Here is a 144179-nt window from a genome sequence, read left to right as displayed (position 1 = left end):
GTGTGTGTCTGGGTGAGAGGGAAATGAAGTCTTAGGATGTAGTCTACAGCAGTCCACTACATTTAAGGGATTTGAAAATGCAAATGGTCATTTTCTCTCTCTCCACAGCATTTCTCTGTGGTAAAAATGTTAGCAGAGTGTGCTGCTTCACCAACGCTTTGTGCTCTCGGTTCTTCACAGTGATGGGATTTCCTTTGTTTCCTTTCACCTTCTGCTGCAATTATATTTTTTTAGTTCTGCAAGCCTCAGAGACAGATCCAGGGTTGTCCTTAAATCCAAGTGTTAGATGAACAAATACCCACATGGTCGTCTCTTATTTCTTATCTGACTGTGGTTTGCGCATTTTATTTTGCATGTCTTTCTAAAATGATTTGTATACGCAACACCTACTGTGAACTATTCATTTAATGAAAATCTGTTTCAATCATAAGGCACCAAATCACAGCCACAGTCGCCTCAAGGTGCCTTATATAGTAAGACCCAACAATAATAGAATTCAGTGAAAGTTGATAAAATCAAAACATATAAAAACTTAATCAAATACACTCCCCCTCTAATCCGAATCTCTATTTCATAGGTCATAGAGATTGACAGGCCAAACACATTATATGACTCCTGCTTTAATCTTAATGCTTCCTGGGTGTTTTAGAGGTCATCCACAGTCTGACCTCTAAAACTAAGCTTTTTATTTCATCATATCCTGAGTGGAGCGAGCATTTGAATATAATCTTATAAACCTTTTTTTATTTTATTTTAAAATCATGTGTTTGGTTTTGTGCAACGACGACATGCACACAGCAGTAATTTAAATGTCCTGAATCTCTTTCCTCATTTGCTCATTTCTATTGTGAAAAAGCAACTTGATCAACCATATTAATTGTGGCCAAACAGATGGGAGGGTTGACATGGGCGAGGATGGTGACAGAGATTTGCGTAGGAGGCTGCTGGTGTAGCTGTGCTGCTTTCTTACACTGATAAATGCAGTGATAGATTACTAAGTAGCCCTTGAACTCTCTGGAAGGGGCGTTCACTGCTGCCATTGGTGTACCTACAGGCTGTCAGTGTTAATGGGAGGGAGGTGTGAAACCACAATGCTAAATTCCAATTTCCCCATCTCTGCATTTGTGAACAGGGGCCTGTTTCTAATAATCCCTACATTTTAGATCCCACTTCCACCCGTCGGGAGGTGTGGCATGTTGTTTCCTGAGAGCTGCTGCTACGCTTTCCCTTCATGGTCAACACATTGCACAGAAGCTCGTCCCCATCCTGAATACGCCTCAATTGACCATCACTAAATTTCTCTAAACACTGTCTTTGAAATCTCCTGCACTGCAAGAATATTTTTTTTCTTTTCCTCCATGAAAAATGTAAAACTATTTTATCTTTTGGAGTGCTGGGTTTTTTAACTACAAAGGAAATGTGAAAATACATTGTGTTGACTTTACCAGACACGTAAATATATTCTTCAGCTATGTCTTTGCGTGAGTCATTGCACTGAGAGATAAAATGTTCTCTACTTGGTGCCAGCACTTGACAGCTTGGTGGTCTTTACCACCAAACTCACGAGCACTGCAGCTATAAACTGATAGATAGCAGGAATTAACTATGCATCTAATTACAGACTTTATAAGCATAACTCAGTGAGCAGATGGAAGTCACTGGTGTGTTTGGAGTCACTTTATCCAAACCCCAGGAGAGTACACTGCATCATATCCAGAGGAACATATTCCTCTTCGAAGTGAGATTTATTTAAACTAATACAAAAGCCTAGTGGCCATTTGGCTTTGGACTGGTACTGTGTCATTGAGGCTTGGCATGAGCAGAGAAAATGTGCACATCTTTGCTGGAGTGTATACAAGATCTAGTTGGTTGTCACAGCACATATGTATATCGCTGTTGCCAGGTGGTGGATACATCTTAACCCATCGTGAACTGTACAGTAAATGCTACAGTCACAATCAGCTATAAGTGGGCTAAATGTTTCTCACAAGGAACTTATATGCTCTGAAAAACAGAGTTAAATGACATTTTCCATTAGGTAAACAAGACTAACAGTCATTAAATAAAGGCGCTAATAAACTAAAATTAACTATTTGCACACTTTGCTTTCCATGACTCGTGTTTCACATTTGCAATTACCTGTCAAATGTTTTAAAATGTAATTTTCTTTTTTAACTCTCAGGATGTCTGATGTTTGCACTGATATTTTTCAGAGCTTTGGCTTTTCATTTCTGCAGTAATTGAAAGGAGGACACTTTCACTCAAACCCAATCCCTGAATCTGAAGACGTGATTTTATTTTCCATTTCATTATAACCCTGGAGAAACTGGGGTAGGCAATTTGTGGCCACAGCTGATTGGGAGATCTTAAACTGTTATTCAAAGATGAGAACCAATCAACATCCGCTGGTGAGGTATTTAATGGAGATAAGGTTCTGAATAGAAATTGGAAAATGCATAAAGTGGCAAAGTGGTGCCTGGAACATATCCTGAGATTGACAGGCAGACATTGAATGAGTCGGGCAGGATACTAATGTCTGTCCTGTCATTTGGCCTTCCCTTTTAGCAGGCTCCATCTCACTGTCCGTGTGGGACTAAGTCTGAGTGACAAGCCACTGACATTTACAATCTCTGGGCCTCAAAGTGTGGGCAAGCATGCCCGTGCTGAAATGTGATCACACTGGATGGTCAGAGTCATTAGTGAATCATGTTATGGCCCCGCATAGACTGCTATTACGCCCCTCCCCAGTTGATGGTGTTTTTTTCTCTAAACTCTAATGCAGCTTTTGGTGTTTAATTATATTACTTTTAGTACAAGGTCATCACAGAGCCTTTGGGTGAGATAAAGATTAAATAAAATACAAAAGGACACAAAAGGACACTTGAATATTTCATGATTGGCTGTTAGCTGTTCACAAGTTCAAATAAATAATTTAATGATGTAATGAAAACATGGCACTGACATAACTAAACTCAAAGATATTCTCAGAATATCTACCTATTACATTTAGCACTCATAAAACCTTAGAGACGCAGTGGTGAAAGGGAACCATACTGTGCCTAAGCTACATTTTTTAAGCATTTCGGTTGTGTGAGAATATTGTCCTTGTGTCTCTGTGCAGTAGCTAAGTAACGACAAAGTCAGCAATGTTGCTAGGAGACTTAATGTCCAGACAAATGGTAGACTAATAGTCACTGAATTATTCAGTATCAGCACAGGAGGTGAGGCAGTTAAGAAAAGTTATATCAGTGTGGAAGGTCTATTTTCTTCCTGAGACCTTTGCAAATGTACAAATGGACTTCATCACTGGAACTTCAGGTGGATCCGTTTATGTATATTTCCTCACCTTCATCCTCTGCAGTGCTCATACAGGGGCGTGCAAAGTGAAGTACCTCTCTCGCTCTCTCTCTTTTTCTGCAAGCCACTGCTCAAGCTATACTGTACAGTATGGATCCGTCCCATTCCAGTAGCACAAATTAATCTACACCAGCTGTCCACCTGAAACAGACCCCGTATGTACAGTACAAGGACACCTTCATTTATTTCACTTCTTCCTGCCAGGGGAAATCTACGAACGTGATTCAGAGCTCCTGTGCCGTTGTTCTGGCTAAACAATACATTTCAATGAGATGCAAGCTCTCAGCAACAATGTGAATATAAATCAGTAAATCGTTGCACACCTCCTTTTGAGTCTTAGGCAGGTAATGTGTGTGTGTGTGTGGTTTAGATTGCATTGGTTGTGAGGCAGTGCTTGTAGCTGTTTCTATAACTAGAACTAAAAGGAAATTGCTTGTAGCATTTTTCAGCAAAATACCAAATTACACACGGGTTGAAAAATATAGCTTATGGGTTTCTTTGAAGTTCAGATGTAATAAGGTTCAGGCAGTTTCTGGTGAAGGTGAAAGGACAGCATATTTCCCAGACAGACAGAACCAGGTGGTATAGCATTCAGCATGGCATGCTATAAACACAGCAAAATCACATGATTGTCGCCCTATGCTGTGCATGTGCATACTCAAAAACAGCAGCCCTGGGATTCAGTCATTTCTAAACACAATATATGTAACTATTTTTTTAAATGACTGTGTGCAATAAAAGACCAAAATACATTAACTGTTGTATAATGATACATTTATGAAGTATTTTAATCCAGCACTCAATGTTGCATCATTTGAAGGACTTTCTTTGCAAGATCCTTTGACTAACTAAATCCTACGTTTATTCTCGCAGTCTATTGTGCACTCACAGACTATTTTACACTTTACTGACACCAGCCTGGACCTTCTGCTTTTTTCAGAACTGCCTTAATTTTTCATGGCATAGATTCAACGAGGCGCTCGAAACATTGCTCAGAAATTTTTGCTCCGCACTGATAGCACATGATAGCATCGCACAGTTGCTGCAGATTTGGCTGCTGAATATCCATGATGTGAATCTCCTATTCCACCACATCCCAAAAGTGCTCTATTGGATTGAGATCTGGTGACTGTGGAGGCCATCTGAGTTCAAGATGATCTGAGCTTTGTGACATGGTTTGTTATCCTGTTAGAAGCAGACATCACAAGATGAGCACACTGTGGTCATAAAGGGATGCAAATGGCCACCAACAATACTCGGGAAGGCTGCAGTATTTAAACAATGCTCAGCTGGTATGAAGGGACCCAGAGTTTGCCAAGAAAATATCCTGCCATCATTACAACACCATCAGCAGCCAGAACCATTGATATAAGGCAGGTTGGATCCATGTTTTCATGTTGTTTTATCTTTTTCTGAAAATTCTCTGCATACCCTAGAAAAGTTTGTGCAGGAAAATCCCAGTAGATGAGCAACCTCTGAAAGAGTTAGACCAAGGTGAACATGTGTTCTTAATAAAGTGGGTGGTGAGTGCAGAAGGAAGCTTTGGCATCATATGTGGTGCAAAGGTTATTTCGATTTTCTTTTTCAATGAATGGGTTATTTTTTTTAACTATAAGGCAGTTTCTTTTCACAATGCATTTTGAAATCTTTCCACTGCATAGCATTGGGAACAAATACTTACATTTAGTGTTCTCTGCTACACTGTGTTTAATATGGACTGCAGCTTAGGAAAAGATTTTGTCTTTCCTTGAACTTTTTACAGGGTTGTGTTGTGTTTACACTCTGTTTACATCTCTGTTTTTGTTCACAGCTTGTTGGCCTTTGTACTTGTTAAATAACTAAAAATTACTTCACAACATATTAATGTAATTTCTTCAAAGAAAAACAAAACCCAAAACCTTGAACACCTTCAGTCTTGGTGTAGGAAAACCAGGATTTCAATGTAATGCTGTATCAGAATCTGCTTTTACTCTTGAACACATTTCCATTCATCCAGAAATACTCCAGTTCCTGCAGAACCAGGCTGCACTTCTGTTACCACTGCCAGATTCCTCCTGATTGCACCATAAAAAGACAATTTGCAATGCTGGGCTCAGTCTGCACACTGTGCCAATGGATCATTGCTAGGGATGCTATTCACTATTCAGCTAGGTTTTCCCTCCTTTTCTCACAACTGCAATACCAATATGTTTGCATCTGATAGAGAGAAAATATATACCACCCCTTGTGTGTAAACGTATTATATAAGACACACCAATATCACCAGGTTTATGCAGTTTGCATTCTATTTTAATATCAAGCTCCTCTGCTGTTACATAGAATGTAATAATTGAATACAAATAATCTAAATGAAATATTTGTGATAATATTTTACCTCCTGATTTACCCTCCATCCTGTGTCTAGTCTGTGAGACTCATATAGTGTATATTTAGAGTCCTCTGTCACCATCTCTTCCCTTAAGGGCAGATGGCTGAAGCAAATCTCAAAGTGGCCGCTTCGCATCGAACAGTTCGGGTGATGGATGGCCTCCTGTGTGATGTATAGCTGTTATTTTCTTCCCCACAGGCCTCCATGGGTTGAATTTGGTCAAGTGACCTCTGCTTCCTGTGTATCCTAGCTCATCCCTGGAGTCCCAGTCTGCGGCCTGGGTGTAAATATGATCCATGGGGCTACATGGCAGACGATGAGCGATGTACCTTATTGTCTTCAGGACAGAAATCAGATGCTCTTAGGTTTCTTCCAGCCCTCTTCACAATGCGGCATACTCACTTGGCAGAGCTGGAGTTTATTCTCTCTCTATATACATTTTTTCAGTTGTTTGTGGTGATTACTAAGTGTCCAGCATTATTAGTACGGTAATAGATAAAGGTGTATCTCCTCAGTAATTACATGAAATTTTATTGAAATTCCAGTGTAATTATAGTCACCTACAAATACGTAAAGATAGATACACTGGAATAGAGCAGTAACAATTGAGGGTTTTTAAAGAAATAACTAAAGGTCCTTATTATGGCGTGGCTTTACATCTCTATTTATTGTTCATATGGTCATGTGCATGATGGATGTTCTATTATTCAGTTGCCTGTTTATTTATATTTTGATATTTTAGATCGCCGTTTAAAGGGCAGCACGGTGGCAAGGTGCACTGTTGCCGCACAGCAAGAAGGTCCTGAGTTCAATTCCACCATCAGGCCGGGTTCTTTCTGTGTGGAGTTTGCATGTTCTCCCCATGTTTGCGTGGGTTCTCTCCGGGTACTTCGGCTTCCTCCCACCGTCCAAAGACATGCAGCTTGTGGGGATAGGTTAATTGGATAATCCAAATTGCCACTAGGTGTGAATGTGCGAGGGTGTACCCCGCCTCTCGCCCCATGACAGCTGGGATAGGCTCCAGTGCCCCCCCGCGACCCTGAAAAGGATAAGCGGAAAGCGAATGGATGGATGTTTAAAGGCAGCTTTCAAAATGAGTGTATTTTTTAAAAATCGGCTTGATTTAAATAAACAACGACTCGGTATACTCCACTCCATGATATGGCCCACGCTCATAATCAGAGATGGGCAGTAGCGCTACTGTAATCTGATTACTTTCTTCAAGTAACGAGTAAAGTAAGGGATTACTATTGCAAAAACGGTAATTAGATTACCGTTACTTTCCCGTAGGAACACTGCGTTACTGCGTTACTAAAACCGTGATTTTTTTGCGAGAATGTCTCATGACAGTGACGTAAGTGAGTGCGACGTTGGTGACAACAGCTGTGTGCAGATCAACAATGGATCATATATCGAGTGCAGGAGAGAGTATGAGCATGCAGCGTTTAAAGCGTGGAAGTTACTGACCTTACTTTGAGTTTGATTCCATAAACAGTGACAAAAACATTAGCGTCCATCGTGCGTGGGAAGAAAACTTCTTTTTACACCGAAAAAAACCCCTAAACAAGCTCCGAGTGCGCTACGATGTAATGGGAAATTCACAGAGAAACTCGCGGATTCTTCCACTCCTGCTTTACAGGTGAAAATAGAGCAACAGGACCGCTAGTCTGTGACTTTATTTTCTGCTGTGTTTTACTTGCATCTATTTGAAAGAGTGAGTGTAAACACAAAAAATATTTTATTTTATGTGCTGGAATGTGCAGAAAATAGGTTTAAATGTTAAACTAATTTCTTCAAGTCAGAGAATGGTGCATATAATTTAATTTTTGTCTGATGCATGAAGTTAAAAGATTAAAATGGATAAAACAAGTTTAAAAAAAAGAGACTTTTCCATTTGATTACATTTTGTATGATGGATTATGCAGAAAAAGTAGAATTGGGCTGAAAGATCTATCGCTTTATCACCTATTCAGGTTGTAAATCGTGTTTTTAAAAAGTAACTAAGTAACTAAGTAATTAATTACTTTTGAAAATAAGTAATCAGTAAAGTAAGGGGATTACTTTTTTGGGGAAGTAATCAGTAATTAGTTACTTTTTTCAAGTAACTTGACCAACACTGCTCATAATGTACTGTAAGATGGGGAATTATTTTTTAGTTTTTCCATCAAATTAACATGAAATGACAAACTACTTAAAATGACCTTTAAGTATGTGTAGGGACATATAAATACTTTAAAATTCAATTTAATTACTGGGGAATTACACATTTAGAAGCAGGCCATATTATAAATTACAACCATTATATTTCATAAAATATTTGTACATTTTGCATGAATAATAAAAACATTTTTGACCTAACCATGTCTCTTCTATGAGGACGTTAAACTTAAAAACAAAAAACCATACTCAAGCTTTTGTCTAAACCCTTGTTGCTCATACCAGCGCCAGACTCAAATATGTAAATCTCAGCATGACAACAAGTAATTTGAAACATTTTGCCATTACAGTGCCTGCCACACCACTGCAGCACATACCACACCACCACATAATGGGTCACTGAACTTCCATAACAGAGAGAACTGCCAGGCGCTGACACAATACATTTTCCCCCGCTAAAGCTACTCTGGTAAATACACACACTGAGAAATTAGATTTGGCAGGTCATTCAACTCTCCCTCTGGGGATCTGCAACTTTGCAACTGCTGTGTTGTTTTTTTTCCAGCTCAAAATAAACAGTTCACCTCAAATGCTGATGTGAGGCGTTTCACGAATTTGACCATTTACCTTAACCTCTTCCGATCGTTTAAGGCAACAATGAGAACTAAAGACAAAATCTCATCCGGTTATCACAAACATGTAAGTGTAGAATTACAGCTAAAATCTTGAACTTGTGATTATTTTTGGAGGTTCACAGAAACACAAAAATTGGCATGAAAAATGTGCAAATTTCTTAGAGAATTAACATCTTGAAAGGTGTTGTGTGTTTTTTTTCTAACCACACCACTCAGGCCAAAATATATAAAAAAAACTTTTTATGATGCCACTCCGATTGAACAATGAAAAAGCAGGAAAAATTGCTCTTTGGTGTTAAAGCTGAATTTTTTGTTCAGATAAGTTAATGCTAGATGAGGCACTGCTTTTCTCCTCCTACTGCTTAAGTGCATTTCACGGCATTTTCTGCACACCCCCCAACTTTGTCCAGAGCTGGTAGCACTGCTGGAGGATAAAGTCCTGCCCACGGCTCTTCCAGCTTATTCATGTATGTCCACTTCAGCTCCCTTGGCAACAGTGAAGGAAAGTACCACGCCGTTCAACACATGCTGCTTTTAATGCTGAGGTGCTTCTTTCTTGCAAAATGACAGAGCTATGATTCATTAATGCTGCCACTGAGATTAGAGTAGTCCTATTTTTCATCTATCATTGGAAGCATTTTAGCATCTGTCTTCAATTTCTTCTTTTAGCCTTTTAGCTCATTGGCTAACCAAAATATGATACACCAGACAATAAGTACAGTTGCAAGCACACTTACTGGCCAAATAAACTGACATCATTTTCGTAAAATAATTCCAATAACTGTCATTATAAGTACTGTCATGGTTTTGATTTTCATTATCATTGCTTCTTCACTTCTGCTAAATTCTTTAAAAGCACTTCACTAAACATGAAGGCCAGCTTTGGTAAAAAGGAATAGTGCTTAATCTGTCAAAGCATATTTGTAATGTGCTGTGTAGCTCTCCAAGGACATTTTCAAAACATGAAAAAAACAGACTCAGTGTTTTCATCAGGGTTTGCACATACAATCCACCAAATGCAGGTGTGTATTATAAAGAAATAATAAAACAGCTGTATGAATTCTAAAATTGCAGTTTAAATGTTATATGCTATTAATGTGGATCTTTTGTATGTGGATGCTATCAGTACTTTCAATTCTTTCAAGTGAACTATAGCATTTTTCTTTGTATGAACATAATATTCAGTGTACAGCTTCCCTCCAGTCTCCTTTTTACCAAAGGAACCTGACTTAGAGGTGACCTCTATTTTCTTTTCTGAGTAACAAAGGAAAGCCAGTATAAAACGCACTATTTAAGTATTAACAGGATATAGCTGGTAATAACGATGTTGAATTGTTTTGCTTTGACTTTGTCAAGTGAAACCCTTGGTGTAAGGGCTGTGCACACAAGATCAGCTGAGAATAATTTAAAACTTGAGAATGGATGGAGGTTGGGAGCCTTTCACCTTCCAACCCTTTCGTCTAATCTCCAAAATAACAGCAGACACGTGTGCGGAATGAAAGCCAGTGCAGATCTGTGAATTTCTGGGTCTGTAACTTGCTTATTTAGTCCTTTTGGCAGATGGTGACCAGAGTTGAAATAAGGGATATTTTAAAAAAAAAAAGGATTTAGAATAGCAAACTTTATAAATTTTATGTAATAATATGTATATGTATGTATATTTTATGTAAAATACACTGTGGCTTCTAATTTGGCACAAATAGAATGTTTGCTTTTTTGAGAATGGTCTCACACACACACACACACACACACACACACACACACACACACACACACACACACACACACACACAAAAGACATTGTGATTTGTGTATCAACTACAAGGCAACCTGCTGCTGCCCCCAAATTACTCTGTGGCAGGTGTAAAAAATTGCCCTGTGAGAGCACTACACACAGGTTGATTGCACACCTGCTTGGCTATTTTACAGGTGCCGTTCGTGCTAGCGAAGACTGCGGCTCCCTCCCGAGGCCCCCCCACACCCACCCAGTTTCACGCCAATAAGTCCTGCGCCTGCCAGCATGACAGAAACCTCATCATGCTAATCCAAATGCTAACTGAATCAGCCATAGAACTGCATTGCTTCCTTGCTGTTTTGCTGCACTGACAAGGTTCTAGCTATCATTTTGCCTTGCCTGAAATGAAGAGAATAATTAAAGCAGTTGGGTAAAATATTGAGTTTGTACTTTTCCACAGAGATATAAATATTTCTGTAACATCAATGAGAACACAAATAGCTGCTGCTGCAACAGCAATTTGCTTATTCAGTGTCTTTTTTTTCTGAATCTCAGTAGTATCATTTTATGTTGATGCAATGCACACCTGACCACACAAATGTTTTGTGAAGTAGAGGCAAAGCCTAGAAGTTTTTTCAAAAAATAATATCAAGTCCTGGACTTACTAGAAACACTCTCCCTATCCTTTATCTATCATCAAACAGAGTACCTAAATCTCAATTACACCATCCAACAAAAAATCATGCCATAATATAAACTATGCTGCAAAGCACAGGTTTCTTGAAAATGTATGAACCTTGTAAAAGGCACAGTTATTGATGTGTATAATTTACAAACACGTGAACATTTGCTTCTGGTTGCTTTTGCCTGCTCTGAATATATTAATAAACAAAAACAACAACTACAAGAGTGCAGCTAAATCTGAAGTCTTAAAAAAACCCAGAATTGAAGACTGATGACAAACTAAAAGCACAATCATCATATTTCAAACACAATTATGCATTCAATGCAACGATGTGCAATAATGCTGTTTCCAAATACGACATTTTTGTGTTAATATATTTTGTTTGAAGAACATATGGTTGTTAGGATTTCAATATTTGGGGCAACTGGTGTGTGACAGGTGTCCGGTGATGCTGGGACTCTTTGGGATGCAGGCCAGCGGGTTGGCAGCCCATGCTGGTGGACAGAATCAGTCGGGCATGCAGTCAGAGGTGGAGGTGAGCCCTCAGCAGTGGGCAATCTGGACATTGAAGGGCAGGATGCAGAACACCGAAAACCAGACTAGTGGGACACTGGACATGTATCAACAGATAGGGCCGACAGATGCTCTTATTGTGCAGGAGATCTCACAGAAATGACTAACTTAGGCTATGGGAGGAGGCTAGTAAAGAAGGTTGTCCACAGGCTGGTGGTCAACTGAAAAATCAACCCAATGAGCAAAAGACCAATTCAGAAAAGAACTGCTAAACCGGAGGTTGAAGACACATCGACTGATATGTGCACTATCCAATTCAGGGGAGCCATTAGTCGACTCAGACCCAGAAACAGAGCAGACACTGGCACATGCCGGGATAGAACCAGGGAGAATTATGGGGATAATTCTTCTCAGTGCCGTCTCTGGGATTAGAGAAGACACTGACAATTTACTGACAGTCTTTGTCTCTATCTTAAATTTATACTTAGAAAAAGGGAGAAAGGTCTGCTGGCTCATGAACAGTCTGAGAAACAGGAGAAGCTTACTGCGTTTTAATAACAGGGAATTTTTCAGCTGACTCAGATTCTGGTGCGGGACGAATATCAGCCTACTTGGTTTTGCAGGAGAGCTGCAGAAAAAGGAAAAGTCATTCATGTTCCAACTGTAACAGGGGTGTGGAGTTCCTTGTCCTAAGTTGAGAGGCGGTGAATCCAGGAAAGGCTGCCAGCTTCTCCTGGGGAAAGCAATCGCTATGAAGTTCTCAGCCATGAATGGAATGTCTGGGCTTGGGCCCAAACAAACTGTTTTCGCTGTCAGAAATTATACAGATAATATCCACAGAGCCTTGGATATCCAAGAGTAATCTCTCAAGACTGAAGCACACCTCTTTATGCTCCTCCAGAAGACGTCTACTGTCAGCTAGGTCAATTTTATGGTACTTTCTGCTTTTTGTTTTTTAAAGTGTAGTTCAAATGTAGCCACAATGGAGGCAAGTGGGCAGGATGCAAAGGAAGAGCTAGAGAATAGAAATTCTAATGCAACTACGAGAAATTAGAGGAGGCACAAGGGAGACAGGTCAAGGAAGTATTCAGGATACTGGCAGAAACTGACAAAGACAAGCGGGCTAACAAGGAGCATGTGAAACTAATATAAGCTAATATAAACAAGCTAATGCAACTACAAAACCCTGGGGCACATCTTAATTACAATTTCAGCAGCGTTTATTTTTGGATATGGAATTCTTAAACATCGCTCATATTAATGCTGCTCTCAAGTTTGCACACAGGTCAATGCACCCCCACCCTTCTCTGATGAACGACTAAGGGTAATGTATAATGCATCAGACTAGCTGTGCTCTGCTTGGGGCTTTGCTATTGTCTCATGTGTCCATGCTGGAAGCATGCTAGAAGTCGCTATCAGGAGCTGTTGCTAATAAATATATGTGTAATGACTTGAAAGAAATAATTCCCAAGTACACAAGACATGAACTATGAAAAAGGTATTCATGATTTTACAGTTGATGCTTAGGATGCTAATATAGTAACAGCTTTGATGCTTTTGTTCGTGGATATAGTACACATACTTGGAAAATCAGGGCAAAAATATGTTCACTATTTAAAAAGATAAAACTGTAGTACTGCTACTGTCTCTTTTCCTATAAGCTCCATCTGTGCGTGTGCTGTGCAGTATTTGCTGTAGGCATTTGATGTGGACCCTAGTCCATATAAAATGATACTCCCACCATCATGGATATATCTAGTGTCTCCACACCAGCACATGCCTCTCCATCACAGTGCTCTGAGAGTTTCATCTCTAGACACTGTTTTGTAAAAGAGATGGTGGCTTGAGAGGCAGAGGCTGGTGAAATAATGGAGCAACTATGGCCAGAGGCTCTGAATTGTTAGCTAGCTGAGTAAGGCTGCTTTGCTAGACTAGTTTACAGACCCCTGGGCAGCCAGTTCATGTAAACAGAATATTTATTTAATCATCTTCTTGGCAAGTGGGACTGTTCCAACTCGAGTAAATGCTGCACGTGGGTTTATTACTCTCTCCACTTGCGGAGCTAGGCTTCCGATTGGTGTAAATCTTTCCCTGTTTATTGATTGGTTGGTATATTGATTTGAAGGAGCATGTCTGTGGAAGATTCTGTTGTTAGCTTGTTGATGAAAACATTTTTTGCCACTCAGCTATTCAACATAGATGAGCAATTTTGTGTTCTTTCTGAATACTGGGGGAAAAAATTACATTGTTTGTGTGCGCCTGTCTGCCTGGTCCTATCTTGTGACAGCACATGTCTTGCCCCATGTTGTGAGTGCTCCCACTGAGCCGTAATAACACACCTCGGTGCTGTCTGAAATATTCATAGCCAGGTAAGCCCATCACTCTGAGTCACTCACATGGATTATTATCACCCCCCCTTCTGCTCTCAACCTAGGTCACTTTATTCCACCTGCCTTTTGCTGCATCCCACTCACCTCTCAGCTTCTGGCTGCACCATGCATAGCCACCCAGTGTTAAGCCTTGAGCTCAAAATGCCACTGTCCCACTCTTTATTGATTTTTTTTTCTAGTTGAATTTCTGACAGGGTTAGCGGCAGTCTTTGAAACTCCTTTTTTTTTTTTTTTTTTTTTTTTTTTGGCCTGTCCCGTTTGGCTCTTTTGCCATCAGAATTGTTGTCTAAAGGCAAAGAAAGATGCCCAATGGATTTACTTTACCAAACTGACCATCCCAGCCTTGCCGTAATGGTCCATTTGATTCACCTTTTATTGTTTATTTTATTTTCACTTACTGAATACGGGACAGACTTGACTGGGGGAAAGAAGGGGAGAAAGAAAGAGGGAAAGAGAAACAGCTGAGAAGAGGGACGGGGGAGAAGGGCAAAAAACAAAAACCAACAGAACGGGCAGAGAAAAAAAAATGCATATATCAATCACCTGGATCACCTGCTGAGAAAGAAAAAAGAAAGCAAGCAGAAGAGAACAAGAGTAATAGAATAAACAGCATCACAATGATATATGGGAATATGACAGTAAATACTAAATGTTAAACATTATTGTGCAGCACATAAGATCAACAGAACACAGTGTGCTTTGAGGTAGGAGCCAAAAAGGGTGTAGTTTGTGGGTGTGATCACCCGTGTGTACACCTGTGAGCATGGACGCGCTTGTTTTTTGTTTTTTTAAAAGGTTCCTTCATGTAATAATCTGCTAGAGGGTGTGGGGGGGCCACAGCCCCGTCCTCCAGGGCGTGAAGCAGGTATGGAGGAGATCAAAACTCCAGACATCCAGAGGCCCCCAGAACACAAGAGACCAAGGAAGACCAACAGAGGGGCAGCAGTCTTTGAAACTCCTGATACGTGTTTGCAGAACATATGAATTGCATTTTCGTCATTTTCATCTTCATCAGTGCAGCTTTGAGCACCATGGATGGCAGCACTGTCTTTTTGGAAGAGACCTCCCTGATCAGGAACGAAAGGTGACCACTGTGAACACTTTTGTTAACAAAAGATAATTAGTCATAATTGCTTCCCTCTCTGCTTAGCTAAACTTTCACTTGCTGTTTGCTGGTAGGTTCAGGCACCAATGCAAATCAGTCAGAGTGTAGTTTGGGTTAAAACAACACAAGTTACATGAGTGACTTGTCTCTCAATTCCCACCACATAGGTGGAAACCTTGTATCTCTGAGACACCAACAACTTTGACTAAATGGTGGTAACTGATGCACCAGGAATCACTGAGCAGAAATGATAATGTATGGGAAGAAAACAATAACATTCAGCAATTATTGATAAACATATGACATAGTACTCTAAATTCAGAATACTTCTAAATTTTAATAAAACTAAGGTTATTTTATTTGACCCTAAAAAAAATCTTATAAAAATGCTGCCTTACCAGATACTTACTCTGGATGACATCACCTTGGCCTCCAGAAACACTGTTAGAAATCTTGGAGTCATTTTTGTGCAGGATCTCTCTCTCTCTCTCTCTCTCTCTCTCTCTCTCTCTCTCTCTCTCTCTCTCTCACACACACACACACACACACACACACACACACACACACACACACACACACACACACACACACACGTACACTGCACACATTAAACAAACATGTAGCAGTGCTTTCATTCATGTGATCAGTATTGCTAAAATTAGAAAAGTCCTGTCACGGCGATGCTGAAAAAAAGGAGTTCATGCATTTATTATTTGGAGGCTAGAGTACTGTAATTCTTATTATCAGGCTGTTCTAAAAGCTCCCTGAAAAGCCCTCAGTTGATCTAAAATGCCACAGTGAGAGTACAAACAGGGATGAGAGAGAGATCGTATTTCTGCCACATTGGCTTCTCTTCATTGGCTCCCTGTTAAATCTACAATTGAATTGAATTGGAAATCCTCCACCTCTCATACAAAGTCTTAAATAATCATGCCCCATCATATCTTAAAGACTTTTTGGCATAATACTATCTTTCTTTTCCCTCAGGCTTAGGTTGCTAGAGTTACTAAAAGTAGAATGGGAGGCAGAGCCCTCAGCTCAAGACCCCTCGCCTGTGGAACCAGGCAGACAGAAAGACACCCTCTTTACTTTGAAGCTTAGGCAGAAACTTTTCTTTCTGATAAATTTTATAGTTGGGGCTGAATTAGGTGACCCTGAACCATCCCTTAGTCATGCTGCTACAGGCTGTGGCTGCTGGGGAACTTCGTGATGCACTGAGCGTTTCTTCTTCTCTCACTCTTTTCACTCCCAGTGTGTTTATATGCCACTACTGCATGTCATTAACATTTGTATTCTCTCTCCCATACTGTGTGTTTTGTCTTTGTCTCCCTGTGCTCTCCTTTTTTCTTTTCTCTTTACCCTCACCTCCAACCAGTTGTGGCAGATGGCTGGCCCTCCATGAGACCGCCACAGGTTTCTTCCTAAAAAGACAGCAAAATGTTGCTTTGAGCAAGATTTGCAGCTATCTGATTGGTGGGGATTTCTCTTTAAAATTGTAGGATCTATACCTTGCAATATAAAGCTCAATGAGACAACTGTTGTAGTGATTTGTTGCTACGTAAAGAGAATTAAATTAAAAATGAAAGTAAATGTGGGCTCTCCACAATGTAATTATATCTTATCAGATATAATACAGAACGCTATATATAGATTTTTATCTAATAATTCATTTTTAAATAAGTTAATGATAGAGTCAACTTAATATAAGAAATAGTTAACATTATTCGTAATTTGTATTAATTTTTATAGTCATTATCATTGAACATATTACTAATATGACAGTCTTAACATATATAGAACATATCCCAGTTGTAATCATGTGTTTTGTTTGTTATTTGCATCATGCAGTTTAGTGTAATAGAAGTTTATTTCTGTGACAATATCTGTGACACCAGTAGAACATAAATGAAGCTTATGAGTAAGTTCAATAAGGAAGATCTGTAATCACTCATCTACCTGCTTTCCTGGCTGTTCGGTTGCTTTTCTGTTTACATGTCTACTGCTTTCCCATGTTGTCAGTCTCAATATTGACATCATTACTCTAGTCCAATCATCTTCTCGCCCGTCTTCTTTGAGTCTATGGGTCATCGGAGTGTAATCGCCAAATGCATTAATCTCTCTATCTCAATTCGTTCTATTGTTTCAGGTGATCCCGCCTTGTTGAACTGACAGCATGCAAAAATATTTAGCTTGTTGCAAATCAAAATCACGATTCAAACAAATATCATTACTTTTTGACACTGTTTTTTTTGTGCATTATTTACTTCAAGCCTCCTGAAAAATCCTCCATTTCTGTTGATATAGATATCCTTTGTTTTTAGTAGTCAAGTCCATGTTTCGAGGCAGGATTATAAATTATGTGCATAAGGGTTAGCATTTTTCATTATTGTTTTTTTCTTATTATTATTAATAATAATAATGATAATTATATATGATTTCATATCAATCTATATATATCTATACCTCTCTCTCTCTCTCTCTCTCTCTATCTATCTATCTATCTATCTATCTATCTATCTATCTATCTATCTATCTATCTATCTATCTATCTATCTATCTATCTATCTATCTCTAGATATATATAGGTCTATATAGATATATATAGATATATATATATCTATATATATATATATCTAGATATATATATCTCTATATATATCTAGTTAGTTATTTTAATAATTATTATTTTGGTTCTGTTAATATTTTAATTGTTTGATTTTGGATCAATTCGATCTTGAATAGCAGTCATTTGTTTCAAGCTTCTAGCAAACTGAATTATGTTTCTAATATATCTCAGCAAAACAAAAAAGCAGGTGTCCAGGCAAGTTTTTAAGTTGCTGGCTCCTTAAAACCTCTAAAATTAATGAATATCTATTTTTTCTGCAGCTATGACACATACGATATATTATATACTTAACTGCAAGTGCTGGGGCCTACATCGGTTTTAATGTGCCCAAGAAGCCTATATTAACAGATGCTGGCAGTGGAAACAGTGGGAAGCAAGAGTAAAGATCAGAAAAGAAAAACAACCAAAGAAATGTCTTGGCCTCTTTGAGAACAGGTGAAGGCAAACATAGATAGACTCCTAATGAATAAATCTGGCCAAAGCCCCTTAAGGTCAGGGCTACATATTTCCTGCTATACCTGCATAAGTGAGGCCAGGCAAGAATAGAGCAGTTGTTCATATAAGCAGCTTTTTCTCGCCAGATAATACTCATCATTGCTCCACACCTGAGGCCACTCAGCGGGGTCAAAGTCAACCTGACGGCCTCAGCCAGGCAGCATCAGTTAGACGCAAGCATAACATAAAGTAAAATAACTTTTTTTTAACCTTCTTTCTTTCTGCAGTTCTTCTAGAGAAATTGGGCATAATGTGGTTGGCTCAAGGGGACGTAGATATCAGCGGCTGAGGGAGAAATTCAAACTTTAACCAATATGTCTCCTAACACTACACAGGTAAAATGCCATTTGCAGACAACAGTCACTTACACATGATCTCTGTAATGTCATTTATGCAGAGAATTATGCACATAACATTCTGAGAAAATCAACAAGCCAAAACACAAAATAACTCAAATGCTGCAAATGTCATGTCTCCAGGTTGTAATGCCGATATTATATACGCTACGTCACCTTTAAGATCAATCAGTGACATTGCTATTTCATGCAGTATAGTTTATCATAACAAGTTATGAAAAAATATGCTTAAGGTGAATGAAGAAAAAACAATAACACAAACAAAAAACTGAGATACAACTCACTGTTCACCACTGGATATGAAATGTCATTTCCTGTGTTGACAGGAACTATGACATTTTAGCTGTTATGTTAATATTAATCATTAATCTGGGCCTATGGGGTCACTTACACTGTGAAATAGGAAGCTGTTCAGTGGAAATCTCTTTATTTTTTTTATTTTTTTATTTGCCAGCTTCTGAATATGTTAGCTGCTATTGAAAGAAAGGCTTTCTCTAACAATCCTCATTTAGTGGTGTGGGTGATATTAGCATGTCACGAATACTGTCCAAGTAAGAGCCCAACAGCACCATCTGAGCTGACTAAATATTATTTTATGTTTTGAATAAGAAGAGGTGCCCACAGGAGTCACACACACACACACACACACACACACACACACACACACACACACACACACACACACACACGGGTTAAGATCATGCTTGTGTTGACTGTTACATTTAGGCTAACACAAGGCGACCATTAAGAATCCAAGTACTCACACAGTCATGGAACATTAAAGGAAATAGTGAAGCATGAAACAAATGAATGCAGCTGGCAATACCAAGTACACAACTCCACCACAAGGAATGAGATATGTTTCTCCTGACATGTCACAGAATTTCAAGAGAAGTCCAGATTGTGGAGAACACAGAGTTGCAAACAATAAAAGAGAAAATATAAAGGACACGTTGCAATGGTCACCAACCATGAGATATGGCTGTCGTATACAGGCTTTAAAGTATTTGTGGACATTGCGCATGAAGAGGGAATGACAAAAGTGAGGGTTAAGGATCTATAATGAGACGTGAGCTTGAATACAGAAACAACCTTGCAAGAAAATCAAGCAAATAAAAAGCAAGGTTAGAAAGAGTATAGGGGAGATGCTGTCAAGGCCATATGGCACACACACTGTGTGTGTGTGTGTATGTGTGTGTGTGTGTGTGTGTGTGTACACAAATGTGGACAATCTCTACAGTTCAATGACCTTTGATAGCTTGAACAGTCCTTGGCTGAAGCAAAAGCAATATCTTTATCTTTCATAAATGTCAAGTACCACTCTACACTGTATGATGGTTCCCCGTGTCACAATTTACAATCATGCTTTAAAAATAATCAAAAATAAAATATAAAGTAATCTCTCTACAGCCATCATCCAAACAGCAGTACTTTTGGAAATGGTTTGTTAAACTAGCAGCTCCTGGAGAAGATAAAAAAATAATAACAGAATGACCATCCATTCTATTTGACATTTGTTATTTATGAAACACTTCAAGGTACCCTATTACCTCTGTCTACCTGTTATCATGTGCAGTATGTGCTTTTACAAGGAGACTTAAGTTCTCAAAACTCTTGCCATTTCCATCAAGCAGTACAATCTCAAGTAGTTGCCTTTCACAGCAATTGCTGAAGATGGGTATTATTATAGCATGCCAACTGGTTGTGGTCCTTTTTTATGTTTTAGAAATTATGCTACAGCTATGTAAATTTAATACAACTATTACATTTATGTTATTTCCCCCCTTTTGAACACATATTTTAAAGACAATGCTTGGTAGCAGCTTTAATTGTATCCTGGTTTCCATATTTTAACTTTTTAAATACATGCTTTACATGTGTATATATATATATGTATATGTGTATATGTGTGTGTGTGTGTGTGTGTGTGTGTGTGTGTGTGTGTGTGTGTGTGTGTGTGTGTGTGTGTATTTCAGTGTAATGTACAACAATGTTGATAAGCTGAGAACAGCTCAGAGTAGAAAAATGTCTTTTACGTATCTGACGGTTCAGTTAGGCTGGCACTTCACAGATAAATGTGTGTGCGCAGGCAAATTCAAGAGGGAGAAAAGGAGCGACGGAAGCATATTTTAGTTGGAAATAACAAAAGAAATCAAACTGTCCATAAAGTTAAAATTGCCTTTTTGAGCCTTTTCATAGAAATGACTTCCCATGAACAATATACTTTTTAATTGTAACCGTTGTAGCCGAATGCGTGTTTGAATATAATAATGACGTTCAAAAGCAGTTTAATGGTGACTAGAAAAGAAGTGGTGGGAAAATAAAAGTCAGATTCACCCACTGCCTCCCATTAAAGCAATTGCTAATATCTTTTGAAGAGTACAACACAAGTTCACCGCCATCTCAAGTTGTCAGTTTGAGTCTGAGGTCTGAATGGAGATTGCTGGCTGAAGCTCTCCGGAGGCAGACAGAAACTTTATGGCTGAGAGTGAAAAAAAGCCACTGAATTGAAGAAAGTGAGGTGAACAGTGGGCAAAGATGAAAGCTGCAGCTAAAGTGGCACGACTTGCATTTCTGTAGCTTGGAGCCTGTATGGTTTAACAGGATGTTGTTGAACCCGTGTGTGTGTGTGCTGTTAGCAGTTTCTGTGTGGAGGAGAAGTAAAGTATATCTGTCGTCATGTGCAGTCACCCGCCTTCATCTGCACTTAACTTCTCATTAGGGGCTCATGTGACATATGGCGAGAACCTGTGACCAACTAGGCATGGTATATGGCGGATACTAGCAGGGTGGGGGTAGCGGGTGGGGGTGTACCGGAAGGATGGAGGTGGAGTTGTTTGTGTGACTTGTTGTCACTTGTCAGATACCGTGGCCACTAGCCTTGAGATACTTGGCTGTTGTCTGAGAGTGCTTTATCATCTTGATAAATGCAGCCTTGGAGCAGTGCACTATCAGCATGCTCAGAGGCATGAGACACACTCTGACTAATGAAAAGAGAAGGTCAAGGAGAGGGAGGGGTGTACGGCAAGAGGAAGAGGAGGAATGGTGAAGAGAGATGTGAGTGTAAACGGTATTGAACAACATGTCACACTCTTCATAAAAGGGTTGTGCGTGAGAGAGTCGGAACGGTAATTTTCTAGCGTTGAATGAGTCCTCATGTGTGTGCTCCTGCCTTAGCATCCTTGTGTGCTTCCCTCCAAATGAACAATTGGGTACTTAGTGGTCTTCAAGCCCAGCACGTAAGGAAAAACTACACCTTAACGCGTGAGTTGGCAAATGCAAACAGAATATCGTTATCGGGGTAAAATAGTTCCTTTCTGGACCCTTTTCAAATCACTCACTGCACCATATCTGTGCCACTATGGTTCTAATTACATTTGACAAGAGGGGTTACATTAATTTTCTTGTACCTGTATTGCATGAGACACATTCCTTCTATCTTGAATGTTATTACAGCAGGTGAGGAGAATTTCTAGTGCACGGTTAATTTTGGAGTCATCAAAGTGACAGCGCTGAGCTTGGGAATCCTTTCAGGCTCATTACCATAGTCTGCTGAATCTATTGACAGGGCCCTGCATGACTGGGCAGACGCTGCTCCGGCCCAGTCGTCAGGCAGAAGCAATGATCGAGGGGTTAACAGATGTCGCTCCGTCTTTGGGGGTCACATCCAATCTATTTCCACTGTCGGGACTCAGTCCGAGCAGAGTATGCACAGCGACGGTTCACGCTGGTTCCGTGGACTTTGGTGAGGAAACAAGAAAATAAACAGCTAAGAGAAATGTGTCCACCTATAAAAAGTTACAAGTTACAAATGCACAAGAAGATTTTTGAATTTCAGACTTTCTTGTCAAGGGTCAGATGCACCTTGATATAACTCCCTTCCCCCTTGCTCCTATAAAAAAATGTAAAAAATTAAATAAATAAATAAAATAAATATATACAAAAAGATATTTTTCTTGCACAGCTGACTTTCTCAGAAAGAGCCAGTACATAGTGGAGTGTGCAATTATCTGAGCTATTCAAGGAGGAAGTGCACAACAAAAAGGGAATGGGGATGTGGGGGTCATAAGCTGCAGAATACTCCAAACTGCAGTGAAGTAATTTACGCCATATACATGCACGAGCTTGTTAAGAAGAAACCCGATATTTGTGGGGAAACTGATCACTGTTTCAGGTAGACCAGGATGTAAACTGAGTGCAAGTTAAGCAATAAATTAAACACAAAACTGAATTGTTTATGTCTTCTTTTTTTTTTCTTTCTTAAGTGGGTGTTATTTAACATGCAAATACGCTCTTGGTCTTGATGAATGGGTGTCAGAACTGAGTATGGTAGCAATTTGTGCCAACTCAACATAGCAATTATCGACAATTCTCTAATAAACTAGACGTAGCATTTCACATCACAACATAATGAAATTGGCTACTTTCCTCACTGGACAGCATCATCATTCCTAGAAAAAAATAGTCTATTAAATACTGTATGTAGAAGCTAGGAAGAAAAATGGTTTAATCCAGAAAGAGGTCAGAGGTCCATTGGAGGTAAGACGGGAACAGAATGAGTCGATTCTGTTTCGTATTAGTTTGCCTCTCAGCATCGGGGATATGGATTATATGCTTCAAACTCTCAGCCTGTTTATGCTGCTCTGCTGCTGCTGTTTGTTTACACAGTGAGGTGAAATTTTCACAGATTGTCACGAAAGGGTGTGTCATTAAACTGTCATTAAATTGTATTTACAGACAGCAGTTTAGACGTAACATCGAGCTATTATATAAAGAATATGCAGCACATTTATATTTGTCAGCAGCAGCATTCTAAGTAAAATTAGGGGATTTAATTAATTTCTACTTTGTCTTGTTTATTCCAAAAGTTAGTGCAAAATCCCCCGTAAAAAAACCCCTTAAAAATAAATAAATAAATAAAATATTCTGCTGTGATTGAACTGTATCGACTTCCCCCTCCTCACCAAAAAAATCCAAAATACATGTTTCAGCAATCATTAAAATAAAAAAAATGCTCATAGAGAAAATCAATACTTGTCCCTGAAAATCTTGAGCAGACAAAACGCACAACACTACGGGCTGTTCAAACCTCTTTGAATGTTTCTGTGGCTAAATAATTAACGGTTCTTCTGTTGTAATGCTACATATTTTTTTTCCTCTGAAACTCCTAGAAATGCTCAAATCCATAACGACTTCGGAGAAACGCGGTCGAACAACAAACACAATCATCCAAGGCCCGACTTGCGTCAGCAATGTGCTGCTAACTGTGCTGATTCAGGTATTTAAATATTATTTTCCATTCAAAGTCTGACATTATCCCTCAGTTACAGAGCCGAAATCTCTCCCATTTCCAGCAGCTGACATCTGATTGGCATTGCCCGATTCAATACAAATAGCAGTAAATAACAGTGAGCAGATTTCAGGACAGCACTATAATTGCAATTGTTGGCTGAAAGGGGTCAGAATGCTGAACTGTGAATGTAATGCATTGAGATTAGCCCCGCATGCATTTGTGAGTCCTGTTACTGTGATGTTGTTGCTGCCTATGACTGTAACATGGGCTGTAATTTGTAGGTTGTAATGCTGCGTGGGTAGATACTCATTGATAGCATTTGGCACACAGCCTTGCTTGGATGAAGCACTTAGCCAAGCCAGTCAATCTAAATATCACAGCCAGTGCTCTGAGTCAATAGGAGTGTGTTTGTCAGCTGAACATGAGGTATAATAATCAGTCAGTCTTTAGCCATCTAATGAACAGTCATCATAAGATGTTTTTACATAATCCTGCCATCTAAGATTACCTTAGTGCTTGTAAAAGCTCGCTGACGATTTGTGCCTCATTACCTTGGGACATTGGTCATTTCATTTCAAGGGTCTGATTTTCATTAACTGCTCTGCCCCCCTACCCATTAGCAGAATGAAAGCTCGGCTGCGACCATCTGGCTGCCAACTAGACCTCAGGGCTGCTTTATGGCTCCATTGAGCTTCACTAAAGGGAAAGTTGCACTATTAGAGCCTATTCTGCAGCAGGCCAGCGGGAGGACGGGAGAGATGCAAGGACAGTGTCCCATGCTTGGGGGATATAGAGGGGAAGCAGAGATAAATTTAGAAGAAAATGAGAGAGATGTCGGTGCTTAAATAGAGGAGGAAGTGAGAGGCAAACGGAGGCAAAGTCATATAAAACTTGGAAGAAAAGCCGACCAAAGACGGGGAAAAAAAGAAGAAAAGGACAGTCCAAAATGAGCCGGCGTGTAATGACGATGACATGCATGACATTTGTGAAATAAATTGTCTGTTTATTCCCAGCAGTCGAGTCAGAGCGGTGTGACAGAAAAGTGAGACGACTAATGATAACACACTGTGGTTAATTTAAGATGCTGCATGTGTACAGCTCAAAGGACTGCTGTACCTTTTATTGCCTCCACTGCAAAAAAAAGAAAAAAGAAAACAAAATTTATTTTTAGAAGAAATGGTCTTGTTTTTAAAAACAAACAAACAACTGCCCATTATTTATATTATTTTAGCATCTCCAATAAAACTGACCTTGGTTCTCCCCCAGTACCTTTATGATCCCACCCTCAACCCCATCTCTATTCATGCCTTAAAACTGCATTTATTTTGATGCCGTTTTACTGCGTTCTTGCACAGCAGACAGCCGTGAATGCATGTCACCCTCCCGTGCCTTCCTCCGTTGAGGTGACAATAGAACTACGCAGAAAACCGTCCTGAGGACGAGCATGTGCATGTTGTTTATTTTGACTGCGTAGACTTCTGAACCATTCGTGAATTTTAGCCATTCCTGTTCATGCATGACTCACATGCCCACGTTCTGTTCGTCAAGTCAGAAGTTACTGACTGGATGAACAGAATGTGGGCACACAGCAATTATTTTACTGGCTAAATTAAGCCCTTTGATATAGCAGGCGTAAATTATAATAATAAAATGGCCTAGATAACTAAAGGGGGTGTAATGATAAGCATAGTAGATACTATCTACAAATGCTTTTTGAAAGGTTAGCTGTCATAAGAAGAAAGCATATTTCAACAAGCTTATCTAACTAGTCATTTTAGAATAATCCTCTTTGTCACACTTGGACTGTAAATTAGATTACTGATGAATGAAACCATAGTTTATGGTAATTACTTTGCTAAATAAGAATCTGTGATGGCTGGCCTTACTCTGAACTCATTCAAAGTCATGTGGTCTTGTCCCATGTTCAGAATCAGAGGTCAGAAGTCACATAAAAGCAGCTCTTAATGCTCCTATGACTTTGGCATCTTGCTCCAGTTTAGCATCTTCTTACCTGCACACAGACTAAAGTTAAGTTTTCCCAAAGAATTGTTCATTACATTCTTGCTCTGGGTTTTTCCCAACACAATGACAAGTTAAGTAACCCCGATAACCAATTTAGCACCCCACTTTATCCATTAAAAAGTTAAAGTCTCTTGCCAGAAGTAGGTAGGCTGACATCATTGGCAAATACTTACAGCCCCGAGACATAAACTATAGCTGGATAAGAGAGGGGGAAAAAAAGTGACCTAAGGGACTCAGAGCATGGCATAGTTATTTCCAGCACCTGAGGAACGTCTCACCTCAGGGCTTGTCATGCACAGCAGGGTCTAAGCTTTACAGGGAATTGGACTGGAAAAAAAAATCCACTCAGCTCCAGTCTTGACTCCTGTGGGCACAAAAACTAGCCAGGGAAGCGTATGCTGAAATTAGGGTAAGAAAAAGAAAAGCAATGTATTTCAGCAAGTGCAGGGTGGAATACAAGTGTAAACTGACCAGCGAATTGAAGCTCAAGATTCACACAGAAAGCTTCTTCTTTTTTTTTTTTAAAGATAGTGTACATGTACCTCTCACTCGCCCTTAAAGCCTGCAGTAATCTGCACTCTATCTTCATTCTTGACTCACCACAGTGTCTTTGGAGGCAGGACATTTACAGAGGTTCTGGGTGTCCAAAACCAAATAGAATGAGTTGCAAATAGCTTTAAAATATGAGTTTAGACGTGCACGTTATCTGCTTTTTATACACAAGTTAGTGAATTTATAGAAGGAAAAAAACAACAAAAACAACAGCAGAAGTCTGAGAATAAGTCAAGTATTATGTCTGGTATAGGCTATCCTAAAAATGCCATCTTTATATATTCTTGTTGAACCTGAACGTGGCTATTGTGATGATTAAAAGGAAGGCTGTTAAAAAGAAAAACATCATCACAAGAAGCTCCAAAGACCGAAAGAACGCACAGAGCTCAGTTATTCCTCTTCCTCCAGCTAACTTTGAGGCTGTTCCATCAGCAGACGCTAGGAGCTGTCCGCGGTGCTGAATCCTCGGCTTCCTTTTTCTCTCCCCCCCCCCCCCCCCCCTTCCTCTCCATGTGCCGATAGCTCACACAGCCAGCAATCCGCTTACTGAGCGTCCAAATTAAAGAGGGACCTCCGCATTTCACTTGATTATTCTCGACGGTCTTCAGTCGGCGAATTATTGAGGAAGTGCGAGAGCATCCCGCGAGCCTTTGTTTAAAGTCCTCGCCTTGCTTGTTTTTATTCTTTTTTTGTTTTTCCTCCCCTGGAAGTATTCTTCTTCTTAACACAAGGACGTGCTCCGTAGATACGCGAAGAGCGACCTCGACTTTAGTAGACATGTGCGTGAAACAAGGCTGCCAATTTCAGACCCTCTGCACGGTTTTGCTTCTCGCCGCCGCCGTGGCCGAAATCCACGGGCAAGGTAAGAACTTGCGTCTTGGTGCTTTTGTACTTTTCTGGAATTTTAGTTTTTTTCACCCCTCCTTTCCTCTGTCGGCTAAAAAGCGAAGGCAGAGTTTAATGACACCGGGCTCACGATTCTCAGATCTACAAGTGTGATACAAGTGTTAATGTTTCCAGTGACTCGTTATCATTGTTAAGTTTATGACGTACTGTACTACAGCACTGCTGGGGCTAAAAGTTGCGAGAGGATAGTCCTGTTTGTTTTCTCTATTATACACTGTAAACTACCGAAAGAAGGAAATGGAATCTGAATTTAAAGCGAGAGGCAAATTAATGAAACCCAACAGTTGCAAACAAAGCGTGGTGAATTAGAAGTTATGGCGCATCACTGGAGAAATGCGTTTAACAGTCAGTTACATAACAATAGGCTGTCCAGCACAACTTACACAAAATGGCTTTAATTTGTTCTAAAGAGAGACACACACATCCACGTGGCCACATAAATAGCATGGAAACAGCCTCTCTCCCCAGCTCAACCAACCACCACTACCACCACCAGGCAAGAGGAAAACTAAATAAGACAATCAGAAACTAAACACCAATAAATATGAACCTGAACCAATTGATCAATTTTCCAGCGGGATGTTTATTCGGTGGGAGTAAGCAGTCAGGAAGCGACTTGTTTGGGCGCTGAGGTCTGTGTGACAGACGGTGCTCGGTAATAAGACTCTAATCCTTGGGAATTGCTGAAGATTATTGACCAAGCTGTTTGACACAGATGAGTGCTTGTGGGAAGCTGCAACGGATTCATGCACAGTGGCCTTGTCCTAATTATTTCTCTAGTGTGGGCCTGCCCTCTCATCATCTATGCTTTCTGCTGGACACTATCTGTGTTTCTGCTTGTCTGCACAGCTTTACTGTCACCCCCCCCCCCCCCTCTCTCTCTCTCACACACCCCTCTTTTGTGGAAATGATGTATATCTATTATTGTTCAAGTAACTGGATATGGACAAGAGCCACCACAGAAATAGTGAATGTTAAGTTTGCAACTCACAAAAAACACAAGATGAAAACAAATGCATATGAGTTTATTATAAAAGTAGGATTTCTGGATGTTATTTTGCCATTTTTATCTAATGCGAGCAACATCTAAAGTTCAAACAGATGCCGGCAAATCAAATGCCCCTGTCCATCCTCTTGTGACGAAGCCTTTTATGAAAGGTGCCTGTTTGGTGCTGAAAATGAACACATTCACGAGCAAATAGTGATTACTAAACAATGCAATAACTGCGAGAGTGAATTCATACTGCCTGGGCTGGTTCAGTCATTACATCTCAGCCCTTTGAAAACTGAGCTGCAATTCCACACCAGTGCCTGAAGCAATATTTTACACCATCAACAAAACATCAACTGATTGAATATCTAGTGGGAGAAAGGTGTGCTGTACGGGACAGCACAGACCTTTTTTGATTTTTATATAATAAGAGTTCAAATCCGGATCTTTTCGATACACCTGAAATACATTTAGAGCGTTTAAATCTTGATTAGCATGTGAATAAATACACACTCAGTGGTGGCGCACAGAACAATGCCGCTTTGAAAGATGTGTGAATTTTTGACTGTTTTCGGATTCACGATCGCACAGATCCCAGGCACACACCTGCTCTATTCGCCCGCTGCTCGAAACTCTAGGGAGAGTGAGAAATGCAGGGTGCATTATTTTTAGAGCAAAATAAAATTTAACAGCTTCCATTAGCTGCTGTTGCTTACCCAGCAAATGTTCACACTGTAGTAAACTCTCCAAGGTGGGGCATATCAATTTTTAATTCTTGAAAGTCGCCATTATCAGGAGTTTTGAATGCGTACTCAGTTACAGGAATGATTAACTTGTAGTTTTGAAGAGGTCCCAATCTCTAATTTGTGCTATGACTTGTTATTGTGAACTTGATTAATTTACCTTGCAGGGGGAACACAAAAACAACCATTCATTTTGTTGTCAAGTTTTTTGGAACCGTGCCATTATTTTCTCACCTGAACTGGATTTCTTTTTTTTTTCCAAGAGAAAAATCAGTCTCAGGTATTTATTAATGAAACACTTTCATTTAATTTATGATTTTTGCTTGACTCTAACGTTTCAGTCAGTAGACGTAAAGATTGTAAAGATTGTAAAGATTGTAAAGATGTATAAAAAAGTCTTAATAATAATTACAGTATCAGTCCAAAGATATTTGTGCTGGCCTTCGAACAGCACTCAAATCATCCACCTACATATGTTACTTTGCAAAAGAATTACTCAGCCCTTTATTTCGTCACATTAATAAGGGGTGATTTGCAGAGAGAGACAGAGGGAGGAAGGCTAAAATTCAGAACCTCCCAGCTAATAAAAGCACCATTACCTGCAAAAACAACGAGGAAAGACTTCCCGTACAGCCCCTGTATATCTTATGCTGTTAATTAGGCACTTACTTTTAGTTTGTCCTCAAACATCTGCAGGAGTTCTGTGTGTACTCTGCATGGTTTCCTTACACTTACATATACACTTAGAAACCCATGCTTACATTTTCTTCATCTTAAACACAGACAAGCCGACACTGTGTTACGAAAAAGTCTCACTTCATAAATAGACAAGCAGAAAAAAATGTGTGAATCATATTGAATATAATTAAAATGCCATTTATGGGTTGCAATTTAAACATACTTTATAAACTACTGCATATGTGCCGTGAGAACAATACAAGAAGCAGCATTTTTCATCATATTTGTTGTCAAAGGGTAACAAGCCCTATGCAGTGCTCACTTACACTCTCTGCAGGATTTTGATTGCCTTAATACACAAGTCTGCTGGTCTGACTTGGATAGACAACAAGAAGGTAACAGCTTGAACTTTTATTCAGTGACAAATCAAATTTACCCTCCGATCGACAACGCGTTCTAGCGCTGGGTCAAATCTCATTGTAGGCCATGCAAGAAATGCTAGAGGAGTGCACTGCATACAAAGTCTAAGCAGCCAGAGAAAGAAGCCCACATGTGACAACCTCCTTTATCTACATTAAAAAAAGCCGGTCTGCTAAATCAAAATATACTAAAAAAGCATATTATATTTCGACTTGTTACAAAGTCATTACCAACAAAAACAAAGCAATAACTGAATTTTTTTCCGGGAGTATTCAAACAAGTATGCCTAATAAGATGCCAGCAGATGTTAAATAGCTCATTGTGCAGTCATTTAGTGTGCAAAGTTTCTGTTGGCCCTGGTGTGAAACTTAAAGTGTTACACAATTTAATGACATTCAGCTGAGCCTATTATCTTTATGCATGCACATTATCCCCGCCTGTTAATAATGATCTGTAGTGATCTGGGAGTTGCAGGAGATGTGTTTTATGTATTCTGAAGTTCATTAAATCAGTGGCGATCTCCTCCTGGCAGACAGAACTCTCATTGACACACCGCTGTTGATTTTAAGAATGTGTGTTGAATTCTGTAAATCTTTGTTGTTTGAAAACGTAATATTAAGTGTCACGAATCCTGTTGGTAAAACAGTTGTAGGCTGATAATAATATTATTCACTTTATGGGAGATTAGATAATGTAAAGCAACACCACTAACATTTACCCTGCTGTAGTCCCTAAAACTGATGTGTGTTATAAATGAAAATGTCTTTATTTGGTCTTAATAATGGATGAGATGCATATTAAAACCACCGCCAGATACCAAAATGTTGGACTCACAGGAAGGATGAAACACGTTTCCGTGCTTATGCTTTTGTGCTGACACCTGTTACCACTACAGCACAATGAAGCGCCTTTCATTTCAAGCAGTTTTTTTTTGTATGCACATTCAACTCGGTGGCAATTCTTCCTGTTTGTCATACTAATGGTACAGGTTACAGAACAAGCTTTCTGTCTTCCATTGTTGTATGTGTTGTTCTCATTCACATATTCACACAGTTTGCCAAGATCACGGTTATAAGGAGGCATAATTCTGCCTTTGGGTAGATTGCTGCTACGAGCGGGAAAAAATCAGAACATCCTATAATTCCAGGGGAGGTAACAGAAATCATTCAACACCTGTTTGTTGGATTGCCAGTTATTAACTTCATCAAGGGCTATTCAGCATCTGTGTGCTGTCATAATTAGTTTAACTTTCCCAAGGCCTGTCAATGGTAAATGAGAGTCATTATGCCAGAATGCCCCTCTTCAAGGCTTGGCGCCTGCTTGCCTGCCTCAGTCCCTCTCTGTGCCTGTCTCAGTCTCTTTCACTGCCTCCTAGGTGGAGCTCACAGCTTGGCTGAATGCGACTCATTTTCAACTCTTCATGTGCAAATGCCTTTCTCGCTCTGTGAGAATGTTCTATGCATCCTAATTTGACTCATTGCCTCATATATTTTCTTCCTCAAAAAGTGTGGAGCTTTATTTGTGAAAGGCAAATGGCTATTTTTGGAAGGATTTTTATTTTTTTTGGGGATTTCATCACCGTATTGCTGGGCTTCTTCTCCAACAGCTGGAGACTCATTTATAAAAATGCACTCAGATTTATACTTGTCTTAAGATCATTCCTGGTAGCGTGCTCATGTTTGATTCATGAAAGATGCTGAGCATAAAAAAACACCAAACCAAAAAACATTGGTTAAGCAGGTTTATGAATCGATAAATCTCAATCAACTTAAAGTGACAACAGCTGTCTTGCGATTTTTCCTGATGTAATACCCGCACGAATAAGGGTTTAGTGTGAAACAGCCATAAACCAAAACAGAAAAGCGAACTTCACGGAAGATGAGATTACAGCAATGGCAGAGGTAACGCTAGGTAACACATATTATTCAGTGGATTAAGTCGTGGGGTGACAAACAAAGCATAACACGCGGCTTGAGAGTCTGTCTTTGGTGTAGTGAATGGGTAGAAACACAAAACCGTGACTGATGTCTGTATGAGAATGAAGGACAGATACACAATCGCTTACATGAAGTCTTGACTTCAATGAAAGGGATGAGAGAGAAGTTCATCTGTTTAATTTGTCCTTAAGATCAAAACTGATTGTTAGATTGTTTAATAAATGAGGCCTTTCATATACCATGACTAACACTTCAAATCTAGATGAAAACTGTGTAAATGACTGGACGTGTTTTTAACGGCCCAGCTTCTTGTTACTGTGTGGTTAACACACCTTAGGCCAGGTTCTATTAATACTAAAAAGATTGGATTGGACTAATCTGTTCTAAATCTTAACCTGTGTAAAGCAATACGGTGGCACTAATGTGTTAGCTAAGAAAACAAATGTTGTCTGCCATACATTCACACTCACGTGTGTGTGTGTGTGTGTGTGTTTTGCTTTAATATTCATCAGCACTCACATACACCAGTTGTCACTTGGCCATTAAACAATTTAGCAACAGAACCAGTGCAGTTTAAGCACTGAGCAAAGCCGCTCTTTAGTCCTGTACAAGGAAATTAGCATTTACACACTAGCATGCTAAAAGAATACAGGCACAGTATTTACCAATTATTATTTATGCAATGCAATTTGATTTATCTATCTACATTACACAAAAGAATTAGCCCAAATTTAGTTACATGTAAATGTTCCATGTGATTTTGTTACATAAGTACAATGAATATATTAAAATGATTAATTTAATTGCATCTGGTCAAATGAAATGCACAGGATTGGTATAAATTCAGTTAATACCAAACACATTATATTACAGTTTCCATTCTATCTATCTATCTATCTATCTATCTATCTATCTATCTATCTATCTATCTATCTATCTATCTATCTATCTATCTATCTATCTATCTATCTATCTATCTATCTACTAATTGTACATTACTAACCCACTATTTTTCACGCATACAGCATTACAGCTAACAGCAGCTGATTTCATTTCAGCCCCAATCAGATGCAATCTATCTATATGTCTATATTTTAGAGAGAAGACTGGCTTTTTTGCTGATAGCGTTTCACAGTCTGTTTGTTTAATCAGCCTGACAGTTTGGATAGACTTGAAATGGGTTCCTGCATCTAGATAATTATGTGAGAGGTTTTTTTTTTCTTAACACAATCACCTCTTAAGAGATTTCAGGTAACATTTTTACAGTGAAATTGTCAACACGTACCTTCAGCAAAGTAGTAGATGATTTGGGCAGGACCCTGCAGGAAACCGTACGGAGCTAATTTGGGGAAGGGGGATCCATGTCTAATTTATATCAAGTGAATAATAGTGCCCCTGTAGCAAAACTCTAAATGAAGAGATGTCGACCACTTTGTCAAGGCACTACATCGAAGGCTTACTTTGTACCTGTTTTGCCTTTGGCCTTGTGCCTTATCGATTTCGCCAGTTGTACACTGGGGGTGGGGTTGGGGGGTGGGGTGGATCGGTGGGCGCAATAGCAATAGGCCAAGCCTCCTTTCTGCACCTTTTTACGCTCTGCCTGGCTGTGTACACACCTCCCTAATCAGGACTGGCGTGTTTTGCGGCTGCAGTGGGGATGGCTCTCCGAAACGATTAGGCCTGGGGACAGCTCCAGCTCTCTTCCCCTCTTCTCCACGCCAGATCCCATCTAGAAAGCATTTCATCTGTGGCAGTGGAAAGGCTTATGTAGGGTCGGAGAGTGCTGTGTGGAAAGCAGCAGCTAATAGGCTGTGTAATGTGTTTGGGGGAGTAGTTTTAGTATTCACAGTTAGTGCTGACCTCTGGCAGGCTGAGCCACCCCCACAGTAATTTCCTATGAAAAGATGTAATTGAATTCATCAGGATGAGTAAACATATTAGAAGGAGCGGAGAAAGATAACAATGTTGTGGATAGATCCAGGAAGAGGATAGTTGCTCACCAAGTAATTGAAAATAGTCAAAGACAAACACAAGCAAAGAAAGTGTGCAGGACGTTGGGAAAAGTTACTGCATTTACGGTAGGGAATGATTTTGATTGCATTTTTACCTCTCTGTCATTTTAAGCACAAATACTCTCAACTGCCATTATAAGCTCACCCAAGCAGTTTTCCAGTGGAAATTAAATCCGTCAGTTTGAATCGCTGAGTGCTATAAAGTATCGCAGCCATGCATACATTTTAAAAATGTTATATGCGTGGTGACATCTCCAATACAGACAACACGGAGGAAAGGGCCACGTTTTGACTGTAAGCCTTTTGAGATATATTGAAGTCGTGTCCCAGAGGACCTTGTGTATAATTTACAGGTTCTAACATCGACCGGCATCTTCAAGATATCGAACATTTTCGGTCCAAGCTGCTGCTTGGTGGTCAGGCAATTGGCTGTCAGTTATAAGGCAGTCATCTGCCTCTGGTTCTCTCTTGGTGATTGTGGTCGCTCTCATCTGTCAGAGCAGTAAGGCAGTCTTTAAAAAGAATACTCACCCTTAAAAATGGATTACTTAGCAGGGAACAGCCGGTGCTCTGTTAGACCATGTCATTGATTGCTGGACTATACTGTAGCCCTTAGCTGCAAAAGCAGGTTTGTGCATTTCTGACATTAGATGGTGTGTGAAATAGAAGGTTAGTAGCTTCCTAGTGGAAAAAGAAAAGCTTTGCAGACTCAACAATCCCCTTTACAGTGCATTCTGCATTCTGTTGCTTATCATGCATATTTGTGCTTCAGCTGCATTGGCATGGAATTTGGGACAAATGCTTAGTGAATCCCAGAATAATAGCTTTGGGCAATATAGTAAAATTTTCCAACAGCCATTGTGTAACTGTTGATTGCTGATGTATTTACAGAGGTGTGTGCACAGTGCAATCCTGCTAACGCCTCTGTTTGTATTAGCATGGACTGTAGGGCAGGTTGTTAGTTCAGAAATTTGTTGAACATGGGAATGGAGACTTTCATACTACTGCTTCACTTACCACAGGAGCCCAGTTCTACATGGCACTGCACTGGCTAGTCATTTACCAATCATATACATCAGTGTTTCTGTATAAACTTCAACTTATAGTCAACACAACAATAGAAGATACATGTTTTATTTTTAGAAATTGTGACCTACAAATTAATTTTGCAAGCTCATGAAACAGTAAATCCTTCAGCTTGTTTAGTTCAGGGATCCAAAAACAAAATAAAGGCAAGGCAAGGCAAGGCAAGTTTATTTGTATAGCACAATTCAACAACAAGGTGATTCAAAGTGCTTTACAGAGACATTAGAAACAAGAACAAATAAAAAGCATGATTTAAAATTGATTAAAACAAGCAAATAAACTAACTAACTAATTAACAAACAAACAAACAAACAAACAAACAAACAAACAAACAACAGTATATAAAATCAAAACAGATAAAATCAGAACAGTAGATAAAATCAGTAGTTAAATGTAAGTTTTGAAATTTAAGCTTAAAGTGTGGATTTGGTGCTTTATTCAAATGCAGCTGAGAACAGGTGAGTCTTCAACCTGGATTTAAATAAACTGAGTGTTTCAGCTGATCTGAGGCTTTCTGGGAGTTTGTTCCAGATATAAGGAGCATAAAAGCTGAATGCAGCTTCTCCATGTCTGGTTCTGACTCTGGGAACTGATAAAAGACCGGATCCAGATGACCTGAGGGATCTGGATGGTTCATACTGGGTCAGGAGGTCATTGATGTATTTTGGTCCTAAACCATTCAGAGCTTTATAGGCCAGCATCAGAACTTTAAAGTCTATCCTCTGACGGACAGGCAGCCAGTGTAAGAACCTCAGAGCTGGACTGATGTGGTCCACTTTTTTGGTCTTAGTGAGGACTCGAGCAGCAGAGTTCTGAATGAGCTGTAGTTGTCTGACTGATTTTTTAGGTAGACCTGTAAAGATGCTGTTACAGTAATCAAGCCTACTAAAGATGAATGCATGGACTAGTTTTTCCAGGTCCTGTTGAGACATCAGATCTTTTATCCTTGATATATTCTTGAGGTGATAGTAAGCTGACTTTGTTATTGTCTTAATGTGTTTTTCTAAGTTTAGGTCTGCATCCATCACTACACCCAAATTTCTCGCCTGGTTTGTGGTTTTTAGATGTATAGATTGAAGTTCTCTGGTGACCTGTAATCGTTTTTCTTTGGCGCCAAAGACTATTACCTCAGTTTTGTTTTTGTTTAGCTGGAGAAAATTGTGGCACAACCAGTCATTGATTTCCTCAATGCATTTACCAAGAGCCTGTACAGGGCCTCGGTCTCCTGGTGACATTGTGATATATATTTGTGTGTCATCTGCATAGCTGTGATAGTTTATTTTGTTGTTCTTTATAATCTGTGCCAGTGGGAGCATGTAGATGTTAAACAGAAGGGGTCCCAAGATGGAACCTTTGGGAACTCCACATGTGATACTTGTCTGCTCAGATGTGAAGTTACCTATTGATACAAAGTATTTCCTGTTTTCTACGTATGTTTTGAACCAGTTTAGTACAGTTCCTGAAAGACCTGTCCAGTTCTCCAGTCGTTTGAGTAATATGTTGTGGTCAACTGTATCAAATGCTGCACTGAGATCCAGTAAAACTAGGACTGACATTTTTCCACTGTCTGTATTCAGACATATGTCATTAAATACTTTGGTCAGAGCGGTTTCAGTGCTGTGGTTCTGTCTAAAACCTGACTGGAAGGCATCGTAGCAATTATTCTGTTTTAAGAAGTAACTGAGCTGTTGAGAAACTGCTTTTTCAATGATCTTACTTAAAAACGGGAGATTTGAGATCGGCCTGTAGTTGTTCATTTGTGTCTTGTCAAGATTGTCCTTTTTCAGTATAGGTTTGATTACAGCAGTTTTTAGTGATTCTGGAAACACACCTGATAATAAAGAAAAGTTGACGATCTGTAACAGGTCTGACTCTAAAGTCTTTGAGACCTTTTTGAAAAAACTTGTTGGCAGGACATCTAAACAGCAGGAGGAGGAGTTCAGTTGACCTAAGATGTCCTCCAGGTCTTTGCTGTTAATAGGTTGAAACTGTTTCATGGTGTTTAAACAGTTTTTTGGTGGACACAGTACATATCCTGGATCTGCTGTTGATGTACCAATTGCTTGTCTAATTTTTTGGATTTTTTCAGTGAAGAATTTGGCAAAGTCATTGCAGGCCATGGTCGAATGAAGTTCAGCTGCCACTGACACAGGGGGGTTTGTTAGCCTGTCAACTGTAGAAAATAAGACCCGAGCATTATGGCTGTTTTTAGTGATGATGTCAGAGAAGTAGGACCTCCTTGCACTCCTCAGTTGTAAATTATAATTGTGAAGTTTCTCTTTATAAATGTCATAATGAACCTGGAGGTTTGTTTTTCTCCATCTGCGCTCAGCTTTCCTACACTCTCTTTTTTCATTTTTCACCAGTGTGGAGTTTCTCCATGGAGACTTTTTCCTTCCAGAGATAACCTTCACCTTAATGGGAGCAATAGTGTCCATTACATTTAACATGTTAGCATTAAATAAATAGATAAATACAATAAAAACAAATTGTACCTGCATGTTAGAATTACCACAGTGGCAATGTTACCATGCTAAATGCACACTGAGTGACTATTTTCACATCTCATTTCTTTTTTGTTAATCAGATTTTTTCTCCAAAGACATGAAATAATGAGTGTCCCATGTTATGTCTTTAAGTATTAAGCCTCAGATAATGTCCAGGCTACATGACTTCTCTGAAGTACCTGTTACATTTGTTTTTGCAAAAGAATGGGAAGTAGAATTCACCGCATTTGATTTGTTGGAGATTTCTCGGCTCAAATGGCATTAAGATGTCATTTCCCTCCATTCAACTGCTCGCTTTTCTGTTTTCGTTTTTTTGGCATGTTGATTTAGTGAATCCATTGTGTTTGCATTGAAATAGAAGTGTATTTAGAGGGATATGTCTATGTACATATTGTCATTGTTAAGTTAAGCCGTTTGCCTTCTAAATGTGGATTCCCTGATGCCCTATAAGGCCTGTGCTTTCATGCGATGTGAATCTTAAATTATTTAAATCCCTTAAACATAATTTATACCCTAATAAAATCTAACTCAGGCATAAAACTAATACCTGTAATCAGTTTTTAAACAAATGATGACTCCTTTTATCCAATTTTAAATGACGCTAATTGAAAAAAATTACCTCTGTGCCTTTTTTTATGCTTTCTTAGTATATTTGTTTAGTAGTTTTCTTTTTCTCTTTTGTAGTTTTTCTTCTGTGAATTTATCTTTATTTAATTTTTCATTTTGCATTAAGATGAAAAATTCCCTTTTGACTTGTCATTTGACCTAGACGTTTTTAACATAACCTAGTATCTTGGAGTGGAGTGTGTATTCAGTCCATGAGGCCTTGTCGTGTATTTTGAAAGATTAAATCTGAATTATTAAGGCAAAGAGAGACAGAAAGGGAAATCTAACAGTAGGCGATCAGCATTGCAATGACCAGACAAGACCTCACACATAGTGTATACACATAAAACCCAAAGTGCTCAAGGTCTGGCTGGGTGGGAATAAGCCAAATATTTTTATATCAGTTTTTGCAGTGCGCTCCCTTGTGATACAGTGTTAACAGCATTCCTTTTATGAGAACAGCTGTAAATTAACTGTAATCCAGATAACATCACATTTTCTGTCATGCTCTCATATAATAAAAACATAAAAGAAAAATCACCTGCTTCAAAAGATCCCATTGTGGAAGTGAGCTATTGAAATATACTGCAAAACAGTATTATCAGCCCAACCATGCTTGTAATGTAAATGTCATATGTATAACTATAGTTTGAATATTGCTACAATCAGATTGTTATGTCTTTTTACTTACTATCTCGATTTCTTAGCTCCTCTGGGAGCTTAGTGTGCTTGCCAGCCTTTTGGCTACAGGAAAATGAAAAAAATAAATAAAATTAATATAATGTGTATGAGTTTAACAAGTAGAATTTCTGCAAATGCAAATACTTTCAGTGACTTAACATTGCTTTATTGCAATCCTGTTCATACATGATTCTGCATCAGGCCTAGATGCTGACTGCTTTGTTGAATCAAACTTGCAACATGCAGACAGCAAGGCAGAGACTGAGGAAGAGAACTTCATATGCCAGGAACTTCGCAGAAAAATTTTAAACAAAAAAAAATTCTAGAAAACAGAGAAAGCACGGGCAGTAAACATGTAACAACGGGAATCAAACAGGCAGACACACAGCTGAAAAACAGATAAGGGAAGCAGGAAAAATAAGAAGATGCAGCTGGAGACACAAGCAGCAGGTCAAAAAAGCCAGTTAGGGGATGAGTCACAGGTGCTCAGGTTAGTGGAACAGTGTGGACACCAGGGGCTGAACGCTGAGCGCTTTATAAAGCTGACAAAAAGAATCTGTATGCACATTTTTTTATTTGCCCTTGTGAATGCACACAGTTTTTGTACACTGAGTACATTGTGGACAGGTTTATTAACTGAAGACATTTTGACATGTGTAAAAATAGTTATTGATGTGCAGATTCCTTTTGTGCACTCTGACTCACTCGGGCAGTTGAAAAGACTAGAAAAGGAATATAATTCTGAATAGTGAGATCTTTTCTGATGTTTTGATGCGCTGAATACTCTTTCATGTGCCACACAATGCACTTATTTGTCTACTATGCTGACAGGTTAGCCTTTGACTGCAGTTGTGCTAGCTAAAGCAGTTTGCAACATGTCAAACCTCTGATCATTCATCATGGTTGATACAATGAAGAAAATGTAACATGGTTGAAAACTTTAGCTGAAATGCCTGCTGAATGAGTCAAATGTTAGTTCCACTGCATCAGTCTAAAGTCATACCAGTTAATTATGAATATGTGGAGGGTCTACATTTATATGTCTACGTGTCTATATGACTACATACAACATTTCTCTACAGGGGAGAACGACTTTGAACTTCTTGACTTCCTTCTTGCTCAGCATCTTCCCAAAGTGCAATTAAAGGATTGAAAGATCCTCCATGATGGCATACAGGGAATCATGGGAGGAGAGAGGAAGCATAAGTTTGCATAATGAAAAGCACCCTATGGGTGAATCTTTTTGCTGCACCGGGGCAAGCACATAATGAGCTGTTACATATCTCAGATTCTCTGAATAAATACTCTTGGGCAGAATCTGGAAAGGGAAACAAAGCAGGGTTCATATTTTAAAAAACTTTCTAGTACAAAGAGTTGCCTCTGGTGAGAATATTCTTAGAATTTTGACCTTTTCGAAGAATTCCCCTTAAGGTTGAGGTCGTCTTAAAGATAAAAGTTAATCACAAAGCATCTTAGTCCTGTAGAGAACTCCAAAGGTGAGACTATTGGAATTAGGAGTTGGCAGGAAGCCTTAGGAGACACTTAACAGCTTTTAATGCAATGGAGAAAATGCCAGAAAGACAAAGGACGAATGTTCTCTAAATATGAAATAATAGCAAGTAAATGAAATGCTCCAGATTAGTACCTAGAGGAATGTTTCTGGTCACTCTCAAAGATCCACTCCAAATCTCTGATATGAAGCTACTTTGGGTTTTTCCCTTGCTACAAGGGGATGCCACAGCAAGTAGCTCCACATGTTTGAAAAAAAAATTACCATGCCTGACTGGAATTGAACCAGCAACCTTTCACTTGTCAAAGTTCTGTATTAGCCACTCCACCACTGACAACACTTCCATAGCTGTCAAACAACCTTCCAAAATGATTAATACACATACATTGTGCCTGCCCCCATTTAAGTAGACGAGCTCTTGGCTGACCTTCTCTCTTGAATATCAACAACAGCAGCATAGAATTCAGTGAAGCCTGTTTTGCAGAAACAAAAATACCAAGATGCTTATCTGCAAGCAGCCTCGAAGAAGGGAAAGAAAATCCTCACACGGGGTATTTTTTTGAGTAACTATCCACGCTGCTACCAGCCACTCTCGCATAGCTCGCCGTTTCTATAGCTCTATTTTACATGGAATGTGCTTCCATAGCCACATATTTTTCACCATGACAAAAGGAGCAAAAAGGGAATTTGCAACACGCGAGTGCAACTCTTGAAGTAATCACTGGTTTAGACTCTCCAGTGCATACTGTCTTTCTCATTCTCTGTTTTTGTTCTTTTCTTTTTTCTCTTTTTGCATAGGTAGCTCTGCTTTTTTTTTTTTTGCTGACATTGAACTCATATATAGTGTAGCATAAAAGTCATATATTTCAATGTGAAGACTAGAACATCTTCAAAGAACAAAGCTGTTACAGCGTATCCTTTGCTTTCACACTAAGGATCGGGCCTTAGCTCCCCTGAGGTATAGCTGGTAATAAACAATTTGACAAGGAGGGCGCAAAACTGGGAGCAGAGTTACAAAGACATGGAGGAAAAATAAGGCAGAGTAATGGGAGATCCCCAACATCTATTTTCTTATATCAAATTTCGGATATCCCAGCTATTATTTGGCAATAGGGTTGGGGTAAGCAATAACAAAGACCGTGTTGAATTAGCAACGGGCAACATAACTAAAAGCTGAAAATGTCATTTCGTGCATGTACACAGCAGCAGGGCAGTTGGTAAATAGCCTTTCAATGTCAGCGGCCATTCCAGCTCGTAGGTGACATGTTTGCATTGAGCTGAATTTGTTGTTTACCCCTGTCATAGTTTCGCTTGGCGAGTAGACAAACCCAGAGGTTCTAGAAGGTTTTAGTAAAGCTGGAAAAAAAAAAAAATCTCATCACAAAAGTGCACCACTTGGCTCCAGTGCAATTACCCTCTGTAAATGAAGCTCAGTCTGTCCTGTGAGAAGCTTACCCTCTGTGCAGGCGGTTTGCACATACATTGTGTCAACAAAGTAGCACAGGCCTCTGTTTGGAAGGTGTGAGGCTGTTTACCTTTGTTGCTGTGTGGATTGATGAGGTAGCTCAGGCAGAGGCAGGGACATGATGTGAATAGTTGGTATATTACTGTGGAAAGAGGTGTTTCCCCTCAGAGGCGGCTAACTGAGTTTGACAAAGCTGTTTCTGCTGAGAGGCTGTAGGGACGCTCCCTGGCTCTGGTCCAGGGACCTGATACCTAAAACTCTGTGTAGATTCCAGATGAAAACCGTGTGTACGCATAGAGGCAGAAATGGGCAAAAGTATTCTATTCGTGTGATTTATTAAGCCGTGCGTGTGTTTGGTCCTCTTATAAATCTCAGTAATCTGGAAATAGTACGCACTTGCAATAGCCTGGTTTCCATTCCCACAATAGATAGATGTGGATGCTCCTTGAATTAGTCATTTGTATGTAATAAATGCCATTTGCACCACATGCTATTAGACATGGTGCTGAAGACAACAGCAAAAAAGAAGAAGTGTGATTTCAGCAAATTGGAGACACTTGTGAAGTGGTGGTGGTGTTTTATCTGGTGGTTTTGAAATCACAAGCAGAACAAAAACTCAGGACAGGAAATAAAAGGCTTTAGCTTTGGAAGTTAAGGGCAAAGCTTTGAAATAAAAAAAGTTCAGCACAATTATTTAAAATACAGATTCTGAATGAAAAATTGCAGATATTAATATGGGATTGTGAGTGCGTGTGACTATGTGTGTGAAAACAAGCAAACAAAATATATATTAAATGCAAGATCTGTGAAATTGCCTGTTTCAAGTTAAATTCTGTCTTGCTTTGCTTTTCCAATTCCACTTTAACAGGCTTGCCTTGCTTAAAAATATTTGTGTAAGAATGGTCTGAATTTTGTGTGAGATATGTACATTTGTACTGAGCTTTCTCCCTTCACAAATATCAGTTTATATCTGCCACAGTTTCTGTGCAGGATGTTCATACACACAGCCTCAGGAGCTCTCTCTCTCTTTAAGTATTACACGTTAGTCTAGAGACGATGTGATGCCTTACTAGCACGACGAATGTGGAATAATGATCTAATGGTTTGAGATCTGGGTTTTCTTTGTGTGTGTTTGTATTTTTAGGTTTTGGGAACAACTCTAGAAAGGTCTGCTTTTGAATAATAATCCACAATGTAACTGGAATATCAACCCTGGAACAAAAGCGAGATTGCTTCATTCCTTTCAGTCCATGCCTGTTTTTACTTGGTCACATCGATTTTTACTTCTTTTCGTGTGCAGCGGATTCCTTTTAAATTGGTCTTTCTTGTTAGATTATTGATTTATTCTGCTTTTGGTGATTTGGGATTGCCTGATGGTATTTGGATGGCATATAGCCATCCCTGTGGCCTTTATAGGGGACAAACCACAGTGGTTTCTGCACAGCTTTGACTGCCAGAAAAATTGGATTAAACGTCTCCTGTGATTTTGGAGTCATTTTATTCTGCTTCTTTTCCTTTCATTGTCTGTATGTGAGCTATGTCTCAGCATCCCTCGCCATTTCTGAGTGTGCTCTGTGCAACCTACCACCCTGTTGTTTTAACCTTCGAAACTCTTAACAAAGTTAACCACAGGCTTGACTTGAATGCACTCAACTGTAAAAGAAAGAGAAAGGTTACCCCTTAAACCACTGGGACTGATGAATGAGCATTTCCTACTACAGTCAGTTCAAATTCTAATAAAAAGAAATATACAGACTAATTGAGAGTCAAATTCGAGTTAAAACATAGGGATTTCAGGGATTAGATGGTTAATAGACACAAAATTAATGTCACTTTATATTGTAAAGTAAAGACTTTAGAGAGAACCCCAACAATCAGACAACCTGCTCTGAGCAAGAATTTGGCAATGGTGGGAAGGAAAACTCCCTTTTAAACCTCCAGCAGAACCAGAAACAGGGAAGGGCAGTCATCTACTGTGACCAGTTTGTGGGTGGGGTTGAGGGGAGGGAGACAGAATAAAGACTCACTGTGGAACAGAGCCAGAGATGAATAATAACCAATAATTAACTAATAATTAAATGTAATGCTGATTTTCTTTCCTTTATCAAAAAGGAAAGAAAGACAAATGGTACCAAATATTATTTATTGGGTACTTTGGGTAGTTAACACATATTGGATGTTGTTTAACAGAGTGTTTCAGATGTTTCACTGACTTAAAAAAATGTTCTATAATGGCTTGTTGGAATGTTGAGGTTAAGATGTGTTAAATTTATCTTTGGTTGACATTTCACTCCTTTTAAAACATGCTGCATACACGGTTCAGTGAGGAGTGAGGAACCAGACGCAGGACACTGCAGGCAGTGTGCACAAAACCAAAGGCACCCTTTACAAGTTTTTCAATAAAGGTTACAAAAATAAGCCCGATAAAAGTAGGGAAGTGGTGGGAGCAGAGTCCAAATGAACAAGTACAACAAAAGGCAACAACAAATCCTGTGGTTAACACATCACACGCTGAGATAAACACAGACGAACCGAGGGCGCCGCATGGACTATAAATACACCAAACAAAGGAGGGAAGACAGGAAGTACTGACATTTGAGCTTTCAAAATACTACAGGAAACAAAACAACAAATAAAACAAAACACTGTTAACTCACTGGTGAGTGCAGCTTTCACACGCTTACTGTTTCAGTGTCATAATTTGTCTTTTTTCTTTCAAACACAACAACAAGGAAAAAGAAACACCATTACGTTACGCGTAACGTAACACTGTGTGTTTAACAGCTAAAACGGCAACGCATAGACAAACTATTTCAAAACACGAAATGTTTCTGTGGACAAAAAAAGAGAAAACACCCTTTTACCTTCTAAATAAACAAACACATTTTGAAATAGTCAATTTTCCTTTCCCTCGCAAAAATCTATTATGAGCAAAACGATCTGTGTGTCTTTACGGTTTGCTTTGAAGAAGCTAAAACAAAACTTATTGACCAAGCCACACACTGGCAGACAAAGCAGGTGTCATATTCAACCCTTTCATTGACTCATGAATGGATTCTCAGAAAAGAAGTGTTTTAATAGATCCTCGGGGGTGGGGGGAGAAAAAAAAAAACCTAACCCAAAACACCAATCTGGCTGTTTCCATGGTGATATGAGTGTGGATTGTTAGCTTGCAGAAAGTAATTGCTGGAAGAAACTTTAGTTGAAATAAAGCGGATGCAAACAATAGTAAAAACATTAAGGAGCCCTCATCCTTTAATTAAAACATCTCATCAAAGCCGAAAAAGAAGTAGGCAGAGTAAAAAACATAATAACACGGCATACAAAAAGTATGGAACGATTGCTGGAGCAGAGTGGCATAAAAGGTTGTAACAAAACAAAAAAAAAGGGTCAGTGCGTGCACACAGCAGACAGCTCTGCCATTACGCAAATGGATCTGGAAAGGCACTTCAGTATGTTTGCTCTTTGTCTCAGGCCGTCTGAGGATTTGGTGAGCTTGAAGACAAACAGCCCCTTGATCTGAAAGCTCAGAATCATGGAGAAGATACATCAAAGCCCGCTCCTTCTCTCTGAGACGCTTCCGTTAGAGTCAGGAAGATTGAGGGAAGGAAGGAGAGATAAAGGAGGAGGAGAACAGAGGGCAAAGTTTGTGTGTGTGTGTGTGCGCGCGCGCCTGTGTATGCAGTGTGTGTAATTAGGGTGTTTTTTTTCTGGTAAATGCGTAGGGTTGGAGATAGATCTGCTCAGAAAAGCAGCAGAAGTAAATCCCCCTATGTGGGTCTCGCATCCCCTCAGTCACACAGGCTTCACGGCCCCCTGTCAGACGCTGCGAGACAACATGAGGTCTGCTAAATGATGTGCGCAAATTAGAACTTGAAAATGATGCATCTGCTTCTTAAGTCAAGAAAGAAAAAAATAAAAATTGTGTAACGATTTCACCCGTTGCTAATATGAGTACGACAGCCACATTTGACTCACTTACATTAAAGTTTGAGAATTTCAACTTTGGAGGTTTTTCTGGCTTCATCAGCCAAATCAATAGCTGCAGCACATTTTGGAGAGCGTTGAAGAAAAGAAAATATTATCTCACATTAAGTTTATATTTTATAAAGCGTTTAGACCCTCGCAGGTTCTTGGCTATGCTTGGCATTCAGTTAATGATTAAGCAGAAAGCTGTCCTTCTGGCCTTTATTTGAAACACTTCCTGTGAGAGAAGCTTCTTGAATTAATTATGTTTGCCTAATGAATAATTAAGCCGGGGGAAAGATAATTTGGTGTTATGCAGTGAGCCAGGCCATTGTGCGTGTAGAGGAACCGGTGCTCTGTGTGCCGGGCTGATTTCACATTGGGAGTGTGAAATGAGAATTAGCAAACAATTTGCCTCCTGTTTCATCCTTCACCATGACTAAAACATCACTGCTGATTATGTCTTGACAAGTGTCAATACGGCACGCCTGTTTGTTAACTGTACCAGACACAGGTTGTTTACACGGCTCCATTGTTGTGCGTCTCAATCGGATCCTGCCGCTGATTCACAGTTGGAATGAAGGCAGACAAATACCACCGAGCCAGATTGTACAGTCGCATAAGTTGAGGCAATGTTTTAATGGCAGCAGACATAAATGGTCGTTAATAGCATCTTTTCTGTTGAGGGAAGACACAGATGATGATAGAGATTAAGCCAACAGAGAAGGCATTTAATTATCTAAGTCGTGCCAATTGTTACAGCTGAATAAAACATGGGTGAAGGGTTCTAAGATAGCACACAATCCTACAAGGCAGTAAGGTTTATAATGAGTTTTTCTCTCAAGACCCTAGTGTTGTTCCACATAATACATTTATGAGAGAAAATTTCATGACATTGTTTTTGGATTTTACTGACTTTTTACACACATTTTCTTCCACCTTTCTCTTGCAAAAATATAACACAATCTGTCAGCTGAAAGCAGCCTTCTTGAGGTTGTTTAATACTTTTGTAACACATTTCTAACTTTCACAGCTCATTTATTGATAACATATCAAATCAAGCAGAAGGAGAAATTGGAATGTGTTAAGGTATCCTTCTTTATAATACACACACCTAGCTTAGATACAGTGAAACAAGGCAAACACAGCTGACAGTTTCAATTTTGGTGCCCCCAGTGATTTATAGGCTCCATGAGTTAGAGAGAGAGAGGAAAAAAAGATAGAGGAACAGAAGGATATAGACACACACCCATTCTATCTCTTTGTCTCCTTTTCTCCCCCTCTTTATCCCTCCCTAGTTATAAAGACACGCCAAGAAATCATTGGCTCAACAGAGAAAGGGCAAATCCTCTTCAGCCAATTTAAATTCTCCTGAGCACACGGTACAGACTATTCCAAACTAATTAATAGACATGTCATGAATAAAAACACTTTGATTATGAAAAGAGGTTGCCCTCTGCCTCCTTTTAGGCTTGTCATTAGTATGAGGACACATGTGGTGAATGGCTCGAGTGTTGGTACCAGCAGACAGAGACAGCCACAGATGCCCTCTCTTGATTAAATTTTTCACTCCATGTTTTATTCAGCGCCGACTGCATGCACCCAGTACTGCGGTCTGTGATTAGCTCTACCTGTACCAACAGGAAAGCTGGGGCCAGAAGGACCAGGAGGGCAAAACCCATTCAAAGAGCAGGACACAAAGACATGTGACCCTGGAGCCCGCTCTCACACAGATGCACTTCATCACCCACTACCTTCCTGCTCTCAGTCAAAGTGACATACAGTACAGTCCTCCTGTTCTTTAGAACCTGCGCTCGCTTAGTTTTATTTATGTGGCTGCTGCTATGCACTGTGAAGTTGAACACTCATAAGAATAAATTAGCTCTTAGGAAGCAGCGGAAAACAGTTTGTCTACCGGGATCAATTAATAGTGAGTGTTTACATTATTTGCGTGACTCTTTTTCTTTGGGTTTTTGGTGACAATGACTTTGCTGTCCATCCATCCATCCATTCGCTTCCGCTTCTCCTTTTCAGGGGCGCTGGAGCCTATCCCAGCTGTCATAGGGTGAGAGGCGGGGTACACCCTGGACAGGTCGCCAGTCTGTCGCAGGGCCAACACACAGGGACAGACAAACATTCGCGCTCGCATTCACTCGCACATTCACACCTAATGGCAATTTGGACTTTCCAATTAACCTATTCCCACAAGCTGTGTGACTTTGCTGTGTGGATCCCAAATTGTTGCATTTATAAAAAAGCCTTTGAAATTCTTAATATCACTACTGCTACTACTACTGTTAATAATAAAAATAATAATGATAATCCTAGTTAATTAGTCACTGGTAACAATTGCCTTTGCAGGCGATTTTAGATATGCTGCTATTTATATTTAGATCTGAAATCTTGTTTTAAAAAACAAAAACCTGTTTGATCCTTATATGACAATAGTATAAGTATGACGCTACGTTGCGATGATTTACGGGGGTATTAGTTTTCAGAAGGGAAACATCACACACCATGTACAGTCAAGAATGGATGCATGTGGGAGTTGTTAGTGTTACACTTGGCTGCTTTATTGATTGTGTGGTAGTAGCGGAACATCAGAGGGACATGCATGGTCTCACAGCTGTTATGGATGACTCTGTGGTGCTGCATTTTGCACTGCAAAGAGGGTCTGCCTGTCAACATGTGGTCTTCAGCTCAGCTGACTTGTCCCAAAGGGGAAGCAAACCCCCTGCAGGAGCCATCTGTATCCTGGACAAGACTATCCATCATCCTCACTGCGGTGCTCAATTTAGGGGTTCTGTGCAGACAGCTCCGAGCGGCATTGAACAGCTTTACATGTACGTGTCGGTAATGAGAGCCCTTGAAACCTGCTCTCAAAGCCAGCCTCAAGGGCTAAAGGGAATCAATGAGTCAGTCCCCGAGGCTCAAACCACACCTATGTTTCATCTTACAGTGTTGTTCCAAATATGGGTTTCTGCAGTACACTGCGCAGCAACATTAATTAAGAGAGGAGGCAGATTAGTGTGTTTAGTATCGTACAGTATCATACAGCCATGGCATCTGGGTCAGTAAATCTCAAATAAGCTGTGGTATTTGAGTCTTGTGTGAAGATTTCACAGAAAATTGAATCTGTCACTGCAACTGTGGATTGGGATACATGGCATCTAAAACAAAAACACTTAGAATACCACAATACACCCAGGAAACTGCTGAAAGCAACCCTGAAACACTTTATCAGTCCATTTTTACAACTCCTCTGACTTGATTTCCCGGTTGCTCTAATGATCTATTCATGCTCTTTAATATTTTGATCAGAGCAATGGTTTCCTTGTGGCACCCCAGCACCATATTTCTTTTCTGTTGTTCTTGTGGAATTTACACAATGTTTGCATTTATTTTAGCAGTAATGCAGACTTATAGCTCCCATTCATTTGCATCCCAGGGGCAAAAAGCTATGTGGGGAAGGGAGGATTATATGCAGTTCTTAGAATTGCATTAACTCATGCTTGAGGGCTGCCTGCTGCAACCACAGAAAAATTCTTCTCATTAATTTCTATAACCTAGACTCCTCAGGTAACCTCCAGACAACAAGCTTGCTTGTTTAAACTTAGGATACCACTGGCCATTGCTAGGAAACAAATACACATATACGTCAAACAATCAGCTCTGCCTTTGATGCGGTGCAGAACCAAGAAACTTTACTCAGAGCCCCTGAAGATCATGCCAGAGGTAAGAGCTGATTTCTTTTACAGTCATTCCAGTTTTATAGCATGATACACACCCCACAGAGAATTATTAATAATCTATTAAAGATCTGGACGAATCAATTTCAGCTCCCAGCACCAATGCACTTAAAATGGCTCTACAGTGTGTGATCTCAATCCAGGAAGGCTTTCAGTTGTAATGATTTATTTATGATGCATTTATTTATATTTGACTGAATCTTGGTTACAAACTATTAATGAAAGTCCGTCCACCACGCTATAATTCCTTCATGCAACCCAGGGTAAGCTGTCGTGGTGTAATTGGTATACGTGCAGTCTGACACATAATGGCCGTGTCTTTTCACTGGGCGTAAAAAAAGAATAACCCCTTTTGAATTACGGGATGCAACAGTAGATCAGATTTCAAATGCATAGCTTTTGTGAACTGTAAATCACCTCGCATTAATAGTGTAGCACCCCGCTTTTCGTACAGCTGCATCTTAAAAGAGCAAGATCTGTCAAAAGCTGTGCAGTTTTACTTTTTAAGCCAAAGCCCACGTGCACGAAATGTTCCAAAACCATTTAAATTCTGCTTGCTTTTCCTCACCAAATATTTTGAGGTTAACCCTTGGAAAGAATGTAGCCTTGGGTAAACAACAACATTTGCAGCTGTACAAGAGAACGATGGAAGGTAGAAAACAAATGGAAAATGTCTACAAGTACAAAAAACTACAAAAGAGCCATTATTGTAGCATTCTTTCCATATATATCAAGAATACAAGAACACACTGTTTTTTTTTCTTTTTCATAGCTTTTACTCATCAGCATAGTCCCGTATTTTTATTTCTGATCGCCCATCCAGTGGTAAATCCATGCTCTACTTTTGCCTTGTTTATCCTATTTTATTGATAGAGTGAATTAATAAGATCCTCTCTGATGTCCTCTGTCCACATCAAGATAATTTGAACCAGCATTACAATTTGAACTTTTAATAAGAAACTTTTTAGAAAACATCTTCCATCCCCCTGAATGCAGCATTTTCAGTTTCTACTATTGACTTTAAATTTCTGTAAGTTGTAGGCAATTCAATTTGCTTGTCAAATGTTTCTGTCTTTGGTTATTTAAAAACTGCTTTCTTGAACATGAAAGAAACAGGATGAGATTCCTGTCTGCCTCACACATTTCTAAACCCATTTCTAATTTACTAAAAAAATATTAGAGATAAAATAGCGGCCAAGGAAAACCTCACAGCCAAGAGAAGCAACATTTCTGAGAAGTGCCATAAGGGTTCAAGAAGCAGCAACAATCTCTTAATGGCTGCTGATGATAGCATGTGGTCTGTCACTGTACAGGGTACATGGCTTTCGGCTTGCTAGAGCACAGGACTCCATGGGACAATCTTGTTGTCTGACAGTCTGATAGTCCCTTTCCCCAGGCTTTCAGTATGTTTTAAAAAAGATTTTCAGATTTTACTGCTTATATTAGTGAAGCGTGGTGTTGAATCTCTAGTTATATTCTGACCTCTTAGCACCAGATATTCTTTGAGAACAGAGAGAGCAGAGGTCTTTGGCCTGATCTAGGGGCCCAGCTGAAAACTAAAGGGGACATTGCAGTCAGGGCCCCGATCTGCCCAAGGAAATCACATCAGCTGAGTCAGTGACCTCCTTTGGGCTCTTCTTTAAAAATACTTGGGAGAGAGTCTGTGAGTTTTACTCAAGTTTTTTTTAAATTTAGCTTGAATGCTATTTATTTATTTAAGAAATCTCCCTTTATTTTCCCATACTGATATTTTTATGCACATTTTCTTGTAATCATTGTAGTGGTTTACACTTTTGCCTAACAAGCGAAAGGTCCCTGGTTGGATCCTGGGAAGAGACACAAATCTCTTTGGGGTTGGGTCAGGAAGGACATCTGGCATAAAAATCTGCCAAATCAAATATGCTGTGGTGACCCCATATGAATAAGGAAACAGTTGAAAGTAGCTTTTTTTTTTTCTTTTTCCAAAAACTGACTATTTTATTGCTCGTCTGTTTTATTTTGCTGCCCTTGTAAAGCACTTAGTAAAGTGGATTTTGAAAAGTGCTCCATAAATAAAGATTATGATTATTACACAATTAATGTCTGTCTAAGCCACTATATCCTGGTGAAAGCTTGTATCAGACACACTTTAACTGCCTGAATTCAAAGTCTGTCACTGATGCATTTATCTGTGCAGCAGGTTGAACAAGCAGAGTCTACTTCGTGTCAGTTAATTCGATCACCATCAGCTGACTACTGAGCGCTGATGGTACTCTCAGAGACCACGGGGGTTTCAGCCAAAAAACAAAAAAAGATAGGAGGATCCTCCTGGCAGGAGGGGTGAAATGTCATAGCCCACTGCTCGGGCCAGATGACGCTGAGTTACACACCAACTTGGCAGCTCGAGACAAGATAGCTGCAGCTTATCACAAGTAAGCTCAGGCCAGTGGGTTTTCCCACTTTGTGTTGTTGTACTGAGTCCGCATCTCTACATTACAAATCTCATTCTTCATGGTGGCTTGCTGAGCTTTCATACAGTTTCTCAATAATCGCATAGGCTGGTTGGCAACAAATCTAAATCCCTCTCCTACAGGTTCCCAATTCCATGTGCAACGCCTGATGTTGCACATTACTGCAGCCACTAGTCAGCTCCCACTGACTCAACTTACACTGTAAGATGTAAGATTACAGGATGGAGTGAAGTCTGGTATCTTAACAAAAAAAATGCTAAAGCATGCAGGAGAATAGCTTCAGCTTCAGCTTAAATTAACCATTTTTGGGAATATGAAGCACAGAACATAAACCTCAACAGGACCATACTTCCATTGTACCTCTAGTTATTAGTGTGAATTTTTGTATTTTGTTTCTTTTTTTCATTCCACTTGGTTTTGCGAGATGTGCTTTGACAGAAGCAAATCTGCACAGACCCGTGATGTCAATGAAATACATATTTCAAAAAGCCAAATGTAGTGCGCTTTTGTTAAGACAGTATTACCTCTATTACTGGAAAGTTTTATCACACTGAGATATTTAACTGTAGAATGCTTTGAAACCAGTTCTCTTCAGTTTCAGTTTCTATCAGTGCATTTAGCTCACATGATTTGTAAGCTTATGCTTTGCTTCTATTCTTAGGCAGTCCCCAGAGGGGCCTTTGCTTTTACTTGGATCACACAAGACTATATCCTGATTTTTCCAGTGATCATGCGCTTCCTCACCATCTGTCGGACTAACAGCAGGCCTTCCTATAGACAAACATCTACCTACAAAAATGAAGGGAAATACCTCCACAACACTGATCCATCCATCCGTTATCTTTTGATTATTCAATTCAGGGTTGCAAGAGGGCTGGAGCGATAGGTGGGGTACACCCTGGACAGGTAGTCAGTCTGTCATAGTGCTAACACAGAGAGACAGACAACCATTAGTTATTAGTTAACTCAAAGTTGTCTGTGTCTTTTTGGAGACAATGTCCTTCATCAGCTTTAATGAAAACATTGAAAACAAAACAGAGATTTTCTGAATATCTGCAAGATGTTTAGCTCCCGCATTTAAACCTCGTGGGCGTTTGTGTGTTCATTCTCACCATGTCTGTATCTGGAAAATGTGTGTGTGCGTGTGCCGTGTTTGAATCATGCGTGAACAGTCGAACATGTGGCCGAGGGACTGTCACTAATAACAGAAATTACATTTTTGTAGATAAACATATGGAGATTGTGGGCTGTGAAATTGACTTCAGGCTGTGAAATTAAAGAAAAACAGAAAAAAACCCACCGAGGTGATAGCTCTAGTTGTTCAGAGGGGAGTCATACTGCACTGTATGTCCACATATACTGCAATTCAATTAGTGTCCTTGATCGTCTTCTTTAGCAAGTCTGATGTGGTGTGACTTTGAGATCCAGGCACAGAGAAGCCGACTCAATTACAGAGAGAGATGCTTGATTTATTTATTCATTAGGAGCTCTCTCTGCAGACACATACCTCTCATCAATCCCTGTTCACACTCGACAAGAACAATCAACTGACATCTCCTTTCATAGCCAAAGGGAAATACGAGAAAAATTGCCATGCATCATAATCATCGATAAGGTTGCACCCTGCCAAAATTTTCAACTAACCCACAGCTTGGCAATCCCTTCCAAAGTGGATTTTATATTGCTTAGTTTGGCATGTGTGAGGAAGGAGAGGAGGCTAGTGAAATGCCAGGAGGATTAAGTCGAAGTGGATATAGTGCAGCAGCTATCCTGGAGTTGCTGTTTCTCAATAATACAAATGTCAGGAAGGGGAACGGGGAAGAGGGGAGAAGGGTTTGAGGGGAATGTCTTAGAAATCACAGCCAGTGTAGAATTCATCATTATCACTACCCACTCACAATGACTTTAAAATGGCATTAACCTTTGCTGCTGAGAAAGTTCACACTTGTTATCTAGGTGAGACTTTTTTATTCAAATGATTTGGAACAAAACTGCTTGATAATGAGAGGTCAGTGCAATAGTTTCCCCTCAATGAAAATGTAATCAATTGTTCTTCATTACGCTCGCACACAGGCACACAAAACGAAGCATATATTTGTCTTTGCAAAATAATAACAATTCATAACATTCTGTTAATATGCGGTTCCGTTTAGAGAAACAAACATTAAAGCAACCTTGCCTTGTGGAGGCAGTGTTCTTTATCACCATTTTCCTGCTTTTCTTTTTACAGTGTTATATTTTTACCTGAGCGATCACATTGTCAGCATCAGTAATTCCTATAGTAAATCCTACCGCAGAAAAGATTAATCTATGAGCAGTGCTGCTGCCTGCACTAATTAAAATTCTGCTGGATGGCCAGGGTTTCTCCTGCCATCATTGCTTCCAAGCATCATTCACTGTCTTTCTTACTGTCTTTGTCCTTTTGTCCCTCACAGCAGTTTTAGTCTCTTACAATACATTTCAGGCCTAATGCCGTCATTCTTTGTCTTTAAGGAGATGATAAGCAGAAAGAACAAAGGGCATTTTCAAGAAATAAAGCCAGAGATTGCCAATGCCAGCCATCGACTTTAACGGCTTTAGTTCTTATCACTGGGATCATGGTTATATACAGTATTATCTAGAAATGAAAGATTTAGTTTCTTTAGCAATTCTAATGAATTAGAGTTCGCCAAGTTTGATAGCATGTGTTGCGTGTGGGGTGCAGCATCTGGATTTGCTAATTTCCCAATAAACCCAGCATTTTTAAATTTATTTTATTTTTCCTTAAAGAGTTTTGCGGCCTTATAGTGATGCTGTCCAGAAATGAACTACTGCTGAAGAAACTTCTGTTATCCAAGACTGCCTGTCTTGCTCAATAAAGATGTATTTTCTTTATGACACTACGGCTCACAGCTTCACACATATATTCACTCACAGACAGAAGGGAAAGGCATTGTGCATCTCTCTGCAGCATCAGCATTATGCAAAATCAGTAAATTCTGTTGACAATATCTAACAGCCCAGTAATTTATAATTTTCACAGCCAAACTTCATGCCTTCCATTTGTAGTTCACTCAAATGAAGTAACAGACACCTTTGCATGGGCTATGTCCCTCTCTATCCTTACAGTGTTAAAGACACATACTGTATATAAACGATGTTTACAGCCACAGTGTGGTCCCTCCCCCCCTTTTGACATATTTATCATGAAATCTATGGTGTTTTTTCTTCTTAATAGCCCTTGAAAATGGCACGAGTAGTGTTTAACTTGGTTCCCTATAAATCTTCTTTCCAGGTTAAATCAGATTTTTTTTTACTTAGAAGAAGAAGCTTGTTAGTAATAGCACAAAGTAGCTAGTTAGCTGTTTGATTAAGCTTATTAGCTGTTAAGCTAACCTAATGAAATGGTATGAATAATCTTCAGAAGCTGATACTACAGCAGTTCTCTGACAGTCTACGATACAAGAAAGCATATATAGTAAAACTTTAGTTTCTAGCCTTTTTGGTATCTGTGGTGTCACACACTAAATCACTATTAGCTGCACACTAGGGCTGGGCCATATCATATCGTTCACGGTATTACCGGTATAATGTTGGGCAACAATAAGAAAATGAAATATCGCGATAGAATATGGGTAAAATGTGCATGCGCAGTGCCTTTGTTTACATACGCACATGGCGGCGACAGAGAATGAGAAGGGCGAAAGCGTATCGTTGAATGAAACGGATGAACCAGAATTTGTTTGTAAAAATGCTGCAACTTCAGTGGTGTGGAACTGGTTTAGCTTTCGTCTGTCAGATACACAACAAAGCACTATTTTTGGTAGAGCATGCTAGCTGGCTGTCGTTATTACTGTATTTTCCCAAAAACACGGCACACTTAAAATCAATCCTTTGATTTTTCTGAAAATCGACAGTGCCCCTTTATAATCCTGTGTGCCTTATGTATGAATTCTGGTTGCGTTTACTGACCTCGAAACAATGTTATGTCGTACACGGCGCTCGAAAATCTGTCAATGTTTCAGTATGACTTTGCTAAGCTACGAAGCCGCACCGCTTGATGGATTGTCGGTAGGGTTGCCAACCGTCCCTTAAAATACGGAATCGTCCCGTATTTCGAAACAAAAGTACACGTCCCGTATTGAGCTAATAAGGGACGCACTTTGTCCCGTAATACAGTGAGAATCAAAAGTAGTCTATAAATGTTAATGGAATTAACGCTTTGTTTGAAAACATAATTCCCAGCCCCTCTCCTGCTTTGTGACCAATGAGCTGACAGCACACTTACGAGTATGACAATTCAGATTACCACTCATCTCATTGGTCGAGGAAAGGTCGCTTACGGAGAAAATACCGGAAGACAACAAATGACCACAACAAGAAGCATGGCCAACAGGGAAACAAACGCAGACACTGCGGTGCAAGTCTCGGACGACAGTACACCTAAAGCTGGGCAGACACTGTGCAATTTTTTTCAGTCACGTTATTCAGCTCCTGCTCAAATTGCACGATTGACTCGCAGGGGTTAGAAGTTGGTAGGTCACGATGCAGGTCTCACACTATACCGCCCGATGCTCTGATGCGACCTGAGTGCTCAAACTGTGCCTCCATAAAATGAAGGTTATAACAGAAAATCTGTCGCGCTCTCTCTCTCTCCGTCTTACACTCACACAGACACACACACCACCACCATCAACTTTGCTAAATTGCTAATGAAAAACATTGATCGGGCAGCTGTGATTGAGCAGCGATGTAAATCCAACTGTTTTCACGGTTGTTGTGGTCATGATAATTTTGTGATGCCACATCGAAAAGGCTCGGATGAGCTTTCCAAAGTTCTCCAAGTTGTGCCTCCGTCGCTTGTGTCCAGATCACACGCTGCACAGCCGTGCTGCTCCGTCTTTTTCACGGCGTTTACGTGTTTGCGCGCGAGCAGTGTGAGCGGCTCACGAGCGATTGATGATCGGGAGCTGGTCGTGAGGTGTTAATCACTTCTCGTTACCCCACGTATACTACACGACGCACGATGAAGGCCAAAATCGGTCCGATCACTCAAAAATCGGCTCAAAATGGGCCTAAAACCGCACAGTGTGAGCCCAGCATTAGAGCATCAATGTTTGTTCCCCTCAGAGAAAGGGAAGAATGGGAAAAGGAAAACACCTGGCTGGAAAAAGTTAATATGGGCATGTGCAGTGAATATCAGCGCTATGTGGCCAGAAGTGTGATAATATAATTTATTTTGTGTAATAAACAACTGCAAGAATAGATGATTACAACAAATAGATGACTAATACATAAAAGTAATACATAGATGAATAATGATGATGAGTTAAGATGCGTAATCATGGGAGCAAGTGGGTTTACAAACAGGAGCAGCTGATTAGCATTAGAAAAGCTGAAATAATACCTCAACTGAAGCCAATTGTACTAAATGCACTAAATGTGCACTGTTACAAGAATGTTTTTCTTTCTATTGTTTTCTATTATTTTAAGTTAAGCAGGACAGAGTTCTTTTAAAGAAAGATTTACTTATATTCTCAAAAGTTAAGCATGACAGGCTTCTGTTTAAGAAGGAGACCTGTTTTATCGTGTTAATGTTGTCATTTTGAGCTAAAAATAAATGGCTAAATGATCATTTATTTCACATGTGTTCATATCACAAAGAATACACATCTACTTAAATCAAATTCAAGTCAAATGGTTAAAAAAATAATTTCACACACAAAAAAAGAGCTAGAAAATTCACCACACTGGGAAGGGTGAAGACAATTGGGTCGCCCGGCCCTGGCCACGAGGTGTCCCTTATTTATTTTTCAGGGAGTTGGCAACCCTAATTGTCGGAGCATTACGGCTATCGTATGTAGGCGCCTCGCAGAGTGATACGTACTGTGCTTCAACATAATATTACCGTATTGTGTGTGTATAACCTCTTTTTAAGTTTTGTGGATATTATACATGGTTATGCTGAGGATATGTCGGCCAGTTTCCACTGGAAATGCCTTTTGATGAAACTGTCAGCAAGGAATTTGCATTTGCACTGTTACGTTTTTATACAACTTTAATGCAAAAAACAGCTGCTTGTTTAAGTGAAAATACATTGATGTTTTTTTTTGCACTAATAAAGTTGTGGAGTTGTAAAGTATTTTGTCTAGTGTCAATTATATCGTCAGTTATATCGTTATCGCAAATTTGTATATCGTGATAAATATTTTTGGTCATTAAGGATTAAGGAGCGTAAAAAGGACAAAACCATGAAAAGCTATTTTATTTGTCATATAATAGATGGCTGAAGATAAAGTTTTACATACAAAACTTACAGCATATATCAAACTGGTCCCGTACTTTGCCCAGCATGTCTGGAGTTACTCTAGCCACTGCTGTTGCTGTGCTACCTGCTAGCTATCGTATGAAATTTACGAATCCACTTTTTCAAACAGTACATGTTTCGATCGTTACGGGTGAATGGCTGTGGAATAAAAGCACATTGAAATCAGATGATTCTGTTTGATACACTCTGTATGTATTATATAATATATACAGACTGTCACAATAGTTAAACTATTGTCTTCATTTTGAATAAATGTGTTGATTATATTGAAATAGGAAAATTAACAAAGAGATAAATTGATACCGTTTTCCACCGATTCTTAAAGATACAATACAATAAAGCATCTGTAAGGAAATTATTTATCATTTGCTCACTGCTGTCATAATAGTATCTGCTCCATAAAGATTATACAGTTACTTCAAGTCATGCCATATTAGAAACATAAATCTTGTGTAAACAGCTGAAGGAGAGAGCTCTGGGAGATAAAAGTGTTTCTTCCACTATTCACACCTCTCTGTTTGCTATATCAAACTAATTTCCTGCCTAAAATCTCTGGGTGAAGAACAGGAGCTATGCAGACAGAAAAACAGGTTTCATTCCTTTTAGTTACACACTTAACTAAGTGACAGTGTTTTGCTAAAGACCTGTTTCTTCGTGTCTTGTTAGAATGACAGCAGTCAAAGAAGTGACAGATATAAAAATACTGTAAAGCAATCAGTTTCTTATCTAAATCTGTCACAAGGCAATGGTGCCAACTCAGTGAAGCTCAGCAGTATGCTCTTTGAAAGATCTTTGATGACAGTAATCTGCCCTGTTTCGTAAGCTGTGCGACAGACCATTTTTCAGACTATATGATATGGCGCCATCGTTCCTGTCAGTTTAAATTTATTCGTGCCCCATCTTTGCCTCTTATTGCCTCAAATGTCATCTGTTTATCGGCTCTATCACCTTATCGAACTACCCTTTGTCTCTGCCTTTTACACTTGATTGATGAGTCTGTGTCCCATTTGTAAGTTCTCCAAAAATTATGTGCAAGATTTCTAAGTTTTAATCAACAACCTTGCCCGCTTATTGGGAACCTGATTTTGTTTACAGCTTTGGTGACCTTTTCTGTTCCATTAAAATCTGCCTGTGCCACTCTTTGTAATATCATAGGGTCATCGCTTCATCAGTTATCTTTCTGCTATAGTGGGAACATGACCTAGACTCCCCCCTGTCCTCAGCCATCAGACAGTGAGAGATAGATGGCTTTTTATCTGTAAATGTAGCTATTGCACTACACGTGCTGACATAAATTCCCAGATGATAAGAGCAGCACTTTACTGGCCAGATGGCTGGTCGTGGTTGCATCCTACCATGAAGCGAAAAGGAAAAGGAAAAGAACACATGGGGCGCCTAGTTTTGTAAATACAATTGCATTAAGATTGTATTTGGTAGCAAATCAGCTGTTTTTAACCTGCTGAAGCATGTATTTAACAGAAATCTGCTATTATAACTTTTTAATTTTTGCTGTAATTATAAAGTACTTTTGAACAGTTATATGTGGTGAAGAGCAATGCAGCAGTAACAACAACAATACCTGCCAAAAAAATAATAATTATTGTTTCTGCTCTCTGGATAAACCTTCTCACAAGTATTAAGTGAGTTGATTATCCCTCTGGCACTGTGCGGCACGTCTCTCATTCTCAGACCTAAGACCCCAGCGAATCAGCCGTCAGTGCTATTGATGCTGAGCTTGATAGATTAAGGCATGGTAGATCAAATGAAGAACCTACAGTGGAGTGGAGTGAGCAGCTGGGTTGTCTGGATTAAGGATTTTACCACAGAAAATATGCTACATTCTAAAGCAAGTGCATACCAATATGAGTAAGACAGGAGAGAGTTTATTTTAAAAATATGGAAGGGTGGGGAAAATTGTTAATGAACCATTTAAGGTTTTATTTCATAATAAGAGCTAAACAATGCAGCATGCTGATTAACAAATAAATGAGCATAGAAGACCTCAGGGTCATTTAACTTATAGACCTTTGCTTGTAAATATTTAATTTACATTCAACATTCTTTCAGTTATTTGCATGCTAATTTTTATTATTTTCCTTTGTTTTATTATTATTATTTTTATAACATCTCAAAGCACGGCCAAAAGGGTTGAGGAATTTGTATTTGTGTTTTGGGTCTAGAATATTAAAATGAGGGTAACAATGCCTGATGCTCTCAGGCTCCGAATCAGATGAAATATCTGATTTGCTTTTACTTTTATTTTGTTTTCTCGGGAGAAGCATGCAAATATACGAGATATCGCTGGGAGATGGGGAAAAAAAGCAAAGAAAACAAGTCTCACGATCTCAGTTAAGATCAGAATTACCTAACCTCTCTGTGGACAGTCATACATATAGGTTGCTGTCCTTTTAACCTTGTGGCAGGCACAGCTCGCAGCACTGACACTCTGATGTGCTGGACTGCTTGCTTATTCACCTTCCCACAGGACAGAGCAGACAGGTAGCTTAAACTGTGTGAGGGTGGCTGGCTGACATTGTAGCGATGCCATTTGATTCTGTAAAAAGCCTTAAACAACACTTTATATTATATAAACATAATAACACTCGGCTGACGATTCCACTAAGATTTCAGGTGGATTTTTTTTTTTTTTTTAACACCAGCATGACATTTTACTGCAAAGTCAACAAATGTCAACTTTGAACACCAAATTTTGAAAATAGCACTACAATAAATATAAAAATACATAATTTATTAAAAAGTATTATTTATGCTATTATGTCTGCTGCACAATTGGAAATCTGTCCATTTCATTTATTTAAATATGTCAACAAACAGCAGGTAACCAAAGCTCTTTTCACACAAGACCCAGCTAATCAAACATTTAACAATGTGACAATGTCTAACACGTAGTATGTGTTTCCAAAAATGCTGGCTTCCCATAAGCTGGTAGTTCTGCCAAAATTTAAGGGATTAGAGAAGGGTTGCATTTTCCATGGTGCTACAGACCACTTAACCCTGCACTGCTGTGACAACAGCTTTCCACTCAGATTAACCATCTTACTGTGGGACAGCAAGCTTAGTACTGCTTTCCTTAGTAAATGTATACCCATACAGTGTAAATATGCACTTTATATATTCCAAAAATAAGGTGTGATTAAGTGCGTTGAGTTAAGCAAATTCTTTACATACGTATGAGTAATTGAAAATAAGCACGGGAAGTGCAGGACAAACCTAGGTCTAATTGCCTTGTACTTACAAAAGATGAAACAAGTGGTATCATGGCTAATTGAAGGGTTTTGAAAAAATTTTTTCCTCAAGATAATAGCTGTTTCATAATGCTAGCTCTTGAGATGGCTCCCTAATTACTACTTCATGAACTAATGTGCTTCATTTCATGCCAGAGATCATTTTGTAACAGTAGGTGCTTTTCATTTCTAATGTTTCATTTCTACTCCTGGCATTTAGCTGTTAATAACATATAATGAATTGTTGCTTGCTGGGTTGCGGTGCAATGTTTCTCTTTGTGAAAGCACTGCTGAGTAGCTGAGGCAGAGCTTTAAATCAGCTTGCAACTCACTACATCAAGGCGGTGACATTGAATATCTGATTTTATCTGCTTAAGCATGAATACAGGAACAGGAAAACTGAATATGGAAATGCATGATTTATTTTGCCCTAAAGGTCAAGTACTAACATATGGCTGGACATGCAATACATGGGCATGCATTGAAAATCCTTTGTGCTGCTGAATGCAGAGCCTATGTATTGATGATTAAAAAAATTACTGTGACGAGATACTTTCTCTGAGCTCTATCTCAACAGTAGAGGATCACATATGGTATCACGCCGAACCAGTACCATGGGCTTTGTTGACTATTCTTGTTTAGATAGACTCAAGTTTTAAATTGAAGCCTTTAGATCGAAATGATGCAGCTTTATTGTACTGCATGGTAAAAGACAAAAAGAATCTGCCGTTTCGGGTTTGATAGGTTTTGATTGCTATAGAAATACAGCCTCACATACACATCTATTTAAAAGTCAAATCAATAAAATTCCAAACAAGTAGAGCCTATGCAGCATTCTTCTTCCGCAGCCCTCACCGATTGTCATATAATACTCTGGGTTTCTGGTATCCCTGGCAATTCAAACTGCTTTCAGACTGAAGTTTGTGACTGTGTATGCATCAAAAATCTTAAGAGATACCTTTACTGCCAGCGTTTTCCATTACACTCGTGGCTTTATCTAGACCTTTACCATTTATTTAGTAAATGCAGGCTACGTGGTAGATCTCAGCTGTGATGAAGGATGACATTTGTGATAAATGCACTGACCATAAACTGACAAATCATAGCAGAACCTGCCTCCCGGCCGCTCCCTTAGTTACACTCTGTACCCTTCCCCTCCTGTCTTGTCCGTGTTTCTCCCCTTCAGCCCTGCATGGCTGCCACGTTGGAAACACTTGGTCAGAGTTCACTTTGATGGTGAGTCACAGAGTCGCCAAAGGCATTTGGCAGCTAACGTTAGTCACCATTAAACATCTCTTCACCTCTTTCGACAAGTCTGCTTTTAAACTGTAGAACAATGCCTTGGTCTCCACTAAAAAATTCAGAGGAATAAATTTGGAAATCTTTTCACAACATACACAAACAACAACAACAAAAAAAGAAGTGTAAACATATATTAAAGAACACTGCAGAAAACTGGATGGCAGTGAGTTACTTACATCTCTTAGCTCCCTTTTATTTTCTTCATGTCTTATTCATTTGCCCAGTTTATCTTCTGCTGACAAGTTGTCATCCTCCAATTGTCTTTTGTCCCGTTAAAAAAATACATTGAATTATTCACCCTGATCATGCATGATATTGCTGCTGTCAGTCTACTTCACTTTGAAGAGAAATGCTGTTGGATCATGTTTGTGAGAGCTTCCAGAGGATATTGATTAGTGATGATGGCTTATGGTGGACTTTTTTTTTTTCGTCATGCGAATATGGTTGTGTGAAGTCATATCAAGATTTTAGTTCCTGCTAGAGTCTGAATATTTCTTTAAAATATGAGCATAACTGTTTAAAATTCTAGGAGATACTGGCCTCAACTCAAACGTATCACAGTTTAAACTGAGTAGAGTTTACAGTTTTAAAGGAGTGCTTCAGCCTGGTGACGCCACAGTAAAAAAAGAGGAAAGAATATATCAAAACAGGTCAAATGTGTGTAGCCTACATCTTGAGCAGCTAACATCATAAACACTAGGTTGAATGCTGTTATCCGTCTCTGCTCCTGGTGGACAGAATCAAGATCTCAAAAGAATATGTGAGCTGTGTACGCTGGGATTTTAGAAATTCATGAAAAACCACCCAGCTGACAAAAACAGATTACATGGCAATGAACTATGTTTCCTTTTCAGGGGGCAACAAAGATCCCATTGTTATGTACTTTTTTCTTTTTTTTTGCAGCTGGCAAGTTTGATGTCGCAGCACAGTGCTAGCACAACATGGATGATCATGGTGCAGGACTTGTATGTGTGTGTATTTATGCTAAATAGGATGCTAAAATCAAGAGCTCTTCATCTCCTTGCTGCAGAGCTACAGAATAAACAAAAAAGCTGCAGATGTGCGCATTAGCTTTGATGTATGTCTCTTGCAAGTGTGATAGCACAAGGGTTAGTGCTGGCGTGGGTGTGGTGAACACCTGCTGTCTTTTAAGACCTTGAGGAGCTGTACTAGATTCTCAAGAGGGTTCAAAGAGGAGCATACAACAGAGACATGAAAGAGGCAGATGAGCGAAGAAGAGTTCCATCATTGATCGAACATTGTCAGTTGTGTTGCCAGTCACCTACCAATTAATGCTCCTCTAGCGTCCTTTAGTTCAGTTTAATCTAGATGGGATCCAGACACAGAGCTCATTATGCTAACAAAAGAAACAGATTTGCACTGAAAGCCCTATTTCGATATGAACTTGATGCTTTCCCTTTTTTTTCTCTTCCAGAACGAGACAGGATAATTGTTCATATTGTCCAGTTTGGTTTGCAGGTAGCCTTTCTGCAAAAGGTTCAGTTTAGTATTGTGATTTGGATAAGCAGAAAAAAGATGGATGTTTAATTTGGTGATAAAACTGCTTACATATCCTGTATCATCAACACAGCGGTAAGAACTATGAAAAACAATCAGCTCCAATTCACAAAAAGGGTGTAAACACAACATAGGTCCTAGCAACACATCTTTCTTTTAAATCCTGTGAGGAGGTGGGGCATCCATGGCCCATGACCCTGTCGCTGGATTACCACTGTTACTACCTCAGACCACTTTTGATTGTAAACTGGGAACACCCCACAAGAGCTGCAGTTTTGACCCATTTGTCTAGCCTTCACAATTTAGTCCTTTTCAGACTCGCTGAAATCCTCACCAAGTTTTTCCTGCTTCCAACTCTGAGGACAAAATGTTCACTTGCTCCCGAATATATCCCACCTACTAACAGCCGTCACGGTGAAGAGATAATCAGTGTTATTCACTTCACCTGTCACTGCTTATAAAGTTATGCCTGAATGGTGTACATATTATATATTAGCATTACTGCAACTATTTCAGCTGTTACCTGCCACTGAGTTTTGCGGCTTTTTATGGGAAATCTTAAAATGTGTACCATGTACATCACAAGGATCGCAGAATGTAATAGTGCACACTAGTAAGGGCTGGGAATTTACAACTTCATGCATTCTTAGTGTTTTTAGTGTCCCAGTGTTGTTGTATAAAAGACTGCTCAGGTTGCTTCTCCTCTGAGAAAGTATCTGCAGTTGATCTAGTAACGTAAGCCTAAAAGCCTCATCATATTATTATTAATTATTAGTTAGTTATTATATAGAAAAAAGTAGACGACCATAGAGTCCTATATTGTTGCTTAACTCAATACAAAACAATTTTTGTTATAAGAAACATAATCCATGGGATTACAAATAAATTATTTAAACATCAAATACTGAGAATGTTGCACTGTGTTGAGTCATGGTGGTTAAGTTAAAGCATCAGTGCTCACCAATGTTTTGGTAATTTGCTTACAGTATATAGTAGAAACTCATGACGTCTGTTGGTTGTTTGGACCTATAGTTTAAAGACTGGATTAATGATGCAATGACTCACACACCAGTTTAGCTGCATAAAACAGAGTGTGAGAGAGGAGCACACACTGACCCTCCTGCTTTGTTTTGTTGAAACAGATACAAACCATTAAAAATGTATTTCAACAGTGAGAAAAAAGATTAATTACCAGCACTAAAATTTACTTTTCATGCCCTTAAATCCATTCAAGCTAAACAACTTTAATTTCAACCCTTATTTTTTTCCACTCTGTGCTTTTTCACACACATTTGCTCTTGCACCACGTGTGTTTGTAGATCCTCTTAGGGTAGCCAGGCCTGAAATCCAATTTTAGTAAAGCTATAAAGCACAGAAAAGAAAATAAATTAAATAAAAAGTTTACGAACTGTAATGATTCCTTTCATTACTCAGAAGCCTAAAGAGAGCAACTTTTCAAATTCAGTGCAGGGATAGGTTGTTGGTTTTTGTCACCAGTGCTAATGTGAAGTTTGCCAGGATACCTCTCCAACTATCTGGTCTGTCGATGTTCTCTGGTTACCTGGGATGGTAACCTAGCAGGCTCTTGCACATCCTCTTGTGTTAAATAAAATAAAAGCTGAATATCAGGTGTCTCTCAGTCATGAGCGAGTGCACTGTGCAGCAACAGTTTATGAAAGCAATAAGCTACAAGCAGCTGTGATTGGCAGCGGAGCCGCTCAAAAGAGCTATTCTTAGCTTAAACAACCTGCTACTGTAAAGTGGGTGACTGTTAACGTGATATGATGAATAAGTGCTTTGTTCTTTTTAATTAATGTAATTTTCATTTTGTTTCCTTTACCTTTCAGGACCCTTTTGCCTTCCGAGCTGTAAAAAGCCCGGCAGTGCCATATGTAGAGAGAGAATATGAAAAGTCCAAACATAAACTACAGCAAGTGTCTCGCTGTTGATTTCAAATATAACCATCGCAGTGGGAAGAACAACATCAATTTTATCTGCTGAGTGCAGCAGACGCAGATAATATAACATTGTTTTTGGAGAGGAGGTTTTTGACCTTTAGCTGCTCTTTTTTCTTGTCTGAGGCCAGTAAACTGATCTGTTTTTAGGTGTGACACTATTGAGGAAAGGGAAGTTAATACTAATGCACATAAACCTGACACAGCAGCTTATTATGACTGTGCCATAATACATACTGGTCTTTAGTGTTTGGTGCATTTTGTTGTTGCTATATTTTTTTTCATAAATTTGACTGTTTTTAGAAACATTGCAGATCACTAACTTTGAGTAATCTAGCTATTTACTTTACCTAAAGAGTGGTGCAATTTCAAAAAGCGAAGATGAGCAGGCAAAGATTTGCTTTTAGAGACAAAGCAAGCACTGCTGCACATTAGGAAAGAGCTTTTAGGAATATCTCACCTTTATTTGTTGGTAATATTCAAGCATATATGTAATAATGGACCCACGGATGGCAGAAAACACTGTCTATATCTATGCAAAAGAAATACATTAATGTTGCACACCTATTTTTTATAACGCACATTTTACTCGTGTATGCACAACACACAAAAGGCCCCTTTTAGTCTAGAAAACAGTGCTTCGTACCTGTAAAGAGTCCTCCATCCATCAGACCTCTACAGGAAGCAACACCATCCATCACTGTCGGTGTTAATATTGTTTCCCCTCACCTCCCAATAGGCAGCTTGTGTTTTGGTTTACAGCGCTTATGTTTTGAGACTTGTGTACTCACAGGCCCTCACCTGACTTTGCTCTTTGGCATCCACCTGCCAAAATGAATAAAAATAATTTAAACTTTACATGCAGCTGGGATATTAAAACGCTTCTGGTCAAAAATATGTTTGTCTCTCTCTTTTGAACTCTCTTATCCTCTCCTTTACTGATTATTGTTTTTTAAATACTCGTTCTTATCTCGTTTCATTTTTAAGAGGGTTGATAAGATGCTACAACAGTTAGAGCTGTCCGAATGTAATGGCCCAATGTCTACGCTGACTAAACTATCACAAAGCATGCTGAACACACTAAAATAGAAAGCTTCGGGGCAAAAAATTATTCAAAGCCAAAACAATAACAATGCTGTCTAGCCTCTTCTTTGTTTGTATCAATACTGTCTCTACTCTTGGATGCAGTTTTCCAGTAAGCTTGTCACCCCGCTTGAAGAATAGTTACCTAATTGTGGATATTTCTTAGTCTCTGCCCTTCCTTGAAAGAGATTCATCCTTCGCATCTAAAAACATATATCGGTTTTGCCACATTGTGTGTATGCTGCTTGTATTCTTTTCTCTTCTGTTCAAAAAATTCCCCTGATCAGTTATTTTACTTGCTTGCTAAGTCAGAGTGCACATAGAAAGTATCCAAAATGCTCTGATTTTGTCAGATCTAAGAGTAAAAAGAGAAACAAAAAACAAAACTGTTTTTGTCCAAAGGTCTGCTCTCTACCTGTATCCACCTAATCCAGTCAATATGCAAAAGGTTAAGATTCACAAACATGTTTAATCCTTTGATCAGCTAGTACTCCATGGGATCATAAAATATACTGTAATTTTTCCTCCTTATCCATGGTCATTCCACCCATGCATCCATTTCTACAATTCTCCACTTCTTTGGGGAGGGGGTGCTGAGACATTAGTTATTGCACAGTGAGACTCGGGGTACAGTCACCACTCCATCACAGGGCTAACAAATAGGGAACCACACACTCACGTTCACACCTATGGCCAATTTAGATTTAAAAATGAAACAATCTTTGGACTGTTAGAGCAAGCCGGAGAGATTTGGCGGTGCTAACCCATGCACTACAATGATTCAAACTGTGTGTGTGAGTATGTGTTTTTATTAATAAAAACCGGTAACAAAGTATATAAAAACAAATATTTCTTTTGCGTATTAAAATTCAGGTAATCCAAATATATTCACCTAGTAGTCACATCTAAGATCACCAACGAAATATAGCATTCAAGTCACCTAACAAGCTACTCACAGCAGCATGTGGAAATGAGCAGCACTAGCCTGAAGCAAGAGATCAGAGTACCAAGACCACAATTTGAACTATAACACCAAATGGATTTTCAAAAACAAGCACCCACAAAGCACTTTCATTAATACCGTCCTGAAACATGATCTAGTACAACGTTTTTTAATCATTTGCCTTAACTACTTTTGCAGTTAAAGCAAACTACTTGTGCACTTATGTATCATAACATAAGCATTGTGACGAAGCTCAGTGTCAAAACAGTGTTGGGTGTGGGTTTAATATACATCTGTTTGAATGTGTTGAAAGTAAGTGTTGTTTCTGCACCTGTTTTTAAAGACATCTCTCGCAGTACTTGTCATGGGGGCAACATGGAAAATGGAGCTTTGGAACAAGTGGTAAACTTTGCAACATATAATATTATTTAATATTTCTTATTATTTTATAACTATTTTAACCCAAACCTTGATCTTTTTCTAAACTTGAAGTAGACTGATGCTCAATCCAAAGAAAACAGGAAGGGAACAGAAAGCAAATAAAAGTACTTTTTTTGACTAATGAGTTTCTTAATGTCTGTGAACAATAACTAATAAATACAATTTATAAAAGGTTAATAATAATAATCATTTCTTGAATATTTCACACAGTGCTTTTTCTGTGTTGGAAACAAGGTGAACTGTGTTGGAATTTAAGACGGGACTAAATGGAGCCTGTATCTCACTTTCTCTAAATACCAGGAAGCTTATTTAACTGGAAGCTGATTCTGCAGGAGGAGGTTTCTACAGAGTGTAACACTCGGGGAAAACATTTTTAGTTTTCAATGCATTCAAGCAAGTGCATTTAAAAAAATTGGGTACTTTTGAAGCAAGAAGTGCTGGATCTGTTCTACACAAAACAAAATATGTCAATATAGACTATTGTTAAAGGACTTTTCAAAAAAATAGAGGTTCATTTTGATGTTTGCTCTTCTTTTTCCCATAATTTCTGCAGCAATGAAAACACCTACTGTAAAAAGAAAGAACAATCTTTCAGTCTGAGCTTTGCCTACATGTAGAAAACACTAAAAATGATTCTTTGCCCTCGTAAACGTGCACCTTTTGTTCAAGAATAACCGTCATTTTGAGTAAAATGCAACTGAAATATTTAAGAGCACAGGTTTATTTATTGAAATAACTAATCATTGAGGAAAATGTGTTAGATATGAACTCTTATTATATATCATGTACTTAAGTAACGAAATTACATCTAATCAAATTACTTAAATGTTTCGTCACTCATCTAAGTGGCTTCTTTCATTTTGGTATAGCTCTTCTGCTTTAAAGTGTTTAGATAGTTAGTCTCTGCCTGAATCCTCTTAATAAATTTGTTTAGTTTTTTCATTATGCATTGAGCCAAATACTGATCTGAGACCTGCATGTCCTCCAATTTGCCTGCGATATCCGCAGTTTCCAATTTTTTGAACTCAGTCTGGACCCTCGATCATTTTTCTTTCTGGACTCTGAGAGTGGTCAGCTCATGAGAAAGGATCTGCTTTTCAGCTAGATGCTTCCTTTTTACCTCCTCAAGTTCCTGGAGAAATTCCTCCACTGTTAAGGAGCAGGCTACCCTCTCCTCACTCATCTCATGATTTTTCAAGCCTTCTTGACTCTGCAGCTCATTTTTCAGGTCTTCAATTTCCAGGAGCATGACCTCTTGGCCACTCAGCCGAGATTAAAGCATTGTAATACAATTTCAGCTCCCGACTCTCAAGCTGAATGGCATCAGTCTGTTTGGAGAGGACACCGATTTCACCCTGATAAATATTACACAGGTCAGCGTGCACGTGCTTTCCTCTCAGTTTCCTCTCAGTCTTTTGTCTTTGTGGTTCCTAAGAATACTTGTTCTCTCTATATATGAGCTCTCACATATCTCACAACACAAACCAAAAAAAAAAAATAAATAAGAAAGTGATTTTTTTCCTTCTCTTTTGCCTGGCTTCAATTTTCAGATGGTCTCTACTATCTGATGAAGAAGAAGTTCTTGAGGCTAAAATGAATCTTGTTTTTGTGTCTGGTCTAATTCAGAGTTATAACATAAGCCTCCCCATGAAATAGAGAGTATTGACAGGTGTAATGGTCCACATTGGCACGTCGATCTATAACAAGTACACGGATGAGATTGAAAATTGCTGGGGTGGCTCTTTAGTAGTGTTTTCCTTGAGCTGATGGATTTCCTGTAGGTTTGGGAAATCATTTGAACGTGGGCAAAGGGTGTGACATCAATCAAGTAGCTTTTAAATTCAAAGTAATGTCTGCGCTGTCACCAGAAGAGCCACAGATGTACACCGCGCTCTCTCTCAGATAACTATATTTACAAGATAATGATGCTGCCTATTTATGCATTTCATCATGTGTTTGCGTCTTCATGCTGAATACCTGGATGCATTTGACAGACACGAGCAAATGAATTAAAAGGTTTTTTTTTTACTCAGTCTTCCAACTTTTCCCCCCCTTTTTTCCTTTACAACTGTTGTTAACACACGGTGGAGTAATTTTCTCACTGTACTGTAACTGGCTAAGGATTTTAAAGTTGTAGTTCTTGTTTCACCAACAGCTCTCTTCTTAATTGACTCCACCATGGAGTAAATGAGAAGAAAATGAAAAGATAAATTACACTAATGGAAGGAAATGAAGTGTGAAAATAGACATTCCTCCCAGTATTTTTCTAGGATGCAGAGCAATAGTAAATTGAAATGCAACAAGGCTTTGGCTTCTACATAAGACAGATTCTATCACGATTACGGAAGAAGATGTAATTTTAATGCCAGGCATTTGTAAAACAAGACACGTATTCATTTATTATTTGTTCTTGGGCCAAAGAAAAGCTGGAAAAAAAACTGTAAATAAAAAAATAGCAGATTTTGTTTTTCAAATAACATTCAGCTGGCAACAGTTTATTACCAATTAAAACACTTTTAAAGTTCCGATTTTGTTAAGAACGACCAGCTACCACCTGCAACTTAAATACTTTACAGTAGGTTTTAATGCAAATAGTGGTGACGTGTAACTCTGTTTTTGTTCTACTCCAGCTTAAAGGTCAGGCCTTACGAGCTTCATGGCACCATTAAGACACAGTTTGTTTAAAGGCTGTCTGAAGGACGATGTTCAATGAACCGGAACTCAGAGAGGCTAGAATAAATGAAAGGGAAAAGTTATGGTTCCGCTCAATGAAGTCAAAGGTCACATGAAGGATAAGAGCGTGTCTCATCTCCATATGCTGTTATCCCCATGACTCAAAAGCCAGACAGACAGTACAAGGAAAATGTGATGCTATGAAATAGGAATGTCACTTCTGTTTTTAGACATAATTACTGCCTGAGAAATAAATCGTGACTTTTTTCACCCCCCTTTTTTCTTGCCGGTTTTATCCAGTAATCAATTTAATTTTCCTCATTTCCTTCCTTCTACCTTTTGTTTGTTTATTTATTTCCCCTTCCGTGCACCTGTCACACCCACAAGGAAAATTAAAAGATCAATTCATTAAGTTGACTAATGGAATCATTTATCAGTTTCATCCCATTATTTCCTCTGGTCTCTCCTAGTCGTTTTATGCAAACAAGTGTAGAATCTGCACATACTCGGGGAAATGGAGTCAAAGTCAGCAACAGGAAATTTTTGCCTTAGCTTTACAATGAATTCATGAGTGCAAACCTCCACAGAGAATCCTAGAAGGAGTTACGTAGAGAGACCTGAAGCCCTTGTATCTGAGCCCAGCGGAAGTGGCTTATTGATTTGCTTGTCTAGTGGCTCTCTGTAATAAAAAGGAAATAAAGCCCCTGGATATTACGAGATTGATGTCAATCAGAAGCCTGCCTCAAGTGTGGCTTGCCCCATCTTATTAGTGCTCTCTCCATGCACTGAGTGTTCACTGATGACTCCATTTGTATGCAACTGAAGAGATGAGGCTGTCTGTTGCCATCTTGAGGAGCATTCCCCAATGATTGCTCACTCTGTCATCTTAGTCAGTGTAGACTGAGAGATTGTCATGGATCCATGGACAAAGCATGATCGTGTGCCTCCCAATGTAAATGATGCACATAATCAGGATTGCTGGAAAATCTTTATTATAATTGGCCCTGCAGGCCATAGGATTGTAAATATATTCTTGGTTTTCTACATTCTAATGTTAGACTTCTCTAAGGATTTCACTAGATAAAAACCAAATCACAGCCTAGTTGAAATTTATAACATTTTGCACCATTTAACATTTGTTATGGTATCAGGGTTGTCTCGGTTTGTTAAGGTTATTTTATATCACTAAGTCTAATATTCCTGTTTCTCAGTTTTGACAGCAGAGCTGGTACTTTTTGATGTAACGGGGCAAGAGAGCATAGCAGATTTCTTTAGGGGCAAATGAATATATTCCGCACTCTTTAAATGGTTTCCTTCCTCTCAGATAAGTGGTCTCATAAACGTGTACTGAATGTGCTCACAAAGGAAACATGTCACTAACTAAATTTCCCCCGGGACAATAAATAGTATTTTATTGTACTTGTTCTAATGCACTGAATAATATCACAGTAACGTCATTCTGTCACTGCAATTACCACCTTTAATTTATGAATTAGCTCTAATTAACCAGCTGCAGTGTAGTGTGATGTGATTCATTTATACACGTAACCTCTTTAGCGTGCAGCATGGTTGCTACTTTTAGCTGTTGCACGTCAATAAATGATGTTTACCTGGGGTGCAGAGAAGCAACAGCTTCCACGAATGATAACAGCTGCTATGGCTTTGTGATTTAAAACTAATCTTGTCACAAGTCTTGTGACTTGAAAGAACTTGCCTGTCACTGTTTGCAACAGTATGACACAAACCTACCAAAGCACATAAAGGTCACATTTTTTTTTAAAGTACACTGTGTACGGCAGTATATTAGAGTACATAGACACATGGTTAGACAATAATGTTTAACTGGTGGGCAGTGTTGGGAGATATTATAACTATATACTTCACAGTCATGTGAAATAGAAACTAAGTAAACCCTTAGTGGTTCCATAGGAATTAAGAGGGTAAGCAGCAGCCAGGTGCTGCTCATCAAATGCACTTGATGAACTGATCATCAAAAAGTTCGAGCGCCTCTATAACAGCAGATGTTTTGGCATTTTTATGTAGCATTAAGTCACAATAACATTCACTTCATGGTGCTTTATATTGCTTTATATTGTAAGGTAAAGAACCGACATTAATACAGAGAAAACTGTATCATATATATAATCAGAACACACATCGTGATCAAGCACTTGGTGACAGCGGGAAGAGTGAAGAAGAAAGATTCATGCATCACGGGAAGCCCTCAGCAGCCTAGACCTATTGTAGCATGACTAAGATGACGCAACAATAACCTGATGCTGCTCTAACTATAAGGCTTATCAAAAAGTAAAGTTTTAAACTGGGATGTACACTCCATCTCCCCAGCAGTAGAAATCCAAGCACATTACCAGGAGAAAGCCTCTTTTTTCTAAAAAGAACATGGCAACGCAGCTTAAGTTTACAATGTTGTATCAGGACAAACCACAAGACTTCTGGTACAATTTCTTTTGGGCAGACAAGACCAAATGCACAGCACCACATTTGATCATGATGATTGGAGACGATAATTTGGGCCTTTTTTGGAGCCTTGCAGTCACTGAATTGACCATGAACTTCTCTGTATACAAAAGTATTCTAGAGTTAAATGTGAAGCCATCTGTCCGACAGCTAAAGCTCGGTCAAAATTATGTCATGCAACAGGACACTGTTGAATGCCAGCAAATCTAAAGCAGATTGGCTGAGAATTAAGAGACATGATGCAATGGCCCAGTCAAACCTCAACCCATAACCCTTGAAATGTTGAGGTGGGACATTACGAGAGCTATGCATAAAAGAATTCCTGTAAACCTAAAGGAACTGAAGCAACGCTGCAGAATGGACCAAAATCCTTCTGCAATGATTTGAGAGACTGATAAAGGTCACATCACTTCCCGTTATTGCTTCTAGAAGTGGTTCAACCCATATGGAAAAGATATATATAAATCTTATAAAGTTTGTATCTGTCTTGTGTGAAACTTGTATGAAAAGCATACAAAAGTGAAAACAGATATAAGATCCCTTGAAAAATTATATAATGAAACTTGTATGTTTTGGATACTTCCTAAAAGAATATATGAAAGTAATGAGAAAGTGGCCACTTTAATGAGTAAATCATATAAGTTTTTACTATTTCTTTTCCATATGGGAAGCTACTAAATCACAAGGCATACTTAGTTTTTCCCAACTACATAGTCTTACTTTCTTTTTTTCACAACTTCAGCAACAAGGTGTGTCTGTATTATGAGGAATGCCGCCTGAGAAAAACGCCAGTTATTTTTCATAATGTAACATTACCATGAATAGCATCACAATTTAAACATTTGCATGACATTTTGAAAGCTTTGCTTCTGGTCTTGCTTTTTTTTTTTTTTGCATTATTTGAGAACGTGTATGAGAGAGGACTAAAATTACAGTTCAGGCTACTTAAGCAGAATATTATTTTCGTTTAGACTACTGTTGAAAAATTCCTGGCAAATGAACCCCACAAATGGTGAAGTAAAAACAAACAAACAAAAAACCCCAAAATGATGATGAGCCTGGCCATGCTCTCAACCTGACCACTTAGGACTTGAACAAGATGGTTCTTCCAAGAAAACCAGTGCTCATTAAAAGTGATGATCCTTGACATCACGACGGCTGAACCAGTTTGAAATAAAGGAATTTAAATTTAAAAAGGGAACTTCAAGCCAATTTTTTGGCTTGAATTATAGCATTAGACAATTAATTATATGCAGTCAGTATTTTAGTGATGTACCTGGATGAAGCATAACTAATTTTAACATGTTTTTTTTTTCAGGTTGAAACTAATAAATAAATTACTTTCCTGATTAGATTTCTTCAAAATTATTTTATTGATTTTATTGATTTCTCCCTGTTGCTCCAAACCTCAGCTGTAAACAGCCAATTAAAGTTTGGAGATTAGAACAATATGGTAGCAGTGCCTCTCTGTAATCACCACAGTGAGGTCTTCAACCTGTACACATTGATCCTCTATTGATCTGTGTATGAGAAACTCTGGTTCAACCCAGCCTTCCATCCTCACTCTCCACATTCACTCAATATTCTGACTGGAGGGCAGAAAATAGATGGTCGAAATCTGTGCTACAAAGACAGAGACAGAGGGAGAGGAAGATAAGACAGTAGGAGGCAGGGCTTAACAGCCACAAGGAGCAATTACAGTAATTATGATAAAAATAAATAAATGAATAAATAAAAACTCTCAATTTATTATGCAATATGTGTGTATGTGTGTCTTTGAGATTGTTGAAGGCCAGTCTTATATACTTCAATCATTTATGAAGACCCCCCCCTTTAGTCTCTTTATTCTCTCTGCTAGAATGACATGTCAAATATGCTTAGTTTGCCTTTATAGCACCATTCTTGCTCCCCTTGTTGTGACAGAATAAGGCTACAAGGAAATGTTTCTCCTCCATCTTAGAACATCAAAAGGTCTTTGAATTGCTTCTGTCACCACAAAAGATGAATGTGGTGTTGTCGTGTTTGTCAGTAAAATGTAAAACCATGTGTCAATTCTGTCCGCCTAGGAGAGGCTTTGTAATAAAGCTGTTTGCTCTTCCTCTTGAATAGCCCAATCAAAGTTTTATCAATGTGCCCGGTGGTGGTAAAAAGTACTCTGCGTCAGCAAAATGTTACAGAACCTTACAACTTCTTTCCAAGTTTATGAGCAAAGCAGAGCGTCTCCTTCGGCACAGCAATTTTTCAGATTTATTCAGATACTATTTCTTTTTTAAAAACCCAAATGTATGTTTCCTGTTGTGGAATCCTTAGGAAATCAATAACTTCAAATTTGACTTTGCAGGGTGAATGTTTACCAACTGGCAGGCTGATTTGAGCCTGAAATATATGCTATATTTCATAGGCAAGAAAGTGACGGGTTCTTATAATCAACACATTGAAAAGTGTCGGTCGATTGAAGAATATGCAAGCTTTATAATTGAATCAGATGTGAGGAAAGAGGATGAAACAGAGTTCTGTAAGAGTTCACGCTGAGGAGCATGGTATAAATTCATGTACGATTAAAGAAACAGGCTTATCTAGAATTTCAAGGCACAAACAGTGCGTGTGCTGTGTATCTATGTACTCAACATTTTTTGTGCAAATGACCTCTAAGGGAATCACAAAGGCCTAGAGACCAGTGGATGATCACCTAGCACCCTCTGGTCCCTATAGTTAAATATTCTCCCGACAATATAAAACACAGATGCAGCTTCCAGGTTGGAAAAATGAAGCCATCACAGAAGTAGCTTCAACATGCACTGTAACTGAAAGTGACCAGATGGCAAGAGCTGTGGTTGCACAAAGGCTCCCAATAGAAGAAGACTTGAGCTCTGTAAACACTTTCCTGCTAAGTTTATGGGCTCGGTCATTCACTTTTGGTCATATATTTAAAAAAAATAAGTCCATTTTGTAAATCGTTGTTATACCATCTTCCAGAAACGAAGAATTATCTATATGACACCACATGCTCATGCTCAACCACAAGCTTGTTAATCACAAGTTGTTAGTCAATGAGCATGCGGTTTAATGCTGTAGCAGTGCACATAAACTGAAGTAAAGCTGGTAAACTTTTTTATGTTTGTGAAAAAGGCAGTGTCTTCCATGCATACCAATAGTGACTTTCAACCTGCTAGCAATCAAAGCAGTTTCAAGGTGCATCACTGTATAGTTCTTTATAACCAGTTTCACACTAATGATTGCCATCTATCAGCCTCTCACAGAATACATATTCTTCCTAGCGACTCATGACTACCTAGAGTCACTGACCAGTCTTTTGACCTGTGTGAAGGAGGCTTTAGCAATTGATTTCACAGCAAATATGAGCTACCTCCAGCAGCCACTCACAACTAGTTGGGGAATACACTTTTTTTTCTCAATTCCGGTGGTTGCCAGATGGTTGCTGACAAGCCTTTAGGCTTCTCTGACTGAAGCCCTAAATATATAACGGAGTCTTCCATTGGTTTTGATTTCAAACTTAGATTCTGTCATGCTCTTGGAGTGCTGTAATAGAAGCACTCACATAGGGATATCTCATTGATTTGCTGCCACGGTGTCAACAACATCCTTTCATCTTTAAGTGTGAAAAGTGTGCCGGCAGCTATTTTGCCTCATTAAGGCAAACTGTCACCCCAAAGTGCCAAAGCTGACAGCATTGTTTCTTGTTAACATATGTGTATAAAAGAAGATAATATGAACTTGCAAACCTTAACAAACCCTACATATTATTGAAATAGTACCAGGCTGATGTGTCAAATACTGAAAGTTAGATATATTTTTTAAAATGTTAGAAGTGCCAGTATCAGAATGGCAAAATGACTGCTTAGTTTGGGATGATTTAGATCAGGGGTGTCAAACTCAAATACACAGTGGGCCAAAATTCGAAAACTGGAACAAAGTCGCGGGCTAACGCTAATATTTATTGAAAAAAAAAAATCTTCCTCTAGATATAAGAATGAATCTTTTCTTATGGACTGAAACAAGTTTTGCTGAAAAACTGAATATGGAACAAGCAAAGCTTAATACTAAACAATATATATATTAACTGTATAATACCAGTAGGCCAGCTCTAATAGTAATTTGGTATGGCTTCGCGGGCCAGAGTTTGACACCTATGATTTAGATGGTTAATGATAACTGATTTTACCCATGATTGACTAATAGAGAGCTTGTTTTCATTTGGTGGTGTTTTTACTTTTTTTTCTTGTTAAAAGCTAGACTACATCCTCTCAGTCTCACGCCAAGCTTTCATTGAATGCAGAGTGTAATTATGGAATCTGTTTTTGATACTACCTTATTAATTGTGTTCATGGTCTTAAAAATACCCCAATATGTTAAGTACTAAAAGTTTTTTACATTAACATAGAAGATGGATACACTCCATGTGTTTAAATACTCCCTCTGTACAGTAATATTCATACTATATATTATATTTATGTTAACCTATTAGACTGACTTGCTAGTGAATAAATTTATAAAGGACTTTATTATGGTCATAGTTTCTCCAGCCTCACTGCACGCAGACGCACGCACACACACACACATATACACACACATGCATAATGAACTGATTAAAAATAGCAAAACTCAAAAAAGAAAGTGTGGAAGAATTATACAAGAGGAGAGCCTCTCACCTCATTAGGCATAATTTTGCAAGATTATAGGCTGGCAGAGTTGATGATTCTATAATGAAACTGTCAAAAAGACATACTACTCTCGTATACTGCATGTTGCTTCTATAGATCACTGGACTGTAATATTTTGCTTAATATAACTATATTACTTTTTTTCTCCTTTTTTCTTTTAATTTTCAGTTGCAAAAGATAGTAACAGCATCAGTAAGAGGACACTGGACCTAGACAGGGACCTCTTCACACACTCATCAACGCAGGACACAGAAAGTGAAGTCCATTCCATCACTACCGTCTCACCAATGAACATCCCCAACCACCAGCCAGTCTTCAAGGGCCTGCTGCTTCATGAGCATTTACTTACAAGGGACTTCCGGGGGGACCAGCATTTTTTTCGGAAGGATGGCTATGTGGCTGCATATCCCACCATGCCAGGCTCTGTGTCTGCTCCAAATGCAGCAGACCTTGTCACTCAACTTGTGCCCCATGAGGATGCTCCAGCTTTTTCAGATGTTGCCTCTACTGCTACTGTGGCTGCCACATCACCGCTGACTACATTTTCCCCCACAACACCAGCACTGCCCATGTCTATGCCTCAAAAGAAATCAAAGGAGAGGACCAGGGGGACAGACAAGGTCGATCCAACAACACACTCACTTACCACCCAGGTGACACCAAATAACAGAGGTTCAGGTGGTGAAAACAGCGGAGTACCTCCCTCATCTTCACTAGGAAGTCAGCCTCAGAGTTTGGGTGCTTCTCCGGAAGAGGCCACCTCGGGGAAGATGGAAAAGGGGGAAGCTAGTGAAATGGCACTAAAAAACAAAACCAGCCCTGGTCATCAGCTCCACAAGCTCACTCCGGCTTCTTCAGAGAAAGACACCACAACAATGTCCACGACTGTTACCACAACTACCACCATCACCACCATGCAAACATCAGGTAGGCAGAGTAATATTCTTTTTCTTTTTCTCTGACTTTCAAGGATGTACTGTACTGAGCTGGACATTTACCCTTAAATATAACACATGTATCCCAGAGGAAAAGAAAATTAAGCATCAAATCCTCAGCATTACTCCTGTTCATTTTGCATTCTGCACACAGCTATTCATCTTTCCGTCAGGGATAACGGAGTTGCTCATATGTCAAAAACAATCTGATTTTTCCTGATGTGTCCTGCCCGCCCTTCCCACTGGCCACAGAGGGCTGAAGGCCCAGATGAGTAGTGTCAGAGAGGATCTCTGCAGAGATAGTTAGAGGGTTACAGGGCCAGGGAGACACAGGTGGGCTGTCAGAAAGATCAGTGATCCGGGAAAATGGGAATCACTTGTCATTTTACTTTCTTCCACAGAGCCGTGTAGTCTGAATTTCACTGACCCTGAGGGTAACATTGAAATCCTGCAGCAACTTGACTCGGGAGTGGAGTGTAACTACTTGATTACTGTCTACCTGGGATATGGCATCGAAGTTCAGGTCAGTGCTAAAAGCTCACAATAATTATAATGTTAGTAATTTGATGAACGTTTGATGAAGTGGCTGTTTGGTAAGTTTCAAAACTCCATTAAGTAGCCACCTGAGAACAGGCTAAAACCAGCTCTAGCCAAAGCACTGCAAGAACTTTGGGATAAAATTTGAGGTCTGAAAAGGTGGAATCTAATGATATTGTCAGGTTGTGTGGAGCGTAAAGGTTAGGGCCCAACTGCAGGAAGCTGAAGGTTGAAAAACCACAAAAAGTGATGGAAAAAAGACAAGACAAGACAAGACAGTGCGTGAGGAATAGACAAGGGAAAAATAACAAATGCTATGACAAATGCTAACTCTGCAGTCTGCTAAAGGGAAGACAGGACTATTTATAACAGAGGGCTGATTGGGGAATGACAGATAGGAGAGTGGTGAAGGCAATCAGGACAATCAGGTAGAGACAGATAGGAAGTAAAACTAAGAAAATAAACTTTCAAAGTAAAGCAGGAAATAGCCAAAGGAGACTAATATAATGAATGCTAACACTTAACAAGATGCCAACCTAAGAGAAAGATACTGAATGTGGACATAAGGAGACTCACACTACACATGAAGAAAGAGACAAAGGAAATAAACTACAATGAAGAATAATTCAATTTCATTTCAATTCTATTTGTACGCCAAATCACAACAACAGTCGCCTCAAAATGCTTTATATTGTAAGGTAGACCCTACAATGATGCATGCAGAGAAAAAACCAACAATCATATGACCCCCTATCAGCAAGTACTTTGGCGACAGTGAGAAGGAAAAACTCCCTTTCAACAGGAAGAAACCTCTGGCAGAATAAGGCTTAGGGAGGGATAAGAGAAGGAAGACAAAAAATGTAATAATAATTAAGATGTGAACCAAAACACTGGATTACCAAAGCTGAACTTCATTACAAGGTCAAAAATAAAGTAATATCAGAAACTGTAGACTGAAAATCACAAGAACCAAGGTTCAGAATGGGATACCAATAGAATCATGTAAAAAGGAAATCCCAGTTTTTAACATATACACACAGAGATCAAAATGTCATAAATCTTAAAAAAAAACAAACAAACAAACCAAAACACACTAAACTTTTTTAAATAGTGAAAACAGCTGTCAGTGTATGGAGACAGTGAACCAAAATACTAACTCTGCAGTCTGACAAAACAATTAGCCTAAAAAGGCTATAAAGCTCATGGGAGCTGGGAGGAAATGCATAATTGTTTGTGGGTTTGTCAGAGCGACCCAAAAAACATGTTCCATTGTTAATCTAAAAATACTGATTATAGCCATTTCAACCTGAACTGTGCTTTCTGATGCTTTATAAAATGCTTATTAAACCAGTAAAGAGCAGTGACATATTTTGGTTTAGTTTAAGCAGTAACAGTAATTTCTGGTCTTGTGTGGGTTGATAGAGGTAGAAATGCAATGAATTACTGGGTTGAGTGGGTGGATGGGGACACAAGTGATGGGGTCTGTCTCAGGTTGAATGTTTGCCTGGTAAGTCTTTTCATAAAAGGTTATAAAAATTAACTGTCAGTGTATGCGCTCCCTGGCATTTGCAATTCTTCAAACGCCTCATTTACCATTGGAGACTTTATAAAATGTGTGAGCTTTGTCTTGCTGCCTCTGGGGGGCGAAGATAAGTCTTGACAGAGTATATGTTTGAGAGTGTGCCTTTTTTTTCTGAAAGCTTCCTCTGGGTAACTTAAGTAAATCTTGAAGCACTTATAAGCACATGCACACTCACCCGCACATGTGCATGCATACCCATGTAGGCATTTGATGTATCAGCTTTTTGCTTTCACAGCTTCTCCAGTGCTTTTGGCAGAAGATTTCTTGAACTGAAGGGCTATAAAGCGAAAATATATAGACATTTTATATTCACACATCAGTTGAGCTTGATAAAGAAATAAGATGAAGCCATGCATTTCAAACCACCATGCAAGCAGACGGGGGCCACTTTTCCCCTCCCTCCTGCAGACAAGCTGATAGTGATCTGATGGCAAACTTACAGACAATTGCTTGGCACGACTGAAGAGATTGAGGAAACAAGGCCCCTGTTCCTTGGGAATGCATGAAGTGACTGAAGGTGGAGAGATAGAGATTGAAATCAAGCATGTGTCATGCCATGCCTTTTCATCAGCACTGTGTGAAGCTCTTCTTCAGGGAGCCTATCCAAGATTTGGAAGGTTTTAAAAGGAAAAAAAGATTATCACAGAGTAGCAATGTGGCGTAGCAATGTCCTCATACAACCATATGCAAGGAGAACAACCTTAAACCATAAAATATAACCTTAAATTGGAACTATTTTGTTTTTTCACTTGTGAGTAATTTGTGCAAGCAAGCAGAAAAACTTGAATGTATTTATTCCTACTTAATAGTAATTTAAAATTAAATATGAATATTTAACATTAATATTAATTTGTTACATTCTTTTGCACTACTCCATAACATGTGACCAGTAACCAGATTACACTTTTCACTATTAAATTCAGCTAATACATTACACAAAGGTTCTTCAATTATCTGCATGTTGGAAGGATAGAGGAGAAAAACATCAAACAAACATGCTTTTTGTCTACCTGTGCTCTTACACTACAGTCATCTAATTTCAGCTCATCTGTGGAAGAGGAAAATAGTGGCGTGGTCATTACATTTATCTTTATTAACCAAAAAGACGAGAGACAAGTGTATTATACTGCTAACTAACTAAATAACTGCTAAATAGACCCTGTGCACGAGAAAATGCTAACTTCCTGGTTTGAGACCGGATGTGGGGTTGTATATTTCCGGTAGCTTTACTTTGCGGTCAATCGCTACTGCGGATCAGGTAGCGAAACTCGAAAACGGAAAGATCGCGTTAAGTTACAAAGAGGAGAAGGTGGGAACACTCACCACTGTTGTGTCATAAAAAATCTAATGATTAGTTTTGACGTTTAAAGAGTTTAGATCGATCAGTTGTTTACATCACTCAACACAAGCAGAACTGCATTACAGAATCAGAAGACACATCGTCCACATTCAGAAGCACATCTCTGTATAGTGACAGTTATTATGATTTAAACAGGAAAATGTTCAGCATTCAAACTATAGGTGAAGAATAGTCAAACCAGATGTTTCCCCCGTTATGTCGATATCAGCTAGTCAAGTACACACCTACACAGCATGTTAACAAACCGTGAAAAAAAAAGCCACACAAAAAATGAATGATTGCTGGTAAGGGTTTCTATACATTAGTATTTACGAAGGGTATGTTGTGACTTACCTTCAAAATTACAGTGGTCCCTCGCTATAACACGGTTCACCTTTCACCTCGCTGTTTCGCAGATTTTTAGTGCAAGTTTGCATGTTTTATTTTATGTCACATTGTGTCCTGCGTCCTGATCGCTGCAGACGATCTCCTCCGTGACGTCTCTCCTGTACAGTACAGAATCGCTGCATCGATCGCTAGCAGTGTGACTCTTATTTTTAGAACATAACACCTGTGATAAACGAGGGGCAGCTGTTTACAGATACTGAGAAATATAACATTTGAATCCCTTTTCTCTTTTGCTGTGAGGCGGGGGGGTAACATCGACAAGTCGATGAACAGCATTTACAGATATATTGGGTAAATGCCCAAGACATCTATAGAAATGTAAATCGCTGCTTGATTCATTCATTTGCTTAACTTGTTTTGGACCGTAAACAGGGCGCGAATAGGACACCGGAAACAATGCTCCCCACAAGAGTTTCCGCACCGGAAGTAGCATATGCTAACGTGCACATAGTCTATAGCATGCTAACACAAAGCTAGCCTAGAAGTCAGAGCGGCACTAAAGCTCAGCGTATCCCAACCCCAGTCTAACAGCCTGACGCTGAACTTTATCAGGTAACAAAGGCAGTGATGAACACAGTAGTGTTCCTCAATGTTTGGTCTCCTTTGCTTCTGTCCCAACTGTTGAGAGGGCCCAGTTGTTTTTAGGGTATTAGGAAGTGAGCACAAAGGATGGGAATTCACTCTTGTTGTTTCTTTTTTTAAATCTGTGGGTAAATAGATGGTAAATACCTTTTTCCCCCTCTTTTTTTTCTGTCTTTTTTCTCTTTTCCACATGTATAATTGTTAATGTACGTAATGACTTTAAATGTATATGATTCCCTTTGTTTTTGTGGTTTGTTCTGTTTTGTTTTTGTGTTTGTGCTGATAATGAATAAAAACTGTTGAATCATGTGGGAAAAAAAGGCAGTGATGAGCAATCAAGTTACAGCCTCCCTTTCTACCTGTTCATGTTTCTAAAATAGGATCATCATGATGATACTTTAAAGTCTCTTTGAGCTTTGCTTTATGGTGTCAGCTTTGTGTTCGCGTACAACTACTAAAAAAAGATCCACATTAGGATAGTGATTTGTGTTGGTGTGTGGAACTGTACCATAAGGTTTGTGTTGTTAACTGGTAATTGTGAGACATTGCATTTCAGGTCATTTTACAGAGTAACAAGAAAGTAATGTAACAAGTAAGTCACAAATTACTTTTCTCTGGTGAGTATTAAACCTGCTGAAGGTATAAATAACACGTTACAGTCCGGCTTCCCAAAACAGTTCCCAATCCTAGTTGGAACACAAATACAGCCTTTCTTTAAGTGGTTAAGCCAAAGCTGAAGTGCTGAACCCTAAGCTGAATGCAAAGCAGAGTTGAAGCCCAAAAAGTACTGGTAGAAATGGAGGCTAAAATGGTACAAGCCTGACTTGAAGATCAGGCTCTGGCTACTGGGCTGGTATCAGTATACATTGAGCTTTAACATCACTCTGGCTGGTTTTCTAGCTTTGTGTTAGCATGCTGTCTGTGGAGATACAAAAAGCTGATGTTGTGTTGGTAGTATACTTCAGTTGTTTCTTTCCTGATTGCAGTTTGCACTTTAGCACTCGGCTCTCGTCCTTTTGTGCAATAAAGGTAAAAGATCTAAAATTCCTCAGAAATTTTCTGTGGACTACTGTGGACCATTAGACCATTTCCCACCTCACTTATTATTGTATGATATTTACGTAACAATATTAAAATGCATTGAGATGACTGTTGTTGTGATTTGGGGTTATATAAATAAAACTGAAGTGAAACTGCTCAAGATAAAGTTACTTCATCTAATCACTCTCCTCTTCAAATCCTACATTCTTATTTTTGACACCCAGATTAACCATTTATAATAATAAACTGGAAAAACACTTGGAAATCAAAGGGTTTCACAAAAGCCACCATTTGGCCCAACATTAAAAACAGGAGTATAATCAAATAAAATGCCTATTAAGATTTTCAAGCACTTTCACGTTCTGTAACAGCAGGTGTCTTCTTTGTAGGCAGCCCTTTGTGTGGAGGTTTTTGGGAGATTTTTCACTAAGATATCATTGTAAATCAACAGTTGCTTGTTTAAGTGGAAAGGTATAAAGTTGGTCTCTACTAAAGTTTAAAATCCTTCCTTTTTTTTTAGTAATTTTGAGATAAACAGACAAAAACATACCCATGTTGGCAGGGATGAATTAGATTAAATTACCAGTTGTTGTAAAAAAAACAATTGATTGCTTTCACTTGTCTGATGAGCCTATTTGCAATAATTACATATTGATCTGTGAAGGGATCACACCTTCCCTTCAATTTCTCCAGTTAGGTTATGGATTTGTTGGTTTGCTAGAAACATACAAAATAACTCCAACCTGGGTTAAAAGCTCTTAGTGCCCACTTTTCAAGCTGTGTACTGATACAATTTACATTACCAACCATTAACACAGATTGAATGCACCACACTTTGTACCAGAGGAGCTGTAGTAGAGACATTATCATGAAGGGGCCTCTATTCTGGAAGGTAGCCATCAGTACAGAAGGCAGGGGAGGAAAATTAGATGAAGGAAATAATCTGAAGGGCAAATATGGAGACTGTGATAAATATTTATATGTTGCTGTTATGTACCTATGGCTCAGAGAAAAAATATAAATCTAAACAGCATTCAGAAACCCCCACTGAATTCTACCTGCATTGAAAAAAAAAAATCCCACAGAAATTGGTGGGGAATAAATAAGCAGAATCAAACCTTTTCTGTATTTAGTCAATATTCCTTTCAGCAGTCTGGCTTCTTGTGAGAGAGGGAGGATGAACAATGCATCACGAGAGTTTACTGCCCCCAGCCTGACTGTTCAACCCCTCTGCCACGGCTAACAGAATGCATTGCCCCATCTGGTGATTCTGAACATATAATGATTTTTTTCGTGCAAAATAACTGCAAATATTAAGAAGCTGCTCTAACATGCCTTTTAGCACTAACCTAAACTATTAGTCACTACCCCTGCCCCAAACCCCCCCAAAACAAAACAAAAAATAAACAAAAAAGACCAAAAACCAAAAAACCAAACCTAAAAGTAGTTTTGAAAAGGGCAGGCTACTTTGACATTAGGTGCAGGTTTTAATTGTTATCTCCTGGCCTTGTATTCAATAGTTAAATACAGAAAATATGTACAGGATGATAGCCTGCGCAAACTATGAGCTGGATATGAGATGTAAAATACTGATTTCCATCTGACACTCACTCCTATTTTATGAGGTTAGCTGTGATGAATTCCTTTAAAGCCACAACACTAGGGACTAGGGAGAAGTTTTTTTTATGGGTTTAATTCCAACCTCGGCTCTGAAACTGATTGTAGATTCAAATTGTGAAAATAGGAAGAATTAGAATCAAACTTAATTTAATATTGAATAAAGATAAAGACTCATGGGCTTACAGATGCCATTAGACAGTCCTATGGAGTACAAATGCTACCAAATCAACAGGAAGGAACATGTTTGTCCCTTTTCCCACTGTTTAAATACACATGGAGGTGATTTTTTTTCAGCTGTGAATTAGTGATATCTAAAGCAGATCTTATCTCTATATCAATCTCCCCTGACACTTTTGCAATAAGGTTTTAGGGGAGGACAGATGGAGGTTTTCCAGAACTGGACTGTGGCATTAAAGTGCTTAGAATCTGTTATGGTGCTTTTTTTTATTTATTTGATCAAATAAATCCAGTGGGTTAGCTAGATATCAATGCTTTCCAGGCCATCTGTCCTGCTCTGATTTCTCTGTTTCCTCTGCTTGCTGAACTACCTGCCTGGGTCTCAAGCAGAAACCATTTGAGGCGATGCACTGGTTGTCTCAGTTCTGTTTCATACCCGATTCTACATTCTGGCTCAAAGCAGTTGTAATGTGTGAGTACCATTGGTTAATGCATTACTAGAATTATAAACCAATTGCAAATCTCTCCAACTGTGTTGAAGTCTGATTATATTAGTGTTCCCTCTGTCAGTGCGCCCCAGGGTGGCTGTGGCTACATTGTAGCTTGCCATCACCAGTGTGTGAATGTGTGTGTGAATGGGTGGATGACAGGTTGTGTAAAGCGCTTTGGGGTCCTTAGGGACTAGAAAAGCGCTATACAAATACAGGCCATTTACCATTTACCATTTCCCATTTACTGACAAGCTTATACTACTATAATTCACGGTAATGTTCAGGAGTTACTATGCAGTCAGTACTCTATATTTTTTTTAGTCTTTCACCATCAACTTTTATTTACTTTACCCAGTTATTTTTCCACCTTGCTCTCATCTATTTTTTTTCCAATTCCTTCTCTCTTCTGGTTTGTCTAATCCACTTCATAGTATTTGAGCAAAGGGGAGTAAATTAATAGAATATGGCAACCAATTAGCATGACTCCAGTTGATTTGATGTTCCATTCATTTTCTTCCGCTAATCATGACTGATCATGGGGGCAGCAGCCTAACCAGAAGAGGCCCAGACCTCCCTCTCCCTGGCCAACTCCTCCAGCTTGTCCAGGGGAACACCCAAGTATTCTCAGGCCAGCCAAGAGATATAATCTCTCCAATGTGTCCTGGGTCTATCTCCTCCGGGTCAGAAATACCTGGAACACCTCACACAGGAGGCGCCCAGGATGCATCCTTGTAAGATGCCCAAACCACCTCAGCTGGCTCCTTTTTTGATGTGGAGGAACAGCGGCTCTCCTCTGAGCTCCTAAATGATGGCCAAACTCCTATACCTATCTGTAAGGGACACCAGCCACCCTTCGGAGAAAGCTTATTTCTGCCGCTTGTATCCACGATCTCGTTCTTTTGGTCACTACCCAGAGCTCATGACAATAGGTGAGGGTAGGGACTTAGATCAACCGGTAAATTGAAAGCTTTGCTTTTACGCTTTTTAGCTCTCTCTTCACCACAACGTACTGGTACAGCGTTTGCATCAATGCAACTGAATCTGTCCATTCACCTCTGGCTCCTTTCTCCCTAACTCATGTACAAGAACCTGAGATACTTAAAAAAAAAAAAAAAAAAACACATCTTACAGTAAAAGAAAAGAAAACTTGCCCTTTGCTTGTTTCCTTAATTAAACCTTATGAATATCAAAGGCTTTCAGTCTTAGTGGAGAAATTTAAAACTTCCAAGTTTTTATTTTTAATCCTGAGAGGAGTAAATATTGCTTCAGACACTTCCAAAGTAAAACAACAACAGCACCCCCCCCCCCCCCCCCCAAAAAAAACCCCAAAAAAAAAACAAAACAAAAAACAACAAGACAAAAAATAACAAACCTAATTAGCTCATGGCTGTATATGCTAATGAATGACACTGAAGGTAGGGTCGCCAAGGATGACCATCAATGAAATGCCCCTTTAAGGATTAAGATGTTACAGAGCATGCCAAGAGTTTATAGCTAAAACTGACTTGAGGGTTAATGATTGGTATTTGATGCTGCTTCTGTGACCATGCTCCTCTGACTCCAATCAATAGTCATGTTAATAAGCGGCACAAATACTTGACACACAGGCCCCTCTCAGTGCTGGTTGAATTGCTGTATTGATCCTTGCACTCCGATTTTAATTCTAGCATTTCTTACAAAAGAAGCAAACTGCACAAGGCATTGACCCTGGCTGAGGGTGGCTGATGAGGGAGGGAATTAAATTTGTTTTGTTGGCGTTCAGTGACCGCTGGTGCTCGTTTCAGATGGAAGTGCCACAACAAAGATGGAAAGATTTTCAACAAAAGCGAGTCTCGGCACTTTTGTAAAAACAAAAGTTCCACTCGTAAAATTCTTTGAAGAACGTAATCACGCGGTGTTTTAACAAGGTAATGTTTAGGCCATTCTTTGGATCGGGTCCCAGGCAGCACAAACGACAAAGGACACCGCAGATGTGTCACAGGGAAACGAGTCTGACTGAGGAATGGAAGCCAGCGGAGGCTTGCTGCCTTTAATCAACTTGAGATGAGGCAAAAGGAAACCTTCATCAGCCTTTGCTGTGGGTGAGTAAGTCAGGTCATAAAGAAGGCCAGTTTGATCTTGATGAGCTTTTCAGGGCTTTGGCGAGATGAGTTTTCATGGCGCCTTGCAATCCTGAGAGGAATGCTTTCAGGTGACACTAATTGCTCCTCCACCCAGCTAGCTGTCATAAAGGAAGAAGAAGAAGTCTGTCTGGCAGAAGGTGAAGTCGTCTCCCCCCCCCACACAACTCTTTTAGTGCCATGATGAGAGTGGGAGGGTAGAGATGCATGCTTGAAAATATGAAGAGTAATCAGTAATGCATGAATTTAAATCTATGCAAAAAATGCAGTGTAGCAAATAAACCGAGGTGTCAAGGCCTGAGAGAAAATGAAGCTGATTTATCAAAAAGAAAGAATCTCATCTAATGAAATGGCTTCTAATGTCTGAGTAACTGAGCAAATAGAACAAAAAACAAAACCCCAGCATCCACTGTTTAACTTATCACTAAGGTGGTTGCATTTGGTAAACTCAAGAGCCAGCTCAAATTAAACACAAGGGACAATGAGTGAGTTATTGTATGCAGCTTCTGGCTCCTGCACATTCTCATTAACATTCAGCATTTGCTTATTGGTAAGAATCCATTGTTTTAGACAGCAGGGCAAACAGGACATGGCCTTGACTGTTTTATGTAGAGGTGAATGTTCAATTAAGATAACGTTTTTATATAATGAGCACTACAACTCCTTTTTTTTTTTTTTTTTTTGCTTGCACAAATCTATCCAGAGATACACGAAAACTGCCAACTGGATGAGCCAAAAATTATTCAAATGGCAGTGGTTGTGATGGTGGTTGTGGTGGGGGAGGCACAAGCAAGGAAGCAAGGTAGACACATTTCTGGTATGTTCCAGTTTATAAGCCAGGGGATTTTATCATAGTAATTATGATACTGCAGCTGGTGAGTCCAGTGGCTGTTGATTTATTGCCCCCAGCGGCAGGGTCATTTAATTTCCATGTATGGCGGTATCATTTTGATTACATACAGCTCATTTCTGCATAAGCAATAGCTCCTGTGAGTCAGTGTAAATGTTCATTACTTTTTGCCACCAGATGTTTTCAACAATAAAATATCAGTGAGAGCAAGCCTCTGTGGACAGTTAACTCATTTTGCAGATAAATGAATAAATTAGTGAACAATGCCCATATCTCACGTGTATGAAGTCAGATTGGTTTGATATAGTGTCTATTTTAGGACACCAGGAGAAACATTTGGGTTTTGTCCAAACTGCATTTGTACTTTACATTTTTAAACATAAATATCAAAGTTTGAAATAACTCCTGGCTTTATAATATGGATTATTTAGTTTATATTTAGTATTAGATTAACTGTACAGTATGACGCAATCACTGCATGAACTCTGTGTTTGGCTGTTTTCTGTTCAAATGTGATAACACCCCTACACACTGTTGACGCACACAATAGTACAGTTCAAAGAAAGCTCCTTGTCCTACAGGGCTACACAGCAAGATCAAGGTGTTCAGTCCTACAAATATCATTGTCTTTTTGAACGTTATAATGGACATTTTCTTTCATAGTTAGTATTCCAAGTGCAATTCTAGGCCTCACAATTGTACTGTAGCCTTGCAGGATAGTGTGTTCATTACAGTGGTTTGAAAAGACACAGGGTAGAGGAGAGGGGTGACCTTCTCTTCTCTAGTCCTCTCATTTTGATTTGTCTCTGGAAAAATATTGGACCATGGGTTGGGAGAAAGATAATGCTACTAGAGAAAGTGCACCTTATCCAAGGTCGGTGTTGCATTTCTTTTATTGCCCTGAGCTTATTTCATGAAAAAAAGAAAGAAAAAAAGAAAAAGAAAGATATTCTGTCCTCTCTCAACATAATTCTGAAAATGGAACACCATACTGTATAGATGGCATCCTGTGATAATGATGTGGTTGGTGCAGAAGTGTGCTTGGTCAGCCAAATCCCTGGCCACACAAATGTGTCTGCTGAGGCAGGGATTCCAGCTAGGACTTACCATAATACTGCTCTCATTACAGTCCAGAGGAACACGCATGTGTGTGTGCTCTTCCACACACACACATACAAGTGTATGTGTGTGTGTGGTGTATGTGTGTGTGAGTGTGAGTGTGAGTGAGACAGTGAGTCCCTGTGGGCATTTGGCTGTAGCACTGGAGAAGATAAGGTAGTCTGATGTCTCCTGACATGGTCAATGATTCATAATTGAGGCAGGACAGCTGTTGCTGGGTGCACTGACAGGTCCCAGGGTGGATGACAGATGATAGGGCCCTCTGGGGCTGAGCTATCTATCAGTCCAAATGTTCTCTGTCCACTATCTGCTCACCTATCCTTCATAAGCCTCCCTGATATATGTAAACCAAGTAGTCACAGATCCGCAATCTTGTTCTGCTCACTGAATATGATAAGTTGTTGCAGTATCAAAGACTACTGTCGATACCGTATCCAAGGTGGACATCAAATAATTAAGAATCCAATTTACAATCAAATTATCTTCTGTGTTTCAGTGAATTCAAATGCTGTTTTTAAACAAAGCCACAAAAAGCTCTTAAGTGAATATTAAAAATGACAAAAATAAAAATTTTTAATATTTAATGTTCTGCACCATAGACAAAGCAACATTTATAAATCAGAGCTTTTCTAGCAGGTCCACCACAAGCCCATGATAGTGAGAGTAAGTATGCTACGAAAGTGTTTGTTTCATTGTGCTCTGGAAGCCACTATATGGATGTCTCTTTTTTTTGCCTCATGACATACCTGAAACCTAAGCCCACTACCTGTGACAGCATTCAGTTTCACATACTGTGCCGACCTCTTGAGTTTTATACATGGCTCGGAAAATGGGAAGATATTTCAGAAGACATTTATTTAAACATATGCAAACATAAATGAAAGTATATAAGGCAAAAGTTTAGAGTTACAGCAACAGTTCACAAAGTTTTACCAAGCTTAAGTTTGTGAACATCTCTTGTGTTGTTCTTCTTCTTGTGTTCTTGGCAGAACTTAGTCTTTTCTCATAGTTTTTCAGTTTCTTGACAGCCACCTTTCCAGTAAGACTATTTCTAATGATGCTTTGACGAACAGTAGACTGATAAACCAAAGAACTAGTGTCAGATCATTGCTTAATTGTTTGTTGCTTAAAGATGTGACTTTCAGATACAGTTCATGCGCTCCCAATAGTTTTTCAGCCTGACACTCCTTTTATCCTCCACTTGTACAGTTTCCTTCGAATTTTTAAGGATACACTGGACACCAATGCCATATCTTTTGGCAATCACCTTGTTGGTGCAAAAATACAATGACACAAACTGTGTCATCTTTATTTTTTGTAGATTCAACTAAAGACATGGAAAAAAAATATATGTTTTTGCGACATGCTACTAATAACAAAGGTCCAAAAGATATAACCTGTGAGTGTCGCTTTGCTAGGTTGTCTATTATGTGTAGACACAAAACAGGTTCATCTACTGATTTTAGGTGCCTCCTTCATGCTTGAATAATTCATAGTTCAGTATTAAATGGCTTAACAATCAAACAAACTGTCTGTTTATTTACAGCAGTGGGTACAAACAGCAACGGGGTGTGAACATGAAACCGAAACCTAAACTGGGTAAACTAACAACACAAACCAGGAATGACGGTGCAGGGAGGTCCGGGGAAATACATACAGGGAGACCGAGGGGAAACAACACAGACGAACCAGCGATTACTAAGACAGAAAATACAACTTAAATACACTCAGAACACAGGGAGATTACACACAGGTGGGAGACACAGCTGGGAGTGATTAACATGACGAGACCAGGGAGGCAAACTGAAAACACATAAGACGCAGACCTTCACAATAAAACAGGAACACACGGGGGGAACAGGGTAAACACCAATTAGAGAACAGAACCAAAATCGCGAAGAGAAAACACAAAACGCTGGGTCAAAAGGACCCAGGATCATGACACAAACAAACAAACACATTTCCTCTGAAAATGGTTGGGTGCAAAGACTTGACTGAATATGAAGGAAAAAGCAGCCAATGTTCGAAGAATAACTTTAAAAGATCTTTAGAAAGCCTGAAGAACTATTGTTCAAGACCACTTCAAAAACAAGAAAGACACGGGGAGTGGTTTAATTTTACAGATTACTGTATAGAATTACTTAAGATTATTTAGCTGCTTGGCCACCAACATCCTGTTGCGCTTCAGTTTTCTATGGCAGCGGTTTTCAGAGCAATGTCTCAGCGTACTCTACAACCTAAAGAAAACAGCAATTAGCTTTAGAACATAGTGAACCATTTATCAGACATTCACAGAGAGACTGGTCGAGACCAAAAATAGTGCTGAAAGGCAAGATTAGACTTGCATTTTCCAAGTGGTCAGAAAAAGAAACCCGGCTATAACTGATGTGCACAACATGATAAACAACAAATAGAAGACGCAGGAATTTATACAAGGGCAAACTGAGAACTAATAATGGGAGTGGAAACAGCTCTGGAACAAGAACAGGGGATGACAATCAACGCAACGAGATAGGCGAGAAAGTAAAACTAAATACAACACGAGAGAAAGCAAAAGGCAACAACTCTTATCTGGAAAACCAAGAGCTGACTAAAAATAAAAAGCCAATTTAAAAAAGTAGAAAAAAGTCAAATGATGATAGAAGAATATATATATACAGGACACAGGGGAGGGGAAGAAAATAAATAAGCAAGGAACCAAATAATTACTAGGACTCTAAGGTAAGCTAGCAAGAACCAAACTTCAGCATGAATAATGCAAAACTCAAAGAACCATAAACTATGCAAAACTCAAACCCTGGCATCAAGACCCAGGGACCATGACAGACTAAACAATATGTGTGTCAGATGAGAAGAACAATGAATTATAAAATCCCATCAACCTACAATGACATAATCAGAATGTTCTAGCAAAACCCAGTGATGAATGTACCATCTTTTATTATCATATAGAATGATGATTAGGATCTGTTGTTGGATTTTTATTTTCCTTTTTGACTTCTGCCAATAATTAAATAAATGATGCTCCAAATGTCTTTACACAGACCGTTTTACTACATACAGTAGTCCTGATTCCTTTGCCAAATTTAGCTGCAGATTCTGAACCCAAGACATAAGGCGTTGCTAACAGACTATTCTGCAGGCAGGCAGAAAACATAGAAGAAGAGGAATTGTGCAACAAACCATTAGTGGAATGACTCAGATAGATTCTACTATTAGTCAAAAATATGTTTTCATCCCAGCTGCAGGTTATCAAAGAAATGAAAGCAAACATGTTTTCTGAGGGGGAATATTAAGGGTGAATACATATGCTCAAACTAGTACTGAAAATAATATGTATGCAATGTAACATTTGATAATGTGTTGGTCTAATAAGAGCCTTTGCAGTTCTGTTGGAAAATTGTTTTTTTTGTTTTGTGAAATTGCACCAGTGAGAGCTGTTGTTTAATCTTATTGCATGGGTGTGTTTTTTTAGGTGCTAAATGTGAGCGTGTTGGAAGGAGAGCAGGTGACCGTGGAGGATACAGGAGGTCAAGAACCCTTCATCCTTGCCAATGAGTCGGTCTTGATGACTGGCTTAGTGCTACGCAGCTGGAGCAACCAGATCTCTATCAGTCTCCGTAGTGAGAAACGCCGCAATTCAGCATATCTCCTACTCCATTACCAAGGTGAGCAGAAGCTATACATTACTAGCTTTGGTGCCACATCATTCAAACACGTTACATTAAACATGACAACAGCTTATTGTTAAGCAGCAGCTTTCTATCAGGTAATGCTTATCCTCAAGCAAAGATGGTGCAGAGCTGGTGAGAGGCTGCAAAATGGTTGACTAATTGCATTTAAAATTGCTCTATTTCAAAACACTATCTGTTGACCTTCAGCTGGGCAATGATGTGTATGTGCCTTTTCCATTTAAATTTTTTCATTTGCCATTTCACGGATCACATTTGTAAAGAATCATTAAGTGTAATAAAGTAGTATCTGGTGTGTCAGCCGCAAATCCTGTCAGTAGAAATAGTTACTGTGTTGTTGGTGAATATAATGGCCTATAATTTCCAACCTCTCCCTCGCTTATTTTGTGTGTGACATTGATCTTCTATGTCTGTAACAATGTCTGTTTATCTTAGCAATCACACAAAGTGGCCGCCAATTACATGCCCCATCGATTTGAGCTGACGGTGGTCGCTGGTGGACAATTCATTCTACCACATTACTGTGGTACTTTCATCAGCTAGAAAATGAAAGGGGCCATCAGAACTGCGGCTGATGTGAGATAAATCAGCCCATCGCTGTTGGATGTTTGAATATCACTGTGAGGTCAGGCCGAATGATGACAGTGAAGGGTCACCACAGAACATACAGGGTGATGTATAGCTGGGAACACATGGTGATAAACAGTTGAAATATATATGAGTATTATTTTATATCAGTTGGTACACTTTTCACCTTTACCTGTCCCATTTGGATTTTGCATTGTTTAAACACCTCAAACTCAATTGAAGTAATGCAATGCAAATGCAAAAGTACAAAAAATAACATTGAATACATAATGTACTCTATAATATACAGGACATCCTTAAGTGAATAGCATACCTCCACCTTGGCATTGAAATTATGCATGCTGTATTTGCTGTAAAAAACAAACAATTAATTTCTATATTATCCTATATTGCACCAAAATAAGTCAACATTTTGCTGTGCTTCTCAGTTTTAACATTAGCAGGGCATTTTTTCCCAAAATTCCTGCCCACTATGAAAACAATTTAACATAATAGGCTTCCGTGTTATACTTCTTTGCCAACAATGTATCAAAAAAATGATCACACATGCAGCCTTGTCCGTCTAAAAACCTGTTTGGTTTGAAAGTTGATGGAACAAATTCAGCTACATTAATGAGAAAAATAGCAGGAGCAGATTTCATGAAGATTAGACATATCGGAGTCACGGAAGATATTTCAATTTGTGTTCTTCTGCTTTGCAAGCGGGGTATCTTCTTGTCCTTTACAATGGACTGTGAGAAATGTAATTGGACAAGCGTGGAGAAGCAGATAGAACTGTGGAGAGACGCATCTCAGCTCGTCTGTAATTAATATTTGCTACAGCACGAGCTTGTGATGGCAGACTGATGTATCTGTCTATAACAAGAGCAGTTTGACACTTGGAAAATAACTTAGTGTTTTTTACTGTTTATGTTAAGAGAACATAAAGTGTGGGAATGAAGAGGGGCTTACCACTCTCCTCATATGTTCTTATCAGCGTCTTTTTCTCAATACCCCCACATATGTTTGTGATCTTATCTAGAATTGAAAGTATAGTTAATAATATCATCTTAAGAGAATGTATGTCTCGATTGTTCAAATATTCTCCTTAAAAACTGATTTTGTTAAAAAAGGAAAAATCCGAAAAAATACTTACAGTTAGGGATTTTTCTTTTACTTTTTCTAATGCACAGATTAGCCATTACATGAAACCCGGTGACAGATGAAGTGAATATGATCTGATGTGATTGAGCAATCTGAATGAGCATCAACGACATGCTGTGGATCAAGCCCAAATCCATGGAGATTCCGGCCCACAAACCCACAGAACGCAAAAGAGCTTCTGCCAGTGCTGTGTGCCAGACTCTGCATGATGCCGGCGTAGGTTTCATTGCCATGCTGCAGTGAGTTAGAGCTGCTTTGGAGGCACAACAGGGAACGCTATATGACGTTAGAGGTTTTAATGCTGGGGCTGATTAGTGTACAGTTTTGGTATTAATAATAAAGGAATTGGGTCAATTAAAAAAAAAATGCACACAACGAAATAAGCACCCACCAATACAATTTTTTTTTCAAATTCAGGCATCTATTCTCTGTAGGATTAAACTGAAAACAATTTAATTTCTCAGTAAGGCATTGCTGTTTAATATAAAATAACAATGTGAAAAATTTATGATCTTGCTCTTTCAATGAGAAGAATCGGTTTAAATTTAAGTTTTAAAAATGAAATTGCATACTACAGTGCAAGTAAGGATTATGACTTATTTTATCCCAAACCCATCCCTGCTTTCTGAAAAATTACTGCTGATGAGTAAAAGTAAAGCCCACCTTTCGGCTATTTTATATCTATAACATACATAAAGAATTTTGTCTGAATTAAATATAATACCGATGTAATGTCTGTAATATTAAATGTAATACTGTCAAAGCCTTATTTGATTCCAAAATGTGTGATTGAAATTATTTACAACCTCTTAGCATTGAGATGATGATATAATAATTGTATGGTGAGCTAGGAGTTTTTAGCTGTATGAAGTAATCCATGCTGCTGATGGCAGCGGTGTTTCACAGTAATTATTCATTGTTTTTAACTTAAAACCTGCAACGACAAGAGATGTGGTCAGAGGACCCCTGCCGCTGGTAGCAATCCAGCACATGCCACCTGTTCTAAGTAGCATTGATAAGATTCTTGTCTCTAGTTCAAAGTTATTGCTTTTTAATAGCCTTTATTGAGTAAATGGCCATTTCGATTGAGGCTTTAACCAAACCACATAAATATCAATAGGCTATATCACTGCGGAACTATCGTCTGGCTTTGTACAAGTGAGGCACTTTACCAGAGACAACACTATTGATGTTTCTATAAAAGGTAATGCTTTGATGCACAGCCAGGTCATGTGGCTTAGATATATATTGACAGCCACACTCTCCCACATGTCGCCTACAAGCCGAGCGACTGATGTTATATCTGTATATTAAACCAATAACTGACTATAAAGATGACTAATCATTGCCATGGAATCTTCGCTTCTTGCACATTTTACTCTAAATGTCAGTGTAACACACAATGGATAATATTTTCCAAATATCGTGCCATTATATATAATAACAATCTACACTACATTCATTATCTGTGTTGTGTTTTCTGTCACCTCATTTCATTATCTGCTGCCATTTTTGATCCTATTCCAGCTCTCCACCTGAAGGGATTCAGGCAACGCATACAGGAGTGTAAGCGTTTATTAGAGCTAAATTGAAATGCATTTTATTTGTTTGGCCAAATACACTGTGGGTAACTGACTATTACTAGCTTCCTCAGCTCATCTATTGTGCCCTAGTCAACAACATTTGTCCATCATTGGTTGAAGAGCAGCATTCTCAATTTGAAGTACTCAGGCAGATGAAAAATGTGCATACAGCTGAATGAGGCTCATTAATGGAAGGAATGTGTGAGTGCATGCAGGTGTCGCATCAGGCGTTCTTTTGGGAAATGTTTACTTTCTTTAAATGTTTTCGAAGGTTGATCTTAAGTAAATGTCGATAGAGGACGGCAGAACGGGGAACTCATTATTGGATCCCAAATACACATTTAGAGTTCCACATTTGAAATTCAAGTTTGTTTTTTGTTTTTTGTGCCAACATGTAGGTGTGAAAGGGCAGGAAGCAAAATAAAAAGCATACTTTATATTCAATAAAGACAGTACAAATCCACAGCTTGTGCACAGAGAAAGAGAATAAAAGAGAGAGTGAGTGAGGAAAGAATGGCAAGAATGTTTTTTTGTAATACTGACAAAAATAAAAATAAAATAAAAGACAAATAAAAATAAAAAAAGACAATTAGCATGTGCCCATGTTCCTTATGGTTATATATTGCTTGCGACAAGGTACAGTGTAAAAATCCAGAAGTGTTTTGAGCTACTTTTCCTCTTCTATTTTTAATATTTACTAAAGTGACATTTTATTCCATATAGTGTGGCATTTTTGTCAGGAACGCTTCATTTTGACATCATCCATTGTAATATCTGCCGATCAGGCATAGCATTATGAGCACTGACAATAGTAACACTGATTATCGCTTCATCATGTCACCTGTTAGTGAGTGGGATATATTAGGGAGCAAGTGAATATTTTGTCCTCAAGGTTGATGTGTTAGGAACAGGAAAAATGGGTGAGTGTAAGTATTTAAGTCTGAAAAGGGCTAAATTGTGAGGGCTAGACGAACTCAAAAGTGGTCCAAAGAAGGAACAGTGGTGAACCAGGTCCTGGGTACTGATAGGGTCATGGAATACAACATGATCCGATCTAACATAAGTAGTAGTTGAAACTGCTGAAAAACTTAATGCTAGTTCTGATAGAAAGGTGTCAGAATACTGACAGAAGTGCATCCCAATTTGTTGTGTACGGGGCTGAATAGCTGCAAACCAGTCAACGCTGATCCCAGTCCGCTGTTGACAGTGTCAACAAATGGGAACTTGATCATCATGGGGCGATCGTGGCTCGAGAGTTGGGAGTTCGCCTTGTAATCGGAAGGTTGCCGGTTCGAGCCCCGGCTCCGACAGTCTCGACCGTTGTGCCCTTGGGCAAGACACTTGACCCGTTGCCTACTGGTGGTGGTCAGAGGGCCCGGTGGCGCCAGTGTCCGGCAGCCTCGCCTCTGTCAGTGCGCCCCAGGGTGGTTGTGGCTACAAGCTTAGTAGCTTGCCATCACCAGTGTGTGAATGGGTGGGTGACTGGATGTGTAAAGCGCTTTGGGGTCCTTAGGGACTAGTAAAGCACTATACAAATACAGGCCATTTACCATTTACCATCAGAGCTTGACTATGGAGCAATGGAAGAAGGTGGCCTAGTCTGATGAATCACATTACCTTGGGAACCCCTGACACCTGGATGCACTATGGGAAGAAGTCAGTGGAGGCAGTGTGATGCTCTGAGTAACGTTCTGCTAGTAAACCTAGTAAACCTTGGGTCATCCACATGGATGTTACTTTAACACGTGCCACCTGCCTACCCACTGTTGTAGACCATGTACACCCTATCATGGAAAAGGTACTCCTTGATGGGTGTGGCCTCTTTCAGCAGGATATTGTGCCCTGCCAAGAACAAAAAATGGTTCAGCACAGCAATGAGTCTGAGATTTTGACCGCCAAATTCCCTAGTTCTCAATCAAGTTACGCACCTGTGGGATTTGCTGGACAAACAAGAGGGTCCACCTCGCAACTTTAAGGATCTGCTCAGCTACATCTCAGACTCAATAGGCCTCTGTTAGCAGGAGTTAAATGCCAAAGGTCATGAAAGCATAATTACAAAAGACTGAACATGACTTGTTTGGAAGGCTTGCCAGCAGAAAGCCTCTTTTCTCTAAAAGACCATGGTAACATGGCATAGGACTGCAAAGCTGCATCTGAACAATCACAAAATTTCTGGAATAATGTCCTTCAGGCAAACGAGACCAAAGTGGAGATGTTTGGCTATAAACCAACATATTCTAGAGTCATCTATCTAGCATTTAAAACTTGGCTTAAATCCTGTGACGTAACAGGACAATGATCCTACGCAACGCAACAAATGCCCACAAACCTCGATGTACTGAAGCAATGTTGTAAAAGACAGTGGGCCAATTCCTCCACAACAAAGTGAGAGACTGATAAAGTCATTCAGAAAATGGTTACATCAAGTAGTTGGTGATAAAGATGACTCTACAAGCTATTCAGTTGTTGGGTGTACTCAGTTTGTCACCTACACTGCCTCTGCATTTTGGCATCACTTTTGTTAAAAAAAAAATACTGAGCCAGTGTAATATTTATGTCTTTTTGTTCATCAGAGTTTGAGTTTTCCCTGGGTGAGAGTCTGCATTATTTTTTACCACAATCGTACAGTAAATCTGTGGTATTTAAAAGGTAATAAACAATATTTTAATGAGAGAATTTGAATATTCTAATGATACTTTTGCAACTAGCTTATGCATGTACTGTACTACTGTGGGTTTACATGAGTATTACTATGACTATTTCCTCCCCACTACAAGAAAACAATAACTAAAGACATACGCTTCACATCTGTTTCCTGTGGCTCTACAGCACCATCAGCTAATCTTCCTGGCTGTCTGCACTGTGGATCTATTATTTCTAATGGTGAAACAATCAGACTTTATGGCCCAGCACCACATCTACTGGAATGGAGGCAGCACGTAATTTAATACTTCAGGAATTGGCTCCACAATTTTTGCCTCTGGCTCTCCCACTGCATGCTCAATAGGGATGTAAATGCTGCTATGATAATGGCAATAACTAGGTTCATTGGAGCTAGTGATAAACTATGAATGGAATGGATGACCCAGGGGCAGTGTACCTCGTCCCTGTGGCTCACTGATTTACTGCAACGCAAAGGCCGGTTTCATTATGGTAGAAACCAGTGGCTTGTGTAAAAGAAACACATAAGTCAGTAGTTTCACAAACCTTTATGGCCGTTATGCATTTAGGGCTGTTTTCCCTCGAGTTCAAGTTCAAAGATTGATAGAATGACTTTTTTTTTTTTGAATAGACAATTTAGCTTCAAGGTAATGGTAGAAAACATCACTAAAGTGATGTTTTTTCATGTCCAAATGACTTGGTTGAAATGAAAGCGCTTCAAATCCAACCTGCTGCATATTGTCTAATCTGTTTGCACTGTTTAACCTCCACTTGCCCTGCTTTTGTGGAGGTGGGCCAACAACCCTGTCTATGAAGTGTGTGCTATTGCTTTATACATGTGGCTACTGCTCTAGTACTAAACACACCATGTTAAGATGCCAGTCTTGTAGCTCTTTTATTGAGGATCCTGTATCTGTGCTTTTTTGTATTTGAACCAAATTAGACTCGATATATTGAAGATAAACCCATTTCTTGATGTAAACGTACTTTTTTGATGTTACGTAGCCATTTGTGAAATCATGCAAATATATATTAAAATTATGAGTGTTATACAATTCACTTAACTGTGAGCAAGCTACCTTTACCATATATTATCATTATTATTAATTTTGGCCATTGTGCTGTAATTTAAGACTTTAAGGCTGCAAATATGATTTCAGCAAGACAGTTTTAACAAACACATGACTACCAGCTGCCCTTTGCTTTGTTATCGTTGCCTGTTAGCATTTGTTTAGCTTTTGCATCCGCTCCATTAAGCTAAAGCATGTTATACAAGGCTTCTAGCTTTCTGTACTTCTGCAGTCTCACAATCACACTGTTATTGTAGCACAAGCCATAGTGCGTCCAATTATATTCTGTTGTTCACACATTTCCAGAAGTTTAAAAGTTTTAGTCTGGCCATTAAAGTGCCTACACTAATGAGGTAGAACAGTGTGGTTATTAGACAGGAAGAGAAGGTTGTTTAATAGCTTCCATTAAAGACTTGGTTAGCTTACTTCATTATCAAAGTGAACTCCATGCCGTCCTACACCATTTATTTAAAAAGGGAACAGGACAACAATGCATAGCAAGTCTGGGAACATTGATCTTACCCCGCTGCAATCGCAACTCTTTGACAACCACTATAGAGGCTATTCCTCAGCCTAACGTTACAGACCCACTATGATGTTCATCCGACCAACCATGCATCCATTTGTCAAAGTATCTGCAGCAACTATACACCAAACCACACAGTGATGATAATTACTCTAGTGCCAAGAACATGTCTCTGTACATTTGCATACTGTTTGTACTGGTAAACTACAATTAAAAGATGTAGTGTATATAAACAAATCTGAAGGCTGGTTCTAATAACTTCTTTAATTGCATGTTGAAGAGAAACAGGAAGACAGAGACAGATTCATTTGCACAAATTCACAATCATTTTGGATTTAAATATTTATGGGTCTTCAGCAGTGGTTTGGAGGAGAGACAACTTGGTCAACAATGAATACACAATGCAGAACATAGAGGATTATGTTGTGCAGCCAGTTAACATTGTTGGCAGTTTGGTCCAGGACTGGATTGTGCTCAGACAAATAAAAGGCTGAAAAACCCTGGAAAATGATTTTTCTAAATGCTAAATTAAAATAAATAAATAAAAATAACTTAGACCAAGCATGTCCTTTCCCAAAATGATGCATTTAGTTATTTGTGCTGTGATTTCACAGCTGCTAATGGTGAAATCAGTTACATTAAAATGCAATTACTGGTGTTATAGTATAAACATGCTTTGTCTCTCTGTCTCTCTTTCCTATCACTACTGTATAACATACTGAACTTTATAAATCGATACATTGCAACAAAAATGATCAAATTATAATGTATTCATAAGAGCACTTTCATTTCCCTTTCCCTCTATTTTTGACTCCTTCCTCTGCAGCCTTTGTGCTGAGTTGTGCATTCCCCAAAGAGCCTGCTGGTGGAGAGGTTTCAGTGACGCACCTGCATCCCGGCGGAGAAGCCTATTTCAATTGTTTCACTGGATACAAGTTGCAGGGTCCAAAAATGCTCACCTGTCGTAATGCAACCACGCCTTACTGGAGTGGAAAAGAACCCCGATGTGTCGGTAAGGCAAATTCGTTTTCTGGATAGGCAAGTTTCAGGGCAACAAGATCCCCCCACCCACCCAACTGATACTCTAACAATAAAACTGCAAAGAATGTAATTAAACTAAATGAAATCTAAACGCTATAACAGTGGGTTATGGGCTTATCCCTTCAGCTTAATTGGAATGTTGGGTGATTTGGTTTGATATTTAATTTTGCTTTGTAAACTAAATTACCTTCAGGCTCGTTGCCTGACAGTGAGTGTGAATATGTTCAAGTAGTTAACATTGACTGCCAGGCTTTCAAAGCAAACATCTAAGTATTGCTATTAATTTTAATAATTATTTAATTATTCTTATATTTGAGAGTTAAAAGAAAAAAGAGTTAAGGAAAATAATTTGCAAAGTGAAACTCGCAATTTTAAAGACACAAGCCTGTTTCTCTTCAGCTTTCTCTGAGAGAACAGGTAATTTTGATTAACAGAGCCTTTCACCGTGTTGTCTCCTACTGAGTCACACTCGGAGGGCAAATGAGCGTGTTTGCATGTGATTAGCAACACAGGGAGCTGTTCTTTGGAGACTGGGCAAAATAAGGCCATTGGACCTGGCTGCCTTAATTAGAACTGGGCCACATGACTCTCCTTCTCCTGCTGGTAAAAACTCATCTGCTAGTTCCAGCCTTTCACCGCACCTGCCTGCAGCTGTTCTAAACTGATAGTGTTACTGCCGCTGTTTTGCTTTTACCTTCACAAACAATCAGGCACTCTTAGACCCAGGAGAGCCGCCTGGTGTAGCTCAGCCACAGTCCACTGCATATCGATGCAATCTGTGCTCAGACAGGGACTTTTCTCCAAAATCCCCCTACCACAGTTCGAATCATTACTTTTTTTTCATCAAGTTTTTACTTCCTACTCTTTGTCCTTTTTTCTTTTCTTTTCTTTTCTTTTTCTTTTCATACAGCATCCTGTGGGGGAATGATAAAAAATGCCACATATGGCCGCATCGTCTCTCCTGGTTTTCCTGGCAACTACAGCAACAATCTGACCTGCCACTGGGTTCTGGAGGCACCTGAAGCCCACCGGCTTCACGTTCACTTTGAAAAGGTGGCTTTGGCAGAAGATGATGACAGGTAGTTTATGTATGCTGTTAAAATCAAAACACACATTGAGAATAAATGTGAGCATAGTGTGGAAATGTGAGTTGCGTCGAGCTTTGAACTCTGAATAACAGTATTCCTGCAGATGGAGGATTAAAATTCTCGAGGGCTATAAATGACCAAAATCTTTAGGGAGTGACAGATGAATTTGAAAGGACCTTTTATCATGATAATCCTTTAAGTGTGCTCTGTCAGGCAAATGAATTGAGGGGACCAGAAGGTAGTGAGAGGTAGGAGACTGCAATTGCATTATGTATCCTTCTGTAACCACTGATCCATATGGCAATTGTCATGCATGCCCATTCACCTCATTACAAGGTGTAGAATGTTATCACAAAGTTATTACAGCTGCAGCTGGAACAATGAGCAGGTCTCGGGTACCTTGTAATTTCTTTCTTTAACATCTATTTTAATCCCATCAGCGCTCTCTCCCTGTTTTCTTTTTTTAGGTTGCTAATAAAAAATGGCAACAACATAGACTCTCCCCCTGTGTATGACTCCTATGAAGTTGAATACTTGCCAAATGAGGGAGTGCTCAGTACCGGACGTTATCTGTTTGTGGAGTTCACCACAGACGGGACGATGACCTCCACCGGCGCAGCCATAAGATACGAAGGCAAGCTGATGAGGCAGAATGCAGAGTTTGCTAATAATATCTTGCACCATCCTTGTCACTTATGTTCAATGTCATACACTCTGTCTGCAGCTTTTGCGAAAGGGATGTGCTACGAGCCCTTTGTGAAGTACGGGAACTTCAGCAGCAGCGATTCCACCTACAGTGTGGGCGCAGTGGTCGAATTCTCATGTGACCCTGGCTACACACTGGAGCAAGGCTCTGTGGTGATTGAGTGTGTGGATGCACAAAACCCTCAGTGGAATGAGACCGAGCCAGCTTGTAGGGGTGAGTTAACAGATGTCATGATTGCAGGGCATAAAAAAAATAAAATAAAAGTGCTTCCACTGGAGAAGAACTTGGAGCAATATCAGATTGACCCGAGGACCCGAAGCTTTCATTGTCTGCTTGATCACTGCAGGAGTTAGTTTTTCTAATATTAAATACCAGTGACAGTTAACTATATCTTCCTAAGCTGCTTTCCTCTGATCCGTGATAAATTTTCTCTCAAAACTGTAACAACGATTTACTTTGAAATGTGCGCTCGCAGGGCAGATTTTCGAAGTGCTCGAGATTAAAGGCGCACAATAGCTGGCCTAAGATGAGAACTGCCACAGTTCACAGGCGACGCATCACATTTAATAGCGGCCCAACCCTGAGCCCTTCCCTTCCCCTCTCTGTTTCACTCCTCCCACATGCACATACACACAAACATGACATGCTGACCTTAGTCTTGGTCTTTAAAGCCTTCATGGTTATTCTGCAACGGAGCGAAATTGAAAAGCTCTCCAGTAAAGCTAGCTATAAGAAAATTTAATTTCTGCTCGTATGGGTCATGGTCACCAAGTGGTTCAGTGTCAGTTTGCAGTTTTGCGAGGATCACACCAAGATGCTTGCACAGCACCTGATTTCAGCTGTATTTTATTAAGCACTAAGATCACGGGCATAATCTAGCTAGACAAAATTATCTATGTACCAACATATATTTTGAGTGAATTGATTTCTAATTTGCATCTTACTTTCCTGTATCTTCAAATCTTTTACAATTGGTTTTTTCAGCCTGTACTGTTTGTGTGTTGCAGCTGTGTGCAGCGGGGAGATCACAGACTCTGCTGGTGTTGTGTTGTCTCCTAATTGGCCCGAGGCTTACGACAAGGGGCAGGACTGCATCTGGGGTATCCATGTGGAAGAGGACAAGCGGATCATGCTTGACATCCAAGTGTAAGAGACTGCACCCAGGTGTAAGACTAGAAATCACTCAGGGAGGTCAGAGAGGATGTCAGGCTCCAGATATAAACACACACACCCCTCTTGGTTATTTTCCCATCCTTTGTCTCATCTACGCAAACACACTACAAAATGCGAACAGGAAAGTGTTTCTGTGGTTGCAGTCACTAATTAGATTTTTTTTTCAACATCCCCTACATTAAGAATTCTGTGTTGCTTCCAGCTCGCTCTCTGACCAGATTAGCCAGTAAGCCTTCCTGTTCTCACTTCCCTGGTGTCTGCCTCAGAGTTGGCTTTGAAATGAATCTGCTCTGGCAGTCAACTACTCTGAGCCACTTATTCAGCCTACCCAACTGTAATTCAGCACAAATGCACAGAGATGTCAAAACAGACAGATGCGCACACAAAATCCAGGCACACTGTTTCACCTTCACCAGTCACTCATGCACAAATGTCCCCTGAATGCACACACATTTTGTTTCAGTCTACACTAGTAATTGATCTTAACTGAAGTGAAAATAATCGCACAACCTTTTCTTTATGGTACGTGGAGCCTTTCTCAAAAACAAAAAACTCCGCAAAATTATATATCTTGTGCCACTGTCTTGTTATCTTTTGGATTTATCCCTTTGCTTTGGTTGAATGATTTCCACAATATTGCCTTGCACATGCAGCCTATCGTAAGCACCAAAACTACATCATAAGTGATTCCTGTTGTTGCCTGAAGCACTTGCAAACAAGAGGGCACAGAGAGGTTAAAAATAAACCAATGGGAATACTGCCTGAGGTTGTAAAAAAAAAAAAAGTCGCTGACAAATCTCAACCAGTGGCAATTGCTAGCTGTTGGTCAGAGTGGTCAATTGTGCATGCGTGCATGAATTTGTTCCCTTCACTTTTCATATTTCCCATATTCATAATTCTTTCTGAACAGTGTAATAAAATTAGGACATAATTATGAAATGAAGTCTGAGGCTGTACAGACAGATTGCAAGCTGTCCTTAATAGACAACCTCCAGAACAAATCAAATCACCATCATTACTACAAATCTACCATAGTGAACAGCAGCCAGAGGCGGCAATCATGAAGCTTTTTCACTGATTTAAATCACTCCATCATTTCAGTTAAGACATTCATGGTCACTTTTGTGGATGCATAGGGAACAGTGCTCGCTAGTTTAACATTCAGCACTAATGCACCATCTTCAATTCATTATTGTACATCCCGTGCATTAAGTCGGTAGCGGTATAACTGACGTTTGGTCAGTTGCTCAGCATTTTATTATTTGAGCTATTTAAATTTAGATTTTTTCTTATGTGGAATTTGTTTTACATATGTTTTTAATCAGGCAGTAACACAATGTGAAACATTTACCTTTTGTGCAATACTTTTGTAAATAGTCAACGGTGCAATAGACTCAATACTTGAAATGTGCAATTCACTTGTATTTTTATTTTTATTCCTATTTATTCTATTTATCCCCTTCGTATATTTTATTTATATTGTCTCTGTATTTATATATATGTGTGTGTGTATAACTCTGTAACTTCTGTCGGTGCTGTGCTTTTTTGGAAATCGAATTTCCCAGAGGAACCCACCCGAGGGATTAATAAAGTTCTATCTTATCTTATAATAAAGCCAAGAATGTGGCTCTGAGTTCCTGGTGAAGAAAGCTTCACCACTGAAAATGATTAAGTCTAGGCATAGTCATCATATGGCATTCTTATATCTGTGTATCTGAATTGTGATACTTTGTTATCAGAGTGAGGTGGTCACAATCTACAACCAGTACTGTACTCAGGAGTGGTTCTGTTGCTATAAACTGGGACTTGACTAAACTAGAGAGTGTAAAATATACTGATAAAAATAAACTAACCTGTTCATATTTAATGTACACTAGAACAACAGTAGATATAGTAACAAATACTGTGTTCCACTGCAATGCTCATTCATCTTTTAAAAGTTGCTGAACTAAGCATAAAGATACAGATTAATATCGCCCAGCTGTGTCGTACTGAACATTTGTGTGGGCGGGGATTATTTCTGCTCATGCCCAGTTTTGTATGCTGCTGCGTGGTCTAAATACGCATCATTTCCCAAACTATATCTGTCCGGCACTGAGATATGAGCCGTCACTCAAATATGAGCCGCAGATCAAAAGGGAATAAAAGCATTAGAGGAGACCAATACAAAACAATGTCTGAACACAGCACTGAGCTTTATGTGACCCTGCATGCCACTGTGATCTTTAGATAGAGATTAAGACCCAGTGATTAATCTCTGTTATTAAAAGTCAACCAGTGCACCTAGGGTAATAAAATAAAGATCAGAGAGGATTTTTTATTTTTTTTATCACGCAGAAGTAAACAAGTTTGATTAGAGGTAAACAGATTTTCATTCAGTGCCCTCTTTTTAAATTGCACCATGCTCAAATTTCTTTTAATCCTGGCCACATGAGACTGTTCACTGTAAATTAATGGTGGTGTGGCCGGCTTTAGTTTATCTCAGGGTTGGTCATGTGTAGCTTTCCTGGCACTTGAAACCCACAGCTTGTCTGATCCCTGCGGACCCCACCATTACCTTCAAGTCTGGTCCACTCTGCTTGAGAAAAAGCATTCCTTTAGGCTCGGCCAACATGTAATTTGCATCAACGTGTGTTTGTGTGCATGCGTTTAGCATGTTAAAGTGACAAAAGGCTCTTGTGGATAAGAGTCGTCTCATTATAAGGGTGGGCACACACTTTTCTGCAGTAATGAGAATGTTTTCTGTGTTATCATTCATCACTGTGCCAGTGCTGGCAATTACAGAGGAGCAATGTGCATAATGAGGACTGATTAATTAATTTAGGCCAAACAGGAGGGCCGACTCCTTGCTAATTAGCATGGAGCATGGCTCCAGCAAGAGCCAGACACAAGGGGTTACAGCTGATATCCCCACCTGTGGAATATAGCTAGGTAAGTGGTCCGCGTGTGCTTTAGCATTGAGCGTATTGTATCTGGAAGTGTGTTTCACCAGACAAAATGATCACAAAGTCTCTTTAACAGTGCTAATGTTTCAGTTTAGTGAGCAGGACTGGAGACTTTGCAGCTTGAACTTACTGGTTTTTAGAGTCCTCTTGTGGTGACTCTATACATGACATGCAACCTGGACGTCAGCTTATGCTGTGATTATGTAGGTGCCTATTTTTTATGTTATTTGAACTGAGCAGAACAATTTAAATGTCAAATATGTATGAAAAAGATGTTAGAAGGTTGCTTTTGAAAGTATGGTACCGTGAGCTATTTCCATTCTGTTAGAGTTAATAGAGATTTGCTGTGTTCTTTAAACTTGACTGGTCAGTGAAGGTGACAGAATGCCTACAGGCTTGTAGAAAACAACTGTCATTCCCTCATCTGCAGAACTGAGCCGGTGGCATTGGTATGCAGAGGAGTTTTCAGAAATTGTTTTTCAAGCAGACCTTGGAACTTTGCAAATGCCTGTGCCAAGTTGGTGAGGGAAATGTTCAGTCAAGTAAGATCTGACTAAATTTAGTCAAATAAATAATCTTTTTTAAGTCTGTCTTGCATTCTCACCCGTCTTTGTTTGTGGCCAGTAGTAGTTCGTGACTGTTGTTTACCAACAGAGATCTCAGATGTTGTTGCTGTATTCCCAGAAACACAATATCTTTCGAAAATTGAAAAGAATTATGAAATCATGGATACAGAGCAAATGACTCAGGGACAACATATTTCTAAGATTAGTTACCAGTTTTCAAACCAGGACAGGACTGGCTTTTCATGACTTGGGGGCCATCTTTTAAGAAAGGAGCCATGTGGGATGACATTTGGGTGCAGTGACTGCCAGATTGGTGCGGTGTGTGGCCGAGTAGCCTGCAGTGACTTACTGTGCTGTGGATGTTTGGACTGGAGGCATCTTGCGTTTGGCAGTCTTCTGTGGTGTCACTGGGATTTTTTAATAAACTTCAGGTAGAAAGGTTAGAGAACAGATGAGGTCAGTAGGGCAATTTAAAACCAAGGTTGACCGCAAGGTTCTTGACGAGCTAGCGTGACTGAGGGGGCTATTTAGGAAGCCAGACGTGAGTGGTTTCAGTGCATCAAGTGGAAAAGTTATCCGCTGATGGTGCCCACTACAATACTGATTGTTTTTGGATATTACAACAGTGTTGAACATGATATCTAAGATCTCGAGGGGACCTAATGACGCTGAAAGGCAAAGTTGTGCACCTAATTGTTTATCAGAACGTCAGCTATGGCACTGATAAATATATTTTGATTAAAACACTTTAAAGACCAAATCACTGCCAAAACTGTGAGGAAAGATTTCTCAGATGCACTGGTTTGCACAAAGGGGGCAAAGATCAACACGGCTGAGATGGAGCTCACTATACATCATTAGTGTCAAAGAATATGGGCTGTGGTGCTGATAAACCACCGTAGTAGGAAAAAACAGGAAAATCAATCACAGTGAAAGTAGTAAAATTAGAAACTAGCTTCATTAAAAAAAAAAACAAGAGACAAAGAACAGCCAGTACATTGGCAACATTTTATAGTATGTGGCAAAAGGGATCAGTGGGTGTTGGTATATATTTGTGATGAGAATGCAGAAACCGGATGTAATCACACAGTATTAATACCAAATGACAGATCTACATCACTCTGGGAGGAAATCCATGAGAGCAGAGAAGACTGATAGCTTTTATGACCCAAAGGTGAAGAAGAGCTCAAACAGAAATGAAGATTCCATGCAGTGTATGCAGAATTCATGGTATTCCTCAAATAGATTTATGAGAAAGAAGGAAGTTTAAGGTCAAAAAAGTTATTTGCCTATCCTGTAGATGCCCTCATAGAAGGCACCAGGTCTGTATTTCCATAGAGTATTATCATGGAGATTTGGAAGTGAAAATTGGCTTTGTCATTCCTGTCACTTCAATCCACAGTGGTCGATTGTCAGAGAACACGGAGGTGTAAATTGCCCTCATAGTGTTCCAGCTAACCAGAGGGAGTACATTGCCACCCAAAGTCATGCAGCCCACATTCATTATTTGTGTCCAGGAGGAAAATCCTGTCCAGATTTCTTCAAAAAAAAAAAAAAAAGATCTACCCATCATTCTGGCCATATTGTGTTAAAATTTTATTTTGCATTATTTTTCACAGAAGCAAACCTCGTGGGGCTAATTAGATCTGCTTTTTGTTTATACTGTTAGTCAACATAAAATATTCAAGATTTATTCCTAGTCTGATTTTAACAGCAGTTTGTTTGCTCTCAGAGGAATTCTGTGGGGAGGTTCTGGGTAAAAGACAGAGTAGAAGAGAGGTCATTTGTTTCCCTTTATTATGAAACGCCGTCAATCACAGATAACATGGCCTTATCTCCTATTACAGTGTTTGTCCCAAAAAAGCTGAAATTGTCAGTGAGGATGTGGACAGGACCCCAATGTTAACTCGGGCAAGCCAAAAATAAGCAAAGATCAACCCTTTTTATTTGGCTGTTTTGAAAATGGCCAAACATATTCCAAAAGGGAACAAAACATATATCCAAAAACAATCACCACGACGATGGTAATAAGAGTATAAACTGGGTCTGAACATCGAAAAGGAGCAACAGATGCTCTGACAAACCAAAGTGGAGACAGGACTATGCATAAGGACTGTATATAAAGAATATAATAGGGCTGGGGGAAAAAATTGATACAACATAAAATTGCAGTATTTTGTGTGGCAAAATTATATCTATACAGGGACACCAAATATTGGTATTTTATTAAATATTGATTAAAAAAAAACCTCTGGGGATACTATGAACAAGATGGCTCATCAAATGCACCACCATCTTGAGATAACATTAGCTGAGCAAACTTACATTAAATCGGCTCAGCCAAATTACCATCAAACACTGGACATACTTGACAAAGTTTGCTCCTAATACAGAGCAAGGTAAGAAAGCTAATAGCTCAGTCAGACGAATGAAAATTAAACACCAACCTTATTCCATCTACATAAAATCCTCGGCTCCTTGGTGAGTGCATTGAATTTTTTAAACATTCTCCAACCTACTGCAGCTTGTGGTGACTGAATGTCTGCCCAGAACTTGAGTGTTGCACATCATGACAACTTAAGATCACAAGGCAGTTGCACAGATAGGAGGCAACCTTTCTGCAAACATCATAGTCTGACTTGGACTAACTTCAATCACTCTCAGAGAGATTGTCAACAGTTTGCAACTATAAATTAGTTCGCAACTAATTTATAAATGCAAACTGGTTACCAACAAGATAGGACTCGACTCAACTGCCTGCCAGCCGGTTACATTTGATTTATATTCCTATAGAACAACACATGGTTGAATAGGTGCAAATGTGGATTTCTGTTTATGTAAACAGCAACAGGTATGCGATTTTTGACAATTCATCATTTAATTGCTTTATTATCAGAAACAGATAGCATTCAGTTACAGACTGATATCAGGCTAATAGCAGGCAGTGGCAATATTTACAGCAGGTTTTAGTGACAGTGTTGGCATGTTTGACAATTTCAAGTAATTTATTGGATAAAACAGTATTTAATTTGGGTGATATAATTTGAATTTGAACAAAGGTGAGCACAATCACAGTATATGTTTTTGCTTCAAATCTTAAGGACCACTATAGTGACCACAAAACTATGACTCAGTAATATCATAAAACTGAGGTCATCATATAAAATAATGCAAAACTGGAGCCAAAAACTCAATCAAGAACATAATCCAGAAGCTAAAAGATACAGTAAGCAAATTTGGGGATCATAACAGCAAGTCAGCTGGTAGTTGCATTTTGTCTGTCCTCAGCATGCGATTTAAAAAAATCCTGTCATGTCGTTTCAATGGCTCATGTGTGCGTCAGTCACATATATCAAATCTGGTTGATCATGAGATACTTGAAACATTCACAAACATAAAGTAGCACAAAAATGCTATAAAAGCTGTAATTTATTACTTTAGTTTTCATTCATCTTTTAACATTAAATATTTATTACACATCTGTGCTCTTTATACGCAGCATTGTGCTGCTGAGATATTTTTTATTTATTTTTTTAGAGTGTTGGCATATGTTTGCTTGAAAGTTTTTTTGTCAGTATTAATAATCAGCTCATTAATGAGATTTTTTTTAAACATTTGAGAATAGCATATTATCTCAGAGCTTATTATTATTATTTATTTGTAACATATTCTTACTCATTTGTGTTCGGACAGTTGTTACACAACAGTCGCTTTTCTTATAGATGAGCTTGACTCAGAATTGGATATCTTAACAATATGGATATCTCTACAGTGTTACTGTAAATCTATTGCTCAGACAAATACATGTAGAAAAGACAAAGACACACCATTTAAGAACAAGCCGAAATTACATACAGCAGCTACAGAAACTGCACATTTTTGAGGCATAGTAATTTGAAACTTGTACTCTGAGCACTGTTTTCTCACCACACTTTGTGCCCTTGTTTTGTCACTTGATCTGGCACAGTAAACAGTGATGTGCAGTTTGCATTGGAGACGGCTGTAAAGACACCACTGCTGGGCTCCCATGAAGCATGTGATTGAAGGCATTGTGCTATTTTTATTCTTAATTTTTAAATGGTACAGTTCAGTGATTATTAACACAATCAAGTTAAGTCGTAAAAACTAGCTGCACTGCTATTTCGACACCAAATTTAGTCACGGGTAAGAGCAACCATTTTCTTGTCCTCTACAGCTTATATGACTACATTTCTTCCCCCCAGTATTCTTCATACTCTGTGTCTGATTGATGCTGATGTGATTACAAAGACATATGAATTTTCCAAATGGAAAAAGGTTAATGCATTTTTATGTTAATCAGTAACAGCGAAAAATCCGCCAAACTGTGACTTGACTACCGTATACTCAATCACACATTAACATCACAAACACACCTGTTTCTGTAGTTCTTCTATAATTCAGTTTTTGCTTGTATGGCAGCTTTTTGTAAAAGGCCGGTAGGACTATTCAAAAAGTAATTCCTTTGGATTATTTTGATGATATGCTCAAATACCCATATATGCACATCAGTATATATTCATGGGATGCGGGGTGGGGTGTTGGGGGGCGTCAGACAGACATGAATCATGAATAATTTAATGTTTACATTGCATCAGATGCATCTAATATAAACAAAATTGCAATTTTCCAAGTACTGCTGACACTGTCTAGTATCATCAGCTTGTGCTTTCATCAGCGTAAAGGGAGACAGAACACATTTACCAACTGAAGCTCTGTGCACAACACTCAGTGTCAGGTTTATATTGTTGATTGTCATTTATGCTTAGAAATATTTAACCATATATGCTTAGAGGTGTATAATCGATTGTGTAGTGATAGGATGTGTGATCCTTAGGAGTCTGCAAAGACTTCCTGTGCATTCCAGAGTGCTCTGGCATTCACACCCACACCCTGGGAGCATGGGAGAGGTCGTACCTTGTTTTATTGTTTTATGGTAGGATAAACATAGCTATGTCAGTTTTAGTCTAAGTGCCTTTTGTTTAGATGAACTGCTGGACTTCCAGGCCAGCAGGTTTAGGGAAGTTGTCTATGGGGTCACACTCTGACCCCCCCCCCCCCCACACACACACACACACATACTTACACAACGCACAGGCAAGGTACTCTTTGTGTGTATGAACCTATGCATATTCATATAACCACAATAAAAGGAGTGTTACAGGGAACCTGGCTGAGAGTCTGACAGAGGTCAAGTGGGTGGAACGACACTTGGCTCCAGGCAGGCCTCACGCATGCATGAGTAACACAAAGAACTTTGCCTACTTGTGTCTTGCTTTTGCTGTGTAGTAAATTGTCTTGAACGTTCCAGCGAATAGGTTTATGCTACAAACCTATCACTCAGCAAATACACCTCAGAGCCAGGGAACTCTGTCTGAATCTGCAAAGTTACTAAGGGGAAAACAAACAAAAAGTAACTCCTTTTTTTTGTGATGTCAATCCTAGTCTCCATTTGGGGAAGAATGACCTGCTGACCTTCTATGATGGTGATGACCTGACTGCCAACATCCTGGGCCAATACAGTGGCACGCGACCACATTTCAAGCTCTATACCTCCATGGCTGATGTCACTATTCAGTTTCAGTCTGATCCTGCCACTAACATCTACGGCTACAACAATGGCTTTGTAGTTCACTTCTTTGGTAAGACGGTGGTTTAGTTTCATTCCCTCTTAAAAAAAACCAAAACACTAATATTACATGCTTTTAATATAAGGCATACATTCTTCTAATTTTCTTGGGATTACATATATTGTATACTTTTTACTGTAAAAGTACCACAAGCAAGGGACCACAAATGGAAACAAATGTGGAATGTAAAATGTTACTCATATCTGGAACCTAACACATCATCATTTAGGGAACAGGAAAAAAAAGAAAGGTGTATTTGTTCCCCTGTCTCTTTGTTCCCCACTCTTGCTGTGCCTTTGTCTATCTGTCTTCTGGCTTATCCCAGGTGCACAGGATTAAATAACAACAAACACGAAACATAATAAAAGTGTTCACTTCAACATCAGCTGGTTTTACCTAACTCTTTGTGTTCCCCGCCATGTATGCTGCAGTTAGGGAGGCACAGATTGACTGGTGCCAAACCACATGCTGCGCTCCTCCTAGGAAACATCACAATTTTCTTCCCAAACAGTTTCTGTTTAGAGCACAAAGAAAGCAAAAAATCTGCAGTCGTATTTATTCCCTGCAGTGGGGGTTGCATATTAATGCTCGGCGTTTTCCTTGAGGATCCTCATTATTCCTTTTAGATCTAGATCTGCTCTAAACAATAAAAAAAATGTTTGTTATACAAGAAAATGGATTATTAGGAGAATATTTATATATCCTCAGTAACACATTGTCCTCACAATCTTTGCAAATCCTTTTTTAACAACCTGTCTCTTCCCTCCCATATCTGCGCTGCATGACACCAATGGCGCCAACGCCAACAGAGGTGCCAAGGAATGACACCTGCTCAGAGCTGCCGGAGATCACCAACGGCTGGAAGAGCATGTCGCATCCTGATCTCATACACGGCACTGTGGTCACCTACCAGTGCTACCCAGGATACACACTGGTTGGCTCTGAGATCCTCATGTGTCAGTGGGATCTCAGTTGGAGCGGTGATGTGCCAAAATGCGAGGAAGGTGAGAGGAAGCATATAAAACTTTGTAGTTTCTCTTTAGTCCACCTTGGGAGTTAGAATACGCCATCATTGGTCCAAGTCTCAGACCTTTTTGCTTAAATATTATGATAACATGGCTAATTATAGTCTTGTTACCATAATACCTGGTTAATTAGTTAGTTTGATGTAACTGTGTTATTCTGTGACTTCAACTTTAATACATAACATGAGGATGCATTGTCATGTGGCAAATAGTTAACAATATGACATTTAGGGAACAATATTTAGTGCAGCCGGTGCACTTCCTTTGCACAACAAATTCAATGTAATGTGCATATATGTAATTGCCCCTCATAATTTTTTAAAGGTTTTTCCAGTTACCCAAGAAAAAAAAATCAAAACAATATCAAATTGAATATTTTTCCTTGTTAATTATACTTTTTATCACTCCTGTACCAGCACCGGTGGCAGTAATAACTAATTATCATCACTTGTTTTTGGTGTTGCACCAGTGATGACATGCCAGGACCCCGGGAATGTGCAGCACAGTCGTAAAGTGATCACAGGCAGTCGCTTTGCTGTTGGATCGACTGTACAGTTCATCTGTAACAAAGGCTACATCCTGTCAGGCTCCAGCCTTCTAACCTGCTACAACCGTGATTCAGCTATGCCCAAGTGGAACGAGAGACTGCCCAAATGTGTCCGTAAGTTCCCTCAGTCAGAATAGCATAGATTCGCAGACATGCAATTATGCACGCCCACACTGTCAGCGATGTGCAGCTAAGCAATTATGAGTAAAAGGCAAAAATTACAATGTGTCACTGTTTTTACTGTACAAAGGTGCATGAAAATAATAATAGTCCTAATCAAATATATTGTACTGCTCCTCAGCTGAAAAGTATGAGCCATGCAGGAATCCCGGTGCAGCTTCCACCAGCATGCAGAGCTCTGAAAAGGCTTTTTATCAAGCAGGAGAGATGCTGACTTTCTCCTGCCACCCCGGCTATGAGCTGCAGGGTTATGCCACCATATACTGTGTTCCTGGACACCCGTCACAGTGGAATAGCACTCCTCCTGCCTGCAGAGGTAAACCACGTAACAAGCTTTTAAATACAGTCAAAATATACAAAAAGTAAAGCAGAATCTCAACAGTTTTAAGTGCTGTTTACAAATGCAGGTTCTTTTGATTCTTTTGGCCATAAAAATAAAGCATGCACTGTGATTCACATTGCATAAATATGGTCTACATACTCATTAAACTGCAATTATTTCTTGGTAGCGTCCTCGACACATTATGTAAATGAACGCAGACTAGATGGTAAGTCATATTTCAGTACCTTGCAGAATTGATTGATATTTATTTGTTGACAATCATTCACAGGGGTAATTACATGTTATGTCCTTTTTTTTTTCTTCTTCAAGTTGTTAATACAAATTATGGCACAGAAGGAACCAACATTGCCCTTGCAGTATTTATTCCAACTGCAGTCATCTTGGTGATTGTCCTTGGGATTTACATCTACTTTGCAAAGTAAGTAATGACTCAAAATTTTATGCGTTTCCCTTGTAATAAAGGCTTTACATGATGTTTCCTGTTTCTGTACTCTTTGCTCAGACTCCAGGGAAAGTCTATCAGAATGCCAATGTCCTCGCCACCGTATGACAACATGACAGAAGAGTCTGCTTTCGACAACCCCATATATGAGAGTGGAGTAAGTACAGATGTCATGAGCATGCAAGACGTGGATTCACAGAACACCAGCGTGCTGTCCTGATCTTTTCCCATCCGGATGTCATCCCATCGTCATCTCATGTCTCACCAGCAGAGGGCGCCCTCACACCTTTCGTCATCATGTCACTCATCACTGAGAGCTAGTGGTCTGAGCTGTGAGATAGGAACATTTTTCCTCACTTTACTCTGATGTCACATCTCATTTGCATCCTGGATTTCCATTCTATCCTCTCAGAGAAGTGAGAGTGCTATGTTAGAGCTCATAGTGGTAACTTTTACCCAACTTTTCCCTAAAAGTTGTGGTGCTGTGTAACGCTGATTTGGGGGCAACAGTAGACTAAATACAAAAACAAATTAAATTCTTTTTTTTAAAAGAGTGTTTTAGCGAGATTAAGAAATGCTTCAATGTGAGAGACAGTATAGATAAAGAACATTTAAATGTAATTTACCAACATGTATTTCCAATACTGCATAATAACATCATGCTATTGTCAACCACCCAGAAAGCATTGCTTTAAAATGGTTCTGTAGCAGAAATCCATTCACACGTTCAGGAACACTTTCAAAAGCCATTATTGTTACTGCATCTACAAATCTAACACCACAGTACAAAGGAGGCCTTTAATTTTCAACACTTTACATGTTGCCTCTGTACAGGTTTCATTTAAATATGGCTTTTAAAATTATTTGGAAATCACTCTGTTTTGTTTTGATTTACATTTTACACAGCATCACAATTTCTTTTGGAAATGATATAGTTGTATGTTTATCATGCTATATGCTGCAGTCCCCGTGTGTGTATAAAGGTACAGTTTGCTGTAAAATCTAGCAAATGAAATCTAGCAAATGAACTTGTGCTGTGACGTTAATTAGCCTTAAACTAGCATATACCTATAAAGTGTACTTTAACCTTTGTAGTGAGAAGAACCTAGAATTACATAAATGGCTATTTTTATTTAAAATAGATATTTAGTTTTTATACATATTCTCAGTCTTCTTGAGGGTATAGTTACCAGCTGATTCATAAGTCAAAAGGTACACAAAGTACATAATATATGCATAGGCTGTTGTGACAATAGTAATTCTATGACTCTATTCTCTCTTCTTTGCTCCTTCAGCACTGGCAGACTCATTCTAGATACTAAATCCTGTCATTATGTCCAGTTTGGCTGTACTGCAGAACAACTATGAGGTGAGGTCTCCTTCTGATTCTGAGATCTCATCTTACTCCAGTACCCCGACCGTTCAACGATCTGTTTTTGACTTTATCTCGATCCTGCCACTTACTCACTTTTTGTCTGAAGATTTTTTTTTCTCTTAAGAACCACTGGTTGGTGAGAATTTGGAAAGACATTGTCGGTCTGTCATGAAATATGTAACATATTGAGAATGAAATGCTAAATCATGTTTGTCTATACCTAAATAATGGATAACAGATAGGCTACTAGGGATGGGTATCGAAAACCGGTTCTTGTTGAGAACCGGTTCCCACTGTTTCAATTCCTTGGAATCGTTTGCCACTTTTAAAAACGATTCCCTTATCGATTCCAGTCGCCCCGAATGACGTCATCACGTTGAGTAGCGTCTTTTACCCAGTAGGAAACACGGCGCCTGAGCGGCACAAACGCTCAAAAGTTTGGTTACACTTTATGAGAAAGGATGACAACAGGGCAACGTGCAATACTTGCAAAGTAGAGATTTCATCAAAGGGAGGAAACACTACGAATATGCAAAAGCATTTGCTCAAAAAACACGCGATTGCTTTCAACGAATGTCGTGTTTTTGATCCGCTCCGGACTAGCGAAGCTCAACCCAGCAGCAGCGGTAGCGTTTCCACGTCCTCTCCCGTTAATACTGCAGGTAACTAATCAATTAGCATTGCATATTATGTTAGCGCGATTTACCTTATTACAAAACCTGCTATTACTGTGCGTTGCATTTAGATAACCATGATGAGAGAGACAGAGTCTGGCTGGCTCAGATGCTGGCAGTTCTCGCTGCAGTCTACCGGTAGCGTCTCCTTTCAGGCCAGGATAGACGAATGTCACCCAGCAGTGTCTAAGTTTGTGGTCAAAGGCTTGCACCCATTTGCCACAGCAGATGCCCCCGATTTCACTTTGGTAAGTGAATGTGTTTAATTGTAGGCAGGGACATTACTGGATATTCTTGTGTAATTGCTACAGAATAATTTATGTTAAACTTTGTTATTGCTACAGGAGAATATTTATTTTATTATTTTACATATACGTTTTTTTTCCTGGGGACCCTGTGACACCCCATTGAAGAGCCGTAGGCTGTGGATCTCTTAAGATCCCACTGTTGGGTTTGTAAGGCCATGTTACTCCTAAATTTCTATCTTGTTCAAAGAGAAGATATAAAACAAAGTTCTAAGCTAATCGACCTTAGTGTTCTCCTTTTTTAAAAATAAGAATCGATAAGAGAATCGATAAGGAATCGAATCGTTAAACAGAATCGAAAATGGAATCGGAATCGTTAAAATCTTATCAATACCCATCCCTATAGGCTACTTAATAAAAAAGAAATATCCCCTTGAAGATGCTTTGTCTATCACTGCATTTCAGTGAAGTTCACAATGTTGTGCTGTTATTGAACAACAATTTTATGTGTGGCTATAACATCTATGTATGTCATATGCAGACTTGTCAAACTTCTTTTTAGTATTGTCTTTATCAGCACCCTGCTTTACTGTTTATAAGTGACAATTGTTTACTCACTTTCATCAGAAGAAAAGTTAAAATGACCATAAGCTGATGATAGACTTTTTTTTTTTTTTTGGTAAAAGCTTTAGCAGTGGTATTTGAAAAAAAAAAAAACATGTAGTGGCAATCCATAGCTGCCCACCTAACAAACATTTCATAGGCTTTTTTTTTTTTTTTACTGTATCATTGCCATTGCAGCCTGTATTTTCTTATGTTCAGTTTAATAAAATGTCCAGGACTGATCACCAACACTTTATACATCATCTAACTACTTGCTTTCATCTAAGCTCGCACTGCTCATTTTGACAACATTGAATCAGAATGGTAATAACATCTATTAGAAAAGAGATTTGCTGTAATAATTAACAGCTGTATTATAAGGAGGAGCATATATGCACTTCACAAGCTGTACCACCCTCAATAATTTCCTGGGTTTTTTTAAAATTATTATTATTATTTTTAAGCAGATTGCCTTGTCTGATCTGTACAGGATGAATGAAAAAGGTTAAGAGTGTTCCATTTAGAGCACAAGTAAGAATTACTCAATTTCTTTGGACCATCTCTGCACTAGTCATCTTTTACTCCAATATTCTTTTTTTTTCTTTTTTCCTCCCCATTTTACCTATTTTGTGTATTACTGTAAATATGTCTTTCTCTCCACAGTCAAATCAGTTAATCTGTGGGACATCATGGTGATATTTTTCTAAAGTAAATTGTTGATGACTGTCAGTGATTGAATGTTTTCGAGTCCTTTTTATCGCCTCGAGTCAGTGGCAATTAGAGATTGGAGGAAATCTGGCTTTGATTGTTCAGCTCTGTTGGATACAAAGGCCCCATCCACCCAACAGACTTTGAAAAAAATAATTGCCATTATTACTTGCTTCACTTTGTATGAGTCTGCTATCTGTAAATAGACTGCCTGTCCAATATGAGTGCCTCACGACTGACTATAACCTGAGTCATCACATGTGAAAATAACAGGTACATGAAAGATTCATTCAAGATTCATTTACTTTCACTTATGATTCATTTCTATCTTAATGTTCATGATTAAGGGATTTAAGAAATGATCCTGGATATATTACTATGAGCATTTGTGTAGTTCTGACTGCATACGGCCTCAGAGGATTTCTCAAATACATGTTTTCATTCAGGAACCATTAGCTATGCATACCGCTCTTCTCCTATCACACTGTAAAGTCTGCCTTAAAGGATAAACATCAGCTAGCTAATTTGTGTATGTTACAAAGTGTAGTTGCACCACATCATTAGCATCCTAGGACAACAATCCTCAAAATCTAGTGAGTGCATACAGTAATCAGCTCACATCCTGATCCATGTCACTGAGTCACTGCTTTACAAAACAATTGAAATCCTGCAGTGTGCAAAATAAATCCCTGTGCAACAGATGGTTGTTTACTTGGGGTCATGTTGTGGTGCATCTGCCTGTGTTCAATTTTGTAGATAGATCTCATCTCCTTTGTGCAAATCCTTTCTGTTCTAACAAATCTTTCTTTCAGTATCACAGCTGCTGTGACCACATACAGGAAACTGCTTCATCTTTAACTATCTATAACCCTCTCAAAAAAATAAATTAAATTGTTACATAAGTATTGTCACTGACTCATTAATGACTAAACTTGTGTTTTAAACTCATAAAGAAGTCCTTACCTGATATAATAACAGGGCAGACACGTAACATTATATGTCACAAGTCAAAATGTTAGCTTTAAAAAGGGCCAAATGGAAAATGTATATTGTGTGGAACCACTGATTTTCACCACAGCTACAGCGGGATAAGGCCATATACTAGAAGCTGCAGCATAAGCATTTATGCTGCCACGTGTCGGCAATTACCAGAACTGAGATTATCAGCTATCTGTGCAACTGAAGCATGTGCGTTCAAATGAAATCGATGCAAAAATACTGTATTGCAGGCAACACCATATAAATGTCTCCATGCATTTGTGCACCTCTAGATGGCAGCATGATAACAAGACATGCACATGAGGTACTCACAAGCCTTTGTGATGAGCATGCTGTAGTTCTCATCCAACTTATATTAGTGAATTATAACTCACAGTGTATTTGTTTCCTCTTCACATCTTCTTATGAAGCATTTGTATATATTAAAACAACCCATCTCTGGTGTGTGTGTTCCTCAAACCCCACTAGAGGCCTGAGGTTATTAGCTGTTCCTAGGGCTTCACTCTTCCATTGAGGTTTGGGTTTTACAGCTCCCAATGCCGCAGGACCACTGCAGAAATGCATATATACATTGCCAGTTACACCAGTGGACCATGGGCCTTCTCCACAGGTGAGGCATGGACAACCAAGGGAAAAATATGTATAATAACTAATTATATATATATATATGATTTATAAAATAGACACAATAAGATAAACATAAGCACTTTGTTGTTGCCACCGTGCTCAACATCAATCCTATTTCTATTGTTAACTGGAAAAGCAATGGGATGTGTAAGGGTTGTGAACTTCTTCTTAAATGGGACATGCCAGAAAGGATCCCAGAACCAATGAATAAGATGAACAGTTTTGATCATGACGTCTTACTCATTAGCATTCAAATAGCTGAGTATGGCTGTGCACAGCCTCTGAAACCCTCTGAGTGCACTCAGAGGGTTTTTGTGAGGACCACAACTAGAGTAGCAGTAGTAGCAGATCTGACAGCCTCAAATGAAAAGATCTGACTTGCACTGCAATACGAAGAGTCGGTTATGTTGTTTAACAAAAAAATAGGAAGAGCCCACTTTAAATAAGTAGCAACAATAGTAATGAGTAAACAATATAATGCAGTTATATCTAAAATACAAGCATTTTGTTTATTCTAAACTATCAGAGGGAATGAGACTATATTTCTATTAAAATACATGAGGGGGTTACCTGATATTTGGGGCTTTTTGATATACTAGTTAAACAAATGAAATGCCTGCTAAAAAAAAGTCAATTCCCTGTGTATATTTGATCACTCACACAGTAAAGACAAAGTATTTCTGCTCAATATAATCTACGTTTGACCTTTTTTTATCTTATCTTATCTGTGCAATTCCTGGTGGTTTTTCTATCATGTCAGATTATTCTTAGACTATGATCCTCTATTTTGATTGAATGATGGTTAAATGTATCTAATAAAATAAACATGTGCTTCAACCCAGAAGATTTATAACCATGTCAAGATTTTGTGTTTTTGTGCTTATGTGTATAAGAACCTGTTGTTTTTTTGTTCTTTCTTTCTTTTTTTCCTGTTCTCAGTAAATCATTTGGAAGCAGTCACCCATGATTTCAGCTGAGCTTTCACTCTGATGCTGGGGACATGGAGCAGCTTGAGCCATTAAAATGTAAATTGCCTGTGCAGTCTGAGGAAGAGGGCCAGAACAGGGATCTACTCATGCATTATGTTGTTGTCTTTACTTTACACGTTAATCATTGACAGAACAACGCAGTGTCTGCTGTCAGGGACAAGAAAAAGAAGAAAAAGAAGAAGGAAGGTACTGAGAAAAGTATAAAAATGCACATATGCAAACATGGCAGTGCTGGGGTTTTAATGCTTTGCATGTATTCATTTTAGAAAAGGAGTGACAAAATAGTAAACTTCTCCTAATGAAGTAAAACACATAGATTGCACATACGATGGAGGTGGCCACCTTGGCATGTTTTTGCCACCATGTTGGCATTTTTTGGCGCCACAAGCAGTCAATATTTGGAGATCTTAGAGGAATGCTAATATATTAGCTAATGCTAAGGTGTTCTTTTAGCAAGCTGCATGCAGCACATACACAAAATAGAGACATAAACATATTAGATATTTCCATTTAAAATGGCCAAAGGGATGCCACCACAACCTGCACAGTGGAGAGGTCCAGAGCATGGGAGGTCAACAAGGCAGCTTCAGCTACAGCTGCTTGTGTCAGCACAGCTGTCAGTCTAAGTAGCTAACTAACTTTAAGCCTTATTAGCATCCAAAAGGAGGAGTCCATAAAGGAAGGGGGGGACTGTGTGTTGTCAGCATTGCAGGCACGTCTAGTGTATACAGCAGTCAGCCTCACTGCGCACAGAATACATTCAATGTACAGAGGATTTTATATTCTAGCATCCGATGAGCCAATACCAATTGTGGTGGTAAAACGTATAAGTGCTTTTGTATACTTTTTTTTTTTTTGCATCAGTCAGCAGCATGACTGTCCTTTGTTTGGACTTGGTTATCATCAATGAGGAGTTATTTTGCTAAAACTCCAGCAGATGGCAATCTACTACTGAGTCTGCTGTGAAAAGAAGGTCGACATGATGAAGACCGTCACCAACACTCACTACTTCTACAGTGCACTCGTGGTGGGCTCACAATTAAACTGAAATGCCCTGCCTACAATCCAATGGAGACCTGGACATGGCAATTAACCCACTAATACTGCAGACCATTAGACCTCCCTCTCTGTGTCAGCAGTCCCAGTGCATACAGTACACTTACTAACAGACTGGGTATAAATGACAAAAGATAGTTTAATGTAATGACCCGTTTGAGAGTCTAGGGTACAGTGTGCACTCATCTTTGTTAAGCTGCAGCTGGTTATTTACGCAGTAGAAATGCATTTCAAGACAAATTTCACTTTTACCTAAATTGTATGTATTCAAATTAAAATAATTAGGTTTCCAGATGTACAAACACTATCATATGGAGATGTACACTATAAGAGATTAGTATTTCAGTAATATTATCTTAGGAAAACAAATTATATTAGCTACTGCATAATATTTGAAATTTAATTGAGTATTTAAAGCTTTGACATTTGTCTCTGAGACTTCTTTCCCCACCTGTTTTAGCTGAGATAGACAGGCAGCTCTCCCTTTTAATCTGATGTTTGTGACTGCAGTGGAGAAGAAACAGCAAATAAGCAATAAAACTACTACACACTGTCTCACATCTCTTGCTTTTCTCCTCACAAACCTTACTTAATCTTATGTAGCCTTTAAGCAAAACAATAAGTAGGGAAGCACTTTGTTTATCAGTAACAATACTAAAATCTTTTTTTCTTTCTCTGAATGAAAGCATCCGACTTGAAACAAATGCAACCACCAGACTTAAGTAACATAAGTACAGTTTTACTTCACTGACATTAAGCGTAAAGGGAGGGAATATGAAAATGAATACTCAAAGAGGCTTCCTCTTTTTTCTTTATCCCCTCAGTTCTAGTTTTCATGTAAAACTATCTTTAATCTGCTACAGTGCTGCATTTGTTACAGTCCCTGGGGACCAGTAGCTGATGAGGCAGGCAGCCATGTCATATCGCTCAGACAGGACTCACGGTTGTTATTACAAACTGCAGCCTCAGGAAGCCATTTTGCGCAAAACAAAGGGTAAAACCCTCCAAGCCTCTGGTATTGCTTGATGTGGCAAGATGCCAAATCTCACTCTCCAGCATATGCAGGGGGTCTGGGCTTCCCTAGCACACGTTGATCACTGAGAGTCGTGTAAACAAAGAACTGCCTGAATTAGATATCATCTTCAATCTCCAGAGCCACAAATGATTTTCCTAGCAGAAACTATAAACTAATGTAAAGTCAAAGGTGAAAATGTGCAGGAAAAACACCTTCTTCTGTGATTATCTTGATTTATTTTGACTTATAAGGAAGAGCTTAATAGTATGCAGTATTTTTATACTTCTTATCATAGAACCAGATGATTACAACCAAGTAACAGGACGGTTCTTTAAGTAATTAAAACCTTATTTGCAAGTGGGATTAACCGGTACTCTTTAGAAAAGATTGTACTCTGTATGTTGAGTATTAGAAAACACACAGCTTTATTGTTGCATCGTTTCAGTACAGTACAAGGATGTAGCCTTACATGCTGCTTATAGAGTTTGTCTTCACCTCTTCCTTTAGCACTTCTAGTTCTGTAGCACTTGTAACCAAATATCTTGACCTTTCACATATTATGATCTTGTGAAATACATACATACATACATACATACATACATACATACATATATATATATATATATATATATATATATATATATATATATATATATATATATATATATATATATATACCATATATATATATATATATGGTGTTTTAATGAGAACTTTAATTATTTTCTAAAATGAATATAAGGATGCTGGGAGCCTCCTTTGAAACTAGTTGTCTTGTGAATCCATATGGTGTACCCGAACCATGAAGGTGACAAGGCAGAGTTATGCATGGAAATTAATGTTGAAAGGAATAAGAAGATGTGCATGGTTGAGTGGATGTTTTGAAGACTATGTAAAAAGGATAGATGATGATGATAACAATGGTGGGGATACGCTGAGAAGCTGAGGCAAACAACAAAGAGTGGCTAACTTTAGTTAATGTGAGCTTTGTAAGCTCTGCTACCTTTAGAGGTGCAAATGTTTCGTATTTTGTAAAATCAAAATGTATTTATACAAGCTGAGAAAAATAATTTATGATTAGAGTTTTTAATGATACTGTGGTGTAAACATAGGAAGTGATATTTGATTTCCCAAAGACTATGAAACCATTGGGTCAGCACCTTCTCGGTATATTCAAGCAATGGTACATGCTGGTCAGTTTCAATCGCTGACTATGTGTGCAGCTTCCCAAGTGTGTTACTTTTGTGCAAGCAGATAGCCTTAAAGTGTTAATGTGTAGGTGTATGTGTGTAAGGCAGAGAAATCACATCAATGTATTATCTGAGGTAGAGCAAGATAGGACATGTCTTCCAGGATGCTGGGCAGGCTTGAGATTGAGGGGTCTGAACAGAGAAGGTACAAAAGCGAGAGAGCCAGAGGGCGGAGGCGAGTGGATGAGCCGGTGAGATGATAATGCAGCATGACACCTCTGAAATGAATCCCTGGTTACCATGGCAAAAAAAAAAAAAAAAGAAGAAGAAGAAAAGATGGGACAGTCGCTCAGGAGCCTCAAATAAAGCCAGCTCTAAATGATATTTGATTAGTATTTAGATCATGTTCCTGTTCAGCAGAAGCATTTTGTCAGCTGTTTGTGCACAAGTACCTCCAGTTTTGTAGTTACTATTAGTGATCCCTTTTGATTCAGTGATATGTAGCATGGTTTGAATAGATGTTTGTTGTTTAAGAAAATCTTTTTTTATTCTTTATTCACATGGTCTTGGATGTTTTTGCTTTCAGAGTGAGATTTTTGGAGAGATAAATTCAGTAGTTTCTATTAAAAGTATTAAACATGTTGCTGAATACGGAACCAGGAAGACTTAATTCTATTTCTTTCATTCTTTAGCCTTGTCATTCACCCATCAGAAATGTAATTATTAACCACATATGTACTTCTTTGAATGTTTTCAAAGCAGCATGTCTGTGCATTGTCATATCATAGCTTTTCCAGCCTACATGTAAATTTGCAGCATTTATTTATGTACGTCAACATGTAAAATAGATTTTATTTGATCTATTTGACAGTCAGCTGGGGCATCTTTACATATCGTTGCATCACAGAGAAAAGGAAAAAAACATGTATATAGTAATTTGGCTTTTTGTGTATCCAGTGGAGTGTACAAAAGGTCATATTACCAAAGTCAATATAAAGTATAGCGATGACATTTTTTCAGAACACATTGCAGTTGCTGAGTAATGTAAAGTAAAGCACAGCAAATGTCACAGCTATTTGGAAGCAATATTCCATTATGTCTGAATTACTGAATTGCATAAATGTCAGGTAGAGTGTATAGCAAAGTTGGATTGGTGCTGTAGGTAGACTATCCTGTATGTAATAGACTGTGTGCCTCATGTCCAAACTGCTGGACTCTTTTCGCTGCTGCACTTGCACTTCTCGGTTTTCTTGTCTTCTTAGACTGCTGACCAACCCTGAACTAATCACATCTGACTGCTATCTGTCTCCATCAATTACATACTAGGCGCCTCAAGCTCTTCTGCTTCAGTGCTGTGAAAGAGGCCGTACAATGCTACAAGAGACTCTTGCTGATTTGACTTTACCTGCTTATTCCTATAGAGTGCCTCTAGTAATGACGATCTGGGAGCAGAAGGGCAGGGAGGTGGAGCTGACTTTGATAGAAGTGGTTCTAGTGGGTGGTGGTGGATGGTATATGTGTATGTGTGGGTTTGGGTCACTCACACTGCAAACACAGATTGACAATCGCTCACTCACACTATAGTCAGTCAGTCAAACAAGTTATTGGCTTTCCTGACCAGCTTTGGACTGTTGGAGGAAGCACAAACACAAAGAATAGGCAAACACGGGTCAACTGAGCTGGGTAATAACTGAGCAGTATTTTCTTAATAAATGTTAAATAACTCCTGTAAAAGATTTACAATGCAATGCGCAATCATAATTAATGGTGTGTGTTAACAACTTTTTCGTTTGTTGCTAATTCTCACTGATAACCAGCTCAGTGTGTTTCTGTTATGAACAAGTCTGTCTTTGGTAGCTGATGCCAAACCAAGTAATAATTCAGCTAACTCCACTGAATCTTTCTTTCTTTCTTTATATTTGATCTCTTACCATACACCATCCTGGACATTCCTCTTATTCATTGCCTGTCTTCTACTTGCTCACTGTCTGGCCGTGTTGCATGTACAGGAGATGTCTGACAGAGACAGATTACTCAGTCACAGCTTAAAGGTGACTGCCTTGCTCTGTGTTCCCAAAAGCGATGGATCATTTGAATCCATCATGGGCAGCAGCTCTGGTCTCTATATAGACAGAGCACATGAAAGAGACAACAACAAAAAAGGCAGGGGGGAGGGGGTGGGGGGCTAGAATTTGTTGGCAAGAAACAGGGAGATAAAGGGGAAGCATGGAAGACTGCAGGAGAGTTTTGTGCTGCAAATACTGAGAAGCGCTAGAGCAGTGATGGAATGGAGAGAAGAGGAAAACGAGAGCCGCTGAAGATCATCACCACTGGTCATAGCGTATGGAGCCTTCTACTTGAGAAGAGTGTATGGGGGTTGGGTGTGCTTTGAGGCATTTATCATTATTGGCTCACACCTCCATCCCTTGCCCAACCTGATATCCCTCCTGCCGTTGACATAAATCATGATTTTTCCATAATAGGTCTCCTTTCTGCCATGTGGGGAAGAATGTGCAGTTCCCATCGATTTTAGCCTCTGTTTCTCCTTCTTCCCACACATCAGCTCACAATAATGATGCATATCCATTATCAGCCATTTGTTTTGATAGGTAAAGTTTACTTTTACAGTATATGGCCTAATTTGGATGAATGAGGTACTAAGGGGAGTAAACAGTGCTTAGTTTGGGAAACTTGTACAGCTATCCTTTTCTTTGCTAATATCCATTACCTGTCCATGTATTAAGAGATATAGTTGTTTGACAGAGCTGCATTTTAACTCAGTATTTCGGGATGCTTATATTAGCAGGGAGGAAGTATACTCTTTGTTTTTCAATGGTAGCTCTGAATCAAAATCAGCACTTAAATCATTAAAAGTCATAAATATTTCATTTGAGATCGTTTTTATAATTAAACATTAAAATTTAATACATTCTTTAATATGTTAACCAGGAGGGACTACAAGACTATATTTTACAAGTGGTGATTAATCACTTAGGGGCAAATGTATTTTCAAATTATACTATAATTAATCATTTAGTCATTTTGTTTCAGTTGTGGCTGAAAATATATGAATAAGAGTGGAAAGAAATTTCCACTCAAGGAATGTGATTTTATTAACAAAAAGTCTTTAATTAAAAATACTGCACATAACTCACAAAGGATGACGGAGCTCCTTTGTTTCTGTTATACAGACACTGACTCTCTGTGCTATCGAATCAGCCAAGTGCTGTTATCTCATGCTTGATGTGTGTTACAAGACATCTGGTTAATAGAACATTCAGAATGCCTGCAGAACTTAACAGAGGCTTGATTTGTGAATACTCATTCGTACCCTCCAGCAGTTTCACGCCTTGTATGCCAATCCAGAGTCATTTGAAGACCAGTCATGTAAGAGAGTAAAGTGTGCCAGCATGTTAGGCTGAAGCGCCTATTTTGGAGGCAATGTTTAAATATTAATTAACTTTAGGTATTGATTTTCCTTTACTTCTTTATGAACTGTGTTATTTCTTACTTAGTAGGTAAAGTAATTTCCAAGCTATTCACTTTTTTACCCCTTTTAATAAACACTCATTGGCCACTTTGTTATTAAGAACATTTTGGTCATGCTGACATGACAGCATCATGCTGTTGCTGCAAATTTGTCACCTGCACATCCATGATGTGAATTTTCAGTTCCATTACCTCCCAGAGATGCTCTGCTGGATCTGGTGACTGTGAGGGGCACTTGGACACAGTGAACTTGTTGTCATGTTTAGGAAACCAGTTTGAAACTGAACTTTGTGGAATTTTGCATTATCCTGCTGGAAGCAGTGATCGGAAGATGGGTACACTGTGGTTCTAAAGGAATGAACACGGTTAGCAACAATACCTTAAAATGATGTGCAGTTGGTAATAAAAAGCCCAAAGTGTGCCACAAAATGATCCCCCATAGCATTACACCACCAGCTGCGGCCTGAACCATTGACGCAAGGCAGGATAGATCCATGCTTTCATCTTTTTTTTCCTTCTTTTTTTTTAACAAATTCTGACTCCATCATCTAAATGTTGCAGAAACTAAGACGTATCAGACCAGGCAATGATTTTCTGGTCTTCCCCTCTCCAGTTTCCCGTTCTTAGTTGACAGGAGTGGGGTTTTCTGCTGCTACAGCCCATCTGCTTCAAGGTTTGATGTTGTGAATTTAGAGATGCTTTTCTGCATATTTTGGTTGTATCAAGTAGTTACCTGACCAGGTCTGCATTTCTAAATGCACTGAATTGGTGTCATGTGATTGGCTGATTAGATATTTACATGAACAAACATTTGAACAAGTGTATGTGACATAGTAGCAGTTGAGTGTAGCTGTCTCACACTTTTCTCTAGCTTGCACTGTATAGAAAATTATATAACTTCTATCATATTCTCACACGTTTCACACAGGGCCAAAAAGGGTTGGCTAACTTTTTCTCTTAATAAATGATATCCACCTTTAAAAACTATCTTCAACATTGATAACCCTTGTATTTACTCAGGTTATCTTTGTCTAATATATACAAATGCAGCATATACAAAATATACTGGAATATAAAGCACTATAAATTCTAAAATAAAATAAAGAATTTTTATATTTGTGTAGTCAGATTTGTCTTGTGTCCATTTTACACCTCAAACATATGATTTGAAATTGTGAATTTAAACAGCATTAACAATGATGCATTTATTAAGGCAGTTTGTTTAAAAATATATCAGTAGCTGGTGAGGTGGTGATTAACTTCAACTAGAAAGACTAGAGAAATGGGAGTGTAGATGAGCCAGAATAGATTCTTGGCTGGATCATTTGATGATGCCTGAGCTTAACTGTCTAAGAGGGGATTAAGTATGAGGTCCATACATATAGCGCCTACATAAATGATTGCAGGGTTAATTGCATTGTTCTGTGCCTTTGGGTAATGGACTGTATTGAACTAATGATAAAGCATGAGCTCCAAAGCTTTTGGTTTTTGCATCCCAGATTTCCATGCTTCTCTGTCACAGCTCTTTCCAAGATAACCTAATTAAGAAGAAAATTCACTCTTTTGATAATTAGCCTACTAATAGTTATTACATATCTTCCAATGAATATTATGGTAACGGGGTAGTGCATCCAAATCTTTTGAAAAACCCCACTGTGGCACTATTCCCGTGCTACAGAAAGTCATCATGACTACTGTATCTACTGTGGAAAAAGCAACAAAAAACAACAACAAAAAAGGGAGATATTTTTCTTTCTTTCTTTCTTTCTTTCTTTCTTTCTTTCTTTCTTTCTTTCTTTCTTTCTTTTTGATTGTGCAGTCTTGTTTTTGAGACCTGGGGGGCGTTTTTCACCTGTTCACAAGTCATTAGACAGAGAACACTAACATTAAGCTATTCAGTCAGGATTATAGCTGAATCAATCCATTCAGCAAAATAAATAAAAATATGATGCATTTTACTGCAAATGATATCACAGAGAATTTCTATATATAACTGTATATAATTTTAGTATATAATGTTTTAGTATATGAAAATATATATGAAAATATATATGAAAATTGTCATATACTAAAATTATCTATCTATCTATCGATCGATCGATAGATAGATAGATAGATAGATAGATAGATAGATAGATAGATAGATAGATAGATACTGTATACATATATTATGATTGATTGATATATTGACTGATTATTCCTCTTATAGTACTAAAACATCTTTATTACATTTGAACTAGTCAATGCACTACATGTACATTCATTTATTCATATGATGATTAAGAAGAAGGGCTTCTGTGGCAGACATAAGTGGATCATTATCAAACCAGAGAAACATCAACAGAGTAATGAAGGGCACTACATCAGAGGTCCAGCAACAGTTCACAACCTCAACAAGCCCCGTACTGCAGTCTCATAATGACTACAGTGTTTAGTGAAAATGCTAATCGGCTGATAACACGACCATTTTGATTGTCTTTTAATTAGAACATACCTAAACAGAGTGACCACAAAAAAATAACCATGAGACTTTTTGAAAAGCTCTTAATTGAAGCTCTTATTAATTAAGAATCAATTCATCTTTAGACTTTGAACAAGTTGCCTTTTTCACTTTCTTACTTATGCTTCCTTTTACATTGTAAATGTTATGGACTTTTTGTCTTTTACTGAATAAAAGGGGAACAAATTTTTAAAAGCTGGTGCTGGCATTTATATTTTATGTCTCAAGTTAGGGTAAATAGTTATAAAAGCATTAATATACAGGAAAGTTCAAATAACAATAATGTGTTGAGAAGAAGATAAGAAGACCAACTAAATGCTGTAACTGTCAAAGTACTTCAATCACACAAAGGAATTGGAGGCAGGAGGTGTTGGAGCAGTAAATGGAAGGGTTATTATGGCAGATTGTGGGGCCTAAGCCTTGTTGCCTCTCCACCTGCTCTCTGTGCTTTTTTTTATAGTGCACAGAAAGCCTCCTCACCTCTAATGGCAGTTTACAGAATGTTTGCCCACAACCAAAAGTGTCATAATTTGCTCTAACCACCATAATTATGCCATTTATTTTTTTTTTAGACATAAACTATATTAAATGGGAACAACAACAGTATCTCTAATTATAACTTGTAATGGTTGTTGCACAATAGCTGTGTTTGAATTGTTGCTCAACTACAGTAAATTTCACCCTCAAAGTATAAGATGCCTCCAATTTTGCGAGTGTAAACGAAAACAAGGACAAATATTTCACTTCTGACAAAAGCTGTAGACAATCAAGGGAACAAAAGCTGCAACATTGTAAGTGTGTTGTCTACAGTCTTACAAAAGGTCATTTTTAAAGCAATTTAAGGGTTAAAGACTCACTTGAATGCTCTTTGAAAAAGGTCAGACGTTGCTATTTTAATCTAATTTACCTTGAGGAAATATTCTTGATTCTTTAATTTTCCAAGAAAGAAAATCAGAGTTATATCATCAACCTTTGTTTCACTTAAAGGACGATGTGTTAATGTTTGTACACATATTCTCAGGCTGGCTGATACATAAGGTACTCTCTGCAAACTACACACCTTTCCAATTATTTGGGTGTTAAAATTCAGACAGCAAGTTTGCAAATTATTTCTTCTCCTCTTGTGTGGCTTATAGAGCACTTAGTCAGCCATCCTGGCTTTGCTTCATTTAGTGGAAAAATAAACATGATGACAACAAGCATGAAATATATCAGTTCATAAATATAGTTTGACTGTAAAAATAACCAAGAGGGTGTATTCAGTGAAAATGGATGGATGGATGAATGGATGGATGGATGGATGGATGGATGGATGAATGGATGGATAGGATTTGTAGACTCTTTCCCAAATCATTCTGATTGTGTATCATTACCCATATAAACTATTGTCTTCCATCAACACTAAATTTTTTTGCTCTTGTTAAAGACAAAAAAAAAAAGAGCAAAAGAGTATTAAGACAAAATTTATGATTGTTCCTTTAACCAGAAAAAAGTATATAAAATATTTCATAAAATATGATGTGCTCTGGTAATCATTAACACATGAAATTAGCCTTCAGGGTGGGTCTTCTACAACAGCTCTGCGTATAACTCACAGTTCTCACAACACACTAGAGTAAATGGTAAATGGACTGGTACTTATATAGCACTTTTCTACTCTATTTGAACACTTAAAGTACTTTCTTACTACAAGGCTCATTCACCCATTCGCATAATAATGGATTGGATTTATATAGCACTTTTCAAGGCACCCAAAGCGCTTTACAATACCACTATTCATTCACTCTCACATTCACACACTGGTGGGGGCAAGCTACAGTTGTAGCCACAGCTGCCCTGGGGCAGACTGACAGAAGCGAGGCTGCCATATCGCGCCATCGGCCCCTCTGGCCAACACCAGTAGGCAAGTAGGGTAAAGTGTCTTGCCCAGGGACACAACGACCAGGACAGAGAGCCCAGGGATCGAACCGGCGACCTTCCGGGTACAGATACGCTTCCCAACCCCCTGAGCCACGGTCACCCCATTAGTGCTTTTTCTATGCCGAAGCATCTTGCCTAACATTCACACTCCAATGAATGCATGAGTAGTAACTCAGGTTTCAGCATCTTGGCAAAGGACGCTTTGACATGTAAAGCAGGGGAACCAGAAAACTACTGACCTTTTGATTGGTAGATGACTCATGGCTCTATCTGTTAAAAAATAAATAAAACTATGACAGCACCCTCATTCTGTCTTAGAAAAATAGGTGGTTGTGTTTAATTCTTTTGGTACTAAAGAATGATTTTAACCCATTTAATCCCACTGGCAACAATTGTTACCGTTTTAACCCCCTATTACATTAACAAAATTAAACATATTGTGTGTATGTGGAAGTCTAAGGAGTAAAATGCATGGACTTATTTTGCAGGGAAACATTTGGGATCAAATGGAAGTAGTTGCGGGATGAAACTGGTCATTCAGAGGTTGACTGCTCAAAATCCTCAACTTCTGGGCAACAATTTCTGATTGCAAGAAGACAGCACAGGTGCCCTCTTTGCAGTAGGGGACTCCTTAATCCAACTGGTTGTATACTGTTTATATTCCAATATAAAAGCACCTATGTCATTCTGCACTAAAATTGTGATCCTATAACAACCACGTCACTATTTGACCTCAGCTTGATCTCATCTAATTACAGACTGATAGTTGACTTTCTCTGTCTTGTTGACATTTTATTGCTGTCTTGACACACCAAAGAAGCATTTCAAAGGCAACAAGATTGCAAGTTCATTGCACACAGTTGCAATAATTTCTCTTGTGCCACAGTGTCCATCCACTGTCACTGTGATTGTAGCATTATTGCTGATGTTGACCTTTGAGTTCTAAACATGACTCCCACACGCTTCAATGTGAATGGAAACCACATTGCCTTCACAACTGATTACTGAACATCTTTCATCAGCCACTGCTCTCCCAAAGGCACTTGAAATGAGCCCGCCTTATTTGCATGATAGTATTGTCTGAATGTTTCTGTGAGTATACCAAAGTGAAACCAGCACACTGTGGCATGAGACAGAGGGACATGGTGGTGATGATGGTGTTTTGGGGGAGTGGGGCTAGTAGAGGAAAGCTGATGAATACAAAATAACATTAAACATTCATGTTACCCAAACTTTTTATCTGAGAGTGCTGAACAAAGGCAGTGCTCTTGTCTGGACAGCATTATATTAGACCAAAAGATAAATGCATGAATTGAACAGTGAGAGAGAAATTCATCACAGTGGTTCACCTTTTCAGCAGCTAAAAAAGTTTTGTGGATGAGTCCAGTTGTTGAACAGTTCATATAAAATAACCAAAAACTCTGAAAAGTACTTTCTCAATAAGTTTCCCACATACACACAATTTACTACATTTGCAAATGTAGGGATACATACAATAAACTACAAGCCCAATTTCAACATTAAAACAGACTACAATTTAAAAAAAATACTATATATGTATATATAGTTTTATATAAAAAAACACCCAGCACGCCCCTGCGGGCGGTTTATCCTTCAAGCTCGGGTCCTCTACCAGAGGCCTGGGAGCTTGAGGGTCCTGCGCAGTATCTTAGCTGTTCCCAGGACTGCGCTCTTCTGGACAGAGATCTCCGATGTTGTTCCTGGGATCTGCTGGAGCCACTCGCCTAGCTTGGGAGTCACCGCACCTAGTGCTCCGATTACCACGGGGACCACCGTTACCTTCACCCTCCACATCCTCTCGAGCTCTTCTCTGAGCCCTTGGTATTTCTCCAGCTTCTCGTGTTCCTTCTTCCTGATATTGCTGTCATTCGGAACCGCTACATCGATCACTACGGCCGTCTTCTTCTGTTTATCTACCACCACTATGTCCGGTTGGTTAGCCACCACCATTTTGTCCGTCTGTATCTGGAAGTCCCACAGGATCTTAGCTCGGTCATTCTCCACCACCCTTGGGGGCATCTCCCATTTTGACCTCGGGACTTCCAGGTTATACTCGGCACAGATGTTCCTGTACACTATGCCGGCCACTTGGTTATGGCGTTCCATGTATGCCTTGCCTGCTAGCATCTTGCACCCTGCTGTTATGTGCTGGATTGTCTCTGGGGCATCTTTACACAGCCTGCACCTGGGGTCTTGCCTGGTGTGATAGACCCCAGCCTCTATGGATCTTGTGCTCAGAGCTTGTTCTTGTGCTGCCATGATTAGTGCCTCTGTGCTGTCTTTCAGTCCAGCTTTGTCCAGCCACTGGTAGGATTTCTGGATATCAGCCACCTCCTCTATCTGCCGGTGGTACATACCGTGCAGGGGCCTGTCCTTCCATGATGGTTCCTCGTCTCCCTCCTCTTTCTTGGGTTTCTGCTGCCTGAGGTATTCACTGAGCACTCGGTATATATATATATATATATATATATATATATATATATATATATATATATATATATATATATATATATATATACACCTTGTCATATTTTTCAGCACACAGTCTCTGTGGCTTAGTACTAGAAGCCCGTGACAAAGTAATTGCAAAATGTCCCTACACCAGTATCTTTTTAAATGCCACTTACTTTTTGAGCCTTTTGTTCCCATCCCAAATATTTAAAAAAAAATCTTAAAATCATACAAATTCTTCAATTTAGATATTAAATGTGTTTACCCTGTTGTAATGTGAGTAACATATTGTTTTGTTCCTATTTGCAAATCATTTCATCGTTTTTTTATTTACAGTTTACATTTTTGTAATTAGGGTTGTACAAGCACAACATGAAATGCAGTCTTTATTTACTATATTCAAAATAGCTGAATCTCGTTTATGCAAATTAAGACAGTTGTTCAAACTGGTCTATTGAGAAAAGGCCTGAAACCAAATAATACCAGTTTATAAAACTTAAATCAGGTTTTTGTGATGATGAATGTAATGTTCCAACAGCACTTTCTCCTTTTTCTTCATGTCGTTTGCTGTTTTCTGCATGATCACATATGTGATATACCTTATATGTGAGCCTGCTGGGAGACACGCTGACTGCGCTCTGCACTTCATACAGCAAGCCACAGAGAATCAGAGCTCAGTAAGCCTGAGTAACACCCATAACAGGCAGGGGGCCTTTATACATTTCTTGATCCCTTATTCTCTTCCCATTTGCTCTCCCCTCCTCCTGCCATGACGGCACAATTAACCATCAGACACACAATAGGGGCACATGTCCCCCACAGCCACGGCCAGCTCCCTCAGACCTGTACATCCTAATAAGGATTAGGCTAGAAGTTAACAATGAATGAAGAAGTCTTTCAGGAGCCTCTAATTCTATTCTGCCCTGTGTCACTTTTCATATGAGGTCTTTCACAACTGTGTGTTTGAACATAAGGTATAATCCTCTTAAATATCAAAGGTGGACAAATCATATTAATTTAGACATTACTTCCCCAGGCTCAAGAGCACATTATTCACTCGACACAGACCCCCAGTATCACCATCTGCTCTACTCTGTCACCTGCCACTGAGTGACAACCGAGTGCTCCTCCACTCAACTTCTTGCCTTTTTCCTCCATCTGACTTTAATCCTTTAGATTTAGTTCTTTTCAGTAACACTCTGATAAGTAATGGAAACTAGATAATGTGGAGACATGATTGATGATCAGGACGTAATTATACAAATATTTGATTCTGCGGATTGCTCCTACCAGTTAATCAAAAACATTTGTGAAAAGTTGAATTTCTTTTGATATATTATCTATCAAAAGAGAAAATGACTTAGTCACTGGCTCTGGCAAAGGATTTAAACCATCTTAGAAAAAGGTTTACAAGTATGTTCAAAGGATATGAGAATATGTGGCACACTTGATCTGATGAACACTTGAACACATTATTTATGTTTTTACTCTCAGTGAATATTTCTCTTGCGGTTCTGTTAAATTAAAAGATTAACTTAAAAACATATTGTTTATTAAATATTGCTGAGCTTCTTCAACATCTTTTACAAAACCGCAGACACTATGTTATCCCTTAGCTAATTTAAAAACTCCACAGATCCACTTAACTGATACATTTTCTTTGATTGCATATGTTGGTAAAACTAGAAGGGATCTTATTTGAAAATTGCAAACACCTGCTTCGTTTTTCCACTGTTTAATAACGCAGTGTACATCCAGCCTTGCTACATGTTTCTTTCTACAAGTGTAAGTGAAAAATGGCCAGAATCTGTTTCATCCTTTAAAGAAAGTCACAGTATCAGCCTACCTTCTTCCTTCCCTGGAGTTATATCTGTTCATTTGTACAACTTCAGTTCCACTTGAATTTTATCAGCCTTCTGCTGGCCTCTTTCGTGGAGATAGCGTATACATTCTGACAAGAATTAGCCTCAGACTAACCGATATGGCTCCTCCCCAGAGAGTTCATGCTCTCATCCTTTACTTTTTTCTCTTCTCCTTTCTTTCTCTCTGCTGCCTTCAGTTGGTTTTCTCTTCCTTGTCACTCACCTGTCTGTAAGACATCAAGCAATGCCTTTGTCTGACAGACAGCTGCTAGCGATGTCTGATGGAGTAATTTGCAACAAATGTACAAAACACGACTGATGAGAAAAATGTCATCCGAGGTAGTGGTGAACACTAGAGCACTGTGGATGGAGAAGAGAGGTCCATTTCCATTCATCACAAGTACTGACAGATGGTCCCAGTTCTCATTTTCCATCTTTCTGTTCCAAGTCCCTCAGCTCATTAATGTTCTACATCCTCCACAGGTTGATTTATTCTCTACTTGAATGCAGTGCTTACCACCACTTGAGAAAACAACCTGTGCATTTAAAGGTGTCGGAGCGGTTTTAAAATGCAACTGGAATTAGAGCGCTATACTACATAATGCAAACAATCAATATTTGTAGAACACAAGTCTTCATTTTCCGCCCCGCCGGGTCATTTAAAGGGAACTGGAGCAAACCATCCAATTGTAATTTATATCGAACTCTGTCCAGATTTATTTTATGAACTCAGCACAAAAACGAGGGAAATTTGTATTTAGGTGATTATTTCTTTGTTGTAACAATCGTTCTTGGCAATAGATTCTTACACAATGGCAAAGCCTGTTTATTTCCCCTTAAAATGTGAAATGGTTTTCAGTTTGTCATTCTGTTTCTCCCTAGTTGTTGCCCGACATTCTTTCCTGTGTATCTTTGCTGATTTCATGAAGGCCTGGTTTGGATAACCACATGTTTTAAGAGCTTTCTTTGCATGTCTGTGTTCCTTTTCTTTGCCTTCTGCCTCAGATGGAACATTTTGTGCCCAGAACATTTCCTCTTAGGCAGAAGGGAAAGAAAACAACTTAACCTTTTTGATATAAAATGGTTTTTACTTATTTTATCCCATCATATCTCTGTAATTTTAAAAAAAATTGAGTTATGTTCAAAGACATGTTTTATGTGATCACAGTGACCTCTAGACATCCAGCAGACTTCCATGTGAATATTTCAGAAAAAAAAACAATACCCTCCCCCCACCCTTTATATACTGTATCCTGTGAATGGGACAGAATGACATCCGAAAATGCTAATGCTTCCTGACCCACCTGTTGCTGGCACAGAGGCACATTATAGGTGGAAAAACCTTCCAGGAAGTAATGGTGAAGGCTACGAGGTGCAGGCAGGGTGTTTGACTTTGTAACACTCTTTGGTGTAAAAGGCTTGTCTGCGTGTTTGACCACAGCATGCTATGCTGTCAAACATCTTTATTTCTGGGGTACAAAAAAGCAGTTACTGGATGATATCGGCTAGCACTTTCCAGGGTGTCGGCCACAGATGGAAAATTGATTTTTCCTTCCAACAACATTTCATCTGTTCACACATTTGTCGTATCCGATACTGGACCGGACAAGTCCATGGGCTCTGATTTGGAGGTAAAGGTTAAAGACAGAACCTGTATGATCTACACTGCCTGTCATATTTACATCACAAAGCAAAACCTGACTGTATAGCAAAAATCAGCCACATAATTTGTATTACTGTATGCATGGGGGGGAAGCTGGAATCTGTAAGAACACTGCAAGAAAAACTTTTGAAGCTCTGTTCAGATTACATTAACACTTTAGAGAATCATTTCATGCCAATCACGGATTATAGGGTTCAAAAAGAGAGGCTTCTTAGTTTTTGGTTGCATGCATGAAGAAGTGTATCAAGGAGGAGGTAAACAACAGATGTAGTGGAATAAAGCAGTCTAATCCTTTAGGTGAGAAATAGAATTAATAATTATTTTAGGAGATTAATAAAAATGGAAATCTTCTAACATATAAAAGCCACCGAATTTAGATAACCATGAAACGCACTGTTTCTTTTTCTTACTTTTCTTTTCTTATGCCTCATTTGTATTAAGGTATTTTCCTCTTTAGTTCTTTATGCAGCATCAATCAATTTGATGTAGAGCTTCATCCACACAGTGTTCCTAAATTAATGGGGTTTATTCTTGAACACCAATCAGAACAATGTTTAAAAAGGGGGGGGGCTTTCTTAGTCCGTATGCCTCATTTCTGTGTGAAAGAGTTCTTGGAGACATGAAGGAAGAAAAATAATCGATACACTACACAACACTCAGAATCCAACACTAACACCTTAACTAAAGGTTTTCTTTCAAAATTTCCCCTGACCCTGAAATGACCATGTTCTGTTATTGTTGCTTCATCTTCACTGAGGGGCTAAGAGCCACACAGAATTGATTGTATCTCCACAACATGGAGATGGTCATTGATCTTATTCTTTTTTTAAAAAAATTAAAAAAGAAAGAAAAAACGCTTTGTTTAGCTGACATCTGTCTTTTCTCTCATGGTCAGGATACCCCAAAGCTTTATGGTGCAGGAAATCAGTGGGCTGCTTGATTACATTCAGTGTTTCAGCAGGAACACAAAGTACTGCTGCTCTTTGGAAAAATGCCAAAGACTAAATCTACCATATCAGGTCTGTAAAATTCAGAAAGAGGTTTCCCTACTGTGCCCCTTCCTTTTCTTTGCGGTGAATTTGATGGTGATCTCTGACAATTCCTGATTGTGGTTGGGGTACAGTGTCATGCTTCTTTTATCTCTCATTCTCTCCAGAGAGTAGAACCAATAGGCGTACTGCGCCAAGGCACCGATCACCACAGGTCCTGTGTTATTAACTGAGGTCAGATGTGAAGAATCAGTGATTCTCACACCTTCTTCCTGTCACTCTCTTTAATTCTCACTCATTCCTCACGGGAACTGAAAGGTTTTGACTGATCAATCACCTGCAAATAGCTTTATTGACACAGCATATGTAACATCTGCATTGATGAGGCTGTTTGGACAAACAGTTGGCATGGTCACATAACACTCAAGCAAGTGAAGTAGTCTCAGACTCAGCTCTAATCTGTAGTAAAATATTAATGAATAACTGTGGAACCTTAAGCAAATGAGTAGATTGGGACAATGTTTCAAAAATTGACCAAAACAGTGAGGAAATTATTAAATACACACGCTAACAGCTTCTCCAGTTTTATTAATACATTTTTAATAATGCAAATATTATACATATTACACATTATTCAGTCTGCAAAAGGATTAAATTATGTGTAAAAGGGGATTGGCAGTCTTCTGTCAGGCCCGGCACTCAGCAATTTGAATTGACAAAATTAGATGCCAACTCTGTGTTATTTCAGGCTGGTCGGGCAGGGAGGGAGCAATAGATCCAAGTCCTGCATTCAGCTGTACTGTATTTTATTATCAGCATTAGTCAAGCGGCATGATGCACTGGGCTGTGAACTCTGAGCTGTGATCAGCTGTTCCACTTGGTCAGTCCATTAACACTTTTCTCCATGCATTGTCCCGAATCTAACCGCCCACTGTCACTCCGGCACTCGGGCAGGCCAGAGCATGAACAACTCTGATATAAGTTGCGTAATATATAGATAATATATATGTATTATATCTAAGCTATTATATTATACTAGTGCTACCACTGGTGTTTGGTATTATAGTGAATATTCCTTATCGCCTCATGATGTGTGACTAGTTAACTAATATGAAGAGAGGTCTTTTTTGTGACCTTGATGCTAAGTGAAAACCCAAGAGCTGGGGGAAATCAAAGCAGCACACTAACATTGCAGCGCTTGAAGGTATACGTCACTCAATTGATTTGATTTGTAAGCTCTTCTACTTCTTTCTCCTCAGATTTATTTGCATGATAATGTGCAAGTGTACTAAAGAGAAGCACCACACGCCACGCGTGATCAATTGATAAAAAGTCCCTTATCAGACATGCGCTCACACTGCTGTGTACTCTCATTCCAATTTTGTAAGAATCTCTGTTAATTGTCCTTCTCT

General features: G+C 39.0%; 1 protein-coding gene across 3 annotated transcripts; it reads left to right on the top strand.

The window, feature by feature from the left end:
• The first annotated feature begins 26809 nt into the window (after window positions 1-26809).
• On the top strand, window positions 26810-122017 carry LOC309715679 (seizure protein 6 homolog). 3 transcript variants are annotated; one of them, XR_014279267.1, is made up of 17 exons: window positions 26810-27151; window positions 78792-79550; window positions 79960-80081; window positions 94900-95092; window positions 103514-103699; window positions 104639-104807; window positions 105284-105450; window positions 105541-105735; window positions 106530-106668; window positions 115670-115866; window positions 116664-116858; window positions 117349-117540; window positions 117728-117922; window positions 118116-118154; window positions 118259-118367; window positions 118452-120428; window positions 120512-122017. XR_014279267.1 is itself a non-coding variant. In XM_082548986.1 (17 exons), exons 1-17 carry the CDS (start codon window positions 27067-27069, stop codon window positions 119711-119713), a joined length of 3066 nt encoding a protein of 1021 aa, XP_082405112.1. In that variant the 5' UTR covers window positions 26810-27066; the 3' UTR covers window positions 119714-122017. The 3 variants fall into 3 exon arrangements, 2 of the variants coding, with proteins under 2 accessions (XP_082405112.1, XP_082405111.1); XM_082548986.1 differs by having other exon boundaries at window positions 118452-118548; window positions 119687-122017; XM_082548985.1 differs by having other exon boundaries at window positions 118452-122017.
• Window positions 122018-144179: the final 22162 nt, after the last annotated feature.

This window comes from Aulonocara stuartgranti (genome assembly GCF_965226115.1).
Source record: "Aulonocara stuartgranti genome assembly, chromosome: 10".
Lineage (NCBI taxonomy): Eukaryota > Metazoa > Chordata > Actinopteri > Cichliformes > Cichlidae > Aulonocara > Aulonocara stuartgranti.
Note: the sequence above shows the minus strand (reverse complement) of the source record. Positions and strands in the feature narration are given on the sequence as shown.

Coding starts and splice junctions, on each gene's coding strand:
- LOC309715679 (XM_082548985.1), top strand. CDS start 27,067: ATGTGCGTGAAACAAGGCTGCCAATTTCAGACCCTCTGCACGGTTTTG. Junction 27,152..78,791: donor GGCCGAAATCCACGGGCAAG/GTAAGAACTTGC, acceptor TTTAATTTTCAG/TTGCAAAAGATAGTAACAGC. Junction 80,082..94,899: donor GATATGGCATCGAAGTTCAG/GTCAGTGCTAAA, acceptor GTGTTTTTTTAG/GTGCTAAATGTGAGCGTGTT.